Source organism: Phocoena phocoena, chromosome 10 (assembly GCF_963924675.1).
Source record: "Phocoena phocoena chromosome 10, mPhoPho1.1, whole genome shotgun sequence".
Classification (NCBI taxonomy): Eukaryota; Metazoa; Chordata; class Mammalia; order Artiodactyla; family Phocoenidae; genus Phocoena; species Phocoena phocoena.
Genome location: NC_089228.1, coordinates 63,243,802 through 63,387,980, shown reverse-complemented (window position 1 = coordinate 63,387,980; position 144,179 = coordinate 63,243,802). Strand labels below are relative to the sequence as shown.

Here is a 144,179-nt window from a genome sequence, read left to right as displayed (position 1 = left end):
GCCTTGCACATACCCCATGTCCACCTTGGAGCCAACTTTGAGCCACAGCTTTCTCAGACGATTGCTTCTTCATCCTGTGATCCAGCCCAGTACAAAACAACCAACCAAACAACCAACAATGAACCAAACAAACAAAAAACAACTTATTTACAAAACAGAAATAGAGTCTCGGATGTGGAAAACAAACCCATGGTTACTGGGGGGAAATGGGAGGGGGAAGGGATAAATTGGGAGTTGGGGACTGACATATACACACTACTATATATAAAATAGATAATGAATAAGGACCTACTGTATAGCACAGGGAACTGTACCTAACACTCTGTAATGACCTATATGCGAAAAGAATCTAAAAAAGTGTGGATATATGTATAACTGATTCACTTTGCTGTACACCTGAAACCAACACAACATTGTAAATCAACTGTATGCCAATAAAAATTAAAAAACAAAAAACAAAAAACAGAGAGAGTTGCCCAAAGAAGAGAAACTGACCTCCCTCAATTTCCACCAGCCATTTTGGGATGAAATGCTCCTTTGACAGCCATGCATTGGCACCTGGAAATACAAACTTATGGTCATTTCCTTCCACTGACGTCATTTCATCACATTGTTCTATTAGAGTACAGTTTTAGAACTAAATTTCTCTTTTGCCCTCCTCTCTGATATTTTCTTTTATACTTCTTTCTCGACTGGTATGATCTGCTAATACCAATCTCCACTCAGTTAAGTTTATCTTGTCCGCTCCAGACAGTGTAACCGTATCAAATAGAGATTGATGGATAAAGAAATCAGTGCAACCACTCCACTCCATACTCCATAGCAAGAGGTTCATTTGCTGTCTCTCACTTTTGTAATGTTCCCTTTTGCAAAAGCTGGGACTTAATCCAATCCCAGTTCACTTTACCTCCTCCGTGTTTTAGAGGTTACATTTTACGGAACGATGCACTCAGTACTAAAGGAAAAGGTAACCAAGCGATTGAAGGGTGAGGAGGTGTGGGTGGGTTATGGCAGGGCTGTTCCTTAAGGTGGCATCAGCCCCTCAAAGCCATGGTCACCCCTCTCAGGAGGCCAGAACTGCTCTGCTGAGCTCTTGAGAGATCAGGGTCTGGTCTGAAGATACAGCTGTGTGTCTTTATCCTGCCATTAACTGTATAACAAGAAAAAAGCTACTGAGGAAAAAAATAAACAAAAACTTCCTACTCCAAACCATTTTTTATATGAGATGCTACACCTGAATATGAATGGGGCATAGTTTTTAAAATTCTATATCTCCATTAACCTGACTACTATTTTCTCTTATTTTGCAGCAATGAAGATGGAGAAGTGAAAATCCAGACTGGGCTGAAGCTTTTTGGAGTGCTGGTGCTAATCACTTGCTAGATTTAACTTTTATTACTATTTTTTGTCAGTCTTAGTGTTTCCTTTATGAACTGCAGTGGAACTAAAAAAAAGTTTCCTGCAGGCACATAACATGGAAGTTATACCTGGCATAGGAGATAGTTACCTACAGTTTCTCCCACTGCTGTTAGAGCCTTGAATGCCTTCTATTAAGCTGACAGCAATACTAACATGCCCCTCTGTTTAGCAGCCAAACCACAGGGAAATAGAAGGATGGGTGTGACGATTTTTCAACACCAGTTTTTTTTTTTTTTTTTTTTTTCGGTACACGGGCCTCTCACTGTTGTGGCCTCTCCCGTTGCGGAGCACAGGCTCCGGACACGCAGGCTCAGCCGCTCTGCGGCATGTGGGATCTTCCCGGACCGGGGCACGAACCCGTGTCCCCTGCATCGGCAGGCGGACTCTCAACCACTGCGCCACCAGGGAAGCCCAACACCAGTTTTATTTAATGCACACATTACTCCCTGAATCAAGATTTCTTCCCCTTCTGCTTAATTTCTTTTTCATGTAAAAAAAAAGAACAGCAACTTTTTAAAAAGGAGCCCCTGCCTGCTTTCAGGAGTTCATTGGGGGAGCTCTTGAATGTGAGAAAGTTGGTATTTTCACAAAATGCATGCTATTTTCCTGTTCTGTTTGCGTTCTGTGCTTGATGGGACAGACAGTCATGTTGAGGTGGTGTTGCTTTAATGTTTCTAACATCACTGTCTCTCTGACCATCACCACGTGATTCTTGCAAAGGCTTCTTCAGTGTTAGTTTGTACCCATAATCTTGGGAGCAGCCAAGACCATAGAGCAGACCCCACTGTTGGTGACAATCCCGGAGCCAACTTCCAGCAGGCCCAATGCCCACTCTATTGGCCGTGGTCTCTTTTTTCCCAGCTGCCATCCTCAGTACCCTGTGCTCACCTTTTCTAAGTGGTTTCCTTTTTCTAACCTTCTACTGGGGCAACACACTAAGGAAGAGTCCACAATAGTTCTGGACAGTGAGCTCCTGGTAGCAGAGGACTCTCAGTAGAGACTATACCCTCGCACACAACACATGCTCCCCTGGGAGCCAGCTCTGTCTGAGCCATGGCTCCCTCAGACCACTGCTCCATCACCCCCATCATCCTGCCACAGGCCATTTTGGAAGGCTCCATTGCCAGTCATCAGCTGGCACCTGGAAACACAAAGTTCTCATCATCTCCTCCATTAGTGCGTGAGAAGCAGTGGAGCCTTAGTAAAGCTTTCTGCTCTCTCTCCTCCCCCAAACAAAATCTCTACCTGCTAAATTGTGTGAGGCATCACTTTAGATTATTCATAACCATCTCTAGTATTCAGTGTGCTCTGATCATGTGTCAGGCACCATGAATTTGATTTAACCTTCACAATGAGCCTGTGAGACAGATAATAGTATTTTTCATATTCTATGTTTGTAAGAATAGGCTTCAAAAGGTTAAATCAAGCTAGTAAGTGATAGAGACAGAATTAACATCCAGATAATCAGATTCTAAGACCAAGTTAGTCATTTGTCTATTCATTTTTGACTTTGAGAATGAAAGGTTGAGTTGATCACACTCCCTAATTCATTGCTGTTATAAGTTTGGGCAAGACCCCCTCTTCTGTGTACTTGTTGATTGGGTGATTGACTGATTAACTTTTATAACAATTTCTATCTTCCCTTCTGCTAAAAGCACACATTCTTGTGTTTGATAAATATTCTTTACCTATATATGTTTTGAGGATGTGCATTGTTTTTCTCTGCATATGTATTTAATAAAAGTAAATGACATTATAGTTTATATTTTGTTTCTTTTCTTTTTCCACTTAGCACATGGTTTTTAAGCTCTATCCACATTGTTCTATAAATACCTAGTGGATTATTTCCTCACAGCTACCTGGGGTGCGGTCTTCACATCTCACCTGCCCACCTGCCCCACGGTGCACTCTCAGTTTGCATCCCTCTACCAGGAACAGCTGTGATGTGTATTGTTGCATGTAACCTCCTGTGGACTTTGTGAGAATTTCTCTGGACTATATACCCAGGTTTAGAATTGTTTAAGTCTGTATGTGCTTAATTTGATGAAGTGCTCCCAGACTGCTATTCTCTAGAATGCATGTCCTCATTTTTATTCCCACCAGCAATGTGTTAGGGCTCTTATGTCCCTGAGTATCTCTCTACTTGGAGATAGGAGCTTTGAAACCTCAGGCTTTACCATCTTTTTTTTTTTTTTTTTTTTGCGGTACGTGGGCCTCTCACTGTTGTGGCCTCTCCCATTGCAGAGCACAGGCTCCGGACGCGCAGGCTCAGCGGCCATGGCTCACGGGCCCAGCCGCTCTGCGGTATGTGGGATCTTCCCAGACCGGGGCACGAACCCGTGTCCCCTGCATCGGCAGGTGGACTCTCAACCACTGAGCCACCAGGGAAGCCCCATGGCTTTACCATCTTTGAAGGCAACTTATAAGACAGGAAATTTGTTTGAATATGGTATCCTATTCACCTTAAGTTTTCCAGTTCTCAGAGACTTCTAGACCCTCTAACTCAGTGCAGTTGTCACTTAGGTGTTATTGTTTTCATATCATCGATGAAAGCCTTATTTCTGAAGGATTATTTGACTGAGGTCAAATAAGGTAGTGATGGATAAACCTAGCACAAGGCCTTTTGGCTTTCCTACTATGCTATTTCTACCCAAACAACCTGCATCCAAACATCATAGTCCAATCTGTTCAGCTTCTCAGCAAAGATCAGAGTGTTGAGACCATGAAAACAGGATGGACAAGTTGGTTGCAGGGAGAACATGGAGAACAGAGTGCTTTTCAGGTTGGTTGGTACTAGCATCAGTGTCCTGAGCAGCTTAGGAGCACAACTGGTTCTTGTGAGGAGGAAAGAGGTGGGAGTAGGTAGTGTGGAATAGACAGATGCTGAGGGTCTATCTTTATTTGGGTTCTGTGGCAAGCAGATTTGAAGACAAGTATTTAGCGTGATGAGTTTACCCGGGAGGTGACCATAGGCATCCCTGGTAACGGAGTGAGGCAGTGAGTCAGGGGAGGAAAGGAAACAGTAAAGAATCCATCAGAAGGTCAGTTACTACAGTGGATGACTGGAGCTCATGCCCCTGGAGCTCAACCTCCTGTGGGGGGAGGTTCTAGGACACAAGGCTGAATATGTCTCACAGTTGATTCAACTCAGAGGAAAGGAAACTGGGGTTGTCATTCTAAAGTTGGACTATCAACCTTTACTCAGCCCTGATTTCTTTCTTTGTAAAGTTTTTTTTTTTTTTTGACTTTTCATGATACATTTCTAATAGGACTCATTATTTCCTTATGAAATTTTAATTTGGAAAAAATGGGAAGTCTCTTGAATATTGTTCTTTATAGTCTCTGAAGAACATACAGGAAGGAATAGTTAATGGAAAGCTTAAGGAATAAGGGGAATTCTCAAGATTTTTTTTATTAAACAAGCAGACAATTCTGCAATTAGCACTAGGAACTTTAACTCGACTGCCCTGGATTTTCACATTTGAAATAATCTTTCTCTATTAGAAATTAAATAAACTGTGTGAGAAGGTCATTTGGTTTGTAAGAAGGAAAGATTGTTTTGCTTAAAGCAAGTCTAGAGGCCTTAGAATAATTAAATAGTAATTAGGAAATATTACTGAATTTGTTTAAATATATATCTATATATATCTATATCTATATCTCTCTCTCTATATATATATATATTACATTTTGGGGACTTTCCACATATTCCTGTGGTATGTCATAAAATTATAATTCCCTCATACTTTAGAACATATTATTCTCAATATATTTGACTAGAAATCCTTTTTCTTTATTTTATACTTTAATGAACACACTTTATTTTTGTAAAGGTTTTCTAATGGATTTATTTGGAATTGTTCAATATCACTTAGACACCTGAGTCTAGACTTTCCTTAACTGAAAACTCTGGGAATAAATATTAAAAAAATGAAACTATACAACAGGTAAAGGAAGCTTAGTAAATAATGTAAATAAAAGACAAAATTTTTCCAGGGGCCTACAGATGGTGAATCAGATACTGAACAGACTCTCTAAAATGAAAACAGTGAAAGATTCAACCCAATGGAAAAAAGAAATCCCTGTGCAATATTTAGCTGAAAGCATGCTTCATGGCAGTACCAATAGAGAGGCAAAATTTTGGATAATAATGGAGATGGGACTGGAAAACATTCCTCTGTCAAGTTCTCCCTCATCGCCAGGCCCCCTTCAGATTAGCAACCTAAATTTGAAACTCATCCTAGGCTCTGACCTGACGCTTGCCTGGGGGGCTGACCCCTTAACTCTAGGGACCTCTATGCTAGAAAATTTGCCATATTCAGGTCTCTGGTGCAGCTGTGATCTCAAGCCCCAGGGCTAACCTACACAGCAAAGGGAATGGGGGAGACTTGACCTTAGACTTGAACCATTTGGGAGTCTCACTTTGTGGTTATGAATTGAATGATAAACTATGGTGAAGGGGATCTGTGCTTTTCACTCTGTCTCAGAGTATGCGGAGAAACAGTGAAAAGTGCTTTGGGATGAAGTGAGAGAGTGGCATGGACATACATACACTACCAAATGTAAAATAGATAGCTAGTGGGAAGCAGCCACATAGCACAGGGAGATCAGCTCGGTGCTTTGTGTCCACCTAGAGGGGTGGGATAGGGAGGGTGGGAGGGAGATGCAAGAAGGAGGAGATATGGGGATATATGTATATGTATAGCTGATTCACTTTGTTATACAGCAGAAACTAACACACCATTGTAAAGCAATTATATGCCAATAAAGACGTTAAAAATAATGCACTTGACTATCTGGAAAAATGCCCAAAAAACTTTTTTGTTTCTATTGACTGGTTATGTGAGAGGTGTGCTTCCTTTAGAAGATCTAAATGGAGCAGAATATACAAAGCTGAGGTTGCCTGTCAGTTGTGAAACCCAAAGTCACGTTTGTTTTATAAGATACATTTTTAGGCTTATTACCAGTATTTCATGTCAGGCCCTCTCCTGAGTAGTAAGTGATTTATCTCTACAATTAATAGGAAATATAAATGGAAACCTGCAGCTGACTGAATAGTCCTTTCACTTTCATCCTACTTCCATATATGCCTGGAGACAGAATTTAACTAAGAAAATATGCTTTGTACACCTGATAAGGTTGTGCTTTGTTGAATTGCCCTGGGGAGTGAGTTTCAAATATTTCCTGCGAAGAGTGTCCTTGGCTGTCAGGGCGAGTCCATACACAACCTCATTGAAGGTTGTCCTTGCAGACACTTCCCAGTCAGCTCTCAGGGCAGGAAAGCTGTTCAAGCCGACATCTCATGGCCTGGGCATTGGCCTGTTAGCACTATCACCAGATTTGGAGATGGGAGTAGGGTAGACAGGGAACAAAAGCAGATGGGGTGTCAAATCAATCTTTCATTTTTAATCCAATCACAATTCTCCAGTTTCTGAGTGCTTCTCAACTTACAAACTTACATCACAACACACACACACACACACACACACACACACACGCACACACATGCACACTCTCACACACACACATTCTCTCCCTCACATACCTATACACACACGCTAATAGATACACTGTACTTCATCACTGGCAGCTGAGTTATAAGTATTCTTTTTTTTCCATTCTGATGGCTCTAGAATAATCTAAACTTCCTCCTGAACATTTCAATACAAACCAGTGAGTACCAATATGATGGTTTATGTAAGCTTTTATAGAGATCCAAGGTGTAAGGTGTTGAGACAACTCTTCTCAGCCAGAGTGGAAAACATCTGACATCGGTTTCCCCAACCCCCATCCAGTACTCATGAAGAATCCTTTCCTAATCATGGTCTTGAGCTACGGGGTCTAGGTTTGGGTTCAGAATCCCCCACACAGAGGTCCAGGCAGCCATAATCCAATGGCTGTAGTTCACGTTCAAGAGGAAATTTGTTATGATTCCTGCCCTGATGTATTGCAAGTTAGCTCTTGGACAACACTTTCCTCTGTGCTCTTATTCCTCCTCCCCAAGGACTGTTCCCTCTGATTGTCTAAATCAACCCAGATCCCCTGTACTCCCCTTATCCCTGGGCAACTGGGGCTGATGCTCTGGAATCTCCAGTTTAGGGGTGGCTGAGCTTTGAAGTGCTTTCTTCAAAAATGTCTGGACCCCTCTTTAGTTGCTGGAATGAGTACAGGTCAACAACACCACCCAAATGGGGCAACCTGAGTTTGGGTAGGAAACATCATAGGCTCTAGCTAGACCCTGTATCTCCCTTTCAGGGTATCTCAATCATCTACATCATACTTGGGGCAGCTAGGTCCTCTAAGATGCATAGAGATTTATGCCTAGACTGTTGTCCTATGGTTCTGCAGCCAGGCCCCAGTTTTAGGAAACTGGTCTGGTGAATGGAACATTCTGGCTGCCCTATGTGTTATTTCTTCCCCAGAATCATGCAAGATTGGACCTCTACAGGGTGCTGACAGGCTGATTTCTGCTGACTCAAATTGCTTATATAGGTACAGGCTTCACAAAACATAGTCTTCCTGAAATGTTGACACCTTTTGTGTTCTACTGCATCTTTCCTTCCTCCCAATTTCTAAAATCCACTATTTTTTTTTTCTGCAGAAAAGTTCTCCCAATATTTTGCTTCTAAAATTAAAACTTACTTGTCCTAGTTCCTAGTGCCATTGGAACCCACTGTCATTGATGGTGTAAGAAGAGACTTAATTCTGGTCCATGAAATTTAAGAGGAAATCTGCTCAGGGTCTTCTAGTAAGAATTACTTAGCTCTTAGAAAGAGACACAATGGAGTGGGGGGCGAGAGTCAGCAAGATGGCAGAGTGGTAATGCCAAAACCCAGCCTCTGTGCACCTACGCCAAATTGAATCTCGGAGACAGAGTTTTGGGCGAATTAAAAAAGAATAGCTTTATTGCAGGCGCCAAGCAGAGTCCAGGCAGCTAGTGCTTAAAAGACCCAAACTTTCTGAAGGCTTTCAGAGAAAGATTTATAAAGACAGGATGAGCCAGGATGTTTGTGAGGTGTGTGATCAGCTCCTGGACATTCTTCTGATTGGCTGGTGGTGAAGTAATTGGGAGTCAGCATCATCAGCCTTCTGGTTCCAACCGGTCTGGGGTCTATGAGCTTGTGAGCAGCGCACAGTTAACTTCTTCCACCTGGTGAGGGTTTCAGTATCTGCAAAACTATTCAAAAGACACAGCTCAGAATATTATCTATAGTCCTTGAGGAGGAACTGAAGGTCCTTGACTTTGTTTAATGGCTAAAGTGTTATTATTTTGTCTTGCTTGACTGTTTTCCTTTCTTTCTGCCTTTTCTCACTTCTCTGATTAAATATATTCTTTGACTAAAGTTTTTCTACGGACAAAACGCAGGCGGAGGGCATGGGGGTCTATTTTGGAAGGCCTCATATGGTCTCTCTCCATTACAGTAGGAGGCCCTACTTCCTCCTTCCTGCCATGGAGACACCTATTCAATAACAATACAGGGACCAGTTCTCTTTGTGAGAGATCCAGAAGCCAGTTAAGAGGCTCCCACCCTCCGGACAAGCACAAAACTGGGTGCATCAAAGCCAGTAGGAAAATTCATGGCTCTTAACAATCCCTACCCTGGAGGTAGTGCCACGTTGAGAGGAAAACTCTCAACTCCTGGCTTCTCCCTGGAGATGGAAAGAGAATACTGGACTTACAGCCAACATTCTGACTTTTGTGGGGCTACTCAAAGGACTGATTTCTGTTTCAAATCTCTTGGAGAATGTATGGGAACTGGAATAATCTAGATGTCTGGGGCCTGTTGAGAATGAAAGAAGAGCTGAGTGGTGTGCTACTGTTTCACAATCCATAATCCACCCACCCTAAGTATATCACCCATATAATCATCCATCGATATACTACTATGCTCGCAATAGAATAGTTCAAATTAAACGAGTTCTTATTATACGCCAAGAATTACTGTAACTTCTTTATTTGTATTATGTCATCATTTGCTATTGTTATTTTCATTTTATAGATGAGAAAACTGAGGCACAAAGATGTTAAGTAACATGACTGAACTCACATCATTACTAGACCTCCTTGGTGTCAAATATTCTTCACCTAAGGAAAGATTTCTGGCTAACTCAGGTAGAAAAAGCAGCTTTCAAGGAGGATGGGTTTGGGGTTTATTAATTAATTGATTCATTCCATTATTTTACAATTATTTTGTTGTTGTCGAACATCTGCTCTGTGCCAAGCAGTGTGCTGAGCTGGGCTGCAGTTACCTCCGGACTCTCCGGTTGCTTGCAGACTCACAGAAAGACAGAAGTTACCACGGAGTGCTTAGCAGTGGAATGGGGTATGGTTTCATTGAGGAATGGAGGTGAGGCTGAGACTGAAGGATGAAGTACAGTCGGCCAAGGCCAAGGAGGATGGACAGATTAGCAGAGAGGGCACTGCAGGTGTAAAGGCATTGGGGGCACAGATGACAAGGGTGCATTCTAGGAACCATGGAAAGAGTTTCTGAGTCTTCCTGGTATTTAAGCTTCAGCCCTTTCTTTGCAGAACCTATTTAAGGACGAGTGACATTAGAAAAGCAAAACCAAACCAAAGCTAAAACCAAACATTTGCACCCAAAGTGAACCTGGAATGAACTGAACTTGCAACAAATGACAATCTCTCATTCTGCCTCTCTGTCTCTTATTATAACTGAATTACATACCGAGTCAAAAAATTTGGGAGAATGAGCTGAAGGCTATGAATCAAGCTGAATTGAAACTAAACTAAGTTCTGGCTTACTCGGTGTGGAACTGGAGGGCTGAGTTAGTGCCAGTGCAAGGGCATTCATGGTTTCATGTATCATTGTATTATTAAAAGTTTCAAAGCAGCACTATTCACAATAGTCAAGACATGGAAGCAACCTAAGTGTCCATTGACAGATGAGTGGATAAAGAAGAGGTGGTACATACACACAGTGGAATACTACTCGGCCATAAAAAGAATGAAATAATGCCATTTGCAGCAGCAAGGATGGACTTAGAAATTATCATACTAAGTGAAGTAAGCCAGAGAAAGATCATATGATATCACTTATATGTGATACGTGTATCAAAAAAATGATACAGATGAACTTATGTACAAAACAGAAAGAGATTCACAGGCATAGAAAACAAACTTATGGTTACCAAAGGGGAAAGGTGTTTGGGGGGGAGAGAGAAATTAGGGAATTAGGATTAACGGATACACTCTACTATATATAAAATAGATAGTCAACAAGGTCCTATTGTAAAGCACAGGGAGCTACATTCAATATCTTGTAGTAACCTATAATGGAAAATAAACTGAAAAAAAAGCATACTTTGCTGTACATCTGAAACATTGTAAATCAAGTATACGTCAATTTAAAAAAAAAGGTTAAACATTTTAATTAAAAATGTTTCAGAAAAGAGAGGTAAAAAGGCTCCATCAAAGGAGGGGATTGAAAGACTAGATCACCATATGGCCACGTCCCTGTGTTGGGGAGGAGATCAGCCTTGGTGAACTGTAATCTTCTGTCCAATTGTTTTTCCTAAAATAAGAACATTAGACTATTCTCAGAACCGAACAACAGTTGAACATGACTATTTCATTAAGGGTGAGGACCTCTGGAGGCTCTGAGCTGTGTTTTGATAACTGGCTTTATACTTAAAGTGGCTGGTTTGAGGACCGTGCCCTCTGACCTCAGATTCAGGGCCCTTCCACTGCCAGCATGGACTCGTCCTCTATTTGGGGACACACTGGCCCTGCCTTCGGCTCAGCCTTTTCCCTTCTTGGTGTGCTGGTAGGAGGTAGGACAATGGCTCTACCCCTGAGGCTTGGTGTGAGTGTGGCTGAGTCAGTGTTTCTGTTTGTGCCTCAGTTTCTTCATCTGTGAAGTGAGGATTCTACCCCTTCCCTCACTGAGTGATAGCTCAGAATCTTCCTGGAATTTATACTCAGAGATTCTCTGATTAATATGTACCAGATAATGTTTCACTAAGCAAAAATGATTGAATGAGGTTGTTAACCCTGGCGACTAGGCCAAGGGAACTGTGGTCAGAGCTTCAGAGTTCACTAGCAGACTATTCATTAACCAGGCTGGCTGTCCAAGTCCTGACTTATATGACATGATTTTCCTAGGCAATGGTCAGTGGAAATCCTGAACTAGTTACCAAGCATGTCTTACAGATTCCATCACTACACGGTCAGTCTTGCCTTTATACTCCCAGATCCTGAGCTTTTTCATTAGCTAAGACTTTTCTCCTTTCCTTCTTTCCCTGATGTTTTCTCCATCTATATGATTTACTATATTATTTGTATTTTATATTTTGCTGCCCAAATTCTTCAGAGCTTGAATTTTTGTTTCCCTTCTTATTCTAAAATGCATTTCTGTGTGCATTTCTCTGAGCCTGTGCTCTAGAGCCCGTGAGCCACAACTACTGAGCCCGTGAATCACAACTACTGAAGCCTGCATGCCCAGAGCCAGTGCTCCACAACAAGAGAAGCCACCACAGTGAGAAGCCTGCGCACTGCAATGAAGAGTAGCTCCCACTTGCCGCTACTAGAGAAAGCCGGTGCACAGCAATGAAGACCCAACACAGCCAAAAATAAATAAATAAAAAATTGATAATAAAAAAAATTGATTTTAAGAAAGTTATTACCTCTTTTAGGTAATTTCACATCTGCTAAATGGAGAAACTATAGACCACTTTATACATAAAAATATTGCTCTGAGGATTAAATGAGATAATAAGTGAAAAGAGCTGATATTGTACCCTACACAATAAAGATTAGTTTTCTTGTGCCTTCCTTTGGATTACCAAGAACAAGTCCCATTAAGCGTCTTTGTCCTTTATTTTTCCTTTAGCGTCATTCATACTCAGCCAATCTCTGCATCAGATACAGGAAGGTGTACACCATGTATACGCTCATTCATGGGTGTTTGAGGTTGTGATTCTTTTATTCTTCAAAGTCTATGACATACACAAACAAGTTTGAGAATTATAGCTATGCTTTCCACCTTTCTTGTTTGAGGTGAACATCTATTAATTTACCCAACACATACTCTTTTTTTCTAGGAACTCCCAGCCTTCTACCTACACAGTTCTTGCAGGGGCATTGGTGCACATACAACTGTGATGATGCCCCCAGCTCCCAGTTCAATTGTAGAGAAACAAAATCCGAGCTCAAGAATATATCTCAATCCACATCTAGTTGGTCATAATGAGCACATGTTTCAGGCTGGACTAATACATTTCTTCCCCATAAATTTGGATTTTGACCTGAGAGAATTAATTTCACCTCCTGTGTAGGTGGCTGGATGTTGAATTGTCTCAGAAGCTTTCAGGGTCCTTTTCCACACTGGATACAGATAAACACAGAAATGTGATTTGAAATGAGAGTCAAAAGAAGGAAAGGCATGGAGGGAAGTATGATGAGAGGGACTCATCTGAATTCCCTCTGGCTTTGCAGCCACTGGTCCCACTGACTCTTAAGGGGCACCTGCCTCCCTGCTTACATTAGCTCTCCATGTGCCCTTCCAATGATATTCTTATTTTTACCTTCATTAGTTCAAGTTGCATTCTGTTACATGTAACCAAAAGAAGGTTAACCTGACTGATAGTGATATTAAAACTCACAGCTGCAGTTTCTTGGGTGGCCGCAGCAGCACTTAGAGACAAAAGATCTCTTTTCAAAGATTTCCTTGTACATTATGTTTCCTGTAGCAGCCTTTACTCCTAATAAGTATGTCCATGTTCTAATTACATTCAGATATAGGTTTTCCAGGTTACTTTTAGCTTAGCTTAGACTTATTAAGGAGGGTGGTTTGTTAGAATAAATTGGAACATTTTGGGGGAACTTTCATTAAAACACACCCTAAGAAGAGATAGCCTGGGTTTAAAGTTTAAAGTTCAAGCACCATACTCTTAGAGTCCATTTAAATCACCTCACTGCATAACAACCCTTTCATCACATTAGAAAACTAGTATGTAGAGTAGAAAGTGTGTTTCATAGAAATAACAGAAAGATTCCTCAGATATGCAGAAAGTAGCCAGTGTTGTACTGTAGTATTTAAAATCATGGATTATAGACTAAAATGTCTTAATCTGAATTATGATTTTGACACTTAGCAACTGTGTGACTTTGAACAAGTTATTTAAACTCACCTGTAAAATAGTAACATTTCCAGTAGTAATGTTCTAAGATGCTGTGAAGTAGTACATATAAAATTATTAATACGTGGTCTGGTTTAGAGTAATAGTTCAAAAAATGTTATCTATTATTTTGATTGTTACAGCTATGTAGCCTTAGCCAGGTTTAGAAATTCATGTGTGCCTCAACCCCTAATTGGAATCAATATCTTGAAGTTATTCACGATTCTAAAGTCTAACTCCTTTACTTAAATATTTCTGTGTGCTGGTTAACATTATTTTTATTGTATGCAGAAAAAATTTATACCAGTCAAAGACAAGTGATATAAAAACTAATTTTCTGTCTTTGGAGATTAGAGTCTGGGCAGTAGTTAAAGAAGATTAAAAAATAAATTATTAATAAACAAAAATAAATACATTGAATGTATACCACAAGTGCAAATATTTACTATATGTACAAGGATCTAGCCTGTTTTTCTTATTAATCCAAATGTGTGGATTACTGGTGAAAATGGAGGAGACCAGTATCTCAGAGTATACATTTTAACTGAAGTTAAAAGAGAAGAGGCAATATTTGCAGCAATATGGATGGACCTGGAGATTATTATACTAAAGGAAGGTAAGTCAGACAAAGACAAATATTGCTTATATGCAGAATCTAAAAAAATATATACAAATTAACTTATTTACTAAACAAAAAGAGTCTCATAGACTTAGAGAATGAACTTATGGCTATAGGGGGGAAAAATGGGGGGAAGGGATAGACTGGGAGTTTGGGGTTGACATATACACACTGCTACATTTAAAATAGATAACCAACAAGGACCTAATGTATAGCACAGGGAATGGGAAAAGAATTTGAAAAAGCACAGATACAAGTGTATGTATAGCTGAATCACTTTGCTGTACACCTTAAACTAACACAACATTGTTAATCAACTATACTCCAATACAAAATAAAATTATAAGCAGTTCCTAACTTTGAAGAAAAAAATAAATAAAAGAGAAGAAGCAAGAGTTTAAAGAGATAGAAGATGGAGCTCTTCAGAACAGGAGAAATATTGTCATAGACCTGAAGTCAGAGGTGGAGATATTCTGAATGTATTTCAACACATAATGTTTGCACACTTGCCATGTACTATGCACTTTTTTAGTCACTGAATTTTCAAGGACAAATAAAAATACTTACTGCTGTCAGGACACTTATACTCTGGAGCAGCAGACACATGAATAGATGTGACGTGGGACATTTTTTTTTTGCAAATATGAAACCCACACATTTTCATATCCTTCCTGAACGTGTTTCCTTGCAGTTCTTCTGCAGCTCAAGCTGAGCCTCCAGGCTTCTTGTTTCAAGGAAGAAGGGAAGAAATTGCTTAAAAAAGAGGCCACTGATTGGTCTTAAATTTTAAAGCTGGCTTTCTTGACCTTTGTAGGTAGTCAGTAGCTCTGCAACAGAGAGAGAAAATGATTTTATAAATGACTTTATTTTCATTTGTTACCAAACCAAACTTGGGTCCATTCACCTATGCATAGTAAAGCCAATCTACTGACACTGGGTCAATATGAAGGAAAGTGCAGTGTTTACTGCAGGTGCCAAGCAAGGAGTCCAGGGCAGCTAAGTGCTCAAAACATATGGACTCCCTGATGGGTTTCAGCAAGAATTTTTAAAGGCCTGGTGAGGGAAGGGCATCCCATGGTAAGTGATCAGCTAGTGCACAGTTCTCTGATTGGTTCATGGTGAGGTAACAAGGGTTAGCATTATCAATCCTCAGGCTCCAATAGGTCTAGTGGCTAAGTGCTCATGATCATCAAGTAGTTAATTGCTGGGGTTTTGGCATCTGTAAAACAACTCAGGAAATGTGCATCAGATACTATTATCTGGGTACCTCAGAGAGGAGCTAAAGCAGAGGATATGGGGGAGGGGTCTGCCCCGGAAGACTCCCTAGGTCCTGCTCTATGCCCTTAGCATATCCAAAGATAAGTGGAAGACTTCACTGAAGAAGTAGAGAAAATCTCAGGGTATTGGGGGAAGATGGAGAAAGCCAGCTGCTACCCCTGAGGTTAGTGAGAGAAGAGAAAAGAAAGATGTAACATGGGAGAGGCTGAAGATGTCTGGATGAATCCTAGCCTTCAGCTTGCTGCCACATCCACATGCCCTATAAGTGATGGGGTGGAGGTGCAATAGGAGGAATCCAGGGAGATCTCTGTCTCCCCAAGGCCTCCATGCAAAGTTCTGAGGATTCAGAGGTTCCCAGGTCAGGAGAAGGTGTTAAGGGCCCAGGGTGTTAGCAAGGGCTATGTTCAGAATTTTAAAAAAAACCCAATGTATTTGAGCTTCAAGCCCAGAGCCAATAGCTGGGATCACAGATTTTATGGTAAGTCCATCCTGTGACTCCAAATGGTTTTCACTGTATATCTGAGAGTACACAGGACCCCACTTCACAGGGGACTACAATGCAATTTGATAAGATTGCATTGCTCAGAGTCTGGGTAAGTTCATTTTTTAAAAACATAATTTTATTGGAGTATAGTTGATTTGCAACGTTGTGTTAGTTTCAGATGTACAGCATAGTGGTTCAGTTATACCTATGCATATATTCTTTCTTTTTCAGATTGTTTTCCTGCATACGTTATTACAGAATATTGAGTAAAGTTCCCTGTGCTATACAGTAGGTAGGGTTTTGAGGGCAGAAGGAAATATATATATCCCCTAACTCAGTATGGACTTGATGAGAGGGCTTCTTTAGATTGTGATGTTCTTTGTTGACTTGATGTGATCTTCACGTCCTTAAGGATGAGTAGATCAGGCAAAATCAAGGAAGTGGGATTGGTGTTCCAGGCCTCAGACATCACATGAGCAAAGGTCTAGAAGGACTTTTCTAGGTGCTGTGAGTATTTCAAGTGGCTGCAGCACAGAGTTTGAGGCACATTTTAGGTTCCCCCAGAAATGGAGTTGAGGACAGAAACATCAGTGTAGGAAGTTATTGGAAAGTGTGTTCAGTTGACAGCACATGTCATGGAGGGAGGGAGGCAGGACTGGGCAGTGGGAGAAGTTGGGATGTGATGAAGTTACAACAGGGATCTCAGGCTCCCACATAGTGTGTTCTAGAACCAGGATGGCTCTTTAAATATATCACAGATTGAAGCAAGTAGAGGGCCTTTGTATCTTCCACTGACCTTGGATAATTTTGCCCGGGGAGTGGGGTGGCAGTGAAGGAGTAAACTAGGGTAAGGCAGCTTCCTTTGGTAGAAGGCAATTCTGGAAAAGGGTTTCAGCCACGAGCCGTTAGCTGGCCACCTTCTAGTGACTCGAGAGAAGGGCCTGGGACTTGAAGGGGCTCTGAGCAGCACAGCACCGCACCCACTACAAGGCATGAATTTATAAAAGGTGCAGTTAGAGAGGTAAGCACATACCAAGTAATACAGGGTCTTATAAATCATATTTGCAGGTTTGGGCATTTTGTTTTAAAGCAACGGGGAGCTACTGAAGGATTTTAAGCTGGAGGTTAAGTCGATATGATCATGTTGGTATTTTTAAAGGATCACCATGGTTGCTGTGTAGATAATTGAATGGAGAGAATACTGTGGGCAGGGAGCCCTGTGAGAAAGTGACAGTGGTCATCAAAGACAGAGGTGATATGAGTTTGAATTTACTAAGTGGGGGAATAAAGAAAAGTGGACTGACTAAGGAGATATAGAGAAAGCAAAATTAATGGTATCCACTCATGCATGGATGGAGTGTGGGGGTGATGGAGAGAAAGGGATGAAGTCATAGGTTCTGGCCTGGGAATCTGAAATTGGACATTTAGTTAAAGATGATGCTGTGTGATTTTTATTTCCTGTTCCTTCTTTCTGCCACGTGGACAACTAGAGTTGGCAACACCCTTGCAGTGAGGAGAGACCGTGTAACCATTGCCAGCTAATGAGATGTGAGTGGAAGTGATGACTGCTACTTCTGGGATGAAGCCATAGAAAGTTTGGTGCCATCCTCTCCTCTCTTCCTTCCTCTTTGGCAAGAAGCAGGGAGGCCATATGTGGAGATGGTAGAGCCACAGAATCAAAGCAGCTGAGAACCCTGAGTCACGCCATGGAGGGCAGCTGCTCTGGATTTTTGCCCAGTCAAGAGAGGACTTTGTGTGAGCTGGAAATAAACTTCATATGTTATGCTTTGAGATTTGGGGGCTGTTTGTTCATACAGAATAAGGCTAGCCTATTCTGACAAATATTGGAACATAGAAAGAGTGTGTGTGTGTGTGTATGTGTATGTGTGTGTGTGTTGTGGGTGGGAATGGAGGCAAAAAGAGAGGGGAATGGAAAAGGCAGAAGGTAAATTTAGTTTTACAAATGTTGCGTATAAGATCACTGAGAGATGTTTAAGTGGACATATCCAGTATACAGTTAAAATGTGGATGAGGAACTTGAAGCAAAATCTAGATGGAGATACAGATTTCAAAAGGCATCATAGCCAATAAATGAAGCTATGTGAGGAATGAGATTCCTAAATAATCTGATCTAAAATCATCTGAGCATATCATTTTCCTGGGAATGGTCTCTGTTTGTTGGTAGGTCCTTTAGAGAAAGCAATAGAATTCCTGAAAACTTTACCTTTTACTTTTAAAATTGCATAAGTCAATCTCAATATTGTCATACAGTATAAAGCAATTTTCTCTTTTTCCCTTCTTCATGATACTGTAGGCATCTGGGTGCCTGAATGTAAGTGTAAGAACCAACTTCCACCTCACAGAAGGGCAGGCAAGCCAAAAAATTACTATTAAAAATCTGCAACTAGTTTTTATCTAAGTGATGTCTCAAACTAAGAGTTGTTTCAAAAAATTATCTAAAAGGAACCTTTTAACATAAGTACCAAAATATTATTGTGAACAGCTATAAAATAAGCTGAATGTCATTATTTTAGACACAGAAGCTAGGAAAGCCATTTGGTGGTTTAAGTTTTACACGACTGAACTAGACTTTATAATGCTGAAGATTTTGTTGCTTTGGGGGTATAAAAATATAAGACAGAATCTGATATGAATTCATTAGATGGGATACCAAGCAGGACCCTGTTCGGCTCCTGGGCACAAAAGCCATTTTGTGTCCCCTGTTTCTTGATTACAGGAAATAGGCTTCATTCAGCCTCCATGACTTTCCCTGAGTTCCAATGGGCAGGTTCAAGCATTTATTAATCAGGGAAGGGAGAGGATGTGGAGGCAAGGGAGGAGCAGTCAAGAAACAATAGTGCAGCCTTGGGGCAGGGTCCAGGTTCCCCCTCAAGGGATACACATAACGATATCTTTGGGCTGTTATGCAGATACTGAAACCCCCACCAGGTGGGAGAAGTTAACTGTATGCTGCCCACAAGCACGTAGGCCCCAGACTGGTTGGAACCAGAAGGTTGATGATTCTGACTCCCACTTACCTCACCATCAACCAATCAGAAAAATGTCCAGGAGTGGATCATGCCATCTTTGAACCATTACTATAAGACTCCTCACTATCCCCTCCAGGTTGGGACGCACAGTTTTGAGGACATTAGTCCGCTGTGGCCCTCTTTGCCTGGCAAAGCAATAAAGTTATTCTTTTCTACTTCACCCGAAACTCTGTCTCCAAGATTTAATTCAGTATTGGAATACAGAGGCTGATACAGCTTCAGATGGTCATTAGATGCCTAGACTGACTCTGAGTCCAGCAGCAAAAATGTATGGGCGTGAGATTTGCACCATGTTGGAGGAGGGGCAGAAACATGGAAGAAGGTTCAGCTTGGCTCATGGTCTTTACTGTTGATGTCCTTCACACAGAACAGCCTGCATGGGAGAAAAATATGCTGAACTGGTCTATTTATTGTCATTTCACTTAGAAACTGATTCACAGAAGTATTAAGTGACGTCTAAAAAAAATACACCAAAATTTGAGGGCTAAAGTCGAAACCCAAGTTTGGTCCTCTTTAATTCCAAACACAACACTTTCTTTTCTTGAACACACTGCTTTGAATAAGATCATTTCAAGTGTGTTATTTATATCCCTCTGTATTGTGGAAGAGATGTGTTCTTGTTTCTTTCTTTCTTTTTTTTTCCTTTTTTTTTTTTGTTCTTGGAGCTTTGAAATATTTTAGAGGTAGTCCTTCATCTCCAATCTCCCTTTTGTTTGTGATAATGGAAACACTTCCCTTTCTCTCTCCTGGTTTTCACTAGAGCAACTGCTCAAAATGACTCAGGTTTTCCAATCAGCTGTGGTTCCTGCCTCACGCTGGGGAGGGAAGGACCCACAACATATGATGCCTGTAAAACACACAAAAAGTGCCTATTTATGAGGAGAAACAGGGAGCCCTATCCTTGTCTGGAACTGTCATCCCTCAACTCACATACAACCATCTCATACAGTGTTTTATCTCACTTGCCTCATTCTGGTCTGATTGAACATCATCATTTTCTAATGGGTTGTTACCACTGTCTCTGTGAGTAATTGGGAAGTGAATGCCCTCAGGACCCCCACTTATGAATACAAACTCTCTTCTATTCTAAAAAACAAAGAAATAGATTGCCGAATATTAATAGCCCACAAGAGTTTAGAATTTAAGGTTAGACAATTTAAGGTCTGCTTAATGCATATTTTTATCCAAAGGTGAATGATAGGAAAGGCAGTGGTGGAGCAAGGGCATAATCTAGAGAAGAAACTAATATATATTGAGTGACTATTATATATCTGGTACAGAAGCTTTTCTTTTTTTTAAGTTGAAGTATAGTTGATTTACAATGTTGTGTTAATTTCTGCTGTACAGCAAAGTGATTCAGTTATACATATATATACATTCTTTTTTTATATTCTTTTCCATTATAGTTATCACAGGATATTGAATATAGTTCCCAGTGCTATACAGTAGGAACTTGTTGTTTATTCATTCTATGTCTAAAAGCTTACATCTGCTAACCCCAGCCTCCCACTCCATCTCTCCCCCAACCCCCTTGGCAATGACAAATCTGTTCTCTATGTCTGAGTCTATTTCTGTTTCATAGATAGGTTCATTTGTGTCATATTTTAGATTCCACATATAAGTGATATATATAGTATTCTTCTTTCTCTTTCTGACTTACTTTAGTTAGTATGATCATCTCTAGTTATATCCATGTTGCTGAAAATGGCATTATTTCACAGAAGCGTTTCCACTTATAAATTTTCAATTCATGGACTCTCACTCTGTGAATGAAATTACGCTGCAATTAAAAGCACCCATCACCAATAGATGGGGTTAGTAGTAATGTTAGGTCATTTTTGGTCATTGTGTTTCTTGAGTCATAGACAGGAAATCTGCCACTCATGTGTTAGTTTTGAGATAATTTATCATCATGATAAACCCCATTCTGGTAGATAAGTACAAAATAAGTGCCAAAATGAAAAAGACATGATGGGATGGAAAGTAGAAATAATTTTATTTTATTTTTTTGCCGTACACGGGCCTCTCACTGTTGTGGCCTCTCCCATTGCAGAGCACAGGCTCTGGACGCGCAGGCTCAGTGGCCATGGCTCACGGGCCCAGCCGCTCTGCGGCATGTGGGATCTTCCCAGACCGGGGCACCTGTGTCTCCTGCATCGGCAGGCAGACTCTCAACCACTGCACCACCAGGGAAGCCCAGAGATAATTTTTATAAATTAAAAGTGATAAAGAAATGGATGAGTATTGCACAAGTATATGGAATGACTCATTTTTCAATGAATCCAGAGGACATATCACAAATCATGAAATACTTGAAGGAAGGCCCTGGGTCTGTAACATTGAAATTAATAGACAAGAGATGAAAAAAAGTGATTGAAAAAATGAAACAACTTTTGAGTGTGTGGTTCCAGCAGCTGTTTTTGAGTTTTACCATATTTCATACTGTACCAATGAGATCATCATTTCTTGGGATAAGACCTGGAGACTGGTTTACTTTTATTTTTCATAATTTTTACTTCCTTGGTGATTCTATTCTACAGCCGGTGTGCAAACCACTGGGTTAGGAGTTCAGAGGGAGGCAATGGGTTTGTAATTGAAAGGGCTTTTAAACATTAGGTGTACTGGAATTGTACATTTAGGATGATTGCCTCAAGCTAGTTAGTGGAGATTCCACAGGCTCAAAGCTTTTTCACATTTTGCAAATTAAAAGTAGTGATGAGGCAGTAAATGCTATTGCCATATTCTAGGAATGCCCCTATCACTTGTGCAGAGATCATTGAGAAAGTGGCTGGCCTTATTCACACATTTTCATATAGATGAAACAGTTAGGTTTTGAAAAAGATTTCTAAATAAATACAAATCAACAAAGAAGATAAGATTAGGTTTAATTTTAAGTCATTTTAGGAGAATGAATTAAGACCATAAGCTGAAACAGTGGAGTCCCTTTGGGTTTTAAATACATTGGCTTAAGATCAGCATTTTGTGAACTAATCCTTTGCAAGGAAAGGAGCTTCTGCATGTTTCCAGTACTTTCTCATAGATTATTTTATTTAATCCTCAAAACAACTTTATAAGATTGGTATTATGCTTCCTATTTTGATACGTGAGTTAACCAAGCCCATAAGAAGATAAAATAACTTGGCTCATGTCACATGGCTGGTAAGGAATTTCAATCTACTTTTGACTTGAATCCAAAGCTAAGAATCATTCTGATATATCATGATGTCTCTCATAAAACAAATATCTGAGGAATATTTGGAATTTTCATATAGTTTATGAAAAAAATTATTAAAAAACCTTTCAGTATAGCCCATGAGATTCTAAAATAAAATTCCTTGCAAACACATTTACAAACACATTTAGACTATTCAAATAGCTTCCTTCCAGAGTCCTGCCTTAGTCCTGGCTGACCATGGACACTGCCATTCATGTTCATGGCTCTTACTATATGTTGATGACTTGCAAATCTACACTCTAGCAAAGATGGAAGTCAGTTTCTCATTAGACATCCTCATCTGGAGAAGCCGCCAGAAAATCAAAATAGATTCCAAACTGAGCTAACTTTTACCCCAAACTTCTTCTTCTGTAGCTACTGCTACTATCTAGTCATAAGTGCAAGAACCCTGGAACTCACCCTGGGTGATCCCTATTCCTTTATCTCCACATTCAGTGAAACATTTTATGAGTATTACCTGCATCATATCTCTCTTATTTTACTCTATTTCAGAACCACTTTTCAAGGCCAAGTTCTCATCATCCTTGCTGAGACTCCTGCAATAGTTTCCCAGTCTCCAGTCTCACCCTTATCTGATCCATCCTCTGTTTTGCTAGCATGATGATCTATCAAAAAATGCCATCCTGACCATATCCTTGTCTTGTTATGAATTTGGAATAACTTCCTGTCCCAAGGATTCATTAGTTAAAAATGACAGATACTGACTATGGTTAATTGAAGGTCTCCCCAAAAGAATTTTTTGAAGGATATTGGTATTCACAGAAATTAAAGAAAAGATGACTGACCGAGGATCTTGGTCAGTACCTCCTGGCCAGTGGGGGTGTCAGTATCTGAATACCTCAAACCAGTCACTCCACTCAAGATTCAGTTCTCAGGAGAGAGTGACGGGCTCAGTTTATGTCACATGAGATCTCCAGAAGTGGTGAGATGAAGACCTATGATGGTCACCTTCACCAAGACTCCATGGCTTGGAGGAAGAGTAGATCCCTAAAGGAAAATGTATGTTGTTACTTAAAACAGTTTGGGGGTGAGGGAAAACAACTGACTAATATTCCTTCTTATTTTTAAAGTGAAATCTGTACTTGGTGTGTCCTTGTCATTCAAGATCCAAAAGTATCTGGCCTCTACTAATTTTTCAAATGTGTCCTGTGTTATGTTTTGTTTCTCAGTCTAGAATTATATCTACTTTACATGACAAATATCCTACTTACTTACTTTAAGCCTCAAATGAAATGTCATTTCCTTAGTATCATCCCTCCTAATTCCACCAGGAAGGGTTGGCCACTGCATCCTTTGTGCTCTTATTAAACCCTCTGATGGTCTCTGTAATAAAAATTATCAAGCCTCCTTGCAAAGATGTTTTTACAAGCTGGCTTTCCTGGCTATACTGGGTTGCTCTGTAAGGATTAGGATTAGGTTTTATTAATCTGTGCATCCCCCAAATATAGTAGTGCCTGGAGTACCTTTGAAGTTTTATATATATATATATATTTTTTTTTTGAATAAAATAATGAGTGACTAAAACTGCCTTTTCTCAAAGTGTTGTTCTGCTAAAAGCATGCTAAGAGAATTAGATGGCAGGCCTATTTCTTATTTTCAACTGCCTCATGTGAAATAAGGCATTAATTTAAAAAAAATTTTATTAGCTCTAGAGGATAACTGTTTGCATCCTCTATTGTTTCCTGTTTAAATATATTGAAATTAGAATTTTGATGTGAAAGAAAATTTTGTTCTCACTCATATGCACACCTTTTCCTCTAATAACTTTTTTTCTGTTAGCTTTTTCTCTGTTGTAGTCTTTTATGATCTCCTTTGCCTTCCTGAATTTTCTTTCATTTTCTTTGATTTTCTTTTCTTTCTTTTTGGGTCTTATCATTATGAGATTTCATAGGCTCCTCCCCTATTTACATCAAGGCAAAGAACAGGCAGCATACGGGCTTCCCTGATGGCGCAGTGGTTAAGAGTCCGCCTGCCGATGCAGGGAACACGGGTTCGTGCCCCGGTCCGGGAAAATCCCACATGCCACAGAGTGGCTGGGCCCGTGAGCCATGGCCGCTGAGCCTGCACGTCCGGAGCCTGTGCTCCGCAACGGGAGAGGCCACAACAGTGAGAGGCCCGCGTACCTCAAAAAAAACCAAAACCAAAACAAAACAAAAAAAATAATGGGCAGCATAATCTCTGTAGGAGGTCTTTGTACCAGAGTGGAGACCAGGTGGGAGGTAAAATGTGGCCTTGGTCAGGGTCTCTTTTCCTTCCAGGCCCAAACTGGATGCATTCTCTTGGCCCATTAGAGGTTTGCTTTGGTGCCTATTGGTCTAAATCAAATATTCCCACTAGACTCTCTTAATCTGCAAATGCATGCTACATAAATAGCTGTACATGCAATTCTATGTTGGAAAAAAAAATTTAATGGAAAAAGATGTTGACATTGCTATTTCAAAAAAAGTAAAAGACAAGGGGAAAGTAAACCCAAAGTATCTGTTTAATTACTGTGAGAGGTGAGAAGATTTTGAGACAAATTGCTACATGCCTAGACCTGGGCCCAGCATCCTGAACTATTACTTGTTAGGGAGCTATTGTAAGATTCTCTTTTCCATTTCATGGATCTACTAATTTTTTGTTTTCAACTTTCTCAGTAATGTATAATTAGAGACCAAGTCTGCATTAACTGGTAAACTTCCACAGAGGATTAGGGTTTCACTTGAGTGTTTTTACAATGTAGAACCAGTCAGTGAAAAACCCCACGATCCTTTGCTAGATCTCTACCCCCTCTCATGTTCTCCCCACCTCAGGACTCACTGGGTTGGAAAGAATCTGGATAGATTATCCATGTCATGGGCTAAGGGCAGGGTTTAGTCAAGATGACCAGGTGAATACTTAAACAGAAAGGCTGGATGGGGCAGGAATGTGTGCCCTGATCTTGGGGTCAACAGCTTCATCATTGGCTGTGTACTTGCATAGTCACTTGAGTCTTAGTTCTTCATTTGTAAAAATGAAAACAGGGATAATAATTATAAATTCTACCACCATGGACTACTGCAAGATCCAAAGAGATTATGTGCACTCTCTAACACACAATGTGTATTGTGTATTAAATGGACATATATATGTACATATACAGACATATATTGTAATTACAATGTGTAAAATCTTCCAGTCCCTCTTAGCAACCTAATCCAAAGACAACTACACTTTGTAGGCAAAAGTTTTCTTTATGTCTCATTGAAACTCTTTACTCTAAAATTTGAGTTCTCTCTCTTTCTCTCCCTCTCTCCCCATTTTTGCCTATTTAAATATATCTAAAAACTTCCAACTATGGTACTACCCTCTTAACCACAGGGCATACATTCTAAAAGCCCCAGTGAATGCCTGAAACCTTGGATAGTACCAACCTGTATGTATAATACTATGTTTTTTCCTATACATACATACCTATGGTAAAGTTCAATTTATAAATTAGGCACAGTAAGAGAATATCTGAATTGCCAGTATCACTACTCTTGTGCTTTGGGGCCATTATAAGTAAGATAAGGGTTCCTGGAACACAAGGACTGGGATATCCCAACAGTCGATCTGATAACTGAGATGGCCACTAAGGGATGAATAGGTGGGTAGCGCATACAACCTGGCCAGGCCAGAAAGAGTGATGATTCATATACTGGGTGGGATGGAGCTAGTCGGTGTGAGATTTCATTACGCTGCTCAGAACAGTGCACAATTTAAAACTTATGATTGTTTATTTCTGGAATTTTCCATTTAATTTTTTCAGACCATGATCGACTGTGGGGAACTGAAACCACGGAAAGGGAAACTGTGGATAAGAGGGGAAAATTGGATAAATGTGACTAAAATCTCCAGTGTCCAGTCCTTTTTCGTAGCATCTAGCTAAGATCTAGTGTTAAGACAACTTATTTGATTGCCTTCATTCTTTCCTAGGAAACATCCAAAGGTGCTGATTTCCTCCATTGTTCCTGTGTAATGAAGGTAGTAAAAATCACAAAAAGAAGAAATGCAGCACTTTCTTCTCATCGGAAATGAAGCTCATCCAAGGAGAATGGTCATGTTGAAAGAGGGTGTGACATGGTGGACTCTAACCTTTCTAGTTATGCATATGTTACACCTCCAGTTTTTGAAAATCCACCCACTGTATTACAGTTATTGATTATTATGTTGAAGAATCATTTATTGGAGATTCATCTGATCAACCTTCATGTAAATCCAAATTGCAAGTAAATACGAGCATTTTATTTTTTTCTGATTTCTTGTTAGTTGTTTTAAAATGTTTGTGATGTGTCAATCAGCGTTAATTGCCAGTGTCATTATGGACAATTTTGGCCAGATAATTCTCTGTTGTGTGTTCTGTCCTGTGCATTCTAGGAAGCTCTGCAGCTTCCCTAGCCTCCATCCACCAGATGCTTGTGGTCCAGACAATCAAAGCAGTCTCCAGACATTGCTAAACTTCTCTTGGGAGGCAAAGTCATCCCCTATTAAAAACTACTAGTCTAAAGGAATATATTAGTAGTAGAACTTGTGTCAAATATGTCACTTTCAATGTGAAGTTTCTTTGCAGGGATATTTGAAAGCTTTCATAAATTTTGAGACAGTGAAATGATTGAAGTGAGATAGTATAATCAGTAGATACACTTAAACTGTAATATTTAACCATGTGCTGTAAACAAATAAGTTAGGGCACCACTGTCAATCCCTTCTGACTGTGGGGCTCCCAACCTTACCTCAGGGTGAGAGTTATGTGTATGTGGGTATCAGACATAACCCATCAAAGAATAAGGAGAGTGGGGTACTTATACATCAACTCTTCCATGCATTATTTAAAGGGCTTCTTCTGGGTTACAGGGAGGGTATTAATTCTTAGCACTTCTGGATTGTTATGCAATGGAGCTGGGGAAGGAGGGAGCTCTGGTCACTAACTCATAGGGATGCAATTTCAGCCAGCTTTTCCTAAAATGGTACAGATGATGGGAATATGGACAGAGTGTCAACAGCGTCTGCTGAATCCTACCCAGGAGCTGAAGTCATTGGATGAGAAAAGGGTTGAAGATGTATATGAACCAAGTGATAAGTGAAGGACTAAGAGAAATGGTGGAAGACTAAAAATCATAGATGGAAGAATTCCCCGGGAACAGGATGACACCTCATCTTCTGAGTCTGGAAGGAAGATGGGAAGGATGGCTGCAAATGTAGATTGGTTTATGAGTTTGATGACAGGAAGGCATGGGATTAACATTTGCTGTCTTTGTTTTCTTGGTAACCTCTGAGAGAATGTCTTCCCTAAAAGTGACGTTCTCTAGGAAGTTAGGAAATCAAGGTTTGTAATGGCTCCAAAGGGAACAAGTTAAAGAAATATGAGAAGCACTTAAGAGCTTAGCTGAGACCAAAGTCAAAAAATTTGTTGTGGTAGCAATTCTACAAGCTGGTGGATCATCTCCAACAGTAGACATAGTACAGGGGTAGAAAATGCAAATTGTAGCATTCATATATTTATTGAATAAATGCTTTTTGAGTGCCTAATATGTGTCAGGAACTAAGTGATGAAGATAAAATGGTCAACAGACAAATTATACATAGACACAATTCTATGATTTTGTAGAGCTTTCTGGAGAGGAAATACAGAAAATAAATACGATTGATGAATATAATGTTAATATATCAGTAATAGGCAGAGAGAATGGGGATAGAGTGAGCTGGGACTGGAGATGTGGTGTCATTTTAGGTAGGAAATGTAGGCAAGGTCTCTCTGAGAAGGTGTCATTTGAAAAAGGGCTTGAAAGAGATGAGAGATTGAGCCATGTGTATATCAGGGAAGCATAGTTCAGGCAGAAGGAACAGCAAGTGCAAGGGTCCTAAGATAGGAGTGTGCCTGGCATGGTGAGGAAGGGCAAGGTTATTGTGATGACCAGACCAATAAGATTGAGGGGTAAAATGGTTTAAATTGACAGGTTTGGAGGTCCACCTCATACAGAGTCATGTAAACTATGGCTTTTAGGTTGATTCAATGCTGGGTGTTTTGAGGAAAGATGATATGTGAGGACCAGGGAGGGAAAGGATTGAGGATATTGATGAGAACACTTTAAATAACCACAGAGAAGAGAAGGAAGTGAGTCCAAGAGTAAGCAGATAAATTGGGAGCTTTATGAAAAATGTGACGTGAAGCAGGAGAGCATGAAAGCATTGGATTTAAAGGAGAAAAGAGTTTTTAGTTGGAGATTGTACTTTTGAATGATAACTGACATTTATTGAGCATGAATGATGTGCTAAGTACTTTATGTATTATCTCATTTAAGTTTCCCACCTACCTGATATGATAATAAATATTGTTATCTAAATGTTGCAGATGATGAAATTAAAGTAGAAAGGGACTAAGCCACTCTCTCAAAGACGTGCTTCTGGTCTGTGGTGAAACTAGGATTTGAATTTCATTAGTCTAACTCTTTGGCTCCTGTTCTTGACTAGTTCACTACACAGGGTTAAATGCTGCAAAGGGTTCAGGTGTGATCAAGATGGACACAGGTCAATGGGAATCGATGTTAGTGATGGTCGGTGGGACTGGAGACAGTATTTTGCAGTAGTTTAGTGACGCAGCTGGTGGCAAGGAAGTGGAGCCAGCAGTTTGGGGATTGGAGAGACAGTGGGATTATGGGAATTGACACCATGATGATGTAAAAGTAAAATGACAAAAGATAAAGAGACTTGCACTGGTTTATAGCCTGAGAGGAAGGTGCCAGAAGAAAGGGAAACAATGAAAATAGAAGTGTGAGTCAAATAATTTACAGAGCAAAGTTGGGGAACAAGGTTGAATGGTTGGCAATATGGATTAACCTTGGAGAGGAAGGCACTCATTTTATAGGAAAATAACTGAGGACCAGAGAAGAAAATTGTGAGCCCAAGATCATAAAGCCAATTCAGCAGTAAGCTCAGGGACAAGAGTCCAGGTTTTCTGATCATCAAGAGAAGTCCTTTCCTCTAGGCAACCTGGCCACTCTTGCTGAATCATCGTCTGCTGGTTATTTATCCACAACCCAAAGGGAGTTATTATAGTTAATGAATAAATACGGTATAGCAAACTGCACAGCTTTACAGAAACACGAAAGACATCTTGACATTTGAGTTTCCTTCACAACTGCCCCCTACCCGTACCCCCCCGCCCAAGCTCTTTAGCACACAGGATTGACTTTTCTTGACTATAAACTGCTTTTCAGATACTGCCGATTCCTGCATTGATGTCAAGTAGAGATTCAGGTAGAGAAAACTAAGGTCACCATCAGGGAATTTCTAGCTGAATTAGGCTCCACTAAGCCTTGAAATCAAAATGCTTCTGGTAGGTGACTGGGGTACACATGGAAAAATCAAGCCAGTGTGTGACTGGGCATATGTTATTGTTATGACAGATCCTAGCAGACAACCTCAGGAGAGACTGGATTTTAGTTGCAGTGCAAGTAGGTGATGAAAATTTGTTTTTGACTTTTGAATTCCCTACACTTTGCCATAATTTGGGTCATGTGTATTCCAGAGAGGTTTTTTGATTTAAGAATCTAGATTATTTTGGAAGCAAGCAATATTCAATATATCATCTATACCTAAGAGTTTTAGGTATTTATTTTCATGGCGATGAACATTTTTTCTCATTATATTAAATATAAAATTTAAACGTTGGAGGAATGACAATGGTCTATTTCTAACACTTACCTTATCTTGAGCAAACATTGAAATTCTTGATTAATGTTTAACTACAAGAAATACACTCAGTTCAAGTAAAGGATCAGTTTCAGGATTCAGGCTGAGTTGTCTTGATGATTAGAATTCAGGCTCTAAGGAGAAGCCCCAAGGCCAAGGATATTGAATATAATAGCAAGTGGGAGCCACACCTGACCTCTGGAGAATGTGGACTGGATATAAGATTTTAATCCTTTCTTATCTCACCACAGAAATTTGGATGGAGAGACAGTATTTATCTCAAAGAGAAGTGCACCGAGGAGCTAATTTCACTAGGAATCACACCATTTTGGAAGGTACTCGATTCAAAAGAGCCATTTTCACAGGGCAATACTGTAGAAGTTTTGGTTGTTGTGAAGACAGAGATGATGCCTGTGTGACTCAGTTCTATGAGACAAATGCACTGTGTTACTGTGATAAATTCTGTGAAAGGGAGAATTCTGATTGCTGTCCTGATTACAAGTCATTTTGCCGTGAAAAGAAGGAATGGCCTCCTCACACAAAGCCTTGGTATCCAGAAGGTAGGCTTTGGGAATGTGTTCAAACGTTATTCTGGTTCATAACAAGATCTGTCCAACTTTCTTTTTCTTTCTCTTTCTCTTTCCTCCCTCCCTCCCTCCCTCCCTCCCTCCCTCCCTTCCTTCCTCCCTTCCTTTTTTAAGTTGAAATGAAAAATGAATATTTCGATCACCAGAATAAATTTCTCAGGATTGTTAACGTGCTTTGGTTTAGATGCCGGATGCACACATCAGACTAGAGCCTTCAGGAAAGTTCTGCTGTGACAGCCACGAAGGCTGGTCTAGATTCTGTTCTGAATACTCACTCAACTTATATGAAAGTTACTTAAAATTCTTTATTTCTCTTTTTTTGTAAAATGTATTGACAAGAAAAATATCGCTCACGCTTTTTTGAGTGTAACCTCTTAGAGAATCTCATCAAGTTCACAAGCCTGATCCTCTGCAGATTTATGTAACAGTTTACTTACTATTTCATGAGACTATTGGACCTCGTAGCATTAGAACCTATGTTATAGCAATGTCATTTAAACCAGCGCAAAGGCAAAATGAAGTTGGCCACCCTCTCTGCCTAAGTAATACCAAATAGAGTCACGATGTGTGTTTTTGTTTTGTTTCATTTTGCCAATCTGTTTCATTTTGCCAAGCTTTTATTAAAAACAAGAGTGCTCCATATAAGGTAGTTTTAAAAGTCTAAGACTGAGCAAATAAATACAAATAATTCATAAGGAGAATGGTGGTATTTCCTGTATTGGTCTAATTATTGTAAAATGGCTATAGAATCTGAGCAATCGATTTATCCAAAATTTGCCAAAAACACAAAATAAAATTCTATTGCTCCACTTATACAGGCAGAAGTGCAGGTTTCCTCGGAGCTATGTCACATGACTTTAAATGGGTGATGGTGAGTGGGGATTACAATTAGAAGACAATGTAGGATAAGCTAGGATTTGGTATCCTTCTAGCAAGGTCCAGATGCTGACTGTTGCCTTCATTCTCAGTAATGTCATCTTGTTTGTAAAATTGAGGAAGTACTCCTTAAAACGCACACGTATTATAAGCTTTTAGGTATAGGATGGATAAACAAGGTCCTACTGTACAGTACAGGGAATTATATTCAATGTTCTGTGATAAACCATATGGAAAAGAATATGAAAAAGAATATATATATGCATAACTGAATCACTTTGCTGTACAGCAGAAATTAACACAACATTGTAAATCAACTAATTTCAATTTAAAAAAATAATGCCAGGCCTTTGTCTTTACTAGTAAACAGTTCAGCAAACATTTATTTCACCCTAAAAAGTGGCAGATAGTCTCTTAGAAATGGCAGACCTAGCCATTCATCAAAAAAATATTCATTGACTACCTCCACCAGGCCAGTCATTGTGCTTTTGCTGGGGGCAACCATGGGGAAGAAGAAAGACAAGACATTAACCTCATGGAAGTGACAGTCAAGTTATATGTGGGGGTTATAAGATATTTAACAAATTCACTGTACAAGCGCAAATTGTGTTAAATTCTCCGAAGGAAACGCTTAGGGTGCGGTGAGAAAGTATGCCAGAATATAACATTAGCATGTAAAATAATGCATAACATTAGCTTGGGTGGGAGACTTGAGGAGTGAGGTGACCTGAAGAAGGGCCAACAGAATGGGATCTGGGAGCCAGGAGCTTGGTGCTGCCTAAGAATTGGATGGAGGCCACCACTTCCAGAGAGTCATGATCAGTGGAGGGTTGGGGGTGACATAAGATGAGGTTTGAGAGGTGAGTAGAGGTCAGATTTTGCCAGGATTTATAGGCCACATCAAGAGTTTAGGATTTTATCCTGTTATGAGAACTCATTGAGAGATGTTAAGTATGAATAGGGTCAGCTTCCTGGAAGTTGAGGATAAATATTATGGATCAGCTGTGGTGCTTTTGATGTGATGAAACGTATTTGAGCTTTCTTATTTGAATCATGTAACCCATTTGGAAAAGAAATTGCTGCTTCTTCAATGTCCATTTTTGCTTGAAAGCTAGGATTTTGCTAAGACTTTAATTTAGGGTCATGTTTTAGGTAGAACTTATGTTCCCAGCATAGTTTTTATTCCATTCATGATGGAGGGAAGCAATTCATCAGTTTATTTAGTAGCAAATGTTCACAGTAAACTATATTTGCACTCATGAAGGTGATTTTTTTCTTTTGTTTTATCTTCCTTATGAAAGTAGCTGGTTAAAAGAAAATAGCACTACACAATATTTAAAAATTGTACAAAATTAACTAAAATAAATAGAAAATGATATACTATTTATACTATATATTTTTGCCATATAAAGAGACTTTCCTCTGAGATGCTAGTAAAGCATCACTGACTTGTTAAATATTTTTCAGTCATTCACTGATTTATTAAATTTTTTCAGTTATCTACTTGCATGGTATTGTCTAGTTCATTCACTAATTTATTAAATATTTTTCAAGTATCTAGTTACACGTTATTGTCTAGTCTCTTATACTGCATTTCTTTTTCAACCTGGGACTTAAAACTATGTATATTATATTAAGGTTTAAAAATATAAATGTGTCAAAAAATAAATAAATAGATATGTACCTTTTGTGTAAATTGGTTTGTACATGTGAGTAAACATCTTCCTTCTGGGTTTTGTCCCATCTCTGCTGGTTACTTCCAGTCATTGGAGGATTTCAAATGTCAGATACAGAAAACAAGTGATAGAGTTTGAAACAGAACCAGAGTGGTTTTTCCAGACAGAATCTGTTGGTGTAGCAGATCTTAAGAAAAGAGTCTAGTGGACCATGTGCTGTGAACAGACCTAAGCTAATTTGATTACACACAACTCTTATGTTCACATTGGTAAAAAATGGATGTAAACCACTGACACATTTGAATTGAATGAGGATTATTTATCCCTTCATGACCTCCTTAACCACATTACAATGAAGATAAATCACAGTCCAAATTCTGCCGTGCATACTGTTGCAAAAATATATACTGGTAAGGAGATATACACTAATCCATAAACCTCTGTAAGCTCCATGAAGTCTCAGGTCCCCATCCTGTTAGATGTTCCCACATCTACCTTGCTTGAAAAATTTACTGGAGTTTTCCCATGTGATAATATTACAGAGGGTGTCAGGTTATGATAAATCCTCCTACCCAGTGGCTGGACACAGGACCTTGTAAAGGTCAATCCTAGGGCACCAGGTCTAAGAGTGAAGGCTTTTGACCTTAAGAGATACATAAAAACTGTGGAGTATGAGAGTGGGATGTGATTTTTAAGTGTTTTAGCTAATCTACATCAATTTATTGCTGTTAATTTAACCGATAAGAGCTGATTACTTATATCCATTATGCTGATTAATAAGCCACTAATTTTGCCAGTGAAAGCCCATTTCTGATACTCATTATACTGCTCCTCTAGTGTTCATTAAAAGATGGATAATGGAACCCCTTGTAGCAGCTTACCTGGATTCTGGCCTTTCAGGATCAGTGTTACTGACCGCCCCTGGGATGCTGACTCCTGATTAGGGCAGGCAACTCCCTTCCCTGAAGTGACATTGAGACCAGCACATTTATTAGAACACTTTATGATGAAGTTATTTTAAAATGTTACATCATATTGTCATCTTTTCTCAAATCAAGAGATGGATTTCACTTTCCAAATATCTGATTTGATACATTTTTGTATTAATGGCTGTTAAAGTTGCAAAACTCCTTTAATTTCAACAACCATTACTATCATCTATCTATCATCTATCTATCTATCTATCTATCTATCTATCTATCTATCTATCTATCTATCATGTCAAGGTGTAATCAGTTTGATTAACTCACTCTGAAGTGCTTTATACATTTTTCCTTGAGGAAATAAAGCCACCAGGAATTTTCTCATCTCTCCATCATCATAATTTTCAAAGTACCCCCATATTGGTTACTGTTTCCATGGAGTAGATTCCTCCTCTTGAGCTCTAAATCCCACTGTCTCTTTTGTGTGTGTGTGTATGTGTGTGTGTGTGTGTGTGTGTGTGTGTGTGTGAATATATCATTTATTCAAATGATGTATGGACACTATTAGTTTCCTATTGCTATGACAAATTGTCACAACACAAAATAATTATTTTACAGTTCTGGAAGCTGGAAGTTTGAAATGGGTCTCACTGGAAGAAAGTCAAGCTGTCAGCAGGGCTGCATTCCTTCTGGAGGGTCTAGGGGAGAATCCCTCTCCTTGCCTTTTCCAGTTTCTAGAGGCTGTCTGAATTTCTTGGCTCATGTCTCCTTCTTCACTCTTTTTTTTTTTTTAACATCTTTATTGGAGTATAATTGCTTTACAATGGTGTATTAGCTTCTGCTTTATAACAAAGTGAATCAGTTATACATATACATATGTTCTCATATCTCTTCCCTCTTGCGTCTCCCTCCTTCCCACCCTTCCTATCCCACCCCTCCAGGTGGTCACAAAGCATAGAGCTGATCTCCCTGTGCTATGCAGCTGCTTCCCACTAGCTATCTATTTTATGTTTGGTAGTGTATATATGTCCATGTCACTCTCTCACTTTGTCACAGCTTACCCTTCCCCCTCCCCATATTCTCAAGTGCATTCTCTAGTAGGTCTGTGTCTTTGTTCCCACTGTCTCTTATCTTTTCAAAATCTCCATCCTTACAATTGTCCCTCCCTCCCTCCCTCCCTCCCTCTCCTCTTCTCTCCTCTCTCCTCTCCCTCTTTCTCTCCTAAAGCATCGTTTCTCCCTTTCTCTCCTGGATCAATTTACAAAACTACTGATTTACAAAAAAATTTTTTTTAACTCCCCCAATTTTTCTGCTACCTTTAAACATCAATCATGTTCTCAAATTAGCATTTTAAAAGAAATATTTTTCATTCAAAGCTAGTAGAATCCAAAAGAGGATTCAGGCATTGCTTGGGAGATGGTGCTAGACAGCATCAAAGGTTAATTTCTAACCCTGACTCTGTTTCCATGATGAGGTGGTACCTAACATGGGAACCAAAGTTACAGTCTATGCACTAGGGTGACACAGAATAACTCATTCATTCAACTGCTGGTGAATATAAATTGGTAAAATCATTCTGAAAAGAAAAAAAAAAAAGACGATATGAATTAAATGCCTTAAAGATGTCCAAACATCAATTTGGACCCAGAATTTCCACTTCTAGGGACTTTCCCCAAGGAAATAACTAAGAAAGTGAGCAAACATCATTTACAAGATATTCTCTTGCAGGAGGTTAGTAGGTAGTTGTAACTCCCAACTTTGAAAAAGCCCTCCCTCAACTCCATGTCCTTAACCAACGATTACCCCATTTCCTTCTTTCCTTTAATGGCAAAAATATCTGAAGGAAACATTTCACTTCCTGATTCCAAGCCTCTCATCAGCTCATTCTTACAAGATCTTGTTTCCTGCTACTTTACTACTGAGCTCTGTCTTGGCAGGGTTATTGAAGACTTCCATGTTTCCAAATGCAATATTAAGATGTCTGTTCTTTTCTTGATCCCTCAGTGATACTCTGTGTAGGTGACCACTTTTGCTTGTTTGGAATACTTTCTTCTCTTACTTTTCAAGACTCTACCCTCAACTGAATTCCCTTCTTCCTCATAGGTCACTCCTTCCCTGTTTCCTCTTCTGAATGTCTGTTAGCTACAGAGTTTGAGCTCAGTCCTGGACGTCTTTCCCTTACCTACAAACCCTCTCTCAAGCAGCCTCTCATGTAGTCTCAAGGCTTTAAAGATATGTATGTTGCTGGCTCTCAAATTCATTCTCCAATCATGACTTAACTCTGAATTTCCATTACTACTCTATTTGATATTCTCCATTAGGATGGCTAACCTAGACTTAATCTAAATCTAAAATATGCAAAACAGAACTCTTGCTTTCTTGCCGTAAGCCTGTTCCTTATTTCAATATTAGCTTCACTGCCTCTCTATGGTTCAGGCCAAAATCCTACTGAGACATCCTTGATTCCTCTTTTTCCTCATTCTCCAAACTCAATCCAAGAGCTAGTCCCATTTGCTTTGCCTCCAAATTATGTTCATCCACTTCTCTCCATCCTCATCAGTATCATGGAAAGCCTTTAGCCAGCAGAACAGGAGTGATGAGGACAAAGATTATGGAAGAGAGATTTTGGGTAAGGTCTTATAGGTCATTGTAAGAAGTTTGGTCTTATTTTAAATTTGATGGGGGATAACTTGAGGATTTTAAGCAAGGAGTGACACAATGTAGATTTTAAAAGATCTCTCTAAATGCTATTCAGGGGATGAGCGATACACTGGAGTGGGGAAGAGTGGAGGAAGGGAGTGGACTGAGTTTCTGTATTGTGTAGAAGTTGATGCTTCACTTTGTTAGCACCTTGGCCAAACTCAGATGAACAGATTATGGTGTTTGTTCAAGAGGCCAACTCTCAAGTGAGATTACAGCAAACGTTGTTTCTTATAGTCAACTCTGACTTGATATTAAGGAGGGAAGACCAAGAAATGGAACTTTTGCTAACACTAGACATAGTATTAATGATCTTGGGTGGGAACGGTGATAAAATTCTCTTTACTTCAAAATTAATAGCTGGGGGACAGGTTAGAGAAGGGACATCCTGTTTTTCATTAGGACCTTTGTGATTTCTCGTCCCTTTATCTATATAACTGGTATGCTGGACAAGCAACATTCATTGGTTTTGATTAAAAACCAGGTTTGATAACATATATATGTATAACTGAATCACTTTGCTGTACAGCAGAAATTAACCCAACATTGTAAATCAACTATACTTCAGTATAAATTTTTAAAAATCAGCTTTGATTTTGCCCCTCATCTCCTTTAGAACTAGTCAAAGAAGTACTTCTCTTGACTTTGAATAAAACTTGAATTGTTACATGAATTTTCTGTTGCTTTCCTAGGTAGTAAAAATTCCGGGGTCTTTGTAAGTTACAAACATAGAAATTCATTTACAAAAAGTGTTTAATCCTGGGTAGTAATTGAAACTCTGAACTTGATTTAAAGTTAAATCTTTCCCCTCCCCTGTGGTCCAGGAGAGAGGTGGTTTCCTTCTCTCTTCTTGTGAGAGTGGAATGTCAAAAATCCATGGAAAAGAGGTGGATAGATGCAAATACAAGGAGATTTTTAGATTCATTAAGGAAAAGATTGAACTGTGAGAACACAGTGCATGCCGAAGAGGAGCATTTGTAAAATATTTCCTGTGAAACAATTTTTGGAAAAATCGGAGGATAGCTAATTTGTAAGTGTCTTTTGTGACATTGTGGCTGGTGGTTAAGCCAGGTCCCTTGGAATGCTTTCTAAACATGTAGATTTCCTCCTATGATTGTATGAATAAAAAGTTAGAATTCATTTTATTTAACTGAGGGCCATTGTTGTGATCTATCAGTGACATGTCTCCGTCAAAAAAGTTTTCACATGACAAAGGAGTGAATTTTTCTACTTTTGCTAATTCAGCATGAATTTAAATTTGTGTAAGTTATATTTTCAAAAGGGATTTAATTTGTAGCCAGGGTATTATTTTCACCGTATCTTACTGATTGGTTTTCATATAATGATAATTCACCATTCATCTCTTTGGAGTAGTTTATAGAGTCTGGTAAAATAGCAATGAGTTTTGGTTAATGGTTGAGAAACATTTGGACTTGGAACACAAAGGACTACAACCGTATAAACTTTTCTCCTGATCTAAATTTTGAAGAAAAAGTAGAGTTTATCTTTGTAAGGTGAATTCACTGAAATAGCTTTATATTTTGGTCCAACACTTTGAGCTCTTTCCTCTAAGCATATGTAATTAATCATATTTACATATGAGAGTTGATTAGATTTTTAAGATAAGAAATTCCATAAATTAATTCAAACACTGTTTTACTGCTTACTTACTTGAATACATTATTTTTTTGAGTGTGTTTAGTGATCAATACCTCAGTAATCTAGTTTTTATGCTTTACAAATCCTCTCAGTTGGAACAAATACACAATGTAAAGATAGAAGCTTATGGAACAAGCCCATAAGAATTTGATATACAAACCTTGACACAAACCCTATGTGGATTTCCTTCAGATGGGCACCAAATTTTTTTGCATATTTGAAAAAACTAAATACAATTTTAATTTACTTATTACTCAATTTAGAATTTTGATTTGTTTACATGGTATGTTGACAGGTTGCCACAGAGATGGTCAACGTTATGAAGAAGGATCAGTAATTAAAGAAAACTGCAATTCCTGGTAATGAATTTAAGTGGCACAAAACTGTCTGTGTATGTTTTCCTCAAAGGAACATTTGTGAAACAAAGCATATATTTAAATACAGATAGAATCATAAGTCATAAGATATCACATACCCATAGTTTTTATAAGCATATTTAATTTTAATAAATGTTTAAAAGCTAATCATGAATATTTCTTTTAACGTTTGAGTTTGGTGTTTGTGACAGTGGCCTGCTTTCACAAACCTCTTAATTTTAAACATTCTGATATACTACAGGAAAATCACGTGTTCTTGAACACAGTAACTATATATAAAACAAAGCTGCCTTGAAATTGATTATCCTGCAAAAAATTTACAATTACAAATGTGTCGAATCTACTGTCTCCATTGTCTTATGTTTTCAAACGCCAATGACTGGGTGATCATTTCATTTATTAATTGCCTGAAGTGGAAGATACTGAGTGGTAGCTAATGCACGTGTTGTGATTTACTTTTGCCAAGAATTAAAGTCATATGGTTAACATTAGTCAAAAATATCTTTTATGCCTTAAAAAGGTGCAACTCTGGTTACTGATTTTATAAGTATACTCCCTAAAGACCAGGCCACTTTCATAACTTTTGTATCTTTACAGCACATGCTCAGGACAGCAATGGAAATGTTCCCAGCATGTATGCCTTGTTCAACCAGGATTAATTGAACATGTCAATAAAGGAGACTATGGGTGAGAGAAATCTTGCTTTCTAGGCTTTTTAGCACCTCCCCCCCTCATTGCCCCTCAGGTTTCAAACAATGTGTTTCCTATCATTTCCTTCTAAAAATGATCATTCTTTCAAAAACAAAAAAAAGAGTGGGTGAGAAATGGGGAGGGTGGTAGAACGGCATGTGAAATTGGAATGAACAGAGGTGAACATTAAATGATTAAAAATTAAAAGGCACAAAGAGGAAATATAGAGCATGTTCTTAAATTGTTTAGGAAGGAGCAGTGTCAAGGTGTGAGTGAGGCTAGTAGGGGGAGCTTTAGTTTAAATAAGTATTCAGGCAAAATCAGGAAGTAGACAAACAGGTTCATTCATGTTCATCATCTTTCCTTCCAGTGCTGCCCTGATCCAGCCAATCATATGCTCATCTAACCTGGGTAGACTCCGACCTTCAGAAAGTAGTATTTTATCTCGATGATCCCCCAAACGACCAGTCCATCTAGACAGCGTCATCGACATGACTGATATCTAGCCAATTTCACTCACGGTTGAGTAAAAAGACTGGTTGAGCCATTTTACTTTGCTAATAAACAGAAGCTTGAACTGATTGACACTTAAAGGAAGTAACTGTTTGATGCTGTCTGATAGATTAATAAATTAAGTCACTTTTCCACTTACATAGAGGGAATTAGGTGTAGGTGCTGACACTGGCTTTCTTTACTGAACTGAAGGGAGAAGGGATGGGCCAGCTGTTTTCTGCTTCAGGATTTCTCCACTGTCACTGATCAAATTTCTATACACCCTTGAAAACATTTTCTACCTTCAGGAAAAGATTTCACGTGAGAAGACCTACTGTCAAACAACTATAAAAGTGAAGTCATCCTGAAATGCATTTTTAAAACATAGACATATCACTTCTTGCTACACCTAAGACATATGTTTCCCAGGACAGTGGGGACACTAATTTTCGATGCACCCAGAGTATTTTCTTGGAAGACACAAAAGACACTTGGAAGTCACATTTGTTGATATTAATATTCTTAAACCATTCTCAACTCCTCTGTGTGTATGTGTTTTGACAATATTTTAGGTGATAATATGATGACATTTTAAGTATTTCTAGGGAAAAACAATTATTTTCTATGGCTAAGTGATATTTAAATCATTAAAAGGACATGAGAGTATGTGTCATCATAAGAGATTATCTGAATCAGGTTCCTAAAAGGATTCAAATGCTTGAGCTAACAAGCACACACTTCCAAGAAGCCAAGATAAGCAGCCAAGCTTTCCACTGTCACAGAACCCAGGAGAAACCACAGTCTAAAGCAATGTGGAAAGAAAGTTACATAAGAGTACAGATCCAGGGCTTCCCTGGTGGCGCAGTGGTTGAGAGTCTGCCTGCCGATGCAGGGGACACGGGTTCGTGCCCCGGTCTGGGAAGATCCCACATGCCGCGGAGCGGCTGGGCCTGTGAACCATGGTCGCTGAGCCTGCGCGTCTGGAGCCTGTGCTCCGCAACGGGAGAGGCCACAGCGGTGAGAGGCCCGCGTACCGCAAAAAAAAAAAAAAAAAAAAAAAAAAAAAAAGAGTACAGATCTGTTGGGAATGTTGCCTTCCTTGGAAGGAAGAATTTTCTTTCCATCATTTGTTTATTCTGAGAGTACTCTAGGTCAATTTAAGAGGCACAGGATTTGCCTTTTAGTAGCAAACATAGATGACTTGAAGAAAAAAAAAGGTAAAGTAAAATTGCAGCAAAAGAAAATATACTCAGATCAAAGAAAAAAGTTAAGTAAAAGAGACAAAGTATGAAGAAAAGGAGTAAAACTAAAATTATTTATCAGGGAACAACAGGAGGGAGTGTAGAAAGTCCTTGAATTTAAAAGAAAGTTCTAGGGCTTCCCTGGTGGCGCAGTGGTTTAGAGTCCGTCTGCCGATGCAGGGGACACGGGTTCGTGCCCTGGTTCGGGAAGATCCCACATGCCGCGGAGTGGTTGGGCCCGTGAGCCATGGCCGCTGAGCCTGCGCGTCCGGAGCCTGTGCTCCGCAACGGGGAGAGGCCACAGCAGTGAGAGGCCCGCATAACGCAAAAAAAAAAAGAAAGTTCTAATTCTCAGATATTCACTGTTCCTGATGTTCAAGTTGTTTTCATGTATGAAAACAGAGTCATATTATAGCATTCAATGTCTATTTTAAGCGCTTTTGAAAATAGCCTACATACAAATATATACAGCCTTTGCTTTAAAACATTTATTTCTGGCATCTTGGTAGTATTTAGATCCAAATCTTTATTCATTCTGCATAGCCCACTTCAGTGCTTATTTATTCCCTATAGTATGTTGTAATGCAATTAATATTAACAAAACATGTGTTTCCCTTTTGGCACTACTGAGGATACAAATAAATAATTTCTTAGAGGAATTTACAATCTAGCTGAGGAATCCACATATCATAACTTTGTAAAAGGATTTCTAGTGATAGGGCAGTTATAAGTGGCAAATTAGTAGCACAAATAATAATCAGCAAGTTAGTGGAACAAAGGGAGAGAGAGAACAGTCTCAGTTTATCTGATGCTGTGAAACAAACCACTTCAGAATTTAGCGCCCTGAAAGCACAAGCTTTTTATTTGTTCATACTGGCAATTTGGGATGGACTTAGCTGAGGCTTTTTTCCTGGTCTCTCCTGGGGTTACTCATGTGTCCACAGACGTCTAGGGCCTCAGCTGGGGCTGCATTGTCCAGGTGGCCCCCTGCCCATGTCTGGTGGTTGGTGCTGGTTGTTGGGGGGCCCATGTGTCTCCAGCAGGACAGCCTTGGTTTCTTCACATAATGACAGTGTTCAAGCAGAACATGAGTGGAGGATGGAAATGGCTCAAGTGAGGCCAAAGCTTGAAATTTGCACATTGTCAATTTCACTGCATTCTACTGGACAAAGCAAGTTACCAGGCCAGCTCACATTCAACGGTTGGAAAAATGGACTCCATCTCTTGATGGAAAGAGCTACAAAGAATTTGTACCCATTTTTAATCCATCCTATCTCTAACCCTGATTTTTCTTATGAACTCAAAGTCTATAGACTATCTATTGAATAAGTTGACTCTGATTTCTCAAAGTCAAAAATAACCCAAACCAAAAGGACTAACCTTTTGACTTGTCCTTGGTTACTGGCATCCCCCGCTACCATGTCAACTAAGCCAGAAAATCTGAAGTTAGTTTGAGGCTTCTTTCCTCTTCACTCTCAGTCACTAGACTCTTGTAATCCCCACAAAGTTTACTTTAGAAATGTATTTCCTTTATTCTTATGCTATATTCTAGTGCATTTCTTTATCAAGCCTAGTTTGAAATGACCTGACTTTACTCTCTGTTTCCAGTCTGACTAAATTCCAACCAATTCTTTATACTTCCATGGTTATCCTTCTGAAACAAAGCTTTGATTCTGCCACTCAGCTTCTTAAAAAGTCTTCAGTGACACTCCATTGCTTTAGAATATAATTTTACTCCTCAGCATAAATAACAATCTGTTCCAAATGCTTTACTGCCTCATCTTTTACACTCTTTCCAGCCCCTGTCTCTCTGCTCGCTCTCAGAGTTTAAGTGTTCTACTTATCTGCTATTCCCTAAATGTTATTCCAAATTTCAAACCTGCTTTGCTCCAGAGTTGCCTTTATTTAGAATAAATTATCTATTTCCTCACATCTGGCTGTCTAATTCATTCTCATCCTTCCAGGCTGAGCACTAAAAAGTCACTTTCTGTAAAAAAATTCTTCTAACTCCTTCAGGAAGAGTTATGTTTCAGTCCTCTACTCTGATCAGATTTTGACCTACCGCTAATAAATTATACATACTGAAGTCATTTCTCTTTTGTAGGCTTTTTTAGAGTATGAGCTTTCTGAAGGTAGAGAAATTTATTTCTGTGTCCCCAGTGTTTACTGAAGAATGTGATAGATAAATTAAGAATGTTCAGGAAATGCTAACTTGGGTTAAAAGGAAAGTGATGACAGACATAGAGGACAGACTGGTTGTTGCCAAGGGAGAGGTGGGGTAGGAGAAGGCTGGATTGGGAGTTTGGGACTAGCAGATGCAAACTAGTATATATAGGATGGATAAACAGCAAGGTCCTACTGTATAGCACAGGAACTATATTCAATATCCTGTGATAAAGCATAATGGAAAAGAATATGAAAGAGAATATATATATATGGATATATAACTGAATCACTTTGCTGTACAGCAGAAATTAACACAACATTGTAAATCAACTATACTTCAATTAAAAAAAGAATTGATGAGCCTAGGTCAAAAAGGATGATGCAGAGCAGTGGTGCTATTCATGCTTTTCTGAGCATAAATTATAGTAAATCATACATGTAACTTTATGACCTAGTACACACACACACACACACACACACACGTACTTGTACATATACTTAAATGTATATAAATAGTACTTACCCTCACTCTGTCCTATAAACTCTAATATTTCCTATTGTTTCTCTTATATTCTATTTTATCTTTTAAAATACTGATCCCTATTCACTAAATTGAATGATTAATTAAATGGCCCCAAAATGTCTCAGTGTTTGAAAACTACTAGTGTAGGGCACCAAAAACATATTTTACTGTTGCGTGATTTTGCCTAAGGCTGATCCTGGTGGTCTCTTAAATAAACCTGCAATGTCTAATATATTCAAAAGTTTCTTTATTGAAATTCCCTGAATGATGGAGATCACATTTAAAAATTATGGCTCAAAGTTGCTTCAAGTTTTATGAACTAACAGATCTTGTAAAAGAAAAGAATTAACTTGCCAGGCATATTATTTTATTTTATTATTATTTTTTTTTGCGGTACGTGGGCCTTTCACTGTTGTGGCCTCTCCCGTCGCGGAGCACAGGCTCCGGACGCGCAGGCTCAGCAGACGTGGCTCACGGGCCCAGCCGCTCCACAGCATGTGAGATCTTCGTGGACCGGGGCACGAACCCGTGTCCTCTGCATCACCAGGCGGACTCTCAACCACTGTGCCACCAGGGAAGCCCACCAGGCTTGTTACTGAAAATTGAGTCATATCTTCAATCATTCATAAGAGCCTTTCACACTGTAAACAATTTTGGTGATAAACACAACATGATAGAGTTTAGATTTGCCTTAAGTACTGAAAATGTATTGTCCTTACGTTGTAGCTAATTCAAACAAACAATGATTAAATTACTTTCATTTTTCTGATTTTTCATCTCCTATCATCTCTTAAGGAATTGTTATCTTGAAATCTCATCATTAGGTTTTGAAAATAAAGCTTACTTTTTTATGTAAGGGCACAAAATATGTCTAAAAAAAAGGTACTTTTTTGTTATCTAATTTTACATCAGTTGAATTTATATTATATTAATAATGACTAATATTATTGAGCATTTACCACAAATTAACTCATTTAATATATAATAGAATATTTCAATAAAATGTTTCAATAAAATTAATTAGTGTTGCTGTAATCTTTTTAAGTATAACTATTTTATCCTCAATTTTTCATGGATACTTGTTTTTACATGGTCAGCTTCTTTTCAAATCTAAATTATAAATAAAACAGATTTCCCAATTTAACCTATAAGTACATTTCTGAACATTCAAGCTTCTTTCTAAAATACATTTAATGACATTTAGAAGAAACTGCATATATTGGCCTTATTATCACTAAAATCCCTTTACTGTATGTGGAGATTCAATATTCTTAAATTTAGTCTATATTAATGCAGCCTTAGGTTCCTCATTTGAGACACTAAAATAATTGATATAGACCTACTTTAAGAAGAGTGATATGCTTCCCTATTAATCAATAATGCATCATTAATATAATGAATATCTAGCTTTCAGTAACAGTTCCAATTTTGTCAGATTTGTTTCTATATAATTTCAGAAATATAAATGAACATGCAATGATAAAAGTGACATCATGTAACCTGTACCCATGTTTCTCTTTCATTTGTAAGGCAGATGGACAGCCCAGAACTACAGCCAGTTCTGGGGAATGACTTTGGAGGAGGGTTTCAAATATCGCCTTGGCACCATGCCACCCAGCCCCTTGCTTCTGAGTATGAATGAAGTGGCAGTAAGTATCCTCTCTGTTTGACTCATGTATGTGTGTGTGTGTATAAGTGTGTTCATAGGTGCATATAAAGCAATTTTAAATAACTAAAATAGTGAGTTTAGTGCTTTCCGAGATAATTTTGTCATATAAATTAAAAAAAACCTTTCCCCAAAATGGTTGTTACATACCCCCCAAATTTTCATGTGGACTTTGAAATTTCACTAATACTAATTAGATATAGTTTCCTCTCTTCAGGAATGATTGTGCTCATTTACATTGCTAATCATTGCAGAGAAATTCATGTTTCTGATGATTGGCTTGTCGGTGACCCAATGCTTAAGCAAGTCATTAGTTGTCTTTAATTTTCTTTTTCTAAGTAAACTTAGTTATTTTGTGAATTCATCAAAACAGAGTTTTGACAGCTCTTGGGTACTCCATTATGAAATGAAGATAAAATAAATGCCAGTAACTGCAGACAGGTATGCTATGATGACTAGCAGAAGTTTATCCTCAAAAATCCTCACATTTTCCATTTAAAGAACACCTTCAAATTTCCCTGATGAGCTGGCAAACTCCTTCATGAAATTGCCATGTTTCGTAACACCCTCATGTTTCTAATACTATTGTATTGGTTTTCCCTTTCATTTTCAAGTGGTGTTATCTTCTGATAATATGTACCTTGCATAAAGAATCTTCCACCTGTCTAGTTATCACAGATGTCTAACTTAGAGCTGCAGTTTTACCATCCCATTTGTGGTGTCTCTCAGTTGAGATTTTGATTGTATTCAAGGCCTGCTACAAATGTCCAAGGCATTTGTATCATTTTTTTTTTGTTTGTTTAGATTCCACATATAAGTGATATCATATGATATTTGTCTTTCTCTGTCTGACTTACTTCAAAAACAAACTTTTGGTTACCAAAGGGGAAGGGTGGGAGGGAGGAATAAATTAGGAGTTTGGGATTAACATATACACACTACTATATACAAAATAGATTGTCAACAAAGACCTACTGTAGAGCACAGGGAACTATACTCAGTATTCTGTAATAACCTATATGGGAAAGAATCTGAAAAAGAATGGGTATGTGTATATGGATAAATGAATCACTTTGCTGTATACCTGAAACTAACACAACACTGTAAATTAACTATACTCCAATATAAACTAAAAATTAAATTTAAAAAAATGTCCAGGGCAGAGAGGGGTTCCCTGGCTGCTGGAGAACTGGCTCTTCCTTCTGCAATGAAGGTGTCAGGTCCTGGCTGCCCGGAAGCTCTCAGCATCTCAGAGCAAGCAGGGCTGTTATTTATGCTGTTGGATGAGTTGTAAATCCACAAGTTCCTCATTAAATGTTCAATGTGCTTTGCTTTCAAAAGATGTAATCCCCTGACTTATTATTCCAGTTCAAATTCCAGTAGCAGGACTTGCTAAATTATAACTAGTATCAGAAAAGATCATAATAGCTGCCATGTATTGAGTAGTTGTGCCCCAATCACTCTTATCAGCACTTTCATACATTATCTCATCTAATTCCCAGCTTGATGTAGTGGGTACTGTAATTCTCCACATTTTAAAGACAAGAACATTGACACAGAGAGAGGCCAAGTCACACGGAGATGGAGAGGAGAGAAAAGCCACCATAGAATTACTTAAATGGCAGAGTCAGGACTTTAAAAGATCTGCCCCCAAACGGTTCCTAGACTTCTGGTATAATCAGTTAGCTTTGGTCAGTTCAGGTTCAAAACAGCAAAAAGTCTTTTAATCTTGGAGCCAGAACTAACTTTATGAAATGATCAGCTTAGATATATTTTTGGATTTTTTCCACAATCATTGAGACATAACATCTTTAGAGGTGTGGCTCATATTCATAGCTTTTATTGACTTACTTATAAGATCAATTGCAAAAGAGTTATTTTTTCTGGCTGTTTACTTTTTCAATTTTGTCCTTATCTATCTGGAAAAAAAGAGACAGAAGTGTTTAGGAAAATAATAAATTCACCCTCTTTATAAGGATTACTCTTTCTCTTGCTTTTAGTGAAGGTCCCAGTTAGCCAAATACTCATTTGGGTGTCAATATACATTTTTTCTTGATTCTTTCTAACATTTCCTTTTGAAGCTCTATTTTTTTTTTGCAATTTAGAGTATTTTATATTATAGAGAAAATGAGGTATGTTTCTTTCCCAGGTTGCCACTCACTGTAGCATAGAAAAAGGCAATCTAATTCTAAATCATTTATTGGCTCCTAGGGATTTGTTTGCATAAAAGTGACTATGGTGATATTTAAATGAAAAATCTTAATGACTAGTACTCTGGGAGAATTTAAATTACCTAGTGCTATGAATTAATGTAATAAAGTAGCTAAGTAATTCCAGGAAAGCAATAAGGAAAATTTGGCTGATCTGTAAGACTTCTGCTACACACAAGGACTTAGCTTCCCATTTCTAAGGCACAGTAGCTTCAGGGCTGAGGTCCTTTCAAAAAGTTTGTGAGTGTTTCCCTGGTGGCGCAGTGGTTGAGAGTCCGCCTGCCGATGCAGGGGACGTGGGTTCGTGCCCCGGTCCGGGAAGATCCCACATGACGCGAAGCGGCTGGGGCCGTGAGCCATGGCCGCTGAGCCTGCGCGTCCGGAGCCTGTGCTCCGCAGCGGGAGAAGCCACAACAGTGAGAGGCCCGCGTACGGCAAAAAAAAAAAAAAAGTTTCTGAGTGTTGGAGTTGTCCTTATACCTGGTCAGAAGATATCAGAAAATCAGAAATACAACAAGAACTTCAATGAAGAATGTGGGGTCTATATGAACTAAGTTAAACTGGTAGCCACAGGAAGAGCTTTAAAAATAGATTAATTCTTTGCCTGGTGACTACATAGAAAATACCCTCAATACATCAAATTGCCTCTGAAGAGTGAAAATGAATTCTTTTGTGTGGGTATGCTTCTGGATAACTCCCTCCCCCCCAACTGTCCCCCAATTTTTTAAAATACCATTTTCAACATAGGATGGTATATATATATACACTTAGGGTAGGCAGTTGCCAACAGTGGGAATGATTTTTCTGAGAAAATTCACTGCATCCCCAGCCTAAAACACCTCCCTTTCCTTGAGCCCATTACCTGGATGAGAACAGAGATTCACCAAATTCTTTATCTTGGGTAGGAAAGATGAGCCATGAGTCATTCCCAGTTCCTGGGAAAGCTCTCCTTTAGCTGGTTCCCTGGCTACCTTGCTTGACTTCAGTCACTAGTCCCATAATGTGTCTGCTGAACGTACATTAGAAGAATATCAATAGGTCTTATACAAAGAGTTCCATGATTATATAAATATGAAAAAATCTGTTTAATCTGGATGAATTAGTTCAATTCAAATGATTTTTTGTGGAGTGTGATTCATAATAATGAGGAATAGAAATATGTTGATCATGGGAGGTTAGAAAAAACTAACTTAAGGATTTTGAGAGCCTTTCCTGGATGGCAATCCTATGTGAAGGCAGACAAAAGGAAACAAAAACTTACTGTTTTCTCTGGGTACAAGCAGACTGGATGAGAGGAAGTGAGAAAAAGGGAAAGAAAGAAGGCCAAGAGGGTCCTGCCTAGACCATGCAGCTTATTGTTTTCTATGAAGATTCTCTTCACCCACTTTAAAATTATGTCTAGTGTCAGGTCAAAAATGCCAGCTGATCAATCTTTGCCTAACTTTTCCCTAAAAGCGTTTTCTTGAGATTGTTCAAAGCAATGTCTTGATTGGACAGCTCTGTTCCAAATTGTTGTACACTAAATATGTTAAGAATGATTAGACGATTCTCTGTCAGTCCATTGAGACTGTGTATTTGCTTGCATAGATTCACAACGGGACTGATGTAGCTCCCTACAGGAACTTTAAATACTGCCACTTGAGCCTTTTGTCTCCTTATGGTACAAAACAGGTGATTACACGGTTAAAATCTTATTTCAATATTTCTCAACATTTGTGCCATGGACCACCAATCCTGCAAGATTTGGAATAAAGGTGTCCTATCTGTGGTCAAATACACTTGTGAAATGGTGTATTGTATCTTTCTTCCGAAGAGGCACACTATTCACTAGTATATTGAGGACACTAAGAACTCTTCTTCCAATGACCTTTTTTCCACCCCGTGTTTCCTAAACTCATGACATCAGAGAACCTTTTCTTCTTCGTTTGTTTATAATGACTGTTAATACTTCCCAAGATTTAGATTCCACAGAACACACTTTAGGAGCTGCTAACATAAGCTAAAATATTGAAAGAAAAGTGCTGGAGAGAGCAGAAGTATATTCAGGGCTAAAACAGAACTTAATGCCTCAGAAAGAAAACAATTATTATGACTGTATGCAAAATTGGCATGGGCTGAGGTCCTTTGGAGCCAGCAGAAGCATCACAGTTGAAGTCTGTTAATAGGCACATGTAGGCAGTGCGTTTAGTCACGTGGCCCCATTTCACATACCGAGATGGACATGAGATCTGCATCCAGTGTGCTTGGCTCTTAGTCTGGCTGAAATGATGGCAGCAGTGGTACCCAGTTCACAGGGCTGTAAGAAGTCCATGAAATGATGAATAAGGAGTATTTTAGCACACAGACTGTATAGTAGAGCATTAATGAAATGTTATTATATAATATACAAAGTGGTTCTTTCTCCCTCGGATTAAGCTTGGGAAACTAGCAAGTTTCTGAAATAGGTAAATTTTGTAAGAGCTAAATTACCCAGAACTTAATCATTTGGAGGATTTTCTTTCATAAAGAAAGGTGTAGCTCTGGGTTTATTGGCCCTGACAGAGATTATATATTTTTGATAACCTGAAAGTTCTTCTACTATGCTCCTGAATCAAATCAAATCAAATCATGTCAAATCAAATCTAATCAAAGCAACCGTTCTGTACCTGATTATTTTTCCAGGAATTTAAATTTGGGAGATAACTTCAAGAGGCTTCCCTGTGTTATATTGTATTATAAATATTGCAAACATTTTGAATAAAACATACTATTTTCAAACAGAGATAGGGAAATTCAGAGTTCATTTTTCTACTTGGCTTAGTTAAAAAATATGTTTTTAATAGTTTTGTTGTTCATTTCCCAGGGAGAACAATAAAGTTAACAAAGCTATCACAGATAAATATCACATCTTAGGTGGAGCTATCAATATTTAGAAATTATTAAAACATTAAGAAGGCTGGTATAGCATTTAAAACCTGTAGCTTTACTATATTATACAGTATCAGATTGATGTATGTAAAAATGTTCTAAATTTTTTTTTGTCAGCCTCATAGTTTACTAGTACATCTTTTCTCAGTCACCCAATACAGAAGATTTTAGTGTGTCTAAGTTGGCATTACCAACAAAGAAAAAATAACATCTTTTTCTATTGTTTTTTGGAAGTTAAAGTAAAATTGTATTTTATGTGTTATGTAATAACTTTTAAAACCAATGATCATTGAGACGAGAAAGGGAAATTTATTTCATTGTCTGGATACTTTATCATTATTTAGATAAGACATGGTATTTGATTGACTGGATCTATTTCTCTAGGAAGAATTTGTTTTTTCCTCTCTGAAATATATTTTAGTGATAGTAAGTACTGAGGGATGAAAGGTACCTTTGGAAAAAATCAGAGTGACTACTACCAGTTTTTGTTTTTACCTCTCATAGGTTATTGAAATTTTTTATTTGATTAGTTTTAATTTAATTATGTAATTAAAATTTAATTTAATTAACTAACCTACCTGAACAAACATCTACTTAATATCAATAATGTGTGTCACCCGTGTAAAGCATCTTGTAGAAACCAAAACACTGATTAGAAAAGTGAAAAACACAGTTCTATAGTTATATTCTTAATATATTATTGAACAAAAATGACTATTCTTTTCCATAAAATTGATGTTTAGCTCCACACATATGAACATGAGGCAAATGGCGTCAGGCTTTTATAATAATTGTATAGCATAGAGTAGGCGCCACTGATGCTGCAAAAGAGCATCACAGCCAGATGTTATGGTGGATTCTGTTTAAGTACATACTTCACTCAGCTCATTTCAGAATCTCCTCTGCTCAGTGGGTAAAGAACCAGGGACAGAATGATTTGTCTCTGAATTAAGAGTCTTAAAATTCAAATAGCATTGAAGCATTTCCTCATGTCTCCTCCAGGCTCTCTCCTTTCTTTCTCTCCTTCTCCAAATAGAACCTCAAACCCTTCAGCAAAGTTTAGGAAATACGCACTGTCCTCACTCCTTATCCAGCTGAACTTGTGGCAGAATGAATGTCTCATCTGTCAAATCAGTTTCCGAGTTGTCAGTTTATTTTCTTTACTAAGGTTTGATGCATAGCACTGTGATGTAATTGAGCATGACTTGACCAATGCCATGGGGCTGAATTGATCACTGCAGGACATATCTTCAAAAAGAAATGTGAAGATTCATTTTTTCCCTTCTCTGGGAACAAAAATTTGGGGCTGTTAAAAGGTAGATTCCTGAGGTGATTTGGTGTGTTGATATAGGGAGCCTGCGTGTTGATATCTGTTCACCAGTGCCGAATAGAAATGCAGAGACAGAGTTTTGGGTGAAGTAGAAAAGAATAGCTTCATTGCTTTGTCAGGCAAAGGGGGCCACAGCGGGCTAATGCCCTCAAAACCGTGTGTCCCGCCCTGGAGGGGGCAGTGAGGAGTCTTACAGTGTTCAAGAAGCAGGGCGTGGTCAGTTTGTAGACATTCTTCTCATTGGTTGGTGGTGAGGTAATTGGGAGTCAGCATTATCAACCTTCCAGCTCCAACCGGTCTGCAGTCTAAGTGCTTGTGGGCAGCATACAGTTAACTTCTTCCACGTGGTAAGGGTTTCAGTACCTGCAAAACAGCTCAAAGGACATGGCTCAGAATATTATCTCTAGTCCTTGAGAAAGAACTAAAGGTCCTTGACTTAGTTTAATGGTTAAAGTATTCTTATTTTGTCTTACTTGACTGTTTCCGTTTCTTTCTGCATTTTCTCACCTCTCTGATTAAATTTATTCTTTGACTAAAGTTTTTCTAGAGACAAAAGGTAGGCAGAGGACATGGGTGTGGGTCTATTTTGGAAGACCTCATATTGTCTGGCTTGGTTACATGGACTCCCCAAATTTGGGTCTATCTAGTTCATACTGTGGTTCTTGCCAAAGTGCGTTCCATGAAACACTAGTCCTCTGATCTGCTTCACAATAAAACTGATGTGAAATCAAAGGAAAGTAAGTAAAATACTTTGCATTGGGTCATGCACATTAAAAATCACAAACATTATTTTCATTTCTTAGAGACTCTCAGCAGCACTTAGGTAGTTTATAAAAACTACTGCATTGAGGACAAAAATCTATTTAATTGTTAAAACCAGTTTCTCAGAACTGTTTGATTAATCAGCTCCTCCTTTTGTAATTATCTATTACAATTTCTCAGAACTAGTGTTCTAATGAAGTCGTTTTAGGAAATATCAGTTCATCAATCTCCAGAGGCATATTTTCTTCACTTTTTTACAACTCTAAAATTGGGAGGCTTCTTACATTTGATGATGTCCTGGGTTCAATGAAATATGGTATTGCCCTACTATAGCATCTTTTTTTTTTTTTCTTTTGGGAATGATTTCTTTTTTATTTCTTTTTTATTTTTAACATCTTTATTGGAATATAATTGCTTTACAATGGTGTGTTAGTTTCTGCTTTATAACAAAGTGAATCAGTTATACATATATGTATGTTCCCATACTCTTCCCTCTTGTGTCTCCCTCCCTCCCACCCTCCCTATCCAACCCCTCTAGGTGGTCACAAAGCACCGAGCTGATCTCCCTGTGCTATGTGGCTGCTTCCCACTAGCTATCTATTTTACGTTTGGTAGTGTATATATGTCCATGCCACTCTCTCACTTTGTAACAGCTTACCCTTCCCCCTCCCCATATCCTCAAGTCCATTCTCTAGTAGGTCTGTGTCTTTATTCCTGTCTTACCCCTAGGCTCTTCATGACATTTTTTTTTGAATTCCATATATATGTGTTAGCATACGGTATTTGTCTTTCTCCTTCTGACTTACATCACTCTGTATGACAGAATCTAGGTCCATCCACCTCATTACAAATAGCTCAATTTCATTTCTTTTCATGGCTGAGTAATATTCCATTGTATATATGTGCCACATCTTCTTTATCCATTCATCCGATGATGGACCCTTAGGTTGTTTTCATCTCCTGGCTAGTGTAGATAGAGCTGCAATGAACATTTTGGTACATGACTCTTTTTGAATTATGGTTTTCTCAGGGTATATGCCCAGTACTGGGTTTGCTGGGTCATATGGTAGTTCTATTTGTAGTTTTTTAAGGAATCTCCCTACTGTTCTCCATAGTGGCTGTACCAATTCACATTCCCACCAGCAGTGCAAGAGTGTTCCCTTTTCTCCACACCCTCTCCAGCATTTATGGTTTCTAGATTTTATGATGATGCCATTCTGACTGGTGTGAGATGATATCACATTGCAGTTTTGATATGCATTGCCCTAATGATTAATGATGTTGAGCATTCTTTCATGTGTTTGTTGGCAGTCTGTATACCTTCTTTGGAGAAATGTCTATTTAGGTCTTCAGCCCATTTTTGGATTGGGTTTTTGTTTTTTTGTTATTGAGCTGCATGAGCTGCTTGTAAATTTTGGAGATTAATCCTTTGTCAGTTGCTTCATTTGCAAATATTTTTTCCCATTCTGAGGGTTGTCTTTTGGATTTGTTTATGGTTTCCTGTGCTGTGCAAAAGCCTTGTAGTTTCATTAGGTCCCATTTGTTTATTTTTGTTTTTATTTCCATTTCTCTAGGAGGTGGGTCAAAAAGGATCTTGCTGTGATTTATGTCATAGAGTGTCCTGCCTATGTTTTTCTCTAAGAGTTTGATAGTTTCTGGCCTTACATTTAGGTCTTTAATCCATTTTGAGCTTATTTTTGTGTATGGTGTTAGGGAGGGATCTAATCTCATATTTTTTCATGTACCTGTCCAGTTTTCCCAGCACCACTTATTGAAGAGGCTGTCCATTCTCTACTGTACATTCCTGCCTCCTTTATCAAAGACAAGGTGACCATATGTGCGTGGGTTTATCTCTGGGCTTTCTATCCTGTTCCATTGATCTATATTTCTGTTTTTGTGCCAGTACCATACTGTCTTGATTACTGTAGCTTTGCAGTGTAGTCTGAAGTCAGGGAGCCTGATTCCTCCAGCTCCTTTTTCCTTCTCAAGATTGCTTTGGCTATTCGGGGTCTTTTGTGTTTCCATACAAATTATGAAATTTTTTGTTCTAGTTCTGTGAAAAATGCCAGTGATAGTTTGATAGGGATTGCATTGAATCTGTAGATTGCTTTGGGTAGTAGAGTCATTTTCACAATGTTGATTCTTCCAATCCAAGAACATGGTATATCTCTCCATCTATTTGTATCACCTTTAATTACTTTCATCAGTGTCTTATAATTTTCTGCATACAGGTCTTTTGTCTCCTTAGGTAGGTTTATTCCTAGATATTTTATTCTTTTTGTTGCATTGGTAAATGGGAGTGTTTTCTTGATTTCAATTTCAGATTTTTCATCATTAGTGTATAGGAATGCCAGAGATTTCTGTGCATGAATTCTGTATCCTGCTACTTTACCAAATTCATTGATTAGTAGTTTTCTGGTAGCATCTTTAGGATTCTCTATGTATAGTATCATGTCCTGCAAACAGTGACAGCTTTACATCTTATTTTCCGATTTGGATTCATTTATTTTCTTTTCTTCTCTGATTGCTGTCGCTAAAACTTCCAAAACTATGTTGAATAAGAGTGGTGAGAATGGGCAACCTTATCTTCTTCCTGATCTTAGTGGAAATGCTTTCAGTTTTTCACCATTGAGGATGATGTTGGCTGTGGGTTTGTCATATATGGCCTTTATTATGTTGAGGAAAGTTCCCTCTATGCCTACTTCCTGGAGGGTTTTTATCATAAATGCGCATTGAATTTTGTCAAAAGCTTTCTTTACATCTATTGAGATGACCATATGGTTTTTCTCCTTCAATTAGTTAATACGGTGTATTACATTGATTGATTTGCGTATATTGAAGAAGCCTTCCATTCCTGGGATAAACCCCACTTGATCATAGTGTATGATTCTTTTAATGTGCTGTTGGATTCTGTTTGCTAGTATTTTGTTGAGGATTTTTGCAACTATGTTCATCAGTGATATTGGCCTGTAGTTTTCTTTCTTTGTTACATCTTTTGTTTTGATATCAGAGTGATGGTGGCCTCGTAGAATGAGTTTGGGTGTGTTCCTCCCTCTGCTATATTTTGGAAGAGTTTGAGAAATATAGGTGTTAGCTCTTCTCTAAATGTTTGATAGAATTCGCCTGTGAAGCCATCTGGTCCTGGACTTTTGTTTGTTGGAAGATTTTTAATCACAGTTTCAATTTCGGTGCGTGTGATTGGTCTGTTCATATTTTCTATTTCTTCCTGATTCAGTCTTGGCATGTTGTGCATTTCTAAGAATTTGTCCATTTCTTCCAGGTTGTCCATTTTGTTGGCATAGAGTTGCTTGTAGTAATCTCTCATGATCCTTTGTATTTCTGCAGTGTCAGTTGTTACTTCTCCTTTCAATTTCTAATTCTATTGATTTGAGTCTTCTCCCTTTTTTTCTTGATGAGTCTAGCTAATGGTTTATCAATTTTGTTTATCTTCTCAAACAACCAGCTTTTAGTTTTATTGATCTTTGCTATCATTTCCTTCATTTCTTTTTCATTTTTTTCTGATCTGACCTTTATGATTTCTTTCCTTCTGTTAACTTTGGGGTTTTTTTTTTGTTCTTCTTTCTCTAATTCTAGGTGCAAGGTTAGGTTGTTTATTCGAGATGTTTCCTGTTTCTTAAGGTAGGATTGTATTGCTATAAACTTCGCTCTTAGAACTGCTTTTGCTGCATCTCATAGGTTTTGGGTTGTCTTGTCTCCATTGTCATTTGTTTCTAGGTATTTCTTGATTTCCTCTTTGATTTCTTCAGTGATCACTTGGTTATTAAGTAGTGTATGGTTTAGCCTCCATGTGTTTGTATTTTTTACAGATCTTTTCCTGTAATTGATATCTAGTCTCATAGCGTTGTGGTCAGAAAAGATACTTGATACAATTTCAATTTTCTTAAATTTACCAAGGCTTGATTTGTGACCCAAGATATGATCTATCCTGGAGAATGTTCCATGAGTACTTGAGAATAAAGTGTATTCTGCTGTTTTTGGATGGAATGTCCTATAAATATCAATTAAGTCCTTCTTGTTTAATGTATCATTTAAAGCTTGTGTTTCCTTATTTATTTTCATTTTGGAAGATCTTTCCATGGGTGAAAGTGGGGTTTTAAAGTCCCCTACTATGAATGTGTTACTGTCGATTTTCCCTTTCATGGCTGTTAGTATTTGCCTTATGTATTGAGGTGCTCCTATGTTAGGTGCATAAATATTTACAATTGTTATATCTTCTTCTTGGATTGATCCCTTGATCATTATGTGGTGTCCTTCTTTGTCTCTTCTAATAGCCTTTATTTTAAAGTCTATTTTTTCTGATATGAGAATTGCTACTCCAGCTTTCTTTTGGTTTCCATTTGCATGGAATATCTTTTTCCATCCCCTCACTTTCAGTCTGTATGTGTCTCTAGGTCTGAAGTGGGTCTCTTGTAGACATCATATATATGGGTCTTTTTTTGGTATCCATTCAGCCAATCTGTGTCTTTTGGTGGGAGCATTTAATCCATTTACATTTAAGGTAATTATTGATATGTATGTTCCTATTCCCATTTTCTTAATTGTTTTGTGTTTGTTATTGTAGGTCTTTTCCTTCTCTTGTGTTTCTTGCCTAGAGAAGATCCTTTAGCATTTTTTGTAAAGGTGGTTTTGTGGTGCTGAACTCTCTTAGATTTTGCTTGTTTGTAAAGGTTTTAATTTCTCCATCAAATCTGAAAGAGATCCTTGCTGGGTAGAGTAAACTTGGTTGTAGGTTTTTCTCCTTCATTACTTTAAATATGTCCTGCCAGTCCCTCTGGCTTGCAGAGTTTCTGCTGAAAGGTCAGCTGTTAACCTTATGGGGATTCCCTTGTGTGTTATTTGTTGTTTTCCCCTTGCTGCTTTTAATATGTTTTCTTTGAAGTTAATTTTTGACAGTTTGATTAATATGTGTCTTGGCATGTTTCTCCTTGGATTCATCCTGTATGGGACTCTGTGCTTCCTGGACTTGATTAACTATTTCCTTTCCCATATTAGGGAAGTTTTCAACTATAATCTCTTCAAATATTTTCTCAGTCCCTTTCTTTTTCTCTTCTTCTTCTGGAACCCCTATAATTCGAATGTTGGTGCGTTTAATATTGTCTCAGAGGTCTCTGAGACCGTCTTCAGTTCTTTTCATTCTTTTTTCTTTATTCTGCTCTGCAGTGGTTATTTCCACTATTCTATCTTCCAGGTCACTTATCCGTTCTTCTACCTCAGTTATTCTGCTATTGATCTCTTCTAGAGTATTTTTAATTTCATTTATTGCATTTTTCATCATTGCTTCTTTCATCTTTAGTTCTTCTAGGTCATTGTTAAACGTTTTTTGCATTTTCTCTATTCTATTTCCAAGATATTGGATCATCTTTACTATCATTATTCTGAATTATTTTTCAGGTAGACTGCCTATTTCCTCTTCATTTGTTAGGTCTGGTGGGTTTTTATCTTGCTTCTTCATCTGCTGTGTGTTTTTCTGTCTTCTCATTTTGCTTATCGTATTGTGTTTGGGGTCTCCTTTTTGCAGGCTGCAGGTTCATAGTTCCTGTTGTTTTTGGTGTCTGTCCCCAGTGGCTAAGGTTGGTTCAGTGGGTTGTGTAGGCTTCCTGGTGGAGGGGGCTAGTGCCTGTGTTCTTGTGGATGAGACTGGATCTTGTCTTTCTGGTAGGCAGGTCCATGTCTGGTGGTGTGTTTTGAGGTGTCTGTGGACTTATTATGATTTTAGGCAGTCTCTCTGCTAATGGGTGGGGTTGTGTTCCTGTCTTGCTAGTTGTTTGGCATAGGGTGTCCAGCACTGTAGCTTGATGGTCGTTGAGTGAAGCTGGGTGTTGGTGTTGAGATGGAGATCTCTGGGTGATTTTCGCCGTTTGATATTATGTGGTGCTGGGAGGTCTCTTGTGGACCAGTGTCCTGAAGTTGGCTCTCCCACCTCAGAGGCACAACACTGACTCCTGGCTGCAGCACCAAGAGCCTTTCATCCACAGAATGAAAGGGAGAAAAAGTATAAAGAAAGAAAGAAAGAGGATAAAAAAAAAATAAAATAAAGTAAGGTAAAATAAAATAAAGTTATTAAAATGAAAAAATAATTACTCAGAAAGAAATTTTTTTAAAAAGTAGAAGACAAAACAAAACAAAACAAAACAAAAAACGGACAGATAGAACCCTAGGACAAATGGTGAAAGAAAAGCTATACAGACAAAATCTCACCCAGAAGCATACACATAGACACTCACCAAAAGGGGAAAAGGGGAAAAAATCATAAATCTTGCTCTCAAAGTCCACCTCCTCAATTTGGGATGATTTCTTGTCTATTCAGGTATTCTACAGATGCAGTGTATATCAAGTTGATTGTGGAGATTTAATCCGCTGCTCCTGAGACTGCTGGGAGAGATTTCCCTGTCTCTTCTTTGTTCGCACAACTCCCGGGGTTCAGCTTTGGATTTGGCCCCGCCTCTGCGAGTAGGTCACTGGAGGGCGTCTGTTCTTCTCAGACAGGATGGGGTTAAAGGAGCCGCTGATTTGGGGCTCCGGCTCACTCAGGCCAGGGGGAGGGAGGTGTACGGAATGCAGGGCGAGCCTGCAGCGGCAAAGGCCTGGCAACCTCTCCACTTTGCCTTCCGCACCCCTGTGGCTGTGCTCTCCTCCACGGCTCCGAAGCTCCCCCCCTCTGCTATCCGCAGTCTCCACCCGCGAAGGGGTTTCTAGTGTGTGGAAACCTTTCCTCCTTCACGGCTCCCTCCCACTGGTGCAGGTCCTGTCCCTATTCTTTTGTCTCTGTTTATTCTTTTTTCTTTTGCCCTACCCAGGTACGTGGGGAGTTTCTTGCCTTTTGGGAGGTCTGAGGTCTTCTGCCAGCGTTCAGTAGGTGTTCTGTAGGAATTGTTCCACATGTAGACGTATTTCTGATGTATTTGTGGGGAGGAAGGTGATCTCTATGTCTTACTCTTCCACCATCTTCCCCCTCTCTCCTACCATAGCATCTTTAATGTCAGTTCTGCGTGCTGTTTTAGCTTTGATTGGGCTCATCAGAGAGTGACAAAAGTCCAAAATGATAGTGACTTAAATAGAAATTGATTTCTTACCAACAAAACTGGAGGTGGATGTTAGAATTGCACTCCTTGGTGTTGGATACCCAGGCTTCTTCCTCCTTGTTCTATTTTCCAGAGCCTTTATATCCGAGGTCATATAATGGTTCAAGAAGCTGCTGCATGTCCATCTATACCCAAATTACTGCCAACAGGAAAATTTTTAAAAAGATCAATAAAAAGGAGTAAAATCAAGTGCCAAACGTCTCTTAAGGAAGAGTTCTCAGAAGCTGCCAGTGACACTTTTGCTTACACTCCATGGGTCAGAATTTAGTAATGTGGCCACACCTGGGATCCAAGGCAGACCAGGAAATATAGTCATTTTTCTGAGCTTGCAGGTACTGAGCTAAAATTATCACTACAAATAAAAGGAAAACCTATTCAAACCAGGAGCCCTGGAGAACTGGCACCACCAGCCATAGCGTGGTCACTGATTATTGATATGTACAAGAAATTAGATTGTTAAAAAAACAGTAACTAGCAAATTATCAAAGCATAACTCTTTCAGAGTTAAGACATCAAGGCAAATATTATTGAAGATGAAAAATTCATTTTGCTGTTAACAATGAAAAAGTTAGCCTTTTCCCCACCAATATCAAGTACCTTAGAAGACATTTCTTAGTATGCATGGCCACTGACCTTGGATTGTGAAGGTCAGAAGAGAATGATGTTCTCTGTTGCCTTCTTCTGATTCTCAGGTCACTCATTATCCAAGTTTAAGAGGGAGTAAATGCAACTAGGGATGAAGGGAGTGATTCACTGAGTAGATATTGTGTAGATATGGGCATTTTTTTTTTTTTTTTGTGGTACGCAGGCCTCTCACTGTTGTGGCCTCTCCCATTGCAGAGCACAGGCTCCAGACACGCAGGCTCAGTGACCATGACTCATGGGCCTAGCCACTCCGTGGCATGTGGGATCTTCCCAGACCCGGGCACAAACCCGTGTCCTCTGCATTGGCAGGCGGACTCTCAACCACTGTGCCACCAGGGAAGCCCCTATATGGGCTTTTAATAAGAATGTCCTGAATGTCCAGAATTTGATTGGTTTGTTCTCAAGCTGTTCTGTGACTAAGTTTCCATTACTTTTAGAGATTTTGATTCGATTAAAATGCACGAATTATTATAAAAAATTCTCCAGTGTTCACCATTGAATTTAATTCTTACATTTATTCACAGTATCTTTAATATCTAAATTGAAACATTAAAGCAGGGAGACTATTCAAGTTTGACTAGTATTAATTTTGAAATAGAATTAGATTATGACTGAAATTTTTCAACGGAAATAATTTAAAATGCCCATATTTAATAGTGTAAAACTTTTTAAAATTAAATTTCTATCTTAAGCCAATATCATTTTGGAATTTTTGTCTCTGTCAGCTGACTCGCTTGACATTTTTGCTTTATGAAGCTATCCTTTGACCAAAAAAAAAAAAAAAAAAAAAAATCATTTATTGAAGCCAGACTTCTATTACCAATTCCTAAAAGCTGTTATTCTGTGGTGTTTACTTTTATTTATAAGCCCTTAAAAACACTCTTACTTTATAGGGGAATGAAATAATTATGGAGTAATGAGATGTAAAATTTGCCCTGAGCTTATTATATCAGATCATCTGGTATCATAAGGTAAATAAAATTGCAAGGTAATATGTGCTTACTGGGCCTCAAATCCTATGGGTTTATTTTTAGGAAACACAATATTAATTAATTGGTAAAAATCATGACAGAGCCAACAGGTGAGCTTCATGAATTGACCTGGTTTAGTGGGTTGGTAAATATGTTTTCAATGAATATGGCACTTTTCCTGTTGTTTTTCTATTGCCTTATCTTATGGAGAAGGATTATCCATTCATAGATTTTTATTTTTAAACAATAAATCATAAGAAAACAAGTGCATGCTGTCATTATAGTTTAATTTAATGTGCCTTTGGGAGGAAAATGATATTTTAAAGTGATTAAATCTACCAGTTAGATATGTATCTCCTCAGTATTATCAGATATTTATGGAATACCTCCATGTGCAAAGTTCTCTGTTCAACTTTGGAATGGGGACATCAGATTCTGAATAGCTTAATCCTGATGAGATCTGTCTGAAGTCATAGTTATCTCTTTACTGCTTCCACAGAGCAGAACGGAAATATCCTAGTTCTGTTATTAAATTAGAATTATAAAGTAATAAATTAAAATAACAGTGACACTCTAGCTATTTTTCTGGAACATGAGGCAACTTAATGCTATAAATTCCTAAAAGCACACTGATTAGCCAATAATAATACAATTGGAAAATATGAGTAATGTATAGGGTACGTGTATCTCTGTCCCAGGTAGAAAGGCTCCTTTGGAGAATTAGTCTATGTTTCTGAAACTATCTACTCAGAGCAGTAAATTTATTCTGCTCCAATTCTATGGCCAATCTGATGGCACAGGAATCTAAAATCACCTGAATTTCTATGATACTGTTCTTTAAGTTCTCATGTAGATACCCTACCATGATCTGCTTAAAGATCTGGCACTTTTCTTCTATCACCTAAATAGCAGTGTTTTTAGTAATGAAACTCAGGATGTAATCACTTTCTTATCATATGATAATAGTTTTTTGAGTCAAAACTGAACTCTTTCATTGAAATTCGAATTTATAAATATTTTGGATGGATATCTTTTCAAGCAGAAGTGTACATTTTAAATTTTCCTTTATTCTCTTAAGTTGTTTTATACTTGTCAGAAGTAATTTTGCAGGGCAAGATATTGGATCAGTAGCCTGACTTGTTCAATGAACAATCATAAAAATTTTCAGTAGACATTTTACTTCTGTTGCAAAGTATCCATTTATTTCTGATAAAGTGGCTAAATGATGACTGAAACACAGTGTTAAGAAATCTAATATCTGGGTCTGGTCTCAGGGGTATTTCTTATTTAAGTGAGAGGACTTAGTATGTCATTTAACTTTTAGAGGTTTGTTTCCTCATTCGTAAAATAGAGTAAATAATATTTTCCCTGATTATATCACATAACGCTATTGAGAAAATAAAACACTTTAAAAACGTTAAAGCACTCTCAAAAATTATGTGTGTGTGAATGTATGTGTAGGCATAAGTGATAGAAAATTAAGAAACACATCCTTATTTTGTTGGAATACTGATTATTTATGGAAGTAAAACTTAGTCTTTAGGAGTTTGAAAGAAAAAAACCAGGTTATAGGGCTTTAGACTTTCTTTGAGTGACATGAACAGAGCAAGGTCCATAGGTTTAATTTGCCTTCTTGGAAAGAGAGCAGCTGAAACTGTCAGGACCTAACATAGACTCTGAAGACATCTTGGCATTCATTGTATGTTTGACATTACACGATTTCTGAAGTTCTTTTTATTCTTCAAGGATTTTATAGCTATCCATCAATTTATCCCAGTTTTGTTTCCCAATAGCTGGTACAAAATTGGTGTTTCTTGGGGCTCCAAGTGAGTTAATGCATATTTGTCACAAATGCATTGTTTCCAAATTAATTTCACATCCGAAGTGCACACACTCTCCAATGTAGGAGGGATATAAAAGTAAACATTGTTTATGAGGCCAAATTTAAATAACATCATGTGGTCTTCCACAGGGATGACCAAAACTCTGATTCAAGATGACAGAAACAATGGCCGAAATTATTGCACCATATGGTACCACATTCTATATTTGTTCTTACGATTTTGTACTATATATATTATGATTCCCCACATTGAATTGCCATTTTTAAACATAGAGTGAAATAGATATCTTACACAAATAACTCTTTTCAGGGATGTCATTCAGAAAATTGAATGTACAAAATAAAAAACAGTGACAAACATTTTAAAAGGGCATGGTGTTTTCTCATAATGGTTTTTGGAATATATTTGAAAAACGCTGACACCTCTGCCTCTACTTCTTCTTTAGACTTCTTTACCTGAAACAACTGATCTTCCGGAATTCTTTATTGCTTCTTACAAATGGCCTGGATGGACCCATGGCCCATTGGATCAAAAAAATTGTGCTGCATCCTGGGCTTTTTCTACTGCAAGTAATAAAATCATTTTAATTACTTCCTTATAAATCTCCCTTTGACTCTAGATCTTGACATAGTCATTAAAAGGGTTTTTAATGTAGAATAGTTAAATATTAACATTTGGTCAATTTAAAATCTTACTCTGGCCAGAGAAAGCAGCCTGAAAATGATATAAAAATATGTTTTTACTCTGAAAATTGGCGTTTATTTTTAGCATCTAATTTTAAATAGAGAGTAGATCAAAAGAGCAGCAAAGAAGTTACCAAAATGTATTTGTTCTTTGAGAGTTAAGGCCAGATAATAAGAGTATAAAGTTCCTCTTTACCTATAGTACCATCTGTAATCCTAATATGCATATCACACAGACATATAATTCTTATGTTCTTTTTCTTGATAAGATCTGCAAGAATATATTTAATTATTAAACTAGTAGATTTGATGTAAAGTAAGAATTCAGAACTAGTAGTAATGGATTAAATGGGTTTTATCTCATTTTAGATAAAAGCAACTATGTAGATTCTGACTCTAAAGTGATATAGTTGATCTTCTAATAAGAGTAGTTTCCAAATTAGGGTTGCTGTTGCTTCCACTGTGTGAGGAATACATACCTCTGTTGCAGCAACTTTCATATATTTTCACAAGTCCAGTAAATCGATATTCAGGTTAATCCCAAGATTTGGTCTCCAAATTATCCTCAAAAGCGTGTTGGTTGTATTACAGCAATTAAGCCTAATATGGCATTGATTGTCTACTATCAAAGATCAGTTTCATAAAACTGTGGTCTAGGCTTAAAAATAATTCCAAAAGAGTGCTCAAAAGACTAAGTACTGAAAGCATCATGAAATAAGTTCATAAGCTCTGGAGGGTTGCACTCCTTGGCACAGAGGAGTGCTGATCTTTTGTCTGAATATCATCACTTCATAGCATGAGCTAGTTCGTTCTAGGAAAGATACATTTGGCTGAACTCACTTCTGGAGCATCTCCATCTGTAACGTCTACACTAATGCCTACTCCCCAAGTATAAATGTTCTCTTGACCTCTTTGAGCCCTATTCTAGTTGGGTGGGGACAGATTTAATCATATAAATCATTTGTCATTTTATGTTCATGTGCTTAATGTATTACACCTCTTAGGGGTTATATAAGAATTTTACTTTAAGTTAGACCAGTATTTCTGAACATGTCTTAATAAAGATATTGGTGGTAAAATACTGAAAGTAATTTACTAGGCTGATTTGGCCTGTGTACTCTGGTATCCCCAGGTCACAGCCCCATAGATGGCCTCAGCACAGGGCTAAGTCTGGATTTGTCCCTCTACCTAACAGATGACACAGTTTTGTATCCTGTGTATTCAATACATCAAATCAGGCTGATGCTATTTTTTTTTAATGTGTTAAGTAAAGAAGAGAATATTCTAGGGTCTCTTAAAAACCTAGAAAATTGTCAGGAAGTTGTAGTTAAAATAAGAAAAGTCTTTCAAAGAAGCTAAAAACTATAAAATGGGATAAATACAATTTAAAAATATACACACATATAAAAATATTGTTATGCAGCCAAATACAACTCAAGCAAGATGTCAGAAGTTAATAGGTGAAGGAGTTTGAAATGGTGAGGGCAATACATACTGCAGAACAAACTTGGAGACAGAATAAAATAAGCAGGGAAAATAATAGTGTGAGTCTTGGAGGTAAAGCCCAATGAAAGTTTTCAGAGAGAGAGTGGAAAGCAATTTGCTGAACTGAGTCATTCTTAAATCTTCTGACCTTTTCCAAGTATTTCAAGTGAATTTGGATTAAACCTTCACTGAGATTCAGAAATGTCTGTAAAAAAGCAATGTATTGAAGATCATCACAATTTAAACCCTCATCCTTTAGTTGAAATCTACAGCTTCATGGGGCTGGAGGGGATGTTAGAGGTCCCCTTTTCCAAGGCTTTGGTTTTGTAAAAGAGGCACAAAGAGGGGAAGTGACCTGAACAAAGTGAAAGGCGAGAAGTCTCGGAAGTGATCCCAGAAGCCAGGCTTCTGACTCCTTCGGTATTATTTGTGAAAGTCTTTTCTGAACCAAGAATAGTTACACTAACATTTAAAAAATATACTTGATTCTGAACGCTTGTACTGAAAGTTGAAGCATCAAAGAATTTCTATTTTCTTTTATGAAACAGGGAATTATTTTCTTGAGACTAAGAGAGATGGTGGTATAATGGCATTTGCTCTTATGAAATGTACCTAGCACAAAATAGATGGGAATTGAGAAGGAAGTAGGAGGATATAGATTCAACACACACTGAGTGTCTAAAATGTGCCAGCAATTACACTACAGAATTGTACATATGCTGTAGTTACATAAAAAACATGTATATGCAGAAATACATATGTAAAGGAATTATTTTTAAATGAATTATTTTAGAATAATTCTAAACTAGCATCTTGAGGGGTTTCAGTACACAGATAATTTTGATGAATGAAAACAATAACTTCTGAGAAAAGTGCATAGATAGAAGGAAGGTTATGACTTTGTTGCCTTTCATCAAAAGTAAGAGATTAAGAACAAGACTATATCAGGTCTTCAACAACAACAAAAAATCTGTACGAGAATATCACTGACTCCAATTTTCTTGTGATCTCAACACACATATTATCATGGTAGCATGATCAAAATGCTCACATAGTAGTTTTCTGCCACTGGTTGATTAATTTCCCTAGTCTATTATTCTATGAGGACAGTATGATGACTCTTTTGGTTTTTGTTCATTGTTACAATTTCTACTGCTTAGTCCTGTGCCTGTCACCTAGTAGGTGGTCAACAAATGTGTGTTGGGGAAAGGAACAAACTGATTAACAACAACCATGCTAGGGAATTATTTAAACAAATAGAGGGTTCAATCACAAAAGGTATATATATATAAAACAAGGTGAATTCCACGTCTACTAAGATAAGATTAGGATCATAATGTTCAAGAAAATTGTAAGCATAAAAATGTGCTATGTAGCTTTTTGATAGTTTATAATGTAGATTCATGTTAGTCTCAATTAGTTTAAAAACCAAAGATTTAATTTATTCCAATACATCAGATTAACATGGATGAATTTCCAATTAATATTTCTATGATCAGTTTTTCTGATTTCCTGAGTTTAGTTACATTCACTTCAAAAATATATTTTAAGCCATGATTATATGTTTTAGGTACAGGAGATATAAATGTAAGATATAGCTCTTGCCCTCAAGGAGTTTCACTTGGCAAATTTCTTAATGAAAAATTCAGAAGTATATAGAACATGAAAGGAACAAGGAACTAGAGAAGTCTGTGAAGTTGGTAAGACAATGAAGCAATGCCAAAACTGGACAAAAACTGTAACTGAAATGATGACACAGTTGAATTTGTTGGAATACACAGACATGTTCATCACATTTAGCTTTGATTTTTAGTTACATTAAGTTTCCAAGACTAGCTTAAGATTCAAACAAAAAGCGCTATGTAAATTCTTGGCAATACCATGTGTCACTTGACTATTAATCAATATTCTCTTTGAAACAGGTGTAGCAGCTGACCGCATAGCGATTCAGTCCAAAGGTCGATACACAGCCAACCTATCCCCTCAGAATTTGATCTCTTGCTGTGGCAAGAACCACTATGGATGCAACAGTGGAAGCATCGATAGGGCTTGGTGGTACCTGAGAAAACGTGGGTAAATAGCTGCCTAACACATGTCTCTAGGATTCTTAAGAGTGTGGCTTAGGTTAGAATAAGAAAACATATATATTAAAGTTTTCCAAAAATTTTACAAATATATATGCTGCATCTACATAAACACATGGATTATATTTAAATATATACTATATTTGGTATCTATTGAGATTATAAGCTATTGGAAACAATTGTTTGAAGAATGTATATATTTCTAGCTAAATTAATGAAGAGTCAAGTAAGCATTGTCTTCTTGTGGCTCTGACCCAAATGGTTCTACTGAGTCGTCACGGAGGGAGGAGAGTAGTTGATATTGCTGATACCTCTCTTGAGAACTTTAGTTCCCCAAGTAGATGAATAGATAATCCCAGGTAAGAATTAGGTTAAGAATCAGAGGAATAACATAAAAACATCCTGTATAGTTGCCACAACTCATGAACATCATTGTCACTATCCATCCCATCTGATGAGAAGAGGCAGGTTGCATTTCTTTATGCTTATGTAGTCTGATACTCACACAGCATCTTCGTGTCACCTATAGGAACTAATCTACTTAAAAGCTGAGATATCTCTCTAAGGAAACTGCAGCTGATAACTAGTAGTAGACGTATGTGCTGCCCCTGTGTTCTTTCCTCCTCCACTGAGTGATCTTTGTCTGCTACAGAGAAGTTAGGTGCTATGAGAGAGTGGGTGTTAGGAATTTTATATAAAGTCCTTTAAAATGTTTTTCTTATGTTTTGCCTAATAAGATGGTGTTTAGAATGGACAACTTGGGCTAATACCTTCCTGGTGTAGTAGTGCTTGATTGGCCTCTGTTTTGTACTATAATAAAAATTAAAGCCTTTTAGGAGCTTAAAAATATAACAACATGAGAGTCAGTGAAATCTTATTGTATTAGTCTGGTCAGGTTAACATAACAAAATGTCATAGACTGTGTGGCCTGAACAACAGGCACTTGTTTCCTACGGTTCTGGAGACTGAGAAGCCCAAGACTGGGGTGTTAGTCAGTTCAGTTCCTGCTGAGAACCCTCCTCCTGGCTTGTCTTCTCGTCATGTCCTCATCTGGCAGAGAGAGAGCTCTAGTGTCTTTTCCTGTTATAAGGGCACTGATCCCAGCATGAGGGCCCCACCCTTATGACTTCATTTAAAGCTAATTTTCTCTCAAAGACCCCCATCTCCTCATACCATCACATGGCAGTTAGGGCTTCAACACATGAATTTGGGCTGACACACTTCAATCCATAGTCCTTATTATCCCCAAGTTGAGACCTTTTTTGGAAATGGCTTTGTTTTCATTGTGCTCCTTTGTTCAGATTCTCTTACTTTGTTGAACACTATTGAATTTTCTTGAGGCAATTCTACCAGATAATTCCATGGCCAGCTCAACATTGACTATCCATAAAATCAATTCCATTGTTTTATTTTCCTTACTATCTGCTTCTATATTCAATGAATTATGTTAGATTTGGATCCAAATAATTTGTACTTTTCAATGTTCAATTTCAAAATAAGAAATCAAAATTATTTTATTGTTTGTATAATGTATATATCTCATAACTTTCTACCTTATTAACTTTAATACTATATTAGTATATACAATTCCTTCTAAAGTATCATGAACTACAGACACATAATAATTGAAGTCTTATGAGCAGGTGTTTATAACTTAATAAAAATGTAAAAAAAAAAAACCCTTAATTCTAAAACTTACATAATTTATCAGAATATTACATCTGAGTATGATAAAGTTCATTCTCTTTCACATTAAATTTGGCTCTTCTACATTATCATTATAGATGCAGACTTAAGGAGTCCTTCCCCTATTAATATTACCACAGATTTAATTGATGAACAATTTTCATCTTTGGAAAATTCTATTCAGTAGATAAATTTATTTATTATAATGGATTTAAGCAAGATTTTAAAATATTAAAAAAATGATATAAATGAACTTATTTATAAAACAGAAACAGACTCACAGATTTAGAGAAGGAATTTATGGTTACTGGCGGAAAGGGGTACAGGGGAGGGATATATTGGGAGTTTGGGATTGACATGTACACACTGCTATATTTAAAATAAAATGCCTTTCCATGAAAAAAAATTATAATGAAGAAATAGGAATGGAGTGGGGAATAGTTAATATGATTGAACGACTATGTTCAATGTCATTAAACTTGCATGTACGTAGCCAGAATAATTTACAAATGTTTTATTCAGTAAAATTGCATATAGATAGGTAATTATGGCATTTTCCTAAGTATTATTTTGACATCTTTGCTTATTCCTCATAGACTGGTATCCCATGCATGCTATCCACTTTTCAAGGATCAAAATGCTACCAATAATGGCTGCGCCATGACAAGTAGGTCTGATGGACGGGGAAAGCGACATGCCACCAAGCCCTGTCCCAACAGCATCGAGAAATCCAATAGGATCTACCAATGTTCTCCTCCATACAGGGTCTCTTCCAATGTAAGTCTGAATCGCAAGAATTAGAAAGGGTTAACTTTCTCAAAAATATATACTACTGTCATTAAAACTATTTAAAAACTAGTATATTCTAAAATAATGCTATGCTTTCAGGTATAATTTTTGATATTCTTAAGATGTCTATTAATGACCTCCAATTTGGGTATAATTTTTGATCTTTGTAGTATTAGCAGTCCAAATGATTGCCTTAAATTCAAAAATGCCCATGGAAATAAAGTTTTATAATTTTATGTATATATATGTATATATATATATATATACATACATATATATATATAAATACTTGACAGATAAAGGCTACAGCAAAACCTTTTTCACTGACTTTTTTGTGATAGTAGCTCATTTTATCAATCTTTTGCCTTACTCCACAGAATAATTGAAATGGACAGTCATAATGGAAAAAAAGATTCTCTTGGATTCCAGTTTATCATGTTAAAAGCCTAGGAAAAGTGTACTCCATTGTATCAGTATCACCAAGACATTCTCATTTTCAGAATATTTGAAACTTCAATGGCTTCCCGATACCTATAGAATACAGTTTGACATTCTTACCATGACATACAGGGCTTCATGATTTGGTTCTGACGTACTGCTTTCACAGATTCATTTCCCACCAGGTTCTAACCCACCCCCCCACCTGCCCATAATGCTCCTGGTAAGTTGACCTGCTGTCTGCTCCCCAGATGCACCATGACCTTCATGCTTCTCTACTTAGCCAGGTGATGATTCCTCTCACCCAAATGGTTATCCCACCTACTTCCATGTCAAGGAAGTAGGTCAAAACTTCATCTTCTTTGAGAAGATTTTCCTTGACTCCTAGGCAGAACCAATGTCCCTTTCTTGTTTGCATCCATGGCACTTTGTGCTTGTCTCTGTAATAAAACTTAGTATCTCATAATGTAATTAGTTTTGTTAGTGCCTGTCTATTCCACCAAAATGCAAATATCTTCAGGACAGAGGCAAGGTCAATATTTTTTTCTGTCCTAGTTTCTTGTCTTTACTCTGATCAATGTGCTCACATTTATATGAATAAATGAATGAATGACCTGCCTCTTTCCTAAGGGTTGCATTACACAGGGGACAACAACAGAGAAATATTTGTATGCTAAAACTGAGGAACCTCACTATCTTCTGGGATCGCTTTTGTGATCCTAAGAATGGAGATGACATTAATCTCTACTGATAAACAGAGTTTTAACTGAATTATTTTTCCTTTGTGACCATAAACATCTTTGTATTTTTCTTCATTCCAAAATTATTGTCAGTGGTAAGAGTCATTGAAACGTGTGTGTGTCTTGTCTTTAGCAAGTTCATCAATGTGGCAATTCACATGTGAGTATTTCAAAAGGTGATTAAGAGTAAACTGCAAGTGGTCAAGGCACACTGGGTTGCATAATTCCTAAACTGATTGTACAGTACCTAACATTACACACCAAACAATAGGTTTAGTGTGCTCTGATAACAGAAATGGTGCTCACTGATTTTTTTTCTTCCAGGAAACTGAGATAATGAAAGAAATCATGCAAAATGGACCAGTTCAAGGTAAGCTTGGATGAAATATGGTTGTGTCTTATTTATTCCTTTAATAAACAACATTATTACATTTTATCTCCTGTATAAAGAGCTTAATAAATGATAGAAATTTTTAACTTTTAGATTACTCTTAAGGATTCAGTGGTTGTAAGACCAAAGTAATTATAGGAGATCCACTCACCTAATAACCTAATTAGCTGACCTTTTATTTGAAGAAGATAAACTCATTCATACATTGAATTCTTAAACGAATGTTAATGACACATTGGATGAAAGTCTGCTAAGTGTATCCAAAGTGATCATGGATCCAAAAGACATTCGAACAGGAAATACTAACTGATAGAGTTCATTTAATTGTTTACTTATATTTAGGACTCATACATAATGTTAGAAATTTCCTCACTTCGGTTTAAGTGGATTAAGTAATGGATTGAAAAAAAAATCAAGGTTTAGCAGTAGAAACAAAGTGGACACTTTAATTTTTCTATAAACTCAAAAGAAATCGAATAATCCAGTATAATTTTTGTGTTTTATAACATGCATTCCATTTTGATCAATTTTGTAAATGTGTTATGTATGGTAAACTAACAGTAAGTAAGGAAATAATATACTGACTTTCTGTCCATTGATTTTGATATGAAGATATTATTTCTGATACATAGTTCCTCTGCTTACCTATTTGATTTGATTTTGCACCAATGGCATGAATAAAAATAGGTTCACAGTGTATATTTTCTATGCTAAACGTTGCCTTGAAATTCTTGGAAAAACAAAACCAGTGAGGCCTAAAATAGAAATTCAGGGTGTGAATACTGAAAGGCCCATAATATAGTATCAATGCAGTGGAATTGGTAAATAAATAAATTAAAGAATTTGGTTAAACATAACAAAATTAAATTGAAAACATCTGATATATACCCAAGGAGCTACTGGCCAAAATGTATTTTTGTTTTTCTGAATGCTGGCCTAATTAGTATTGGTTCAACATTTGCAGGAACCACAGATTTTAAAACTGTGATGGAAAGATTTTTATTGATCTTTATCATCACTTAACATTTATTGGAAAACCAAAACTTACTCTAATCATGCCCTGAATTTAACTTTTAAAATCCTGGAACAATACACAAAAACTGAAACAAATAAAGAGAATTTTTTTCCCTCCTTACAGTTGTGTAATTTTTGAAAGCTGGTAAAATAACAGGGAAATTCATGTGTAATTTAAATATATGCTTCGTTAAGCGGAGTTTGTGTGACAAATTTGAAGGAACACAGGCATTTGAAGTCAAGGCTGAATTTGAAATTCCAGTTTTGACATTTTCAACTTAAATGATTTTGGTCAAGTTATTTAAACCTCTCTGAATTTACAATCGTTATATTACTGTTTCAAGTTTCTCTCTCTCTCTTTCTTTTAATCAGTCAAAAGAAACTTGCATCATAATGATTTAAAATTGAGAACACCTTAGGTTTATTTTATGGTCAAATATATAAGTGTTCATGAATTTTACATAATGAATCAAAAATAAAGAAATAAAATTTGTAAATAATAATGTTGAAATTCAGATTATTCAACATCTATGTAACAAATGTTTGCTGAGAACCTCCCTCCTGCCAACCTGAGCCAGGATCATGAGATAGAGCTCACCATCCTACCCTCAGGTGTGTCATAATTCTGTGTAATAAGTTTGCTGCTATTCTCCAGAAGTATAATTGCACTACAGTAGTTTATGTACTTATATGTTGATGAGTTCATCAAGTCTATTTTGGTGTCAGACTCAAGGAAGGATCTGTCTTCAAGTTAATTGTCATGGTGTCTCACTCATGTTTCTTTTGTTTACAGTGGTATTTTTCCACATTGAAGAGTATATTTTATTCACAGTGCTTAGAATTGAGAAAAGCTAATGGAGTCAATGATTCTATGGAAGAGAAAACCAATAGCAATATTTCACACTTTTATAAATGCTGGTTGCTTCATCTTGCTGTCAATGCAACATAGTTGTCTACATATTTTTGCCTGGGCTAATGTACAGGACTTTCTCCTGCTTGGTACAAAAGAATGTAAAAGGCAATAGAATTCTGAATAAATAATACCATGTGCACTCTTCTGAAATCTATAGAATTAAACATAAGTTTATGTACTGGAAAGAGAACAAAAGAAAAGATCTGCAAAGCGTACAGTTATATAAATTTTTGAAATCCTATGGAAAGGTGTTTTAAAGTAAATAAAGAAGATTTAACCTCTTTTGAGAATATTTAGACAGCAACAGAAAAGGCATGAAACATTAATAAATGAAATAAAAAATGGAATCAAAAGTAATATTTGACTTTGGAAGAGAAGCTTCATTTTAGTATCTATCAAAAATTTTCTTATTTTATTTAAAATGTACATCAAACTAAGACAAGCATTGTGCACAGTTGTCAAGGTATACTTAACTAGCCCAACTAAAAATATTTTCAATTCAAGTCTTTGAAAGGAGAAGTTTAAAGTGTTCACCCTGAATTGCCCAAGCCCTTCAATAAAACAGCACACAATACAGAAAAGAAATAATCTAGGTGAGGGAAGGAAGGAGAGTTTTATAAAGTATAAGCTCTTTCTTTCTAAACAATACACTATTGGCTTAGTTCTTCAGAGCTGGAGGGATGCAATCTTGTCAGAGTATTCTTTTGCCAAGGGTTTGCTTTTTATTCAAACTCACCAAGGAAAGTTTTGTATTCACTTCCAAGGATGAAGAACAATTATTTTACACCCTGTTTGCTAGGTTCACCCTTTGCTGCTACTTAATTGGAATTTAAAGAGACTTGTGGAGAAGCCCAAGAAGCCCAAGAAATAGTGATCATCAGTCAAGGGTAGTGGGCTTCTTGCAAGGTCTCAGTTCCTGGTAATTGTGCTTCTGTCAATTAAAAATAGATGGCGGGTGGTTCAAGATGGCAGAGTAGAAGGACATGCTCTCACTCCCTCTTGTGAGAACACCAGAATCACAACTAACTGCTGAACAATCATCAACAGGAAGACACTGGAATTCACCAGAAAAGATACCCCACATCCAAAGACAAAGAAGAAGACACAATGAGATGGTAGGAGAGGCACAATCACAATAAAAGCAAATCCCATAACTGCTGGGTGGGTGACTCACAAAGTGGGGAACACTTATACTACAGAAGTGCACACACTGGAGTGAAGGTTCTGAGCCTCACGTCAAGCTTCCCAACCTGGGGTTCCAGAAATGGGAGGAGGAATTCCTAGAGAATCAGACTTTGAAGGCTAGTGGGATTTGACTGCAGGACTTCGACAGGACCTGGGGGAAACAGAGACTCTACTCTTGGAGGACACACATAAAGTAGTGTGTGCATCAGGACCCAGCGAAAGGAGAAGTGACCCTGGGGGAGACTGAACCAGAACTACCTGCTAATGTTGGAGGGTCTCCTGCAGAGGTGGGGGTGGCTCTGTCTCACCATGAGGGCAAGGACAATGGCAGCAGAAGTTCTGGAAGTACTCCTTAGCATGAGCCCTCACAGAGTCTGCCATTAGCCCCAAAAAAGAGCCCGGGTAGGCTCCAGTATTGGGTTGCCTCGAGCCAAACAAACAACAGGGAGGGAAACCAGCCCCACCCATGAGCAGTCAAGTGGATTAAGGTTTTACTAAGCTCTCACCAACAGAGAAACAGCCAGCTCTACCCACCACCAGTCCTTCCTATCAGGAAACATGCACAAGACTCTTAGATAGCCTCATCCAACAGAGAGCAGACAGCAGAAGCAAGAAGAACTACAATCCTGTAGCCTGTGGAGTAAAAACCACATTCACAGAAAGATAGACAGGATGTAAAGGCAGAGGACTATGTACCAGATGAAGGAACAAGATAAAACCCCATAAAAACAACTATATGAAGTGGAGATAAGCAATCTTCCAGAAAAAGAATTCAGAATAATGATAGTGAAGATGATCCAGGACCTCGGAAAAAGAATGGAGGCAAAGATGGAGAAGATGCAAGAAATGTTAAACAAAGATCTAGAAGAATAAAGAACAAACAAACAAAAATGGACAATACAATAACTGAAATGAAAAATACACTAGAAAGAATCAATAGCAGAATAACTGAGGCAGAAGAATGGATAAGTGACCTGAAAGACAGAATGGTGGAATTCACTGCTGTGGAACAAAATAAAGAAAAAAGAATGAAAAGAAATGAAGACAGCCTAAGAGACCTCTGGGACAACATTAAGCGCAACAACATTAGCATTATAAGGTTCCCAGAAAGAGAATAGAGAGAGAAAGCTCCCAAGAAAATATTTGAAGAGCTTATAGTTTAAAATTTCCCTAACATGGGAAAGAAAAGAGCCATCCAAGTCTGGGAAGTTCAGAGAGTCCCATGCAGGATAAACTAAAGGAGAAACACGCGGAGACACATAATAATCAAATTGGCAAAACTTAAAGGCAAAGAAAAATTATTGAAAGCAGCAAGGGAAAAACAACAAATAACATATAAAGGAATTCCCATACGGTTAGCAGCTGATTTCTCAGCAGAAACTCTTCAAGTCAGAAGGGAGTGGCATGACGTACATAAAGTGATGAAAGGGAAGAACTTACAAACACGATTACTCTACCTGGCAAGCATCTCATTCAGATTCAATGGAGAAATCAAAAGCTTTACAGACAAGAAAAGCTAAGGCAATTCAGCACCATCAAACCAGCTCTACAACAAATGCTAAAGGAACTTCTCTAAGTGGGAAACACAACAGAAGAAAAGGACCTACAAAAACAAACCCAAAACAATTAAGAAAATGGTAATAGGAACATACATATTGATAATTACCTTAAACGTGAAAGGGTTAAATGCTCCATCCAAAAGACACAAGCTTGCTGAATGGATACAAAAACAAGACCCATATATATGTTATCTACAAGAGACCCACTTCAGACTTAGGGACACATACAGACTGAAAGTGAGGGGATGGAAAAATATATTCCCTGCAAATGGAAGTCAAAAGAAAGCTGTAGTAGCAGTACTCAGATAAAATAGACTTTAAAATAAAGAATATTACAAGGGACAAGGAAGGACACTACATAATGATCAAGGGATCAATCCAAGAAGAAGATATAAAAATTATAAATATATATGCACACAACATAGGAGCACCTCAATAAATAAGGCAACTGCTAACAGATATAAAAGAGGAAATTGACAGTAACACAATAATAGTGGGGGGCTTTAACACCTCACTTACACCAATGGACAGATCATCCAAACGGAAAATTAATAAGGAAACACAAGCTTTAAATGACACAATAGACCAGATGGATTTAATTCATATTTATAGGACATTCCATCCAAAAACAGCAGGTTACACTTTCTTCTCAAGTGCGTACGGAACATTCTCCAGGATAGACCACATCTTGGGTCATAAATCAAGCCTCAGTAAATTTAAGAAAATTGAAATCATATCAAGCATCTTTTATGACCACAATGTTATGAGATTAGAAATCAATGACAGGGAAAAAAATGTAAAAAACACAAACACATGGAGGCTAAACAATACGTTACTAAATAACCAAAAGATCACTGAAGAAATCAAAGAGGAAATTGAAAAATACCTAGAGACAAATGACAATGGAAACACGATGATCCAAAACTTTAGGGATGCAGCAAAAGCAGTTCTAAAAGGGAAGTTATACCTATACAATCCTACCTCAAGAAACAAGAAAAATCTCAAATAAACAACCTAACATTACACCTAAAGGAACTAGAGAAAGAAGAATAAACAAAGCGCAAAGTTAGCAGAAGGAAAGGAATCATAAAGATCAGAGCAGAAATAAATGAAATAGAAACAAAGAAAACAAAAGCAAAGATCAATAAAACTAAAAGCTTATTCTTTGAGAAGATAAACAAAATTGATAAACTTTTAGCCAGACTCACCAAGAAAAAGAGGGAGAGGATTCAAATCAATAAAACTGGAAATGAAAAAGGAGAAGTTACAACAGACACTGCAGAAATACAGAGCATTCTAAGAGACTACTACAAGCAACTCTATGCCAATAAAATGGACAACCAGGAAGAAATGGACAAATTCTAGAAAGGTATAACCTTCCAAGACTGAACCAGGAAGAAATAGAAAATATGAACAGATCAATCACAAGTAATGAAATTGAAACTATGATTAAAAATCTTCCAACAAACAAAAGTCCAGGACCAGATGGCTGCAAAGGTGAATTCTATCAAACATTTAGAGGAGAGCTAACACCCATCCTCCTCAAACTCTTCCAAAAAATTCCAGAGGAAGGAACACTCTCAAACTTATTCTATGAGGCCGCCATCACCCTGATACCAAAACCAGACAAAGATACTATAAAAAAAGAAAATTACAGACCAATGTCACTTATGAATATAGATGCATAAATCCTCAACAAAATACTTGCAAACAGAATCCAACCACATATTAAAAGGATTATACACCATGGTCAAGTGGGATTTATCCCAGGGATGCGATTCTTCAATATACGCAAATCAATCAATGTAATATGCATATTAACAAATTGAAGAATAAAAACCATATTATCATCTCAGTAGATGCAGAAAAAGCTTTTGACAAAGTTCAGCAACATTTATGATAAAAACTCTCTAGAAAGTGGGCATAGAGGAAACCTACCTCAACATAATAAAGGCCATATATGGCAAACCCACAGCGAGCATCATACTCAATGGTGAAAAATTGAAAGCATTTCTTCTAAGATTAGGAACAAGACAAGGATGTCCACTCTCACCACTATTATTCAACATAGTTTTGGAAGTCCTAGCCATGGCAATCAGAGAAGAAAAAGAAATGAAAGGAATACAAATTGGAAAAGAAGAAGTAAAGTGTCACTGTTTGCAGATGACATGGTAGTATACATAGAGAATCCTAAAGATGCCACAGAAAGCTACTAGAGCTAATCAATGAATTTGGTAGTTGCAGGATACAAAATTAATGCACAAAAATCTCTTGCATTCCTATATATTAATGATGAAAAATGTGAAAGAGAAATTAAGGAAACACTCCCATTTACCATTGCAACAAAAGAATAAAATACGTAGGAATAAACCACCTAGGGAGACAAAATACCTGTATGCAGAAAACTATAAGACACTGCCTAAAGAATTTAAAGTTGATACCAGTAGATGGAGAGATATACGATATTCGTGGTTTGGAAGAATGAATATTGTGAAAATGACTATACTACCCAAAGCAATCTACAGATTCAATGCAATCCCTATTAAATTACCAAAGGCATTTTTTTTACAGAACTTGAACAGAAAATTTAAAATTTGTATGGAGAAACAAAAGATCCCAAATAGCCAATGCAGTCTTGAGAGAAAAAAAGCAGAGCTAGAGAAATCAGACTCCCTGACTTCAGACTATAGTACAAAGCTACATTAATCAAGACAATATGGTACTGGCACAAAAACAGAATATAGATCAATGGAACAGGATTGAAAGCCCAGAGATAAACCCATGCACCAAGGTCAACTAATCTATTACAAAGTAGGCAAGGATATACAATGGAGAAAAGACAGTCTCTTCAATAAGTGGTGCTGGGAAAACTGGACAGCTACATGTAAAAGAATGAAGTTAGAGCACTCCTTAGCACCATATACAAAAATAAACTCAAAATGGATTCAAGACCTAAATGTAAGATGAGACACTATAAAACTCTTAGAGGAAAACATAGGAAGAACACTCTTTGACATAAATCACAGCAAGATATTTTTTGATCCACCTGCCAGAGTAATGGAAATAAAACCAAAAATAAACAAATGAGACCTAATGAAACTTAAAAGCTTTTTGCACAACGAAGGAAAACATAAACAAGATGAAAAGACAACCCTCAGAATGGGAGATAATGTTTGCAAACGAATCAATGGACAAAGGATTAATATCCAAAATATATAAACAGCACATGCAGCTCAATATTTAAAAAGAAAACCTAATCCAAAAATGGGCAGAAGACCTAAATAGACATTTTCTCCAAAGAAGACATACAGATGGCCTGAAGCACATGAAAAGTTGCTCAACATCACTAATTATTAGAGAAATGCAAATCAAAATTACAATTAGGTATCACCTCACACCGGTTAGAAAAGGCATCATTGGAAAACCTACAAACAACAAATGCTGGAGAGGGTGTGGAGAAAAGGGAACCCTCTTGCACTGTTGGTGGGAAGGTAAATTGATACAGCCACTATGGAGAACAGTATGAAGGTTGCTTAAAAAACTAAAATAGGGCTTCCCTGCTGGTGCAGTGGTTGAGAGTCTGCCTGCCGATGCAGGGGACACGGGTTCGTGCCCCGGTTTGGGAAGATCCCACATGCCTCGGAGCGGCTGGGCCCGTGAGTCATGGCCGCTGAGCCTGCGCGTCCGGAGCCTGTGCTCCGCAATGGGAGAGGCCACAACAATGAGAGGCCCGCATACCGCAAAAAGAATAAATAAATAAAATAAAATAAAATCGAGCCATTAAAAAAAAAAAAGAAAAACTAAAATAGAATTACCATATGACCCAGCACCCAGAGAAAACTGTAGTTCAAAAAGACACATACACCCCAATGTTCATTGCCGCACTATTTACAATAGCCAGGTCATGAAAGCAACCTAAATGCCCATTGACAGATGAATGGATAAAGAAGATGTTGTAAATATATAGAATGGAATATTACTCAGCCATAAAAAGGAACGAAATTTGGTCATTTGTTGAGACTTGGATGGATCTAGAGACTGTCATACAGAGTGAAGTAAGTTAGAAAGAGAAAAACAAATATCATATATTAACGCATATATGTGGAACTTAGAAAAATTGTACAGATGAACTGGTTTGCAGGGCAGAAATTGAGACACAGATGTAGAGAACAAACATATGGACACCAAGGGTGGGAAAGCCATGGAGGGTGGGGTGTGTGTGATTAATTGGGTGATTGGGATTGAGATGTATACACTGATGTGTATAAAATTGATGACTAATAAGAACCTGCTATATAAAAAAATAAATAAAAGAAAATTCAAAATAAAGTAAAATGTGTGCAAGAGGAAAAAAAAATGATGGTGGGGTGAGGAGTCAAGGTGGTGGTGTGGGAAGATGCAGAGTTAGTGTCTCCTCACAACTAGTGTCTCGTCGTAACTAGTCTGCCGGTCACTGGTCAGGGATTCTGACCCCCAGGGAGATGGGAGGACTTCCAAAATGAACCGGTAGGACGTAGGGGGACTGTAGGTGGAGGAGAAATAGAGGCCAGACAAGATCAGCCTGCCTGAGGCCAGAGAGATCAGGAGAAGCAGGTGGGATGGACTCTCTGGGAAGAGCGGGAGAGGAGCTGAGGGCAATCACCTGGTCCATTTGGGTAGTGAAGCCTGCTGAGTTCTGAATCCGCTTCCCCCACCCCCATCCAAAGCCCCATCCAGGCCTCTTGGAGATCAGGAGAGTCAGGTGAGAAAGGCCCTGCAGGAGAAGAAGAGGACAATTGCCTGGCCCACTCGGGCATGGGGAGCCTGCTGAGCTCCCTGCCCAGTCCCTTTCCCTCGAAACTCCCCTTCCCTCACCCTCCCCCACCAGCTGGGGTCATAGGAGGGAGGCTGGGGAGATCAGGAGAGGCAGGCGGGAGGGACCCTTCCAGACCCCAGATCAGAGGAGCAGGAGAGGAGAGGAGAGCATTTGTCCTGCCCTCTCGAGCCCAGGAAGCCTGCTAGCACCCCAGGTCAGGTTCCCTCCCCCTGAGACTGTACTGGGTAGCATGCCTGGGCCCCTTTTTTTCCTTGAACATAAGCCCCACCCCCCACATCTCCCAGGGCCTTTTCCAGCCCTGTAGGTCTTGAGCATTGGCCCCGCCCAATACCCAAGCCTCACCCTTGCTTAGGCCACACTTTCCACAGCCAAGGCCTTTCTCCCCCCACCAGTTTTTGTTTTTCCATTCCCTCCTCCTCTTTTTTTTTATTGTGGTACTGATGTAACTTCCAATTATTGATTCATCTATATTTTTATTTTAAAGTTTTTCAAACATACCTATTGTTTCCGATTGTAATTTTATACTTTGTTATTTCTCTTGCTCTCTCTTTTTTTTTTTTTTTTTGCCACACCACACAACTTGCAGGATCTTGTTTTATGACCCTGTGGTTGGGGAGAAGCTCCTGTGGTGGGAGCTCCAAGTCTGAACTACTGGACTAACAGAGAACCTCTGATCCCAGGGAATATTCATTGGAGAGAGTTCTCACAGAGTACCTCATCTCAGCACCAAGACCCAGCTCTACCCAACAGCCTAGAAACTCCAGTGCTGGAAGCTTCAGACCAAATAGGCAGTAAGACAGAAACACAATCACACTCATTAAAAAAAAAAAAAGAAAAAAAATTAGATGGCAAAAAAATATGTCACAGATGAAGGAGCAAGGTAAAAACCTATAAGACCAAGTAAATGAAGAGAAATAGGCAATCTACCTGAAAAATAATTCAAAGTAATGATAATAAAGACGATCCAGAATCTCAGAAATAGAATGGAAGCATGGATTGAGAAAATACAAGAAATGCTTAACAAAGATCTAGAAGAACTAATGAACAAACAAACAAATGTGAACAACACAATAACTGAAATGAAAAATACACCAGAAGGAATCAATAACAGAATAATGGAGGCAGAAGAACAAATAAGTGAGCTGGAAGACAAAATGGTGGAAATAACTGCCAAGGAGCAGAATAAAGTAAAAAGAATGAAGACAAGCTCAGAGACCTCTGGGACAACACTAAATGCACTGACATTTGAATTATAGGGGTCCCAGAAGAAGAGAAAAAGAAAGGGTCTGAGAAAATATTTGAAGAGATTATACTGGAAAACTTCCTTAACATGGGAAAGGAAATAGTCACCCAAGTCCAGGAAGCACACAGAGTTACATAAAGGATAAACCCTAGGAAAAACACAGCAAGACATACATTAATCAAACTAGCAAAAATTAAATTCCAAGAAAAAATATTAAAAATGACAAGGGAAAAACAAAAATTAACATACAAAGGAATCCCCATAAGGATAACAGCTGATTTTTCAGTGGAAACTCTGCAGGCCAGAAGGGAGTGGCAAGATATACTTAAAGTGATGAAAGAGAAAAATCTACAACCAAGATTACTCTATCCAGCAAGGGTCTCCTTCAGATTTGATAGAGAAGTCAAAAGCTTTTCAGACAAACAAAAGCTAAGAGAATTCAGCACCATCAAACCAGCTTTACAATAAATGATAAAGAAACTTCTCTAAGCAGAAAACACAAGAGAAGAAAAATACCCACAAAAACAAACCCCAAACAATGAAGAAAATTGTAATAGTAACATACATACCGATAATAACCTTGAATGTAAATGGATTAAATGTCCCAACCAAAAGACACAGACTGGCTGAAGGGATACAAAAACAAAACCCATATATATGCTGTCTACAAGAGACCCACTGCAGACCTAGGAACACATACAGACTGAAAGTGAAGGGATGGAAAAAGATATTCCATGCAAATGGAAATCAAAAGAAAGCTGGAATAGCAACACTCATATCAGATAAAATAGAGTTTAAAATAAAGACTGTTACAAGAGATAAGGAGGGAAACTACATAATGATCAAAGGATCAATCCAAGAAGATATAACAATTATAAATATTTATGCACCCAACATAGGAGCACCCCAATACATAAGGCAAATGCTAACAACCATGAAAGAAGAAATCGACAGTAACACAATAATAGTAGGGGGCATTAACACCCCACTTACACCAATGGACAGATCATCCAAACAGAAAATAAATAAGGAAACACAAGCTTTAAATGACACAATAGACCAGATAGAACTAATAGATATTTATAGAACATTCCACTCAAAAGTGTCAGAATACACTTTCTTCTCAAGTGAACATGGAACATTCTCCAAGATGGATCATATCTTGGGTCAAAACTCAAGCCTCAGAAAATTTAAGAAAATTGAAATCATATCAAGCATCTTTTCTGACTACAACTTTATGAGATTGGAAATCAATTGCAGGAAAAAAACTGTAAAAAAACCAAATACCTGGAGGCTAAATAGTGCACTACTAAATAACCAAGAGATCACTGAAGAAATCAAAGAAGAAATTTTAAAAATACATAGAAACAAATGACAATGAAAACATGATGACCCAAAACCTATGGGACGCAGCAAAAGCAGTTCTATGAGGGAAGTTTATAGCAATTCAATCTCACCTCAAGAAACAAGAAAAATCACAAATAAACAATGTAACCCTACACTTAAAACAACTAGGGAAAGAAGAACAAAGAAAATCCAAAGTCAAGAGAAGGGAAGAACAGAGATCAGAGCAAAAATAAATGAAATAGAAACAAAGAAAACAATAGCAAAGATCAATAAAACTAAAAGCTCGTTTTTGAGAAGATAAACAAAATTGATAGACCCTTAGCCAGACTCATTAAGAAAAAAAGGGAGAGGATGCAAATCAATAAAATTAGAAATGAAAAAGGGGAAATCACTACTGACACTGTAGAAATCAAAGGATTATAAGAGACTACTATAAAGAACTATATGCCAATAAAATGGACAACCATGGAGAAATGGACAAGTTCTTGGAAAGATACAATTTTCCAAGACTGAACCAGGAAGAATTAGAAAATATAAACAGACCAATAACAAGTAATGAAATTGAAACCATAATTAAAAATCTTCCAACAAACAAAAATCCAAGACCAGATGGCTTCACAGGCAAATTCTATCAAATATTTAGGGATGAGCTAACAGTGACACTTCTCAAACTCTTCCAAAAAATTGCACAGGGAGAACCACTCCCAAGTCCATTCAATGAAGCCACCATCACCCTGACACTAAAACCAGAAGAAGATATCACAAAAAAGAAAATTATAGACCAATATCACTGATGAACATAGATGCAAAAATCCTCAACAAAATACTAGCAAACAGAATCCAACAGCACATTAAAAGGATCATACACCATGATCAAGTGGAATTTATCCCAGGGATGCAAGGATTCTTCAATAGACACAAGTCAATCAATGTGATACACCACATTAACAAATTAAGGAATAAAAACCATATGATCATCTCAATAGATGCAGAAAAAGCTTTTGACTAAATTCAATACCATTTATGAAAAAAACTCTCTAGAAAGTGAGCATAGAGGGAACCTACCTCAACATAATAAAGGCCATATATGGCAAACCCACAGTGAGCATCATACTCAATGGTGAAAAACTGAAAGTATTTCCACTAGGATCAGGAACAAGCCAAGGATGTCCACTCTCACCACTATTATTCAACATAGTTTTGGAAGTCCCAGCCATGGCAATCAGAGAAGAAAAAGAAATAAAAGGAATACAAATTGGAAAAGAGGAATTAAAACTGTCACTATTTGCTGATGACATGATACTATACAGAGAAAATCCTAAAGATGCCCCCAGAAAACTACTAGAACTAATCAATGAATTTGGTAAGGTTGCAGGATACAAAATTAATGCACAGAAATCTCTGCCATTCCTATGCACCAACAATGAAAAATCAGAAAGAGAAATTAGGGAAACACTCCCATTTACCATTGCAACAGAAAGAATAAAATACCTAGGAATAAACCTGCTTAAGGAGGCAAAAGACTTGTACTCAGAAAACTATAGAACATTGATGAAAGAAATCAAAGATGACATAAACAGATGGAGAAATATACCATGTTCTTGGATTGGAGGAATCAATATTGTGAAAATGACTATACTACCCAAAGCAATCTACAGATTCAATGCAATCCTTATCAAAGTACCAATGGCATTCTTCACAGAATTAGAACAAAAAAATCTTACAATTCATATGGAAACAGAAAAGACCTCAAATTGCCAAAGCAATCTTGACAAAGAAAAACGGAGCTGGAGGAATCAGGCTCTCTGACTTCAAACTATACCACAAAGCTACAGTAATCAAGACAATATGGTACTGGCTGAAAAACATAAATATAGATCAATGGTACAGGATAGACTGCCCAAAGATAAACCCACACACATATGGACACCTAATTTATGACAAAGGAGGCAAGAACATACAATGGAGAAAAGACAGCCTATTCAATAAGTGGTGCTGGGAAAACTGGACAGCTACATGTAAAAGAATGAAATTAGAACACCACCTAACACCATACACAAAAATAAACTCCAAATGGATTAAAGACTTAAATGTAAGACTGGACACTATAAAACTTTTAGAGGAAAACAGGAAAAACCCTCTTTGACATAAACCACAACAAGATCTTTTTTGACCCACCTCCTAGAGTAATGGAAATAAAAACAAAAATAAACAAATGGAACATCATTAAACTTAAAAGCTTTTGCACAGCAAAGGAAACCATAAACAAGACAAAAAGAAAAACGTCAGAATGGGAGAAAATATTTGCAACTGAGGCAACTGGCAAAAGATTAATTTCCAAAATATACAAACAGCTCATGGAGCTCAATATCAAAAAACCAAACAATCCAGTTAAAAAGTGGGCAGAAGACTTACATAGACATTTCACCAAGGAAGACATACAGATATCCATGAGGCACATGAAAAGATGCTAATCACTAATTATTAGAGAAATGCAAATCAAAACTACAATGAGGTATCATCTCACACCAGTCAGAATGGCCATTATCAAAAAAGCTAGAAAGAATAAGTGCTGGAATGAGTGTGGTGAAAAGGGAACACTCCTACACTGTTGGTGGGAATGTAAATTGATACAACCACTATGGTAAACAGTATGGGGGTTCCTTAAAAAAGTAAAAATAGAACTACCATATGACCAGCAATCTCACTGCTGGGTATATACCCTGAGTAAACCATAATTCAAAAGGAGACATGCACCACAATGTTCATTGCAGCACTATTTACAATGGCTAAGACATGGAGCCAACATAGATGTCCATCAACAGATGAATGGATGAAGAAGATGGGGCACATATATACAAAGGAATATTATTCAGCCATAAAAAGAAATGAAATTGAGTTATTTGTAGTGAGGTGGATGGTCCTAGAGTCTGTCATACAAAGTGAAGTAAGTCAGAAAGAGAAAAACAAATACTGTATGGTAATGCATATATATGGAATCTAAAAAAAAAAAAAAAATGGTACTGATGAACTTAGTTGTAGGACAGGGACAAAGAGGTAGACATAGAGAATGGACTTGATGACATGGGGTGGGAGGGCAAAGCTGGGGTGAAGTGAGAGTAGCATCGACATATATACACTACTGAATATAAAATAGTTGGCTGGTGGGAAGTAGCAGCAAAGCACAGGGAGATCAGCTCAGTGCTTTGCCATGACTTAGAGGGGTGGGATAGGGAGGATGGAAGGGAGGGTCAAGAGGGAGGGCATATGGAGACATGTGTATGTATATGGCTGATACAATTTTTTGTGCAACAGAAACTAACATGGTATTGTGAAGCAATTATACTCCAACAAAGATTTATTAAAAAAAATAGATGGCATTCTAAAAGTATAATGTGACCTTAAGTAATATTCTAAGTAGCTAAAAGTTATTTTTATAAGAGAACAAGAAAATATTGCAGCCAATTAAGTAGGAAAGAAAATTAGGCTGAATTGCAAAATTCCTTGTTAGATTCTACCCCTGGCAATTTTCTCATTGACTGTTCTGTGAGAATTTCTGGAAGTGTTTAAAGATAATGGTTTAAAACTGTGTCATTTATCCTGTTGTGTTGTATTTTAGCCATAATGCAAGTCCATGAGGATTTCTTTAATTATAAGAAAGGGATATATAGACATGTTACCGGCACAAATGAAGAATCAGAAAAATATCAAAAGCTTCATACACATGCAGTCAAACTCACTGGGTAAGTCACTTTCTTAAAAATCTTCATTGAATGCTTTTGGAAAATAAAACTGAAAATAAGAGTATGTAGTGTGCATTTAGGTTCTGGAGTTCCTCTTGGTATGAGAGATTCTCATACAAATTAAAAATTATAAAAGGATTGACATTAGTTTAGTCAGTATTTTAAAGTCTGGTGGAAAAGTAACTCAATATTTTGGGAAAGGTAATTCTGTCTCTCACTTACTTGGGAATCCATCCTAAGAATCTGTTCTATGGGTAAGGGACATTGATTACTGGAATAGATTCTGCATATGGAATAATCGAGGAAAGGGTACAAAACCACGGTGTATCAGGGTTTGGGGAGAAGGTTTTGGATGGAATAACAAATGGTAGAGATTAAGCAAGAAGAGAGGGTAGGGTCACCTTTCATTCAATGTAAGATTACTTTTTATATTTATGTGAGAATTGTAGAAATGAAATTTATCAAATTTGTAGGTCAAATACATTCAGCTCTGCAAGAGCAAGAAAGAGGTTCAAAATTTGGTTGCATTTCAAGAGTAAGTCATCTCACAAATAGACATTACTCAGAGAGTGTTGTCCTTGGGGACCACTTTTTCAATCTCATTCTGACTGTGCCCGGTCTCCAAGCTTTCCCATGTCTCATTCCACTTCAGATGAAATGCTTACTGTCCCACTCTTCAGGTGATGATCTCAAAAATTTTCCTTTTATCTTGAATCACCAATAATGTGACCTTGTGCTCTTACCTTGCATTGTATTTCACCAAAGAAATTCAAACAATCAGGAAACAGCTCCCAGCATCACACGCTCTTCCCATAAGTACTCCTCCCTTTCTTCCCACTTTTCACAGAGTTGAACCTTCTCTGATCCTATCTAAACCCCTCTTGCTATAGTGTAGACCTCAACCTCTCTCCATATTCAAGAATATTCAGAGGCAATTTTCCCGTTTTCTTCTCTGTAATCAATTTTATTTTTCCCACCATACAAATGTGCCATTATTTCTCAGATATTATGAAAAACAAACAAAACAACAAAAAAATTTTCTCTCCTCTTCACTTCCTCTACATTCCTTTTATGTTCTTTCCATACAGTAAATTCTTAGCGAGACTCGTCTGTACTCACTTTCTTCACTTTTTCTCTGCCCATTTTTTCTTAAACCTCTCCAGTCATTTTTTTTTACTTTCTTCCTCCTCTTCACAACAGTACCTGGGTCAAGGTTCTCAGCGACATCCCCATTGTTATATTCATCTGTCAGAATACACACCTACCTGTCCTCTCCTTCTGGATTTTCCTCACTGCCATGACTTTTCAAGGTTCTTTGCTCTTCTTTTTCCTTTTTCTGTACTTCCATACTGCATGTTGGAGAGCCCCAGACTGAGGTCTTAGTCCCTTCTCCCCTCACTTATTTCCTGGTGAAGTCATCGGTCTCTGAGCTCATCCTGGCTTTGAGTCCCATCGAACCCTGACACTGGTTGAATTTATATCTCCAGCCCAGACCTGATCCTGACCTCCAGACTCATCCATTCCAAGGTCTCCTGGACACCTCCACCTGGGTACCTAGTGGATGGCTCACATTCAGTGCTTCCAGAACGGAACCCCTGATCTCCCCCTTTACGCTTACTACACAGCATCTACCGTCTCCTTCTTAGCTGATGACCATACCATCCTTCCATGTGCTCTCACTGGAAACCTTAGAATCATCCTTTATTCTCCTTGCCACTCACTCTTAAGATGTTGGAAACTCCGTTGGTTCTTTTAACTTATATCCAGAATCCAACCACTTTTCACCATCTAAATTATCTCCACCCTTGCCTGAACCACCATTACCCATCATTTTGTACATGGGTTACTGGAGAAGCTTCTAACAGCTCCTTTTGCATTTAAGTTTGCTCTGGACAGTCTATTCTCAACAGAGAAATCAGTGTGTTCTTTTAGAGCATTAATCAGATTTCATCACTCCTTTGATCAGAACCCTACAATAGAAAGTAAGAAAGTGATCTGATCTCAATTTCTTTTCACCTGTACCTTGTTCTTCCTGATCTCCTGCTCCATTATGTTTCAGACACCCACACCCAGAGTCTTTCCCTGTGCCTACACTGATCCTGTATCAGACATCTGATTCCTTAGTGTCTGTGTCTCCATCTAGTCTTTGCATAGATCTCATCTTCTCAGCGTGGCATCCCTGACTGTCCTATTTACTACTGCCACCTGACTTCTGCTTCAGCACCTCTGATCCCCCTCACCTGATCTATTTAAAATTGTTTCCATAACAATGATCACTTTCTAACATACTAATTTAATTAGCTTTTGATGATTGTGTATTGTCTGTCTCCCTTACTAGAACGAAGCTCCTTGAGAGCAGGTGTCTATATTATTGGCTGAAGTAGCCAAAGCATACAATTCTGGTCCTTCATACACCTCATGCTTCTTCTATTCAAATAATGAATTTTTTTTTTTAGCATACTCTATACTAGTTCTAGCCCGATACTCATCTTTCAATGAGGCAGTTGCTCAGCTTCAATTGATTTGTAATTCTTGGACCCACACTCATCTGATCAACTCTGCCCCTATTTCTCAGCCCAGAGAGCTTTGTGGGACTCAAAATAAACGCCCTCCAGTGGTCTTTGCTGCTATGTGCTACCCTTTGCCTTTCCTTTTTGCTTCACCTTCATCTTTCAACCATTGCCCCTGGTGGCTTGGCCAGGACTTGGGCAGCCCAGTGGGCTCCCAGTGTGACTTCTTCTTCAGCTGATCCCCCCAGGGTAGGATGGGGAGGGACTGACAGTCTGTTCACCTAGCCTTGCTCATGGCTTTTGCTATAAACAGCTTGAGGGAGTAGTTCTGGATTGTCCCACATACTTTTAAAGGGAAAAAATTCCTATTCAGGTCTAGAGGGGGAGGGAGAGGGTTGCGGTGAGTCTTGTTCTCAGAATCTACTTTTGCTTTGATACAGAACAAAATGTGATTTTTCCCATTATTCCTCAAAGTTGTTTATTGTTTTTTGGGGGGTGGATTGTGGCTGTTTGCCTGGTTTACTAAAGATAGAAGGAAGGTACTACTGAGGTTTTAAAACTTGTTTCGTTTTATTTTGTTTTCCCCTTCTTAGCTGTTCAGTGACTTTTCAGGAAGGCAAATGGAATAAGAATGCCTTTGTACTGCCACTGGAACTGGGAATTCAGTGCCACCTGAGTTCTGTTTTCCTTCAGTTTGAAAGTTATATTTCTTCTAAACCCCTCCTTCCTATGTATGTTTCATTATCAATTGTTGTTTTCTCTAGTAGTATCCATGATTTGGAAAAAATTTTTCCCACACACTTGGTAATTGAAATAATTTTTCCTATCATTCAGAGAACTCTGGAAATGGCAACATTGATGTGGTGCCTTCCTTGATTTATCAGAACTGATCCTTTATCATCTCTATCATGTATTTAAACACGCTGGTCATGTTTTCTTCATTCTACTTCTAAATTTATTCATGTTGAGGTTGAACAAATTATGAATGTGTTTCTATTTAATCACTCTGCACTGTTTGTATATTTTCTGTGTACAGTGTGTCAGTTGCAGTAATGTGTTCACTTTTATAAACTCTTAGAAGATTGAGACATTTATAAAATTACCTCACATGTGTGACAATTAACAAGGTTAATTCTGCTAGTAGGCAAGCAACTTCTGGAGAATTTGTTTATTTTTCAGAAATATTTTAGGTCCCCTAGGCATTGTTAAATGCCCTGGAGCAGTAGATTTTAATTCATTTCTCTATTAGTAATTCCTGATTTGGTAATTACTGTATTTAGAAAATGAATGCATCAGTGAATTAGAGAGGAATCAAATAGCCCAAGTAAGTTAATGTTCCTTATCAGAGAGCTTAATGTACTTCATAGAAGTACTTTACAAATTATCGCAACAAATTCTATTTGCTGTCCATTCTGTTAAAGGCAAAGTTATTAGATTTAACTTACTTGAACAAATAAATTTAAACTTCTATTGAATGCTCATCACTGGGGAATACAAGGAGGACTAATACATAGTCCTGCTCTTAAGGAGTTTAGGGAATAACATAGAGACATTCACAACTGCTTCTGGCATATATTTCCATACATATAGGGTTTTACATATATAAAACACAGAATAGTGATAGGTAGATATACATTTGTAATGCCTTTCTTTGTTCCTCATAATTTTAGTTCACTCCTCTCTCTTCTCTTTCCATAACCTCTGTCTACCCCCGTTATGGATACTGAAGTCATAAAAGCATTTAATTGAATTAAAAATGCCAGATGTTTTGAAACATGGCATTATTTTATATACCAATAATAAGAATAAAATATTACCAATTATACTAAACAACTCCATTGATTGTTAGATTGATTTCAATTTTTGAGATGCTAAAATGTGGGGAAAAAAGAGTGTCATATAATAAAAAAATATGATATATAAGATTTTCATCGTGGCCAATGTTCTTTATGTTATGGTTCTATTCCACATCTCTTTATACATTGCAGTTCATCTTGTGTCCCTGTCCACCAAATGTTCTGAGCTTTCTTGAAACCCTCACTCGGAAGTTTATAAAGAAATGCATTAAAGCCATTTACTTTTGTATATGATTCCAGGAATTACCACTATGACAAATGAAAAAAAAAAAATACTAGCAGTCAGACATTTTAGAAAATTAAGGGAAATAATGGGGATAAATCACTGTCAATCCTGCTTGTATCACAGAATTTTATTGAGGATTGAGTCTATCTTTACAGAAGAGAACAATAAAATCATTTTAGGACATATTTTTGCCATCATTCAATAATGTTTTATGTGAAAGTTTATTTATTCAGCAAACATTTATTGAGTACCTCTATCTTCCAGATGTGGTTTTAGAAGTAGGGATACATCAGGAAACAAAATAGACACAGATCCTGGTCTTCATCAAATTTATATTCTACAAATTGATATATAGCTGTTAGGCAAATACAATAGTATTTTATAAAAGGCCAGAGTTTTGGTGCTAAAGTTTGGTTGTGTGTGTCTGGTGTCAAAAATATCAAATTTTTAATGCATAAGTATTGAGTAGTGACTCAGAGAGAGAGAAGACAAACAACTGGGAAATGGAGGCCAAAAGGAAAGTAAACATTAAAACAGTCTGAGAAGAACAGAGGAAAGAATAACAAAAATGTTTTCAAGTAGATTATGAATGAGAATTGCAGTTTTTTTAATTAAACCAAACACCCCAAAATAAATTTAAAATGTTGCAAAGTGATAGAAACTGGGCATGTTTCCAATAAATGACTGTGAAGACATTTATTTGGTTTGAGTAAATCATTAAGGATTCAAGTCAGAGATTTCTGTAAACTGTGATGCAAACCCATAATGTGACTTAAAATTGGGCACAAATAGAATGAATTATATATTTCTCTTTTCTATATATTCAACAAAAATTCAAAGAAAACCCATGTTGTTCCTGGTGCTGTGCTGAGTAGTAGGCATGATGAGAAAAAAAAAAAGTCCTTGCCGTCACAGTGCAACTAGATATTAACCCAAAACACACAAAAATGTAAAGTTATGCCACATTTCAAAAAGGCAAGGTAGAAAGTGGTAAGAGGATGTTTAATACTTGATCTAGGGACTTCCCGGGTGGTGCAGTGGGTAAGACTCTGTGCTCCCAATGCAGGGGGCCCAGGTTTGATCCCTGGTCAGGGAACTAGACCCCACACGCATGCTGCAACTGAGTTCACATACCACAACCAAGGAGCCCACATGCCACAACTAAGGAGGCTGCCTAACACAACTAAGACGTGGTGCAACCAAATAAATATAAATAAATAAATAAAAGAAAAAAAGTACTTGATCTAGACTTGAGGATCCACCAAATGTCCTTGAGGAAGAAAAGTATGAGCTGAGATTTATAGGTTGCTTAGCAGCAGGCAAAGGGAGCAGCTTGTGTAAAGGCCCTGTGGTCAGAAGGATACAAAACACTATATGAATGTAAAGAATGCTGTGTTTGCTGAATCTTGGAAGGCAAGGACTTGTAGACCAGTTTACAGAATTTAGTCAAGGATGTTAAGTATTTCACTAAGGATCTTAAGAGCAAAGGGAAGCCACTGAAGAGATTTAAATAGGAAAGTGGCATGATCTTTCTTTGTATTTTTTAAAAGATTGCTTTAACTATAAAGAATGTGATATAAAAGGCAAATGGTGGTAATTCTAGTAGAAGACAACAGCCTGGACCTGGTAAGATAGTGAAAGAGTTAGGGAGATATGGGTGGATCATGAAATATTTAAAGAGAAAAGCTGGAAGAAGGGATATGGATTTGGAATCGAGGTGGACAACAAAGTGGGGAAGGCATTCACTATTGGGTCTGGTAATTTCAAGATGTCTTTGAGACATAAAAATGCCGATAGATGTCAGAGAAGACAGGTAGATATACTGATCTCAAGGTCATAGTAGAGACAAGGGTTGAAGATGGATGGTACTGAACAGAATAAGAAAAAAAGAAAGACTGATTGAGGTTAAGCCATGGGAAAATCCAGTATTTCATGACTGGCTAGAAAATGATGAGTCTACAAAAAGAAGGAGAGACCAGTGAGGTTTTTTTTTTTTTATTTTAATTTATTTATTTTAAAATTTTATTTATTTATTTATACAGCAGGTTCTTATTAGTTATCTATTTTATACATATTAGTGTATATATGTCAATCCCAATCTCCCAATTCATCCCAAAAGTGGCTAGTGTAAGATTTCGAGAAAACTGGGAAACTGTAAGGTTGGGATCCAGAGTCTGTGAAGACATTGGTCTTAGAGAAAGACTGAGTTACAAGTCTATTTTATCAGAAGAGGAGGAAGAGAGGAGGTTAAATAAAACTTTTAGCATTTAACGTAGTGGTAGGTTGAGGAAAATTCCTATCAGATTTCTTCTTTTTTATAATCTCCAGGAAGCAGGAGGTAAGGTTATCTGTAGAGGGAAGAGGTGGTGGGAGGATACATGATCAGAAATTTGAGAATAGAGGTGGTTTGCAATCGTCCTCTGGATGTTTAGGTGAGGGAGTTGCCCCAGGAACCTACCTACAGGAATTGCCTCGTGTTGCTAATGGCACCATTCTGCCCTCTTGTATGTGCTTTCTGCAGTTGTAGTCAGCCACTTGGGTGGATGCAAAGAGAAGTGGGCAATTGAGTTCATACAAGATGGACAGTTTTCCAGATGGGTGCAATGAGGAGTCAGAAAAACAAGGGGTTTAGGGTATGAGTATTGACCTAAGTGTTGCTGAGATGGTGAAAGCTTAATAAACCTGATGAAAAGAGAGGGTTGATGGATTCAAAGAAAATAGAAAAATCATTGGACTAGAGACCACGGTGATTCTAATCGCTGTGATTTTTATGATTGTCTAACTTATTTTTCTTACTTTTTAGATTTTTAATCTTTTTATTGTTTATGAGAGAAAAGTAATCATGTAATAATGAGGTAATATTTTAAAGATTATGAATACAGTGGTAGAGAGTGACTAAGTCATAATTTTATATGTTAGTGCCTAATTATCTTGTAATATTCATTGTCTGCTTTTAGATCCTAAATGTTTGATACCGGTCTATCTATCATCTATGTATGTATGTATCTATGTATCTATCATCTATCTATCTATCCATTTAAAGATAGTTGCCCCCAGAGACTATAAAAATAATGCTTTGTCTTGTAATAACCTATGATGGAAGAGAATTAAAAAAAGAATATATATAAGTGGCCATCAACAGAGGAATGGATAAAGATGATGTGGTACATATATACAAAGGAATATTAGCCATAAAAAAGAACAAAATAATGCCATCTGCAGCAACAAATGAACCTAGACATCGCCATACTGAGTGAAGTAAGTCAGACACAGACAAATATCATATGATATCGCTTATATGTGGAATCTAATAAAAGGGTACAAATGAATTTATTTACAAAATAGAAGTAGAGTTATGAATGCAGAAAACAAACTTATGGTTACCAGGGGATGGGAGGAAGGGATAAATTGGGAGATTGGGACTGACATATAAACACTACCATATATAAAATAGATAAATAATAAGAACCTGCTGTATATGTACAGCATTCTCTGTAATGGCCTATGTGGGAAAAGAATCTAAAAAAAAAAGAAGAGTGGATATATGTGTATGTATAACTGATTCACTTTGCTGTACACCTGAAACTAACAGAACAAGGTAAATCAATATGCCAATAAAAATTTTTAAAAATATTTTAGGCTTGGCAAGGCATAAATTCCTCCTGCAAATAAACTCTGTCATTAGAACTCCAGAGAAGCCACAGATAATAAGTAAATGAATTAGATGTGGCCAAGTCCCAATAAAACTTTATTTACAAAAATAAGTGCCACTCTAGGCTCGTAGTTTGTCAAAAACTGATACAAAATCAATCATAGCTCTTCTTAGTTACTAATAAGTAGCATAAAATCAGGAAAATGACTTACAACTGTGAATATTGTACTTTTTTTCATAAATATTCTCTGATTTTGTTTGCTTGTAGGTTTTTGATTTCTCATGTTTGCCTTTGTTCTTCATGTATTGTAGTGAAAGAATGCTAAACAAAAAAGAATAAGTTTCACATTACGGTTTTTCTACTTATTAAATTTGGTTTGAATAACGTAAAAAAGAATTTATATATTTATATATATGTGTGTGTAACTGAATCACTTTACTGTACTAATACAACATTGCAAATCAACTATATTTCAATAACAATTTAAAAAATAATGCTTCAGATTTAAATTTCTCATATATTTTCCCCATATTGTCTAAACATATAAACAGCAAGGACTCCAGGAGCTTAAATCATTTTTTAGTGAGATTATAAATTATTTAACATAGCTTTATTGGGGCCACCCCTTGTTTTCCCCCATTCATCTTTTTTTCCTTCTTCTTTTCTGAATAACCACTAGTGGTAAGCCTGAAATTTCATGCTATGTTATGTTTAACCCTTGGCAAATTGATAAGTTCTAAGCAGAAGTTTAAATTAGAGGTTTTTAATGCATGGTGAAGTCCAAGACAGTAGAATAAACCTTTCAACTACACTTATTTAGAAAATAAAAATGTGATAATTAGTATAGACAATGCAAAAACATTTAATTTGGGTCTTGGGGTGCACTGGCTTGAATAACACTAGCTGCTAAAATAAGTAAACTCAAAATATTTAATAATTCAAATATCTTAAAGTTTATTTCTTATTCATATACTAGTTCAAGATGGGCGATCCTAGATTTGGGGTCACTTTCTTCCATATGGTTTCAGGGACTCCAAGCTCTTTCTACCTTGTTGCTCTGCCATCTCTTAGGGTCACATGTTTTGATTTTATTCTGCCTCTGGAAAATGAAGAAGAGGATGAGCAGGGCTTCTTAAATTCACTTCTTTTAAAGCCTTGACTCAGAAATGGCACTTACAAGTCCATTCACATTCATTTGGCTAAAATTCATTCACATGCCTCTACCCAGCTGCAAATGCGGCTGGGAAGTATAAAAGATTTGGCAGTGACATTATAACATGAGAACAAATAGAGCTATAGTTTGGAGCAGAATTCCAAATTTGCATAAATTTTAAAGAGAAAAAAAAAAAAAACAGAGACACAAATTTGAGTTTGTGGAGAGCTGACTTGATCTACATTTCCCAAGCCCTCTGTGATTGTGTTCAGTTTTTAGAGAATCTTCATTGGGAAATTCTAAGAATTACTGCTTTACAGGATTGAATCAATTAATAAATGCATTTGGTACCAACTATATCCATAATCACTGAAGTAGTACTGTCACACAATCCTCCTGTTCAAAAAACCTTATAAGGTGGGAATTAGTATTCCATTTTACTAGAAATAAGAGACAGAGTGTTTTAGAAAACTTTTAAAGTTCTTCTGACTTCAAAATAACTCTTTTAACCATACTACATTTCTATATAAATATTATATATATAGATACACACACACACGTATATATAGGAACAAGGAAGGTCCAGTGTCAAGATTCACTCAATGTTTATTTATCACCTAGGTTTTCTCAAGAAACTGCTATATTTTTTCTTTTAGTAAAAGTGTCCTTAGGGTAAAAATAAATATATCCCTTTTTTCCTATTTAAAAATTCTATTCTCACTTGCTTTGACCACACATCTTTAATCTGCACATAAAGACCTTTGCCTAATTTTTCAATTAGAAACTTTTTTTTCAGTATGTAATATGTGTCAATCATGTAGTGTGCTAGACATTAAGAATATCAATAGCAAAGATATCCTGCTCCTGTTTTCAAGCAAGTGGAAGAGAGAGATAGAAAGGTGGGGGGGAGGCAGAGAAGGAGACAGAGCGGGACAGAGGGGAACAAGCAGTGCTGATGCACAATGTCTTAAGCGTGGAGATGGAAATAGGATAGGAATTTAAATTGAGTAGTGAGGGTGTGAGTCATATAGAAAGGCACATAACTCCAATTCTGGGGCCAGAGAAGACTTGTGGGAAGAGGTAGCACCTGCTGTGGAGGTGAGTAAAGCAGGTAGGAATTATTAAAGGCACATGGCAAGAGAAGAGCATATCCCAGGAAAAGTGAGCAGCAAATGGACAGTCTCACAGTGAGAGAGAATATTACCTACTTAAGGAATTGGAAAGGGTAAATAGGTTGAGTGTAGAGTGAGGAGGAATCTAGTGAAAACTGAGACTAAGTGGTAGCCCAGTCTTGGGGTATTCTGCTATTAATGATAATTTACTAACCTGTCCTGGGGCCTCACCTGGTCTGACTGCTTCAGCATCTCTGGGTTTGCCCTCGCCCCCTGTCCTCCATCATCTCTGTATGAATTTATATGCCTTCACAACGACATTGTTTGGCTTACAGTGAAAGGTCCAAGTGTCCAGGTGGCATTTCTCTACCTCCTATCCTGTGATGTTCAGTTCAGTTCAGTCTCCTAGTTCTGGGTCATTCTACTTTGAGATGTGGGTAAATTTGAGAGCAGAAACTGTCACCAAAGAATAGAAATGGGATCTCAATAGACTAGGTCCACTGTACAGTTTCTGCTATAAAGAAAGTAGTACATACTGAATAACATTCAAAAAGGAAAAGTAATCTTTCTTCCCCTGACACATCGTGGCAGACCTGAGCTCTGGGAAACCATGTTCATACACTGGCCTGGCCTGGAAGAGTTTTTGATCTAGTAGTGAGAACAGCCCTGTAAATATACAATGTGAGAGGAGGTGAGCTCAGGGTCTCTCTCCTCTGCCATCTTGACTGATCTACAAGAATTAAAACAAACAAACAAACAAAAAACCCATATAATGTAAGTGCATTGGTTTTACACAGATGGAATCAAAGTGTTAGAGAGCATAGAGGAGGGGAACCTCACCTAAGAGCATGCAGGTGCATTAGAGAACGTACAAGTCAGGACTAAAGTAGGAAATGACCCTGGAGTAAAGGTTACTAGGATGTTAGTTAAGCCTTTGCATTTCCTCTACTGTGAACTTATTATTCTTGCTCTTTATTTGCTTTTCTAACAGAGTCTTCGTTTTTAAGACTAAACCCCAGTTTATTGTTGGCCTCATAAATTTATTTTTAATGATTTTGACCTGGGCAATACTTTAACTTTTATTCTAAATTTTTAAAGTTCTATTTCTAAAGTAATTAAGTCAAAGATCTATCTGGAAGATATTTGGGTGATGATGTGTGGTGATGATCTAATTTTTTCCTCCAGACTCTGAGCTAAAAGCATCAAGACCACATAATGAATAATCCGTTCCTTCCTTACTCTTTGAAATGCATTTTTTATAGCTTATTAAATTCTTACATAAATTTATTAAGGTTTGATTCTGAGGTGCTCTGTTCAAAATACACACTGTCTATCATTCAATTTCTACCACTTTATTTTAATATTACATGGTATTCACATTGCTGCATTGCTCTCATTTTTTCAATGTTTATCTAGTTATTTTCCTAATGAGATTAAAACAAACAAACTCAGGGCAACTTAATTGTAACTTGAATGTTTTATTTATAAAGAAGATAACATAAACTTTCTTACTTTTTAAAGACTATTATTAAGTATACTGCACTTATTTTTCTTTAGAGAAATGCTATTTTTCAAGGATTTCATTTTTATAAAACTTTTTTTCTCTTCCCTATATCCTAAGATTTCTATATCTTTATTAAATGCAACTTCTAAATATGAAGCTATTTGACTGCTAAACTGTTATTTTATTTCACTTTCATTACCAGGTTGAGGTATTTTAGTAGTAAATACTATTAAAAATAAAAGAAGTATTAAAAGGATAATTTAATTAAATTGATTAAAGAATATACTACTTTTCAAACTTAAAATATCTTATCCATCTAAGATCTGTAAAGGACCCGGATTTTATCTACCCAATAACCTAATGTAAAAGAAGAGGGTATAGTGATAGAGATTTTCCAGAGATTCCCATGCTGTCTAGTTGCAGAATCGATGCTAAGCTCAAGCCGCTTCAATACTAATCTTGTTTAGTAGACCCCTGGGACACAACACAGTGTTACGAGTATGTGTGTTGAAGTCAGACAATCTATATCAAAAATCTCTTGCTGCCATTTACTGAGATGTGTTTAGCTTTTTATAACCTGGGGATAAAATGATGCTTGTGCGGAATAAATGGGATCATGCATATACAGAACTTGTATGCTTGATGTATGGAAGCATTCAGTAAATATTTACTGTTATTAATAATAATATAAAAAATTATGGCTTCCAGTTATTGGGAAAGTATACTTTACTTTCTTGCTAAGATGAGTTTTAATGTCTGTAGATACTTAAGATTTGGGGGGCCTGTGTGATGGAGCATTATTAGTCCCTGGTACAGGGTTATCTTCGAAATTCAGCTTAATACATTACTTTTGGTGATTCTGTTTTAAAAGCGAATACCTTCTGTGGTAGGTGTTGTCCTTAAAATTTCAAATATGATAGAATTCACAATGGAGGTTAGGTAAAGGATATGCTTGTGAATTTCCTGATGTGTGGTGGTGTTGGGGGGATATCGGGAATAGGAAGTAGAGTGGCTTCTGACTTCTTTTGTCAGGAAGAAATGTGGATTGGTTGTCCCTTGAAAGAGAGAGCACTTTCAGGATAATCACAGCACATTTTTAGAAAGTATATAATACAAGCTTACCATGTTGGAATCTAAGATCGGGATTTTATCTTACGCTCCAGAAAACATAATCTACAGGACAATTCTGATGAGTGAATGAACTGGGAGATTTTCTTAAAAGGCGTGTGTTGCTATGGTGATTTATAATGTCTCCTTTGAACAGAAACATGTAGGATATGACGGACTCCTTCAATATGACTAAAGAGAAGGTAGGGCCAAGTCTATGTTACCCTAAAAGGGGAAAGGTTGCAGAAAAAATGAATTTCACAGATGATGAATGAGTACTATTTGTGATACTAAGTGACAAATTTGATTTACTTTGATCCTCAAAATAAATGTAACAAATATTATTCTTTTCCATCCTCATGATTCTAATCATTAGGGTCATTACATTTTTGGATATAAATGAGTTGGTTGGATGTGATGAATGCAACCCTGATTGGAATATTGTTATCATGACCAAGCTGTTCTGCCTGCCCCACACTTTTTCATTTTAGTCCATCTTGTTCACCATCACCAGCTTTATCTTTCTATGGTTGTCTAGAATCCTTCCCCTTCCAAACCTCCTGTATGAAGACACAAAAGGTAAACCCTGGCATTATCTCTTTCTCTTCTCTCAGGTGTGCCCCTTTCTTCTTGGTATCTTCTGCAAATTAGTCAAGGCTGATCATGCCCTTCCTCTTCACAGCTGGAAATGACTCCATCCATTTCTATCTTCTCCTGGTCCTACTTTTTGTCACTAATGTTATAGGTTGCTCCTTAGATACTAGTGACAATTTAGTCACTTACCATATAATTTTGAACTGTTACTTAACCTCTTGGGGCTTTAGTTGCCTTATCTATGAAGCAAAGAAATTGGATTAAAGTCAGATTAATTTGGGGAACTGTATGGTCTTGACTATTCAACTCTGTCATTTGTAGATATAGATAATTTATAGAAGAATGAGCTTGACTGTTCCATAACTGAGTCACTTTGCTGTACATCTGAAACTAACACAGCATTGTAAATCAACTATTCTTCAATTAAAAAAAATAACTAAAAAACAAACAAACAGGCTGTGGGCCAGATTTAGCCTGTGAGTCATATACTCCAACCCCTGAAGTCTCCTTTCAGTGCTAAGATTTTATAAGAAAATAGAAAGCCATTTCTATTCCTAACATCAAAGGGCTGAAGTTTTCCCTCATGGTGTGTCATCATTAGATATTACCCTAGTTCTTTGTCATTGACGATGATGGACAGTTTGGGTTCTGCAATCTCTCTCCAGTATATTTCACATGGTGTGGACATCTTAACACATATTCTGGGATACTTCTCCCAGTTTCACAGCAGATCATTCTGACCAGAACATAAACTGGGTACAACCTTGTCATCAATTTCCTCCATAATCCTTTTTATAGGTCAAATTAAATGTGACAGTATACTCAGCAATCTTTTTGCTTCCTGAAATATTAAGAGAGGGTAGTGTAAGCAATATGTCAGCAGTTCAATAAACAGTGTTGTTTGGATGATTAATAAGTGAGGAGCGCACAGTACACACAATCTTCTCTGACATTTTCATACAAAATAATTATCTTTCAGAAATCTCCATCTACTTCTTCAATCAATGATAAAGTTTGTAGCTCCTTGGCAGAATGCATCAATAAAAGTACCCAGTCTTAGATTCAGTGCACCCTGGCTTAATGTACATTTCGTTTCAGTAGAAAGTGAAGGGGAATGGGTAAGACCCTCATTTTATTTTGCTTTCCCATGCTGTCTATTTTCATTCATCTCTGATCTAGCATTAATTAGCACTTTGTGATGGCTCTCGTCATATTCAACACTGCCACGCTCACCAAGCCTGAGTATTTTTTTGAATAAAGTTACTAAGTGTCTCTGCTAGAACATTCATAAGACAAAAAAAGCCTGTGTATCTCTGCTTCATTATTACTGCAGTTATCTTTCAAATCTTTGTGTTAAAGAGACCTAATCATCTATCTGCTGTCTCACCTTTAGAAGTAAAGTCCTATATCCAGAGTAGTCATATCACTGTTATTGACTTGAAACTCATCTGGTGGTTTCTTTATACTTGTATCCTATCTGACTTTCATTTCCTTAATAAGAAGGGTTGGAGTTTCATATCAGTCTCTCTTATGTATCTGTTCCCTGTTTTCCTCCAAAATTTCCTGTTCTAGTTGTCTGTACTGCATCAAGTTTCTTTACATGTCCACCGTTTAGAAACTTTGCTTTTTATCTGTCTGGATCTATATTCACTAATATGGAATTGGTCTGCCCAGAAAACATGAGTTTGAATTCCTCTTGTCAGTCTATTGGGTACATGCTGTGACCCCAGAAGTAACAGATCACCAGAAGCATTGCAACATTTTGATCTAGATGATTGGGCTACAGTGTAATATGCCTACCATCAATATAAAGTAATTTTTTTTCTTCTTGTAACTCCGAATTCTTAGCTGGAGGTGAGATCTGCTTTAAAGAAGTTGATTCCTAAGCAAATATGATCCTGACATGTGAGTTAGAAATAATTGTTCTTGTCACAGAAGAATTCCTCACTCTGCAGAAAGTCTCTTTCACAATTATTTCTAATTATCAGCTTTCCTTGGTTCCTTCAGTGTTTTACCTGTCAGAAACCCTGAAAATCCATGAATTTAAAGGTTTATATGCAGAACCACTCAAAAGAAGGTGAAGCAACTCTGTAATTAGTCTTGGTGATGATCAATCAACCTGGTCATCAGGAACACATCTCTCTATAGTGTGAAGTGTACCCCAAGATTTGCCGCATTTGATGTACCTCCCTACTCATTCAACCTTGAAATCCTGCAGTTAACCTTGACTCCTTCTTCTTCCTTTCAGTCAAAATAAATTAGCCAATAAATTCCTCCGTTTTATCTCCAAAATAGCTCTCAAATCTGTGCCTTCCTTTTCATTCCCACTGCCAGTGTACTTGCTCAAAAAATATCTATGGAGGGTTTCCTGTGTGATAGTCACTATCTCAGATGTTGGAGACACAACTGTTAAAAGAATCAACATTTGCTTGAGAGAATTTACATTCTTATTCAGCATTTCATTATGTCTTGCTTTAATGAAAATATTCATCTTAATCTTTCAATCTCCTCCCCCTTGGAATCTATCCCTATGCTAACACCAGAGTTGCCTCTGTGAAAAACTATCTGGATCATGTCACGTCCCATATGTGGATGACTCTTTACCATCACTTTATAAATGCCAAGCTCGGTAGCCTTGAGTGCTCTTTACGGGCTGAGCCAAATCTCCTTTTCTAAATTTATTTCCAGCCACTCCCACCTCTGTTCTCCAGTCACACTGAACCAAGTGCTGCTCTAAGAATAGGCTGAGATGAGGTTTTCATGGCTCTCTTGTGACTTTGCACTTACTGTACCTACAATTCTACACTCCCATTTCCACCTGAAGAATTTCTACTCCACTCTGTGAAGGCAGTTGTCTTTGCTCTCCACAGTTAATTTCCTCACCTGTAACTCATAGAAAAATTGTGAAACATGCTTTTATAAAGGTAGCAATTATAGAATTCAAATTATTTTTATACTTGTTTGTGTTTTTACTTCCCAACATCATTCCCATTAGATTATCAGCTTCTTGAAGGTAGAAGATACATTTTCTTTGTACTAAAGAGTAGTTTGCTGAATAAAGGCAGAAATAAATGGGTGAAGTACACAAGAGATGCTGTACTTTCATTATTAAAAGGGATACTTATAGGAATATCAATGTTACTTTAAGAAAATTGTATATTCACTTTTCTCTTATTTACCATGTCTAATACGACCACATTGTATATATTGACCTCAATGGCAAAATCAAACAAAACCAAGGAAGAGAAAAATAAATATCATTTAAAGTCTTATACAAAGTACTTATTCAGTTCCAATTGTTTTACTATCTAGGCAGAGCTTAAAATAGGGTTTTAAGAGGTCTAGTATTGTTTAGCACCGTTGTCTGAAAAGAACAACATCCTTTTCAAAGGACCTTAGCCATACAAAATCTTACATCATTCTTTAAAGTTTACTTTGCAGAATTTATGGTATCTCCAAGAAAAACGTTTAATATTATGCAAAAAGTAGTGTTTCCAGAACTACCTAAAAATGAGCATATAAGAATAATCCAGAAGGAAGAGCTTAGGTGATCATGTGCTTGAAGTGAGAGATGTAGCAATAGACTCAGTGTAGGAACCATCGCTCCTCAGGCATCATCAGGTAATATGGCAATGAGCTGCGAGCTGCCTGGAGTTTTCCAATACCAGCATTTCCCCAGGAGTCACTAAATTGTAAGGAAAAGGAGCATTAATGTGTCTTAACAAATAGTGGAAATGATTTAATTTAATGAGGTAGAAAAAAATGGAAAGAATAGTATAAGTTCATAGGCAATTGAATCCCTCAAGGCAAGAACAGCTGCTCTTAAGGTCTCTCCAGCTGGTGAACCTGTAGTACAGTAGTTTTATTTTTTTAAATTAATTAATTAATTTATTTTTGGCTGTGTTGGGTCTTTGTTGCTGTGTGTGAGCTTTCTCTAGTTGTGGCGAGCAGGGTCTACTCTTTGTTGCGGTGGCTTCTCTTTTGCAGAGCACAAGTTCTAGAGCACAGGCTCAGTAGTTGTGACACATGGGCTTAGTTGCTCTGCAGCATGTGGGATCTTCCTGGAACCAGGGATCAAACCCATGTCCCCTGCATTGGCCGACGGATTCTTAACCACTGCGCCACCAGGGAGTCCCTGTACAGTTGTTTTAGTTGAACAAGTTTAAGGAAACAATCTCGGCAGAAGACGGCTAAGGTTCTGGTTCGTCTAAACAAATGTTTTTGAATAGTCCTAAATGAAGAGGTGTAATGGAAGGAAAGAAGTGTGTACATAGGCTTAGAGCAAGTATGACTGTAATGTAAATCCTCATGTCCTCAAAGACACCCACTGCCTGACAAGAAGGTATTTGTGAAAATATATACATATTTCTAAAATTTTCAACCTATTGGTACAATCAATACCACAATTCAGGAAAGTATATATATGGGAAAAATGCCCTTCTTAGGTCAAAAATAGAGAGACTCTCTCTGTAAATGAATAATAGTAGTCTTCTTGTTTTGTACTAGTTAACATTTATCTTTGTTTGGATAAAGGTTTTAATTACATGAATTCACTCTTAAGCCAATGAAAAATTACCTGTGGTCAAGTGATTTTTCCCAGTTGTTCAGAACCTGGGGTATTTAGAAAATAACCCACTCACCTATTTTTCTACAACACTCCTTTGCGACTTTATGGGATATTTGATTACCATCTGAGGAACAGTCTACTGAAGATAGAGGAAACAAAAGATAGCTGAAGGTCGCAGTGCAAACATTAGACCCTCTGATGGATGAAACTTGCTTCTCATTTGACACAGAGGTTGTAACATAGGGAAACTGAACATTAGCTTCTGTGATGAGCTGTGGTATTGTCTTTCCAACTGAATTTTGCATAAAGGTCCACATCCTTTGTTTATAATTTTTTTCACAAGCATCCAAGCCCCTGAAACTATCAGCTTCAGCAGACTTATTTTCCTTTTCCTCCCTCACCTTTATTTGAAGCCTTGAATAACTTTTTCTGTCCATTTTGAGAATGTTTATAATAATTTTAATGCTGGCATTCTCCCTGGGTTAAAAATGGTGCTCAAAGTAATGCATCTTAAGGTTATAATAAACAGCAGCACTTCCTGAAAAGAAATTTATAGCAACTCCAAAGAGTTGATAGATTTGCAAGATAATAATGCTATTATATCATTAAAAATATTATTTAGATAATCATAACAAAATATATAGGAACATGTGAAAAATATGACCATTTGAACAAAAGTGATAGTTCGTGTTTCCTAGATATCTCCAAAATAAAGTAGTTTAGTCCACTTTTAACTTATTTGATAATACTACAATAAGAAAAATTATACAACTACATTCTGAAGTGCCTCTCCTCCTTTGTGAGGAAATGTTTCCTTAGAATTACAATTGACCCTTGAACAATGCTAGGGTTAAGGGCCACTGACCCACATATTTGGAATCCTGCATGTAACTTTTTTAACTCCATAGTCCTCATCCACGGATTCAACCAACTGCAGACCCTATAGTACTGTAATATGTATTTAGTTAAAGAAACCCCTGTATAAGTGGACCTGCACAATTCAAACCCATATTGTTCAAGGGTCCACTGTAGTTAGTCTTTGATCTGCTGTTAATGGAATTATGTGTAGTCATCATTTTGGTAAATCTTAACCCTATATGCACTTGTGGATCTTGCCCCAAAACAATGTCTCAATATTTCTGAAAGTGCCTCGTAGTATCTAAAATGGACTTAATAATAAATGCAATACTTACTTCATAGTGTATTTTGCCTGTATGTCTTCCAATTCCCTCTGTTATACTACTTTGTCTTCCCATGTACCATTCTCAATGCGGTGGAGCCCAGGAAGTTAGAAATATCTTACAAAGTGGGAAAGAAACCTTTATTCACTTTTGGTATTACCCTCTATTTGATTATCATTAAAGTGTTTTATGGAATATACAGTTTTTAGTGAAATAACTCTATCAGATTTTAATAACAAGTCTGACTTGCTTCTCCCCCAACCCCAAACTTAGCTGAGTTCAGTGTGGAGCTAAGTTTGGATGTATCTGAGTGGCTGGGAACAAATCATACTCTCAATGGCTCTTCCTCACTTTTGATGAGGGCTTAATTACTGGATTGAGCTTGTCATGTCTGAATACCTCATTCTTGATTGGGAGTTCTTTCTTATGAGGCTCCTTAGTGCCTCAAGCAAGATGGATCTCAACTTCTCACCATGTCTGGTGGGATCTCAGATATGGGGATCCTCTCCTGCCTGTATTGTTTTGGAGTCATACGATTCCTTAAATTTTTCTGATTTAGTCTTGTATTGATATTTTGTATTTCATGTAAATAGCTAAAGTAACTAGTGTTCAGACTTCCTGAAAGGAAGTTTGCTTGAGTGGTACAGGCTTCCTGAAATTGTCATAAAAGCCATGAGTAAAAAATGAGCAACTCAAGGTTTCAGCTATGGTCACTGCTTGAAGTACATAATGACCTTAGAAGATTTGGGGGCACATAGTATGACTGGTAAATTTTTTCAATGGTTATAGCTTTTTTAGAAAAGTTACAAGGAGGTAGGTACAATCACAAAACTGCAAAATGATTTTGAAAACTGAACCAGTTTGAACTTACATGTTAAAGCGGCTAGAATATTTGAAACCCTAAAGTGTTTCAGTCCACTGCTCTGTGCATAGATAACTAAAAAAGACATGGCAATCAGTGCAATTACCAGTCCTAGTCTCCATCAGGAATAAACTAAAGAAAAATTGTTCTTTAGTGTTTTCCTATTTCCCAAATCACTTTTTTCTTCCCTCACTCTCATACCAAAGGATCCAAATGCATTATTGCATACTCTCTTGAATGCCCCAAGATCCTTACAATAAACCTGTCATCTTTAAGCAATACTTCTATGCTGTGGTGCCATCATTCTATTTTATACCCTATGAAAAACAGCTTTCTGGCAAATGAATATGTTGAAAATATTTGAACCACAAATTTGTACCTCTTCCAGAATGTTCTTTAATACAATGGCATACCACTCTGATGTTGAGATTTGGGGTATTAGGAATGAATTGAAGTGGGCAGGATTATTTTCTCATAATCCAGCAAAGTGCATGAAAGTGGTGATCAGTATACTTTCTCCACATAAAACTGATGTCATTCAGGACACACTGTAGTTGGGGACTGTATATTTACAAGAGACTCAATATGGCATGTTAAAAACATGAAATTTGGAATGCTGGCTCAACAACATTCTGTGATCTTGGACAGGTCTTGATATTTCGTTAGTAAATAGAACATGTTAGTAACATCTATGTCACTGGGTTTAGTCAAGAGAAAAGAAATGAGGTATTGTAGGCTTGTATATTTTATGAACTGTTATCTGCTACATTGAGAATGGCTCAGTACTGAGAATATAGTATTTGATCTCCATATGTACATGTATATATAGAAATGCCACATTAGGCATACAGCCATTTTCTAGAATAATATATGCATATGAATATTTTTACATAAATGCTCTTTTCTACAACAGTTATCTTAATTTACATTATGTTTTTTATCAGTAGTCTTGGAGATTTTAAGCAGAGTTTCAGAAGGTGAGATATGAAGAGGGGAGGCATCTTTAAGTACTTCAAAACCCCTGCATCCCTGCTGCCCTAAGACTTATATCCTTTGGTCAAAGAGTTTGATTTCAAGCCATTTGGACATAGATGAGTATATTCTGAAGAAGTCAATGAAGTTTTGGTTAAAACAAAAATGATACATGCACATTTCTGTAGGCAATGATGACAGTTCCATAATAAAACATAGTGAGGCAAAGAGAAAAGAAAAGATATAATTCTGATAATAATTTGAATTTTATCAAGATGCAACTCAAACATTTTAAATCATGTTTTTTATTGTTATTTTTAGATGGGGCACACTGAGAGGAGCAAAAGGGCGGAAAGAAAAATTTTGGGTATGTAATGCTTTTCAATTAAATTTCTACTGTGAAGTGAGTATTTTAGAATCATCTGTATTCCCAGCTTTGTATAATTTAGTCATATCCTAAGTCACTGTAATATAATTTGTAATACTGATATTTTCTCCAACAGAAAATCCATTATAATCATTTATATTATAGTAACATTTTACAACTCCTCTTATCTCAAATTTTAACAGATGAATCAGTATTATTTTTCAAAATGAGAATCAACAGAATAACTTTTGCTCTATTATCACCTATATTAAAATTAAAGAAATGATTAGAGTTCTCACATATGTGTCAATCAACTTTGTATTCTTACATTATTTTTGCTATGGGTGATGCTTTTGTAATGTTATTATCAAATATATATAGTTTTGTTTTTGCCAACTATAGCTAACACATGATTCTTTACTGAGAAAAAACTAATATCTAGTCTAAAAAAATAATAGAAGTTATATGTAAGAAAGTTTGAAGAAGATTGGAATATATTATCTCAAATATTCAGTTGATTACAATAAAGAAAATTATCCCAGGTCCTTATATTATATACCTTTTTTCCCCCAGAAATAAAGTTTAGGTAATGATATTCATCATAGAATTTGAACTTGAATGTATGCATTACAGGGCATATTATAACTTATAAAACACTAAATATTAGGGCATGTGCTCACTCAAGTGGCTCTTGTTAATTAGATTTCTCCACAAGGCACTCACAAAAATCAATCACCCAAGTATGTGGTCACCACTCGTATTTGTCTTGTTGACATATGGAGGTGTTATGCTTTTGAGTAGAATGATGTTTCTTTGTATTTGAACTGAGCTTTCTTAAGTATCATTTTCCTTATTAAAATAGCTTGAGATAGTCAATAAAATTAGTGTTCAATAGTTAACATTTATGATATGTGAAAGAGAATATATTATTTGAGCCTCCTGGAATATTTCTGAATGCAGAATAATGTGAGTAGTTAAGGGTGGGGGGACGGCAGAGTGAAATCATCTACAGCATTGCCAAACCCGGGGTAGGAGAAGCCTGAAAAGAGCCTGAAACACACACATGGTAGGTACAGCCCTGAAATATTTGAAACCAGGTGCAATTAAGTTTAACCAAAACTTTTCTCTAGCCCTGATCCTACTCAGTTCTTTACTAAATTGAGGGGATTAGTCCCTTACCATATCTCTCTAGGAGAAGAAAAGACTAACCTTCTTTGGAAAATAATCTCAGTGTCAATCTCTATGTAGTCCGCCCTCCATATCTGAGGGTTCTGCATCCACAGATTCAACCAACTGTGGATCAAAAATATTTTTAAAATTCCAGAAATTTCCAAAAGGCAAAACTTGTATTTGCTGTACACGGGTAACTATTTACATATCACTTTGCATTTGCAACTATTTACATAACGTTTACATTGCATTAGGTATTATAAGTAACCCGGAGATGGTTTAAAGCATACGAGAGGATGTGTGTAGGTTACATGCAAATATTATGCCATTTTAAATAAGGGACTTGTCAACTAAAAAAATTGCACAATGTGAGAGTTGTGAGTTAAGTTTTATTTGGGGCAAAATAGGGACTATAGCTCAGGAGACAGCATCTCAGATAGCTCTGAAGAACTGCTCAGAAGAGATAGGGAAGAGGTCTGTATATATATATGATTTTAGTGACAGGGGAATACATGTAATCAAGCATACATTTTTGCAGAAGGTTGCTGCTAGTTTCATGAAGGTTACTGCTAGTCACAAGAAGCAGATGTCGCCGTTCAGGATTTTAGTGCTTTTCTATATATGAGAAGATGCAAGAATTTGGACTCATAAAATCTTCTTCTGAAAATATCTAATTATCTAAAGGCCTGTTCTGCCAGTTTTTCCCAGAGCACAGTGTGCCTCATTCCTGATCTCCACCCTGAGCTCCTTTCAGGTGTGTTGAAGCTCAGAGACTGAAGTGGCTAATGACTTTATCCTTGTAGAGGCAGATGTCAGGTGTCAGTTTTTAGTTGGCAGACTTGAGCATCTGTGGATTTTGGTGCAGTGAGAGAGGGGTCCCCTGGAACCAATCCCCCACCGATACCAAGGGACAACTGTAATTATTATGACAAAGTATGCAGCATGCATTTAAACATTTTGAGACGTGTAGCAGAAAAATGTGACCAATAACCAAGGGAAAAAACTATCAATAGAAGCAATAGATGTAATAACCATTGTAAAAGATTTTTAAAATATGAATGAAAAGATAGAGAATTTCAACAAATGATTTCAACACACAAAAAGAAAAGAATTATTGTAGGTGTGAGTGCAATGTCTGAAATAAAGAACTCACCGTATGGGTTAAATAGCAGGCAGAATTAGATATCTTAAATAAATGCAATAAAATATATCCAACTTGCAGTACACAGAGGAAAATATAATGAAAAATCCAGAACACTGGGAAGAGACGGATGGGACACAATCAAATGTTTTAACATACATGTAGCTGTATTCTCAGAAGGATGAGAGAGAGAATGAAGCAGAACCAATATTTGAAGAACTGATGACCAAAAGTTTTCCAAAATAGAAAGACACCAACCTAACTTCGGAAGCTCAATAAACTCTAAGTAAGAGAAACTAGAATTTTATATCCAGTGGCAACTTTCTTCAGAGAAGGCAAATCAGAAACATTTTCATTCAAACAAAAGCTAAGATAACACAGCATCAAAAATATAAAGCAAAAGTTACAGAAGAAAAGGGAAAGACAAATCCACAATTTTGTTGTATATTTCAACGCATCCTACTTATTATTTCATAGAGTAAGCTGCTAAAATATAGGTAAAGATATAGAAGATTAAAAAAAACCTATTAGCTAGCTTTATGTAATTAAAATTCATAGAATACTAGATACAACTATTAATGAATATACATTCTTTTAGTGCATATGGAATAGTTGCCAAAGTTGACCATATGCTGGGTCATAAGGTAAGTTCAACAAACTGAAAGGATTGAAATTTTACAGAGTGTGCTATGTCAAAACTTGTGTTACTTAGCTAAAGCAGTACTTAATGTAATAGAAGATGCATGTATTTGAAAAAAAGAAAGGTTAAAATCAATGCATATATTAAAAAAGGAAAAGTTGAAAATAATAATCCAGTAAACTAGATAAAGAACTCAGACCTCCAAAAAATAGAATGAAGGGAGTGAAAAGGAGAAGGGCAGAAATCAATGGAAAAAAATGGACATACAATAGAGAATATCAAGAGGGCAAAGATATGATTCTTTGAAAAGATTAAATTCCTAGGAAGAATCATAAAGAAACCAAGAGAGGAAAAAATTTAACATAGAAATGAAAAAAGAGGACTTTCTTCAGTTTCAATAGATATTAAATAGGTAATATAAGAGGCTATGCAAGCATTATGCCAATATATTTGAAAATATAGATGAAATGAATAAACTCCTTGGAAAGCAAAGCATCAAAACTCACACAAGGTGAAAATAGAAAAGTCTAGTTATAATACTATTTGAAAAGCTGATTCTGTATTAAAAAGAAACTCTTACAGAAAACACCAGTCTCTAATTGCTTCACTGGTAAATCCTTCCAAACATTTAAAGGACAAATGAAATCAATTTTATGTCAATATCTTTTAGGAAATAGAGAAAAAACAGTTCCCAACACACTTCATGAACCAGCATAAGACCAATACCAAAACTTGACAGGGACAACACAAGAAAGGAAAACTACTGGGCAATATCTCTTATGGACACAGAATTCTACACAAAATATTACATCTGTAAAATATATTAAAAGGACAATATACTATGATCAAGTGAGGTTTATTGCAGGACTGCAAAGTTAGTTTTACATGTAAAAGCAATGAATATAGTTCCTCTACATGCCAGACTAAAGATGGAAAAATAAACATGATTATCTTAAGTTGTACAGAAGATGCAATAATAACAGTTTTTTTTTGCCACCTGCCCCCTCATAGGTACTCTCATAAATCCTTTCCAAACATGGTAACTTCAAGATCATTAGGAGAAAACAATTTCTGATTTCTAGACTCTCTTCTACAGGGCTCACATGATTAGCTTAGGCAGAATAATCTCCCTTTTAATTAACTCACAGTCAGTTAATTGGGAATTTGAATCACATCTTCAAAATCTGTTCAACTTTGTGAGATAACATAACCTAATCACAAAAGTGATATCCCATTATATCCTCAGGTCCTTCCCACACTCAAATGGAAAGGATTATATGGGGAAAATACACCAGGGAGGAGGAATTTGGAGGTCATTTTAGAATTCTGCTGACCAAAGAAGTCATTTATGATCTAAAACCTCTGAAAATTGGGAGTAGAACCTGCCTTCCTTCACCTTATAAATTTTATCCACAAAAACCTTATAGCTAACATCATAATTAATGGTAAAATACTGAATGCTTTTCCCTTATTACTGAAAAATAAAACATTCATTGTCAACATTTTTATCAAAATTTTACTGAAGGTTCCACCTAGTGCAGTAAAACAAACAAAAAATAAAGGGGGGTGTGGAAAGAAATATAACTGATGTTACTTGCAGATAACATGATTATGAATATGGAAAATCAAAAATATATATATATATAAATAAACTATTAGAAACAGTAAGCATATTTAACAAGCTTTCTTGATATTAGAAAAATATAAGAAACAAATTATAGTTCTATATAGTAACAAGAAAAAATGGGGAATTAAAAATAAACATGACCTAAAATGATGTAACCAGATGAGTCCCTCCCATCAGGAAACTTCAACAAGCCTCTTAGATAGCCTTATCCACCAGAGGACAGACAACAGAAGCAAGAAGAATACAATCCTGCAGCCTGTGGAACAAAAACCACATTCACATAAAGATAGAAAAGATGTAGAGGCAGAGGGCTATGTGCCAGATGAAGGAACAAGATAAAACCCCATAAAAACAACAAAATGAAATGGAGATAGGAAATGTTTCAGAAAAAGAATTCAGAATAATGGTAGTGAAGATGATCCAGGACCGTGGGAAAAGAATAGAGACAAAGATCAAGAAGATGCAAGAAATGTTTAACAAGGACCTAGAAGAATTAAAGAACAAACAAACAGAGATGAACAATACAATAACTGAAATGAAAAATACACTAGAAGGAATCAATTGCAGAATAACTGAGGCAGAAGAACGGATAAGTGACCTGGAAGAGAGAATGTTGGAATTCACTGCTGTGGAACAGAATAAAGAAAAAGAATGAAAATAAATGAAGACAGCCTAAGGACCTCTGGGACAACATTAAACATAACAACATTTGCATTACAGGGGTCCCAGAAGGGGAAGAGAGAGAGAAAGGACCTGAGAAAATATTTGAAGAGATTATAGTTTGAAATTTCCCTAACATGGGAAAGGAAATAGCCACCCAAGTCCAGGAAGTGTAGTGAGTCCCATACAAGATAAACCCAAGGAGAAACATACTGAGACACATAGTAATCAAATTGACAAAAAATTAAAGGCAAAGAAAAAATTATTGAAAGCAGCAAGGGAAAAATGACAAATAACATACAAGGGAACTCCCATAAAGTTAACAGCTGATTTCTCAGCAGAAACTCTACAAGCCAGAAGGGAGTGGCATGACATATTTAAAGTGATGAAAGGGAAGAACCTACAACCAGGATTACTCTACCCGGCAAGCATCTCATTCAGATTCAATGGAGAAATCAAAAGCTTTACAAGCAAAAGCTAAGAGAATTCAGAACCACCAAACCAGCTCTACAGCAAATGATAAAGGAACTTCTCTAAGTGGGAAATACAAGAGAAGAAAAAGACCTACAAAAACAAACCCAAAACAATTAAGAAAATGGGAATAGGAACATACATATGGAAAATTACCTTAAATGTAAATGGATTAAATTCTCCAACCAAAAGGCACAGACTCACTGAATGGATACAAAAACAAGACCCATATATATGCTGTCTACAAGAAGCCCACTTCAGACCTAAGGACACACAGAGACTGAAGGTGTGGGGATGGAAAAAGATATTCCATGCAAATGGAAATCAAAAGAAAGCTGGAGTAGAAATACTCATATCAGATAAAATAGACTTTAAAATAAAGAATGGTACAAGAGACAAGAAAGGACACTACATAATGATCAAGGGATCAATCCAAGAAGAAGATATAAAAATTATAAATATATATGCACCCAACATAGGAGAACCTCAATACATAAGTCAACTGCTAACAGCTCTAAAAGAGGAAATCGACAAAACACAAGAATAGTGGGGGACTTTAACACCTAACTTACACCAATGGACAGATCATCCAGACAATTAATAAGGAAACACAAGCTTTAAATGACACAATAGACCAGATGGATTTAATTGATAGTTATAGGACATTCCATCCAAAAATAACAGGTTACACTTTCTTCTCAAGTACACACAGAACATTCTCCAGGATAGATCACATCTTGTGTCACAAGTCAAGCCTCAATAAATTGAAGAAAACTGAAATCATATCAAGCATCTTTTCTGACAACAATGTTATGAGATTAGAAATCAATTACAGGGGAAAAAAACGTAAAAAACTCAAACACATGGAGGCTAAAGAATACGTTACTAAAGAGCCAAGAAATCACTGAAGAAATCAAAGAGGAAATCAAAAAATACCTAGAGGCAAATGACAATGAAAACACAGCAATCCAAAACCTATGGGATGCAGCAAAAGCAGTTCTAAGAGGGAAGCTTACAGCTAGACAAGCCTGCCTCAAGAAACAAGAAAAATCTCAAATAAACAATCTAACATTACACCTAAAGGATCTAGAGAAAGACGAACAAACAGAATCCAAAGTTAGCAGAAGGAAAGAAATCATAAAGATCAGAGCAGAAACAAATGATATAGAAACAAAGAAAACAATAGCAAAGATCAATAAAACTAAAAGCTGGTTCTTTGAGAAGATAAACAAAATTGATAAACCATTATTAGGCAGACTCATCAAGAAAAAGAGGGAGAGGACCAAAATCAATAAAATTAGAAATGAACAAGAGAAGTTACAACAGACACGACAGAAATACAAAGCATCCTAAGAGACTACTACAAGCAACTCTATGCCAATAAAATGGAGAACCTGGAAGAAATTGACAAATTCTTAGAAAGGTATAACTTTCCAAAACTGAACCAGGAAGAAATAGAAAATATGAACAAATCAATCACAAGTAATGAAACTGAAACTGTGATTAAAAATCTTCCAACAAATAAAAGTCTATGACCAGATGGCTTCACAGGTGAATTATATTAAACATTCAGAGAAGAGCTAACACCTGTCTTTCTCAAACCCTTCCAAAAAATTGCGGAAGAAGGAAAACTCCCAAACTCATTCTATGAGGCCACCATCACCCTGATACCAAAACCAGACAAAGATACTATAAAAAAAGATAATTACAGACCAATGTCACTGATGAATATAGATGCAAAAATCCTCAACAAAATACTAGCAAACAGACTCCAACAACACATTAAAAGGATCATACACCATGATCAAGTGAGATTTATCCCAGAGATGCAAGAATTCTTCAATATATTCAAATCAATCAGTGTGATACACCATATGAACAAATTAAAGAATAAAAACCATATGATCTTCTCAATAGATGCAGAAAAAGCTTTTGACAAAGTTCAACACCCATTTATGATAAAAACGCTCCAGAAAGTGGGCATAGAGGGAAACTACTTCAACATAATAAAGGCCATATATGACAAACCCACAGCAAACATCATTCTCAATGGTGAAAAATTGAAAGCATTTCCTCTAAGATCAGGAACAAGGCAAGAATGTCCAGTCTCACCGCTGCTATTCAACATAGTTTTGGAAGTCCTAGCCACAGCAATCAGAGAAGAAAAAGAAATAAAAAGAATACAAATTGGAAAAGAAGAAGTAAAACTGTCAGTATTTGCAGATGACATGATACTATACATAGAGGATCCTAAAGATACCACCAGAAAACTACTAGAGCTAATCAATGGATTTGGTAAATTTGCAGGATACAAAATTAATGCACAGAAATCTCTTGCAATCCTATACACTAATGATGAAAACTCTGAAATAGAAATTAAGGAAACATTCCCATTTACCATTGCAACAGAAAGAATAAAATACCTAGGAATAAACCTACCTAGGGAGACAAAAGACCTGTATGCAGAAAACTATAAGACACTGATGAAAGAAATTAAAGATGATACAAACAGATGGAGAGATATACCATGTTCTTGCGTTAGAAGAATCAATATCGTGAAAATGGCTATACTACCCAAAGCAATCTACAGATTCAATACAATCCCTATCAAATTACCAGTGGCATTTTTTACAGAACTAGAACAAAAAATCTTAAAATTTGTATGGAAACACAAAAGACCCCAAATAGCCAAAGCAGTCTTTAGGGAAAAAAATGGAGTTGGAGGAATCAGACTCCCTGACTTCAGACTATGCTACAAAGCTATAGTAATCAAGACAGTATGGTACTGGCACAAAAACAGAAATATAGATCAATGGAACAGGACAGAAAATCCAGAGATAAACCCACGCTCCTATGGTCAACTAATCTATTACAAAAGAGGCAAGGATATACAATGGAGAAAAGACAGTCTCTTCAATAAGTGGTGCTGGGAAAACTGGACAGCTACATGTGAAAGAATGAAATTAGAACACTCCCTAACACAATACACAAAAATAAACTAAAAATGGATTAGAGACCTAGATGTAAGACTGGGCACTGTAAAACTCTTAGCAGAAAACATAAGAAGAATGCTCTTTGACATAAATCACAGCAAGATATTTTTTGATCCACCTCCTAGAATAATGGAAATAAAAACAAAAATAAACAAATGGGACCTAATGAAACTTCAAAGATTTTGCACAGTAAAGGAAACCATAAACAAGACCAAAAGACAACTCTCAGAATGGGAGAAAATATTTGCAAACGAATCAATGGACAAAGGATTAATACCCAAAATATATAAACAGCACATGCAGCTCAGTATTAAAAAAAAACAAACAGCCCAATCCAAAAATGGGCAGAAGAGCTAAATAGACATTTCTCCAAAGAAGACATTCAGATGGCCAAGAAGCATATGAAAAGCTGCTCAACATCACTAATTATCAGAGAAATGCAAACAAAATTACAATGAGGTATCACCTCACACCAGTTAGAATGGGCATCATCAGAATATCTACAAACAACAAATGCTGGAGAGGGTGTGGAGAAAAGGGAACCCTCTTGCACTGTTGGTGGGAATGTAAATTGATACAGCCACTATGGAGAACAGTATGGAGATTCCTTAAAAAACTAAAAATAGAATTACCACATGACCCAGCACCCAGAGAAAACCATAGTTCAAAAAGACATATGCACCCCAATGTTCATTGTAGCACTATTTACAATAGCCAGGTCATGGAAGCAACCTAGATGCTCATTGACAGATGAATGGATAAAGAAGATGTGGTACATATATACAATGGAATATTACTCTGCCTTAAAAAGGAACAAAATTGGGTCATTTGTAGAGACGTGGATGCAACTAGAGACTGTCATACAGAGTGAAGTAAGTCAGAAAGAGAAAAATAAATATCTTATATTAACACATATATGTGGAATGTAGAATTGTGTGAAATTCTTTGGATGGGATATGTCATTTTACTAAGGGTCATAATTACTGTAATTCATAATGAACTTATTGCCTTTTCTTACATGTATTGCATCTAGTTCATAATTATTTCTACTTATATCTATAGCAGTGAGAGAAACACCTTGCTGTCTTTACTTACAGAAATTAAAATTCCAGGAGCGAGAGAGATATTACTCTTCAGGAAATTTCTGATCTGAAAGTAGACCTGACATTACCAAAATAATTCTGATTATATTGCTGTAGTATCTGTTGTGTTAAATTTTGTGTAAGAATTGGGGCTTTTTGTGTTCCAATTCTGAGGATTCAGAGTATTGATGACTACTATAAAGGTCTCAGTTATTATAGCTGAATATACCATCTTTCCTTCCTTTACTTTTGGACCTTTCTATAAATAGGTGATTGTCCTTCTCGTATTATCCTCTATGTCTCTCACACTCTCTTTCATATTACCTCTCCCTCTTGCCTTCTGGGACTTTGATTAGCTCTTTTAGTTCCCAGATTTTTTTTTGGCTGCACTGTGCAGCACATGGGATCTTAGTTGCCCAACCAGGGATCAAACCCCTGCCCCCTGCAGTGGAAGTGCAGAGTCTTAACCACTGGACTGCCAGGGAAGTCACTCAACAATATATTTTTTATTTTTGAAAAACTGAGAACAAATTACAGAACTATTTATGAAAGGAAAGTGAAGTACTGTCTCTATTAAATGAAGGTTTAATTTAATAGAGAGGAGGAGATAAGCTGGGAGGAGATAAGCTGAACAGAGTCTCTAGGTCATGGTCTGGCTTTTTAAAGAGTTATACTGAGTTATTCTTTTTAAAGAATATTACTGGGATATTTAGTAGGCAACATCAAAAATGAACCCTAGGGAATACAGAAGTGTATCAGTTTGCTAGGGCTGCTGTAGCACAGTACCAAAAATTGGATGGCTTAGACAAAGTATAGGAAATATCTAGTTAGGGGCATAAGCTGTGACTGTCCTCTGTCCAGTTTCTGCTATACTGCACTCCTGCTACATCTTTGAGGAAAATTTCAGCAAGTTTCCAGGGAAAACATAGCTTTACTTTGAAGTATTAGAATTTTCTGTGTATAATAGTCTTTCCAGTTTTATAAATATTTTGAAGAGAAAGTAATTATTTTTGGCCTATATTTGTTTCTTGGTTTTTTGAAAATACAAGTGACTTAGGTTTAATGACTAATTTTAGCTTAAAGCCTTTTATTAATGTAACCGTTGTGAAGAAAATAACCTTTTTGCTCAATTAAAGTCCTAATACAAAAAAAAAAAAATGATGTAACTAGTTAAAAACCTAGGAAGTACTTCCCTGGTGGTGCAGTGCTTGAGAATCCACCTGCCAATGCAGGGGACATGGGTTCGAGCCCTGGTCTGGGAAGATTCCACATGCCATGGAGCAACTAAGCCCATGCACCACAACTACTGAGCCTGCACTCTAGAGCCCATGAGCCACAACTACTGAGCCCTCATGCCACAACTACTGAAGCCCGTGTGCCTAGAGCCCATGCTCCACAACAAGAGAAGCCAGCACAATAAGAAGCCCGTGCACCACAACGAAGAGTAGCCCCCACATGATGCAACTAGAGAAAAGCCCGTGCACAGCAACGAAGACCCAATGCAGCCAAAAATAAATAAATAAAAACCTAGGGAGTATGTCAATGAAAAATGTGCAAGATTTTTAGTGTTACGAGAAATTAAAGAAGACTTAGCTAAAAGGAGAATTATACCATATTGATGACCTGGAAGTCTCTAGATTAACTTTCCCAAATTGATCTATTAATTTAGTAACATCCAAATCTATGTCCCAGCAGACATTTTTTTTTTTTGGAGGGGGAGAGAGGATTATACTGAAAAGATGATTCTAAACTTTAAATGGAAATGCACAAGACCTAGAATACCCAAGATAGTCACAGTAAAGAAGAACAAAGTTGGAGGATGTACACTACCAGGTTTCAAGACTATATAAATCTACAGTAATTAAGACAGCATTTAGGGCTTCCCTGGTGGCGCAGTGGTTGAGAGTCTGTCTGCTGCCAATGCAGCGGACGTGGGTTCGTGCCCCAGTCCGGGAAGATCCCACATGCCATGGAGCGGCTGGGCCCGTGAACCATGGCCGCTGAGCCTGCCTGTCTGGAGCCTGTGCTCCGCAACGGGAGAGGCCCCAACAGTGAGAGGCCCGCGTACCAAAAAAAAAAAAAAAAAAGACAGCATTTTATTGCCAGCAAATTTGATTTAGCAGCACATTAAAAGAATCATTCAGGGCTTCCCTGGTGGCGCAGTGGATGAGAGTCTGCCTGCTGATGCAGGGGACACAGGTTCGTGCCCCAGTCTGGGAGGATCCCACGTGCTGCAGAGCGGCTGGGCCCGTGAGCCATGGCCATTGAGCCTGCGCGTCCGGAGCCTGTGCTCTGCAACAGGAGAGGCCACAACAGTGAGAGGCCCACGTACTGCAAAAAAAAGAAAAAAAAAAAGAATCATTCACCATGATCACATGTGATTTATACCTGGTATGCAAGGATGGTTCAACACACATGAATCAATCAATGTGAAACATCACATTAATAGAATGAAAGAAAAAATTATATAGTAATTTTAATAGATTCAGAAAAAACATCTGACAAAATTCTACATTTGTTAATGATAAAAACTCTTAACAAGTATAGAAGGAATGTACCTCATAGATAACATTATACTTAATGGTGAAAAGTTGAAAACTTTTCCTCTAAGATGAGAAACAAGAAAATGGTGCCCATTCTCACCACTCCTATTCAACATAGTACTAGAAGTCCTTTCCAGAGCCCTCTGGCAAGAAAAAGAAATAAAAACCATCAGAATTGGAAAGGAAGAAGTAAAACTGATTCTATTTGCAGTTTATATAGGCATACCATGTTTCATTGCACGTCACTTTATTGCACTTTACAAATATTGTTTTTTTTGTTTTGTTTTGTTGTAGAAATTGAAGATCTGTGGCAATAGGCCATATTGAGTAGTCTATTGGCACCATTTTTCCAAAAGCATTTGCTCACTTTGTGTCTCTGTGTCACATTTTGGTAATTCTTGCAATATTTTAAATCTTCTACCAGCAAAAATATTTCAACTTGCTAAATAATCAGATGATGGTAGGCATTTTTTAACAATAAAGTATCCTTAATTAAAGTATGCACATTTTTTTAGATGTAATGCTATTATACACTTAAAAGACTACAGTATAGTGTAAACATAACTTTTATATGCACTGGGAAACCAAAAAATTGATGTGACTCACTTTATTGCGCTATTCATTTTATTGCAGTGTTCTGGAACTGAACCTGCAAAATCTCCAAGGTATACCTGTTTGGAAAATCCTAAAGACTTCACCCAAAAGTTGTTAGATCAAATCAATTAATTCAGTAAAATTACAGGATAACAAAACTAACATACAAAAATCAGTAGCCTTTTTAGACACTAGTAACAGATTATCTGAAAAAGAAATAAAGAAAACAAACAATCCCATGTACAATAGCATCAAAAAAAAAAAAAGAAAAAACTTCGGAATAAACTTAACCAAGGAGGTGAAAGATCTCTACTCTGAAAACTCTAAGACATTGATGAAAGATATCAAAAATGTCACAAATAAATGAAAAGGTATCCTGTGTTCATGAAGGGGAAGAATTAATATTGTTAGAATTTCAATACTACCGAAAACATCTATATCTTCAATGCAATCCCTATCAAGATTCCAATGGCATTTTTTACAGAAATTGAAAAAAAGAATCCTAAAATTTATATGGAAACAAAAAAGACCCCAAGTAGCCAAAGAAGTCCTTTGAAAGAAAAACAAAGCAAGGAGTATCACATTTCCTGATTTCAAGTTATACTATAAATGTATAATGATCAAAACAGTATGATACTGGCATAAAAACAGACAAATAGATTAATGCAACAGAACTGAGAGTCCAGAAATAAAGGTGTAAGTGAAAATTGCTTTTAATCAGAAAGTCAGAAATCTGGGGAGAAGGCAGACTTGTGTCCCCCAAAAACCAACTCCAAAGATTCTTCTTGGCCATGAAAGTTTTAAAGGGAAAAGGGGAAGTAATCTCAGTTAATCATTGGGATAGGGGGTCAGAGTCCTTGCCATCCCCTACTGCCTGCAGGCTTGTCCACTTTTGTGATCTTTCTTTAGTTTCTGTCTTGTTCACACAGTTTGTTCTGGAGATCACTGAAGGGGAAGCTAGGGAAGAGATCTGGTCATCTGTTATTTATTCTTCATTTCTACTTCTTTGATCTATGGGAAGAACCAACAGATTAGGCAAGGTAGTGTGTGATCAAAAGATTTGAAAACTATGCTTGGGTCAGAGATGAGCAGAGCATGGGGGCAGACTGTTTAAGTTTAGTTAAAATATAGCTTTGCTAAAGTGACAAGAAAAGGGGTTTCCTGCTGAGGACGGTTTCCTGCAAAGAGCTGTTTACATCCCCGTGGGTTTTTTTCCCTACCCTTTTAAATTCATCCATCTCAGTTCATACAGAATAATGTAGTCAAAATATAAATTTGTCCACCTGCACTCCTGCTGGAAGTAACTCAACAACTTGTCATCATTTTCACCATTATTTTCTCAGTATGGATTTCCTCTCCTCCCCTTCTAGCATCATAAACTACCAACCTGCTTCTGTTTTATGATCTAATTATAACAATTTTGTTGCTTCATTTCTCTGCTTCATGCTGCTTCATGCTTTGATATTTATGTTTTTACTGTTTACCTGAATCTCCCTTCCTCAATTTTTTTAATCTGGTTAATTTACTCCTAGGCTTTAATATGTATCACATGTAGTACTTCATGACAACTTCCTGAACCATTCAGATAAGTGAGATGCCTCTCTATGTGTATATATCTACCTTAGTACTTGCCTTATGTTGACCATCCTTCATTAGACCATAAGCTCCCTGAACACAGGATATTTTTTATCATGGTTCCTCCCGTGCTTAGCACAGGGCCAGTCACATAATAGACACTCTGTAACTGCAGCGTGTGTCATTTTCTGATGTGGCATTTCAAAGTCTCATATGTTATTATTGTACTCTGGGGGAATTCATCAATTCTGGTTATCATGAACATGAGTATATATGCATATTAATGTAATTAATGAATAATATAATTGTTTTGTTCTTCTTTTTAAAATGTGTAGGTTCTTAATAATCACAATCTATAATAAGTCAAAAGCATATAAAGCTACATAAGAGTTCCCTGTAACTTTACAGGTTGGATTAAAAAATATCCAAGTATTATTCAGTTGTTTTTTTTTTTTTCTGCAGATTGCTGCCAATTCCTGGGGAAAGTCCTGGGGAGAGAATGGCTATTTCAGAATTCTTCGAGGAGTAAATGAGTCTGACATTGAAAAGTTGATTATCGCAGCTTGGGGCCAACTGACAAGTTCAGATGAACCATAACAAAGCACTAAATTTCCATAAGGCCAGGCATTCAAGTCACCCTTTAAGTTGAAATTAAGCAACATGACGTTCTCTGTGACAGTGGAATCTCTGCCTCTTGGCCTTGTTAGTATAACGTGCTTGTTTTCTTGTTTCACCCTGGGCTCTAAGCTTCTGCTTCCTTTATATTACCGAGTATGTAAAAACACTAACAGAGCATGGAGAGTGGCTTCAAATACCTTTCGAGTTCCCTGGCAGTCTTTATTTCCCTCTCCTGACAATGTTCTTTTTGACTTTTATCATTTAACAGTGTGATGGCACTTGTTCTAAACATTCACAGCATTTGTTTGTAGATGTGATCTGGTTTCTCTCTCTTTGACCAATGAGAACTGACAAAAAGCACCGAAAACACCAATTTACCATTGTTACGATTTTTTTCAACCCAATAATGCCTTCTTAATTCAGACCTTGCTTATGTTTTGCCAGAAAGAGATGGAAATAGATTGTTTCCCTCAATAAGCTCACATTTTGGTTCTTTTCATTTGTCTAAGCTGAACTCGCAATCTCAAAAGGTGACTCACTCTCACAGGAAAGAGCTACTCTTTACCCTACTGTGTAATGGCTTGTGAGGTGGGGAAGATGATAAGTAATGAAAAGACTTAGGGGGTGATGCTGACGATGCAAGTACCGTCCTGATATACACACATACTCCTGTTTTTGGAAGCCAGTGCCCTTTGTGTAAAGTCTATTAAAATGAGCTGCAAAACTGTATCTGGAAAGATCACACATTTACCTCCTCCAAACAGCAACCTGATACCATGACTCAGAAAGAATAAACACACTTTTATCACAACCATTTCACAGTTCACTGCTTGAGATGCTGAAAAGTAAGCTAAATTGGCACTAATTTGCAACTAATTTTAATTTTAGTTCTCTATAGTCAGAGAGACAAAAATACTATCATCATCCTGGTTGGGAAAGGATACAATCTTTTAATAATTCACTGGCATCTTAAATGGCAAACTAATAAATGAAGAAGCAAAGCTGATCTGTTAGTGAGCATGGTGGATTATAATGACAATGGTGAAATATCCATAGCCTTTGTTTCTGGGCCCTCTATTTTCTGGATTTCCAGGGTAGGGCTTTTTTTAATGGGGTTGTGCCCAAAGGTACCCTGGTTAGATAAGCCAGATGTGCTGAAATTGTGAGAAAATAGAGCACAGAAAGGTAAAGTGTTTCCTTAATGATTGTTTTCTCCAGTAATCACTGCAACTTTATCAGAAGAAGGATCTATTCACTTACTTCTCCCCTAGAAACTATACATGAGTCTAATTCACCTTGCTGTGGTTGGCTGATGTGTCCCCAGAGGATTGAGACATAATTTGGGTTTGTCTGTTTGGATTCCCTGAGACAAGGTTTGAGTGGTTTTGGCGGTGAAGGGAACACTGAGAAGGGAGTAGGGCAGTGATTCAGGGCAGCAAAGGCAGACAATGAAAGGCACATTTCCAAGCAAAGCATCAGGCAACTAGTTCTTATGTACTAGGGACTCTCCATATCATCCCTCAGATAAATGCCACCGAAGAAGGAAGCTTATTGGTTGAGGGCTGCTCTTGGGGCCATGAATTTCCTGGCTGTTCTTACCTGGCACAAGGGTGTAAGAAACAGGTTCCAGTGTCAAGAAAAAATCCATAGACAAAGAAAAGCAGTTTCCAGTAGCTGGATGTGAGGTTGATGGTCACTGAAATGGCACAGGTGAGGCAATGTGGGGAGGGCACCAGCAGTGTCTTTGCTACAGGTATTAAGACACTTTTTTCTTTTCTTTTTTTTTTTTTTTTTGCGATATGCTGGCCTCTCACCACTGTGGCCTCCCCCGTTGCGGAGCACAGGCTCCAGACACGCAGGTCCAGCAGCCATGGATTATGGGCCCAGCTGCTCCGTGGCATGTGGGATCTTCCCGGACTGGGGCACGAACCCGCGTCCCCTGCATCGGCAGGCAGACTCTCAACCACTGCGCCACCAGGGAAGCCCTACACTTTTAAAACATTCTTCAGATGCTGAAGACTGAAGAAGTAATAAATGCTAATGCATAAAAATGCCAGATGGCTAACATTGCTTTTAAAAATACTTAATGGGATTAAGTTGATTCAGTATGTAAATGGACGAAAATTGTTGGAATGAATTTTCACACTGTGGCTTGTGGGTCTAGATTGTAGACCCAGATTCTGCTGTTTTAAAATTTCCTACTTTTGCAGCCACTATGGAAAACAGTATGGAGGTTACTTAAAAACTAAAAATAGAGCTATCATATGATCCAGCAATCATATCCTAGGCATAGATCTGGAGAAAACTCTTAATTTGAAAAGGTAAATGCATCCCAATGTTCATAGCGGCAGTATTCACAATAGCCAAGACATGGAAGCAACCTAAATGTCCACTGACAGATGAATGGGTAAAGAAGATCCAGTGTGTGTGTATACACACACACACACACACACACACACACACACACACACACACACACAGGAATATTACTCAGCCCGAATAAAAGAAATAATGCCATTTTCAGCAACATGGATAGACCTAGAAATTATCACACTAAGTGAAGTAAATCAGACAGAGAAAGACAAATATCATATGTTATCACTCATATGTGGAGTCTAAAAAATGATACAAATAAACTTATTTAAAAAACAGAAACAGACTCACAGACATAGAAAACAAACTTATGGTTATCAAAGGACAATGGAGAGGAAGGATAAATTGGGAGTTTGGGTTTAACTGATACACACTACCATGTGTAAAATAGATAAACAACAAGGACTACTGTATAGTACAGGACCTACTATAGAGCATATGTATTCATTATCTTCTAATAAGATATAATAATCAGATTTTTCTCATTTTTACAACTTTAAAGAGCATGTTTGGTTCTATTTCTTATCTAAAGGCCCTGAGTTGACCTTCAAAAAATAGTGATTGGCGTCTTCCTTTGCCCACACTGGGGACTGAGTGGCTATTTGTAGAATGGATTTGACAGATGACTAGACAGTGTCCCCCTGCACTGTGGCTTCTCTTGGCCTGCAGGTGTGCTCTACTCACCTCGGCCTGAACTGAGCAATGGAAAGGATGACACATTTGGTCCATATGTCTTTAGCATTCCAGTCTTTGCTTGCATATATGAAGTCTTATTATTTTGTGTTTAGAGCACAGGAGGGAAGCACTGTCCTTGTGATCACATAATTTAGCCAAGACAATATGTCTCAGATTGAGTGATACTGTGAGCACACAGACCTGGTTTTCTTCCTGTTCAATCCAAAGTATTTGCCATTTATGTGCTCTTCATGGGTTCTAATTGAAACTGATTACTGTTGTCTAGTTTTTCCTGGAAAACTGGGGAAATAGTCCCAATGTAGCACATTGAACAATGCTTCTTTCTTCAGGTGTCATTAGGAAACACACATAAGAAAGAAATAGGAAAGATCTTGAAGACAGGGCTCAGGCCCTTTCTTGCTTCACCATGTTTGAGTCCCATCTCATTGTATCCTAAACAATAAAAAGCCTTCTCCAGGTTTTTAAAATGCATGTTCAAAAATTCTCTTTAAACCCATAAAATGGAATTGTTTGTTAGTTGATATTCAACCAGAAAAAATGGGAACATCTCTAAGTATTTGCGACAGGAGGAGTATAGTGAAAAGACTTGGTTACATAGGTGATGGAGGAGCAGAGAAAGCAATAAAGGATGCTGAGTCAGTCCAGGGATGAGCAAAAGTAGGAAGCTGCCATAAGCCCTAGACTGACAGGACAGAGTGAAGAAGTGGGTTACTGGGATCTGGGGACTGCCATTTTCCTGGTGGTAGCTGGGAGCATGACTGGACTGTCTGGTGGAAGCTGGAGTTATGAAAAGACATGTTGTGGCCAAATTTGCCACCTGAAGCAGAGAGGAAGGGAAAGAAACACTGAGGCTTCTCCCTTGCTCAAAATTTCCGAACTCTCATCAGTGTCCCTCATTGGCTGATCCTGCAGAAAGACAACTGATACAGGAGGTGATGAAATTAGGCTGTCAAGGTCAGCTTCCACACTTTACCAGATACAGAGGAGAATAGGATGAGGGCCAGGAATAAATAATAGGATGAACAGAAAATACATTTTTGGTTCATTCCATATAGATATTGGAAATTAAGATTGAATAAAGGAATAATTTCTCAATGATCAATTAGCTCACGCTCTCAATACCTTGTTTAATTATATCTTATGTACTATAATGCTTGCTATTATATGTCCTTTTTATTGGTTAAACTCTTTTGACTTATAGGGAATGTATTATAATCTATGTAGGGAAAGATTTTTTTCCCACTTCTTCACAGTAATTTATAGGGACTTTGTATGTTGTTTCACCATGATTGCTTATCAAAAGGATTATGATCTAGGACATTTATTTTTCTTTGGGTGGAGGTTGATTCCATATTAAAAAGGAAAAAAAGGAAAAAGAGAGTGGGTATCATCTCATAAACTACATTTTATGAAATGTTTCACGATAGAGAAGCATCACTCCATCAGGTGCCATTGTATCAGAAAGGAAAGTCCTAAAGGACACACAGACATTCCCTCCCCAGAGTGGTCAATGAAGGAGGGAGAATCAGTCCAGCGCTGTCAGGAATGGGGTAGTTGAATGAAGGGAGGAAAACCTTCTCCACCTTCAGCTGTGAACACTATTGTACATCATTTTGTAAGATATCCAAAGGAAATGTTTAAAAAGTCATTGATGTGTAAACCCAATAAAGTGGGATTTCTCCTGAGAACTGGCAGAAAGAGCCTCATTAGTTAGAAGTAGAGTGTCTGGAAATAACTTTTCCCTCCATCATCTGTTCCCTGGACCCCTGTCTGTAACATCCACTCCCTATGAAACGAGCTAAGTCTGTGTTTCTTCTGAGATTATAAGGAGAAAAAGTGTCAGTTATACAGAATCTAAGATATACCTTGTGTTACATCCACTATTTTAAAGACTCCCAGGTCACAGTTAGGCCACTGGGAAGTCCTAGAGTAGTAGTAACACCTGGCAAAGCCCAGGCTGGCTCAGTTCTCACTCACCTGGCCACGTACTCATTGTGGGGATAAACATGTACAGTTGTACACAATGTACAGCTGTATACAATGTACAGTTGTATATAATGGTTCATTTTATACAACATACAAAACATTGTATACAACTGTACATGTTGTATACAGTGGTTCCATGTGTGTCCACAGCTCCTTTTCTCCTAAAAATCCTCATTAAATAACACATTATCCATTCAATATTTATTACAGTTGTCCCTCAATATCCATGGGGGATTTGTTCCAGGGGCCCCCACAGATAACCAAATCTGCAGATACTCAGGTCCCTTTTATATATAAAATAGCATAGTTCAATGATGAGAGTTGGCGCTCCTTACCCACGGGTTTCACATCTGCAGATTCAACTATATGTATTATCTCACAAATGACTGTTTTATGAAATAGTAAGTATAGACATTTTGTGGTTTTTATATATACATATATTAAATATTATATAATTATATAAATTATATGAGATAAATATATATATAAAACACAAAGTGACTCAAGAAGAAATAAATAGTAAGACAGGAAGCATTAACCATGAAATAAATAAGTTTGGTAAATTTTGCTACATGAAATTTAGAACATTGCTCACCAAAAGACACAATTGACACAATAAGGAAAATGAACAGGTGAGGTACATGAGGAGAAAATATATGCAGCGTATGTAAGCAATAAAAAAATATATATATTTGCCCATTTCATATGTTTTCATATTATTAGAAGATATTGGTTTATATTATTCATATTTTTACTAACATTCTTTTAATTTTTCTGGATCTGCATTTATTTCTCACTTTTCCTTCCTAATATTATTTATCCTTTAATATATGCATTCTCTCTTTTTCTTTCTTGAAAAAATTTATCAGAGATTTGTCTATTTCCTTTTCCTTTTCAAAGAAACAGATTTGGGTTTTTTGGTACTCTCTTCTGCGACTTTATTTTCTATAGAGTTAATGATCTCATCTTTGTTATCTTCTTTTTAATTTCTTTGTATTTATTCTGGAATTCTTTTCTAACTTCTTAAAGTAAACCCTTAACTCATTAATTTTGAGGTTTTCTGGTGTTCTAATTTAAGTATTTCTGTACTGTGCTCTCTAAATGATGCCTTTCAGTATAATCACAATTCTGTTTAGCTCTTTATAATTGTAATTACTTAAATGCTAAAAAAAAAAAAAAACCCCACACACTTTCTAATTAGTTAAACCTGGAGAAAAGTTGCATCAACTGTATGAGCAGTTATATTTTACTTCTCATGTACTCTCTTAGATCATCTCTATTCAGTATATTTACAAATACAATGTATAAATAATTTAATAGCATAATATATCAACTATGTGATTTGGTAACTCGTGGCACTGATGTACTTTGCATTGTAAGAAACATGTTTTAGTGTTTAGGTCTCTAATATACGTTTGACACTGGAAAATTCACAACAGGCTAGTTCACAGATTTATTTACTTATGAAAGCCATGTTTCCAGGGAGAGCCACTCTCTGTGCCCAGGCCATTAAGTGTTAGTTTTTTTCATTTCAAGTGATAACATTCTCTTTTTAAAAACTGCTAGCCATAGATCTCTCCTTTCTTAGCCCACCAGTTTCCTACAGAGACAAAGAAAATAAAGTAGCAGAAAAGTCAAGCAAGCTGTAAATGACTTTGGTATTTAAAAATCTGTTTCTGATTTTGTAGTATGTTGTATTTCTCTTTACAGTATTTAGTGTTTGGCATGTTAAATTCACAGGTATGTTCCCAGTAAAGAGATATTTGTGCAAAGGAAGAAAGTTTTATTCTTACTGTTGCAGTTACTATTGATAATTGCCATTTGCAATCTCTTTAGCATTTAACCAACTCTAATTTATGCTTTTGATTCATGAATTAATACGGCATGAGATATCTTTCCTTGGAAATAAATATTAATTTAAAACGGAAGTAACTGCATTGTAGAAAAAGCCTCCTTTTGATCATTTGTCAGAATATTTTACATATGCATATGATATGCATATGAACAGTGCTTAAAAGGATTATAGAATAATTAAGATGATGATATAGTTGAAGTAATAAAAATAACAATTTTTTTCTATTTTAATACAGTTTTGAAAGACACCTGTGAATTACAGTTGATTCTTGAACAATGTAGTGGTTAGGGGCTCTGAACTTCTGCAAAGTAAAAAATCTGTGTATAACTTTACAGTCAGCTTTCCACATCCACATCCATGGATGCAACCAACCATGGATCATGTAGTAATTATTGAAGAAAACCCCTGTATAAGTGGACCCAGGCAGTTCAAACCCATGTTGTTCAAGGGGTAACTGTACAGTAAAACTAAGACTCAATCTTCCTTATGAATATTAAATTATCAGGTAAAGCAGCTTTAAGACCTCTGAGAAGTTACTAAATATCTATTACTCTTTGGGGATCATGTTCAACTGAGTTAACACATTAATCAAACCATCATTCATTGAGCCTTTGCTATGTATTGAGTGATAATGACAAGTGCTGTATATAGTCTCCACTTAATTTAGTAGGTGGTACATGCAGTTCCAGAAGATATAATTTTAAAAGGGCAAAGGGACTTTTTTTTTTCTCCTTATCTTTTTTATTTTTATTTATTTACTTATTTATTTTAACATCTTTATTGGGGTATAATTGCTTTACAATGGTGTGTTAGTTTCTGCTTTATAACAAAGTGAATCAGTTATACATATACATATGTTCCCATATGTCTTCCCTCTTGCATCTCCCTCCCTCCCACTTTCCCTATCCCACCCCTCCAGGCTGTCACAAAGCACCGAGCTAATATCCCTGTGCCATGCGGCTGCTTCCCACTAGCTATCTACCTTACTATGTTTGTTAGTGTGTATATGTCCATGACTCTCTCTCGCCCTGTCAAAGCTCACTCTTCCCCCTCCCCATAACCTCAAGTCCATTCTCCAGTAGGTCTGCGTCTTTATTCCTGTCTTACCCCTAGGTTCTTCATGACATTTTTTTTTCTTAAATTCCATATATATGTGTTAGCATACGGTATTTGTCTTTTTCTTTCTGACTTACTTCACTCTGTATGACAGACTCTAGGTCTAGCCATCTCATTACAAATAGCTCAATTTCATTTCTTTTTAAGGCTGAGTAATATTCCATTGTATATATGTGCCACATCTTCTTTATCCATTCATCCGATGATGGGCACTTAGGTTGTTTACATCTCTGAGCTATTGTAAATAGAGCTGCAATGAATATTTTGGTACATGACTCTTTTTGAATTTTGGTTTTCTCAGGGTATATGCCCAGTAGTGGGATTGCTGGGTCATATGGTAATTCTATTTGTAGTTTTTTAAGGAACCTCCATACTGTTCTCCATAGTGGCTGAACCAATTCACATTCCCACCAGCAGTGCAAGAGTGTTCCCTTTTCTCCACACCCTCTCCAGCATTTATTGTTTCTAGATTTTTTGATAATGGCCATTCTGACTGGTGTGAGATGATATCTCATTGTAGTTTTGATTGGGTACAGGGACTTTTAATGACAGAATACCTTTCTCCTCATCTTAAGGTGGTGTCAGGTGCAGTGAAGGCAGAGTGGAGGGAATACAGATGGTCCAAACAATTCTTTGAAGCTTTTTTCCCACTCCTGACACCCAATGCTGCAGGTTGCTAAGGGTGGGCATCTTGCCCTCAGAGTAGTTCTGTGTAGGGCCAGTGTCCATATTTTCTGACCCAACCATTAGGATGCCACATCAGATATTTACAAGTGTGCTTAGGGAGATAATGAGATCTTCTATTTGACATCATGACTGCTCTGGAAAATCTATGACCCAAGGATGCTGTGTGTGTATAAAGGCTTCTAGAAAGACAGAATAGACTCTCCTCTAGTTTTCAAATTATCCTCCAAGGACTGCCTGGGGCAGCAGGAGAAAGGAGGGGGTTCCCAATTTCCAGATAGAATCTGAAGGTAAACACACATTGTCTCATTTTAGGAGATGGATATGGAAATCTGCATCTTCCAGGATTCTCTGGGCTTCTTGCAGTGGGAGAGTTTCAACATTCATTTGTTACCTATGGTTTTAATCATCTGATGTTGTCTATGGTGAGAACACAGACACGTGCAAACGTGTGCACACATGCAGACACAGACACATGTGGTCTTTTTGGAACTTTGGAGATAGGAGTCTCTTTCATGTCCAAGCTTGTTATTTAAATAGAAATTTGTCAAGGGTCTGCTCTATATTAGACTGTGCCAGGTACTGCTGATATTTGGGACAAGAAGTCAGACTTAGGCTCTCCTTTCAGAAATGTGTATTTTTAGTCTGAAGTGAAAAAATAGACATCCAATGTATAATTACAACAAATTATGAGGGATATTTTGACAGAAAATTCCATGTGACTAGAAACTGTAACAGGAGGAATTGGTCTAGTTCAGAGTATTGGCAGCAGAAGGGCTTTTCAGGAGGAATGTTTAGGTTGGTTACTGAAGGAAAAGTAGGAGTAGACTAGAGAAAGTCTGGCCTGGATGGCAGGTGATAATGTTCTAGGGAGGTCCGGAGGCAGGAGCAATCTCAGAGAAGTCAAGGAGAGGTTCTTTTGCAAATGAGTGAGAGGGATTGGCAAGGAGGATGTTAGGAATGTGGGTGACAAGCAGATTGTAAAGGACTGTAGGAATGTTGTTAGAGATCTTTGCCTTTTTCTCCAAAACAATGGGAGGGGAAGGCTATTAAAAGATTAGAAAAGTCACTCTGGCTGCTGGCTGGAGATTGGATTTGAGGAAGGCAAGACCAGAGACAAGGCTACTGCTCAGCTGTTGATTATGAAGCTTGGGACCAGAGATGGCGGTGATTTAGACCAGGAAGTGGAGAAGGGTAATGCCCAGTTTTGCAAAATGTTTGGATTATAAAAGTATCAGGACTTGATTTAAGACCCATTGTGATGAGTTAGAGAGAGGGGATTCAAGAAGTACTCCAAAGGTTTGGGTTATTAAGCAAAGTTAAAGCTCAGGGATTTTCAGGGTGAATTTCCAAGATACCTTTAAGTTGTCCTTGAAATACTGCGTTGAAAGAGAAAATTAACGTGCTGGATGTAACTTTTTTCTGTCCCAGCCCATTTGGTACCTAATTCAACAGATCCTTTTGAGTGCCTCCTCTATTGCTGAGTACTGAGAACAGTTACAGAAATATAGGGATAAAAAATGGACATAGTTTTGTAGTTCAAACAGGCTGGAATGAGGGAGAGTAAAGGAGGTAAGGGAAAGGGGATCCATCTGAATAGCCTAAGCATTAAAGCCTTTTATAGGGAAGTTATGGGAAACATATTAAAAAATCAGCCAGGTGAATAAAGGAGGGAAGAGAATTTTAGGATAAGAAAATAATCTGTGCAAAAGGGAGTCATGAATATTCTTGATGTGAGAAAATAGCTGAAAGAAAAATAAACTGGGCAGAGTATAGTGGGGTGGGGTGTGATGTGATGAGGGGTAGACCAAGGTAATTTTGGAGAAGCAGCAAATCCATGTGGACTAAGATGGCCATGGTACAGAACTTAGGTTTTTTAATCTCAGTGCAGTGGGAAGGCATTGAGCAACCATTTTCACTTTAACTGCTGTATGGAAAATGGGTTGAAGAAAAATCAAGATGAAGAAAGAGAACCAGTAAGCAAGCTTTTGCAGTGGAACAGATGAGAGGTAGTAGATGCTCAGATCAGGGCAGTAACTGAGGACTGGGAGATAACGAGAAGTAGGAAGAAAAAGACTTGCACATGTGATTAAAGAAGACTTTTATCGTTCTTTTAAATTGAAGTATAGTTGTTTTACAATGTTGTGTTAATTACTGCTGTACAGCAAAGTGATACAGTTATACACACACACGTGCACACACACGCACACTCACACATATATTCTCTTTTTTATATTCTTTTCCATGGTGGTTTATCATAGGATGTTGAATATAGTTCTCTGCGCTATACAGTAGGACTTTGTTGTTTATCTGTTCTATGTATAAAAGCTTACATCTGCAAACCCCAACCTCCCACTCCATCCCTCCCCCAACCTCCTCTCCCTTGGCAACCACCAGTCTGTTCTCTATGTCCATGATTCTGTTTCTGTTTCATAGATAGGTTCATTTGTGTTGTATTTTAGATTCCACATATAAGTGATATCATATGATATTTGTCTTTCTCTTTCTGACCTACTTAGTATGATAATCTCTAGTTGCTTCCATGTTGCTGTAAATAGCATTATTTCATTCTTTTTTATGGCTGAGAATTATATATATGTATTGTACATATATACAATATATTCCATTGTATATATGTACCACATCTTCGTTATCCATTCATCTGTCAATGGACTTTTAGGTTGTTTCCATGTCTTGGCTATTGTGAATAGTGCTGCTATGAACATAGGGGTGCATTATCTTTTAGAATTATAGTTTTGTCTGGATATATGCCCAGGAGTGGGATTGCTGGATCATATGGTAATTCTATTTTTAGTTTTCTGAGGAACTTCCATGCTGTTTTCCACAGTGGTTGCACCAACTTACATTTAGGGAAGACTTTTAGATCTTTCCCTGAGAAGCTGGGTTGATGGTCATGTCATTCACTGAGATGTGGAAGAATCAGAAAAAGCAGTTTTGAGATAAAACCAAGAGTTCACGCTTGAACATACTAAATTGATATGACTCCAAGTCTCCCACAGTCCTAAAGTGACGTAGAGAGAGCAAAAGTCTCCTAGGTACCAGACAGGGACAAAGAAATAGCAAGAGTGGCCTCTAAGTTTGGATGAATTGGACAAAATGAAATGGACTGGAGATTGACAGTGAGATGGACATCTCAGTGGTTGGAGGGATGGTCCTGCCCAAGACCAGACAGGAGAATGAGCATCACATCAGCACGTGCCAGTATAGACAGACACCGATGATGAGGTCCAAATACCCTTCTTCCCTCCTCTCACTACACAATGCTCCAAGGAAGGCTAAATAGGTCCTGGGAATTAGCTACCTCCCAGAAAGCAATCAGGGAAGAAAAAAATCCTCAGTTAACTAAGTTTGAAATAGAAATGACTATGTATACCAAGAATTGATTAATATGACATTATTTGCCCATAATATTGGACGGGCAATTAAAATAGAAATTAAGCAATATTACAAAAATACTAAAAAAGTTCTATATGTATATATGCATGTGTATGTATATGTGTGTGTATACATACAGAATGTGTGTGTGTCGGTATGTATAATGTATACTCTCTTCATAGTTAATTAGAACTTTTTTGAGAGAGAAAGTTTTGTATCCTCAGTTGTGCTTAATGTAATTGTTGTTCCAAACAGATGTTTGGTATATGCTTGCTGATGAATAGAAAACATTTTAGAGTGCAGACAATTAAAAAAATAACATGCAAAATTTTGTTGAATATCCCAGTGGCCACGTTTAGTATCTGCAATGTCCATAGAATGAGATAATTCTGATTAATCAAAATCCCAAGAAAACAAGAAACCAACAAAAATTGGGTTTTAATAAGTTGAGTTTCATATGATGCAAATACACAGAAAATTTTTACTAAAATTTAGATGGTTCTTTCCTTGGCTACATATACAAATGTTCTCTATTGAATGAAACTCTATGTATCTTTTTGAAATCTGAGCAAGAATAAAAAGTGTAAAACTGACCTCTTCTGCTATTTTTGGTCCAATAAATGCTAAGTCAACTCTAAAAATTTGATTTGAAAAGGAAAAAAAAAAAAAACAACAACCAAGCTTCTGAAACTCAAGGTTTCTTCATTCATATAAAAACAAGTAAAATAGTAGAACAGTGTGAGTTCTGCCTTTTGACTTTGTAATGCTCTTTATGAAACCTAATTTAGACTTGGGGAAAATTATATCATCACCAGAACTAGTTTTGTACTTAAAGCATTAATGAGAAATGAAGGACTTTTCAGTGATGTATAAAGAAAAGATCCTTAGAAATGGGGGTGAAATAAAAGATGAAAAGACTTTGACTTTGTCTGTGTGGGGGAATTGAAAGATCATGCAAAGAAGGCATTATTTATTGTGTTAATTACCTAGCAGGATCATCAAAATTCTTCTCCAGGAAATTCCCAGCACCACTCTCTTCTGTTCTTCCACTTTTATTTTTGAAAATGTATTTAAACTTCTGAATAGGTTTTGTGGTTTGAGCCACTCAGGAATTAGTAAAGCAGATAGTGCAAACATACAAAATAATTGTGGGTATTTTCCAAATATATGAAATATTATGCTGCCCCTATATTATTATAATTTGAACTCTGTTGATGAACTATTTTAAAACCCAACTGAGAATGATGAGCAGAGAAATTAAATATCATTTTTAATGGTAATTCAAATAATTATGTGTAGCTATTTCTTAAGGAAGCAATCACCAATGCACTGATCCTCTGTACTAATATATTCTAATGTATAACACATGAAAATGGGAAAACTGTTTTAAAAACTTTGGTACAAAATATTTACATCTTCCTCCTGCAGAATTAAACATGGCCACAGTACTGTACATTTGCGGGGGGTGGGGGCTGTTCTTAAATTAAACTTAGATCATTAAATAATGCCATCAAAATAAATTTTCCTTTATTGTTGGAAACTGACCACATGAAATTTTTGTTTTCAAAAAATAGAAGGCCATCTCAAATTAGAATCAGATGGATAGAACATTTATTGATTCATATAACCGGGGAAAAATAGAGATGGAACCAGTCAATGGGTCAACAGGATCCAGAGCCTAAATGGTGAGCTCACCATTCTTTTTCTCATATCTTCATTGTTCTCTTCTTCTCTACCTCTTGGGCTTTGACCTTATCACATACCATTTTAAAAATGAGCAAACTTTATCTGCATAGCAAGGGAAGCAGTCACTGGTGGTTTTAGGCTGATATCATCTTAACTAAGTGACTCCAAAGAAGTGGTTCTCATAGTTGCTGATGCTGGACCAGCAGCATCAGCAACACCTAGGAACTTGTTAGAAATGCAAATGCCATGGTCACATCCCAGACCTACTGACTCAGAAACTCTGGACCTGGGCTTTCCATCCTCAATCTGTGCCTTAACATACTGTCCAGTTAATACTGAAGTATGCTAAATTTTGAGAGAAGCATTGTCCTGAAGGAAAGAAAGACTGTCTCTTTCAGTGTACATGAGTCTCAGGGAGGGACTCATTGACTTAGTATCAATTATATCTCAAACTCTTAGATGCATGACTAGAGTCAATGATGTAGAAAACTGTAGTGAGCTTGACTGAAGTATATGTTTGCACCCTTGGCCAGGGAAATGAGATTCTGTGTATGAAAGCCCTTCCAGAATCACACAGGAGAAGCACAGGAAGAGAATATCTCCCCAAACAGCAGAGTGCTGTTACCTAATAAAGATGGAAAGGATGCAAAGGTGAAGGAAACACAGAAGATTGGTATCTTGTAATAACCTATAATGAAAAATAATATATATATATATATATATATATATACATATATATATATATACACATATCTGAATCACTTTGCTGGACACCAGAACATTGTAAATCAACTATATTTCAATAAAAAAATTAGAAAGCAAGATATGGAAGATGGTTTTAAAATATAAGATTGGATCTTCTTCTCCAATTCAAAGATGACCACAGTTTAATATCTATCTCATACATTTCCTAGAAAAATCCTACAGAACAAGAACATATGCTATCAATTCCATCTTATCCATATTCTTGGGAAGAATGAGTCATGTATTATCAGTTTTACCTGTTGCCACTGTGGAAAAATACAACATATAAAATTTAAGTGATTTTTTCAATGTTATTCATCGAATGATGGAGTCAAAACTAGACTACAGTGTATAAATGGGCAAGTCAGGAAAAATACTCTGCTTGTCAGATGTTGCAGATATACTAGCAAAATAAGATTTTGCTGATATAATCTCATGGTCACAATATCTGGATGATAACATTTTCCCCTTTTTCTGGTTATTTACCTTTTTGTAGCTCAAACCCATCTGTAAGAAAGAGAGAAAAAATGAGATACATATTAGACTAATTAGCCAAAACAAAATAGTATATCTTTATTGTTGAAGGATGGCTTCTAAAACAAGCTACCTGGAAATAATGGCATTTGATAAAGTTTTACAAATAAAATATGAAAGCTCGGAAACCTATATTAAAGGAAAGCAAATAAAGTTTAACATTGTGCCTTGAGTCTATGGAAAGTTCAGCTCTAAAAGTGTAGAAAGCAGCATGCTTCATTAACCATATCACTGTCAAACAGATTTTTTTCAACTAATCCCAGAGATACTTTGACTCTTTGAAGAACATAATTTTAGAAGTTTACTTTGATTTCATTTCCAAACAACTACAACTAAAACATGTGAACACCGTTAACTTTACAGTTTTTAAATTAAACTTGCTTCAGAACTTCTTCCCAAGGAAATACCTGAGAACCAAAGAACTATGGGTGATCTGTATAGTGGATGGTTAGTGTTTAATTTTTTTTCTTTTTGTTCTAGATATGTCTACAAATAAGAGTGATATTTTTGCAGAGGTGTGGTGACCATCTGTCATTCAGAGATGTCTAAAATCTTTTAAACATGTGTCCACATTTCCATAGCCCTATTGAATGCTGCCTCCCCAAGATAGAATGCATCTAGTTGTCTTCCCCAGCTTCCCTCCCACTAGGGTCAGACAGACGATCTACCTTCCTCCAGTGAAACAAAACCTCCCAAAATTCTGGTTTGGAGTTGAGCCAAGTGAAGAAACAGGCTCAACATGGAAAATGAACTTTGTTGGCTCTTGTTTCTGGTTGACAATAGGGACAGACTCCTAACCAAGCCAGTTCAGCATGGTGTTTGTGGGACTGGCAGTGGGTAATGTGACAGCATCTCAGCATGGTGTTTCTGGGACTGGCAGTGGGTAATGTGACAGCATCTCAAATTAAGAATCTCTACTGTGGCAGAGCTATTGTTCTGACATCATTAGTGTCTAAAGCCAACTTCTCAGGCCAGTTCTGGAGTCGGAGATGTTCTGACATTGGAGTTCAGAGCCTAATAATTCTTGGAGCTTCTAATGTGGATCCATAAATTCTCTTTTGCTTAAACTAGCTAAGATGGATTTTATTGGCAGAAACTAAGAATTCAGAAAAATATGAAGAAACAAGGCATTCTGGAAAATGATGGCATGTTTAACTGCATCTTAATCTGATTATTTATTTTCAGTTTTTCCAATACTCTGTAAATGTTCCAATTAATTATGGTATTGATTTTATAAGCTGACTATCAAAAGAGATGCCAAGGTGATTCATATGTTTTCCAGTGTATCCTACTACTGGAAACTTAAGTCCCCTCTACCAAGGAGATGTTTATCTCTTTTGCCTCTTCTGTTGGACTAGTGTGATATGATATCCTTTATATGTTTATTATAGGTATGGATCAAAAAGAACCATGCCAGAAGGAAAAAAAAACCCAGAACTTTAGCACTATAAGTTTAACATTGCTTTTAAGAGTTAAGAGAAAATAAGATTTTATAAAATACTTGTTTAGGAATTATAAATCTCTATACTATACTCCCTGATATCTACCTTCAAACAAGTCACTTAACCTCCTTGGAATTTAGTGTGCTCTTCTATAAAATGAAGACAATAACTCATTTTTCCTTATTATTTTGGGACATTGTGATGAGAAGTAGCTTTCAAAGTATCAAAAAATAATGTAAATTTCCTTTCGTTTGAGCAATGCATCCTCCATAAAACAAAAGTCTACTTCTCAAAGGAAAAAAAAAGAGAAAATGGATTGTTACTATAGGAAACTGCAGGCAAATACCCCATATTGTTTTGAAATGTAAATATTTTTGTGAAGGCAAGGGAACATTATCTATTTCAAACAGAAGAAAAGGAATTATTTTGAAATATATTTAAATGTAAGAACTGATTAGAGCAAAATTAATTAGCCTATGAGAAAAAAACCTTTGGGAGTTCTTTAAATACTCCTATTTGATTTCAATTTTGAGGTCTTGAGCTAAAAGATAAAAACTGCCAATCAACAATCTTCCATTTGTTGCTTTATTATTCTGCCATGAAGATAACATTTTTTTCAGGATTATACTTGATTCCAGGTAACTTCTGTTTAGGGATAAAATTAATCTAAAAGAATGAGAATCCCCCAGATTAATTGTGGGCTTACATATCAAAAAACTTGGTTTCACTTAAAAAGAAATTGAAATAACTTTAGTTAGAATTTATTGTGAGTCAGTCTTGGGAGTAAAGAGTGGATCAGAGAAAATGGGAATAGAGAAAAAGAGAGGAACTATAAAGCATTCATTCCTCTATGTTTCTTAAAATACTTTAGATCAAAGAGAAAATTCTACTATACAAATAAAAAAAATTGAAAGTTAAATTTTATTAATTCTAAATTTAAAATTCGGGTTCCTTAAGTCTCATAAAGAATGGAAACTCTAATGAAAAGTAGAAAAAAGAGATAAAAAGAAGTGACAGGAGATAAGGAAGAAATAAAAAGATACTCAAAAAGGGTAAGAAAAGAAAGGACCCAAAGTGAAGGAAAGGGAGTAAGTGAGGAAGGAAAAGAAACATGGTGAGTGGACAGGGAGATGTGTAGTCTCACATTGCCTGCTGCTCAGCACCCCCAAAACCCCAGTAGCTTAACTATTTGACTATTCTTGCCTCCACCCCCTCCCACCTCCACTCATTTCTGTGTCTTTGACTCATCTGGCTGATTATATTTTGCCAACTCAAATTGTAATTCATGGTGTGACTACAGGATTAAATATCTGAAATTGAGTCTGTTTCAAACAAATCTGAATCTATCCCCCAAATATATTCATTCTCCTTATTCCCTAACCTTAAGGACTTCATCTGAATATTTAAATACATCCTTTTTAGAGAGGCAGTATGGGAAAGGGGGTAGCTAGGAACTCTATCAGCAACCAATGGATATTTAACTTTAGCAAATATTGATGGTCTGGGTGAAATTGATTTGGGCCGTTCTTATTAAAAAAAGTTTACACCTATTGACAAACCATTATACTGTGATGCATTTCAGCATTATATTTTGTATAGTATCAAATATAATTCTGTTGTTTACTGAGATAACCTATGTTAATGCATAGGCTATATAGCTTCACCTATTCCCATTTGCCATCTCTTGTTTGTTCCCATGGAAACATGAACACTTAATGGAAAAGCATGTAAAGGGATGTATAAACTCACACTGCTTCTCACTGCCTCATCTTATTTCTCATCTGTCCATGTGCCAAGATGGAAGACCCTTTTCTTCTTTTTTTAGCCATTGGGCAGATTTCTTCCCACATTCTCTGTGGTCCATCCCTCAAATCCAGTTCTGATCTCTCTACTCTCGAACTTCTTTCACCAAGTGCTTATTGGATGTTGAGAATTTTTTCATGTATGATCATCAAAGCTATTGGTCTATATGCTTTGTCTGGCTTTAGTATCAGGCTGATACTGGCCTCATAAAATGTAAGGACATTTAGGGCTAGAAAAGAATCAAATTCAATGTTGCTCCTAAAGGAAAAGAAAAACAGCAGAAAGTCTCGTAGAAAAACTGAACAGGAAGCAGCTGGCTGCTTACAGAAGTTTTCACCTACCTTCCAAATACAGCTTCTTTCCTTTATTCCATCTCTTCTACAGTTTGATACAAAGATTTCCTGGGGATGGATACACTTAAGACTATATTTATTTAGGCATATAGGCTTTTTATGTTCCTGGTAAGAAAGAAATTGTATGTATTGGCGATGATAAGTTTTTCTTTTTCTGTGTTAAAAAATTGCCTTTCTAGCTTTGTAAAACCAGAAATAGTTTAATAAATGCTATTAACATTCATACAAAATATTCTCCATTTTATGTAATGGGGCAGACACCATGCATTAGAGAACACGACTACATGGACATTGATTACCCATAAATGTGAGGAGACAAAACAGCATGGGGTCCAATTTGCACTTTGATGAAGTTCTGTTTCTCACAGGACTCAGGATTTATATGGAGCTAAAAGGGTCTGCATAGTTGTTGGTAAGACCTTTGCACAAAGGGATGAAGTGAAGGTAGTTAGCACCCTGAAGCCCAGGGAAACCTCAATCAGGCCCATAAATACTAATCACCACAGCTCTAGCAATCACAAACACTGGAAGAGAAAAGATGGCTGATTCCCAGTGAAAAGCACACAGCAGTGTTGAAAGCCAGTGATGATTTGAACAGCCTGTTATCAAAGTACAGCCCACTCACCAAATTAAATCATTTTTCATAGAATAGTATGAGAAAGTTCCCACATTTTTCTGATATCATTTTGAGACAGAGGAATCACTGAAATAATTTGTCTAAGCATGTTCCCAATGGTAGGCAAAAAAGCTCTAATCAGCTCCCCTTCACAATTTAGAATAAAGCATGTGTAAGTGTGCCATGGATTGGATTACATTAGGGCTGATCTGACAACTCTGTTCACTAATAACATAATGGAATTTTTTTTTTCTTTTGATCTCATTGAACTACAGAGATCTCCTCTGGCTTGGTTTGTGCCTCCTGAACACAGCTGAAGATAATTTTAACAAGGGACAATTAAAACATTCCATTTGACTTCAAAGAGTGCCAGAAGGATTAACAAATTTTGTGAGCTGAAGCTAAAGAAAATCTTAGATTGGTACCCAGGACGTTCCTCAGCATCATGTGGTCTAGTTATTATTACTTCTTTTTAATAGTAATAGTCATGGCAATTATTATAAGTAGCTTATTATGTTTTCCTGATTAATAGAGCAAACATTATGTTAAGTGACCTAGGGGCTTTATATACACTATCTCTCTTTTAATTCTCCCCAAATCCTCTTCTTTAATGATACTTATTTTACTGGTGAAAAAAATGGGGCTAAGTGATTTGGCAAAGTTATATGCCTCCCATGTGACAGGTCAGGATTTGTACCTGGGTTTGCTTTACTCTAAATCCCATGAAATTGATCACCT

At 37.1% G+C, this 144,179-nt stretch overlaps 1 protein-coding gene across 1 annotated transcript; it reads left to right on the top strand.

Moving 5' to 3' along the window:
• Positions 1-30,020: 30,020 nt before the first annotated feature.
• TINAG (tubulointerstitial nephritis antigen) lies at positions 30,021-124,637 on the top strand. The gene is made up of 11 exons (XM_065885389.1): positions 30,021-30,475; positions 38,632-38,695; positions 39,311-39,400; positions 45,360-45,474; positions 63,709-63,832; positions 67,354-67,504; positions 69,798-69,978; positions 71,493-71,538; positions 87,256-87,379; positions 108,998-109,043; positions 124,002-124,637. Exons 1-11 carry the CDS (start codon positions 30,121-30,123, stop codon positions 124,134-124,136), a joined length of 1,431 nt encoding a protein of 476 aa, XP_065741461.1. The 5' UTR covers positions 30,021-30,120; the 3' UTR covers positions 124,137-124,637.
• The last annotated feature ends 19,542 nt before the right edge of the window (positions 124,638-144,179 follow it).

Coding starts and splice junctions, on each gene's coding strand:
- TINAG (XM_065885389.1), top strand. CDS start 30,121: ATGTGGACTGGATATAAGATTTTAATCCTTTCTTATCTCACCACAGAA. Junction 63,833..67,353: donor CTGGGCTTTTTCTACTGCAA/GTAATAAAATCA, acceptor TCTTTGAAACAG/GTGTAGCAGCTGACCGCATA. Junction 69,979..71,492: donor CATACAGGGTCTCTTCCAAT/GTAAGTCTGAAT, acceptor TTTTTCTTCCAG/GAAACTGAGATAATGAAAGA.